This window comes from Leucopleurus acutus (genome assembly GCF_964270905.1).
Source record: "Leucopleurus acutus genome assembly, chromosome: 11".
NCBI lineage: Eukaryota > Metazoa > Chordata > Mammalia > Artiodactyla > Delphinidae > Leucopleurus > Leucopleurus acutus.
The window spans coordinates 38,543,218-38,687,396 of record NC_139152.1 but is presented as its reverse complement, the minus strand read 5'-3'; the positions used below and the strand labels follow the sequence as shown (position 1 = coordinate 38,687,396).

Below are 144,179 nucleotides of genomic sequence, written 5' to 3'. Positions count from 1 at the left end.
TCTCCAGAGCTGCCCCAGGATACTCTCACTCTATCTCAATTACCTTTCCACCTGGCAGCTCCAGGCTTTGAGATTAGCATGGAAACATTGTCCTCTTTTCTTTTTTCCTGGGCTTCATTCCAAGGTACACTTGGCTGTGCCTGTGGAACCTTCTTCTGGTCATAAAACATATTTGGAAAGTCGGTGTTGGGAGAGTTCTTGTTTCTCATGGAATATCTTTCTTGCAAGGTGGAACAACTGTCTCTGGATGGCAAGGAAGTCTATAAAAGGTCTATATATCTTGCAGTTAAGGAGTTTTTCCAAGATAATTCAGAATTAAAACAGACTATCTCAGTTTGATTTTCTGTGTGACAGTGGTCTTCAAAGAAAAGAATATGTCTTTTCTATACTCTGTAAGATTTCTGGCAGCCTGTGTCTATACCTCACAGTGCTATAAGTTTTTTCAGTGCTATAATTAAAAATGGATTTAAAAATAGTTTATCCAAATTAATACACGCACATGGTTTAAAAACAACAAGTAGTATTAAAACTTTTTGATTAAAAATCAGCAGTTGGGGCTTCCCTGGGGGCGCAGTGGTTGAGAGTCCGCCTGCCGATGCAGGGGACACGGGTTCGTGCCCTAGTCCGGGAAGATCCCACATGCTGCGGAGTGGCTGGGCCTGTGAGCCATGGCCGCTGAGCCTGCACGTCCGGAGCCTGTGCTCCGCAACGGGAGAGGCCACAACAGTGAGACGCCCGCGTACCGCAAAAAAAAAAATCAGCAGTTGGTTAACCCACCTGTCCCTATCACTGCTCCCTCTTAAAAACTTTCAATTTCTTTAACAGTCTTCTGGGTTTTACCATCACGTTTTAAAATTGTAACATCTCTTATCTTGATTTATTTCAACTTTAGCCAATATTTATTGTTGAGATTATTTAACTCTCTTACAAGTCTTGCCCTGTTAGCCACTTCCCCTTGCCCCTTCTCCCAAGCTTCTCCCAGCAATATCACAATTTCTAAAATTAAATGATTAGTTCACGATTGCACTATTGTAGCTACGTAAACACTGCTGATCAAACGTTATAGTCTGATGTGTTTTCTTTTTTGTATAATAGCTCTTTAGTTTTCCTCCCCCTTTTTTGTAGTTTATTGTGTATCTGTTCAACTGCCCCATGAAATCTGTAAAATACTTACTAAATTACCCAAATACCTACATCAGATATTTATCAATTTTACATCTGCTCCCTGAAACTCATACACAAATCTTCATTCCTGAGTCTTCTTTTGCTCTGTTCCAGTTTTTATGAATTACTTTCTAGTCCTGAGTTGAGATTTCATCCTGGTTCTTCCTTTTTCTGTTTTCCTGTGTTGGACCCCTAGTTTCCTGGGTCATATAACTTCTTTCTTGGATTATTTCCTCACTTTCTAAAGCATATTCTCCAGTACATTCCTAAGAAAGGGTGCAGGGGTGGTTATTTTTCTGAGCCCTAGCATATCTAAAAATATCTTTTGCTCTCATACTTCAGTGGTAGTTGGGCCAAGTATAGAACTTTTGGCCTAACATCTTTTTTTTCCTCAGATTTTGAAGATATGATTCATTGTCTTATAGCTTTCAGTGTTACAAATGAAAGGTGAGATGCCATATCATTGATTTTATACATATATCTCCACATAGATACATATATACACATATATGTTCATATTTTTACATATGTTCACATGTATGTATGTTCAGGGTGTTTAAGAATTTTATATCTATATTTTTGGTCTTCTTTAATTTGAAGATGCTTTGAAATAAATTTTGAAAAAAATTGTTATTCAGAGTGTTCTGTGGAGTTGTCATTCTGGAGGCTCATGTACTTTAGCCATAGAAAATTTTCTTTCTATTTCTATTTTACCTTCCTCTACTCCATATTCTCTGCTCTTTCTTTCTAGAAACCTTATTGTTGAAATTCCTGGTTGAGCTTCCAATTTTATCTTATCTCTACTGGATTAAAACTCTTTGCCTTTTTGTTTCATTTTTCTGGGATCGTTCCTTTGATTTAGTTGTAATTATATTTTTATTTGGGGGTGCTCTTTATTTCTTCACAGCAGCAGCTTGGTCTGCTATGAAAATATCAAGATGCAATATTTTCTGTTATCTCTCTGAGGATACTAATAAAATATGTTTAATTTGACCTTTTCTTCTATTTCTTATATTGTGTCTTTTCCTTCCAAGTTTTGTTTTGTTTTTTGGCTTTTGTGTGTGTGTGTGTGTGTGTGTGTGTGTGTGTGTGTGTGGTTTGTTTCCATTACTGTGTTTAATGTCGGAAGCTTAACACAGATGTTTGGTTGTCTGTGGCTGACCATGCATATTTTTCTAACAGCTTTGTTGATATATACTTCACATACCATAGAATTCACCCATTTAAAGTGTACACTCAATGTTTTGTAGTATATTCACAGAGTTGTGCAGCCATTACCACAATAAAGTTTAGAATATTTTCATCACCCCAGACAGAAACCCTAGATCCATTAGTAGTCATTCCCCATTTCCTCTCAACAAATATCTCCCCTCCCTGCTCCTGAGCCAGCTCTAGGAAGTCACTAATTTACGTTCCATTTCTATATATTTGTCTATCTGGGGCATTTCATATAAGTGAACTCAAAATATGTGGTCTTTTGTGACTGTCTTCTTTTACTTATGACATTCTCAAGATTCATCCAATGTTGCAGCATGTATTAAAACATCATTCCTTTTTATTGCTGAATAATATTCCATTGTAAGGATATACCATAATGTGTTTATCCATTCATCAGTTTAGGGACATTTGAGTTGTTTCCACTTTTGCCAATTATGAATAATGCTGGTATAAACATTCCTGTACAAGTTTTTATGTGGGCATATGTCTTCATTTCTCTAGGGTTTATATCTAGGTGTAGAATTGCTGGATTCTATGATAATTCCATGTGTAAATTTTTAAGGAACTGCCAGAAAAGATTTCCAAAGTGCTGTGCCATTTTACATTCTTACCAGCAATGTATGAAGGTTTGCATTTCTCTACATATCTGCCAGCTGTTGTTATTATCTGTCCTTTTGATTACAGTCATCTTAGTGGATATGATGTGGTAGCTTATTGTTTTGATTTGCATTTCTCTAAAGGCTAATGATATTGAGCATCTTTTCATGTGCTTCCTGAATATGTGTATATTTTCTTTAGAGAAGTATCTCCAGATCCTTTGTCCATGACAAATGATTGATTACAGTGATTACAATGATTATTTTAATTACATTATTTATCCTTTTATTATTGAGTTGTTTTTTATTTTAATGTATTCTGGATGTAAGTCTCTTATCAGATACATGATTTGCAAGTTTTTTTCTCCCATTCTGGGTGTTGTCTTTTCACTTTCTTTATGGTATCCTCTGAAGCACAAAAGTTTTAAATTTTAATGAAGTCCAATTTATCTATTTTTGTTTCTTTGTGGCTTGTGTTTTGGGGGTCATATATAAGCAGCCTTTGTCTAATCCATGGTCATAAAGATTTAATCCTATATTTTCTTCTATAAGTTTTATAGTTTTAGTTCTTACATTTGGGTCTATGATTCATTTTGAGTTTTTTTGGTATGAAAAAGCAGTCCAACTTCATTCTTCGCATGTGGATATCCAATTGACTCAGTCCCATTTGCTGAAAAGACTTGTTCATCCATATCGAAAAGTGAAATACTAAAAGACTAATTGGAAGTGATGTGTGCCCGAGAGGGATTAATCAACTGGTAGGCTTTACTCTAGGGTTATTGGGCAGTGAGTTAACCTTTTCCCTGAGCTTCCTAGATAGCTAATATGCAAAGATATATCACTCTCTCCTTAATCCTGCACCTTACCTGTTGCACATGCTGCTTTCATGTCCAGAACATCTCTTGCTTAATTCTTCCAAAGAGATAGCCTGTGATCACTTAGAGAGAGGTGATGGGTAGGTGGTTAGCAGAAGGTTGTCACTTGTCCATTGTGGGTTGGAACAGATTATCTGTGGGTATTCAACCACTTCCAATGCAGACTTCCAACTTATTCCCCTGATTTTAAACTTTTGCTATATTCACACCTTGGTGCATCCGAGTTCTGAGACTTTATTAGTTTCAGTGCAGCAAGTTGGCTTATTTCTCATCAGTGCCCCTTTCAGCAGGCACTGCAGTGTTATCTTCGTCCACTCTAAGTCACTTACATGCCTCTTTTTCACTTTATCCTCTGAAAGTCTATTGAAATCTTCTGTCTGCTGATGATTCATCTCTCTTTCTTGCTTTGCTCATTCATCATTTGAATGGTGTTCAGGAGGAAAAGAAGATAACCATTGATAAGTATGCCACGTTAAGCAGGAAATTTCTCTTCAGTTTTTACTGTGAACAGCTTTCAAAAGAGCTTCATTTCAAATCAGAATACTGCTTGTTTCAGTAGGGGAATCTAATTTAACAAATGTAAATTTACAGTTAAAGAAAGTAAGAGAGAGTCATCTTTCTAAATGACAGTCCATATTAGATATCATCCCTCTGACAAGTGTAACCTCCGTTGATGGCAGCATCATGTCTCTTTGTTTCACCATTGAGTTCTAAGAGTTTAGCACAGTTTTTAATGCATAGGGAGCTCTCTGTAAATGTTTTGTAAATGGATGGACAGATTAACGAGCAACAATATGACACTGATAAAAAGTTTCCAACTACCATGAGTAGCCTCCTGTTACATAGTAATTTTTTTCAGCACTTACAGCACTGAATTTGACGGACTTTTACATCCTGCCTTGGGGAAGTAGATGACGTATATTAATTTCTCAACTATAGCTCCAAAGCTAAACTGTATTTTGCTTATATGCAAGTCAGCACAGACTGATGAGGTAAAAGAATTTACTCCTAGTTCAAAGAACTCTTACTTCAAAGTAAATTAAACTTTTAAATCAACCTTCCCACATTCTTCCTCCCACCAGTTCTAGAAGACAGTGTTATTTTTCACCAACATGACTTAAATTGAATTAATAAATTCAATCCATTTTGATGGTTAAAAGGTAATTAAATTTATAACAGGATGTTAGTATATTACCATGCTGTTTCAAACTTATCTTTTTAGGCCTACTGAGACACATAGGAGATGAATATTCCTTTAAAGTGAGCTTTGGTTTCGTTTTATTGTGAAAATTCTAAAGAGATATTTAGCTTCATACCACCTAGAGACATTTGTTCTGAGTCTAATATTCTTCTTGTATAGAGTCACCAAAACACCATGATAGCTGAGTAAGATAATAAGTTATTTGAAGTTGAAGAAGCAGGAGAAAAATAGGCAGAGAATATTATTATATTATATGTTTATAATTTTATATGGTTTTACTCAACATTTTTACTACACCTAAATGTAATCTATTAATAAACTCTGGAAATGCAAAATGCAAAATAGGAGGTGTTAGTGATTTGGCTTCTCAAACTGTTTAGCTTGCTGAGAAAGTTGCAGGTAACTTTTAGATACAGCACATCTAAATTGTTCAGTTGGTCTCAAACCATTGCCTGTGTCTTGGACTGCTGCCTAGCAATTTCTTTAGGTTTGCTGTAAAGTGTTGTTTCTTGTCTTTTTAAGAATAGTTGAGACACAATCAAGAAAAGAATGTTTCCATTATTCTGAAAAAATATAGAAGCAAAGTGTTTTTCCCTCTAAAGCGGAAAAAAGGGTTGTTTGATCTCAATCAGGGTCTATTTGATAATTATAATACAACCTATTTTGTTTTTGTTCTTGTTTTTTGGGCTTAAATCCCTTTATAACTACTGGAACATACTGTCTTCATTATCATTAATTAGGTATTTAAAAATTAATGAACATAATTTTTTTAAAATCTCAAATAATAACAATTTGAAAAGTCATTTACTTACGTTGCTTACACTATGATTATGTAAATATTTTGCTGGTAAAACCAAATACTGGCGTTACAGAGAGGTAAAAATATTATTGTCATTTATATTTTTCTAAAGAGAACCTTTCACAAGCCCCAGCCTGATGGGTTCTCTTTTAATTTTCTTCTAGAGTCTTTTATTTCTGCATCATACTCAATTGTTGATGGTCCTTGGATCTCACATTCTCCTGTTTTTTAGAATCATTTTGAATGTTTGTATGCCTCCCAAATTCATATGTTGAAACCTAATCCCCAATATGATGGTATTTGGAGATGGGGCCTTTGGGAGGTGATTAGGTCATGAAGGTGGAGCCCTCATGAATGGGGTTAGTGCACTTATAAAAGGGGCTCCAGAGAGGTCTCTCACCCTTTCTGTCACATAAGGATGAAGAAAGAAGTGACTATGTAAGAACCAGGAAGTGGGCTCACCAGTCACTGAATCTGCTAACACCTTGGTCTCGGACTTGGCCCCCAGAACTGTGAGAAATGAATGTCTGTTATTTATAAACCACCCAGTCAATGGAATTCTGTTATAGCAGTCCAAACTAAGACACATTTTATATTTTGTTGGTTTGTCTGTTTAAATAGCAATGGACACTAGACTTTCTGAATTCTTGCATGTCCAAAAATGTCTTAATTTTCCATGACCATTTGATTAATATTTGTCTGGGTACAGAAGTCTAAATCCAAACTTTAGAATTTATAAACCATTATTCTATTGCTATATATGAAACATCTGATACTAATCCGATTCACAGTACCCTGTAGCTAGTTATTTTTTCTTTGGAGGTTTTTAAGTTTTCTCTTTATCTCAGAGTTCTAAAATTTCTTAAATATGTGTCTAGATATGTTTTTTTTTAAGTTATTATTGCTGCCACTTAATAGGGTTGTTCGAATCTTTCTTCAACTCAGTACATTTCTACTCGTTTCTCAATTATTTCCTTCCTTTTATTCGTCCTCAAATTAGGTGGCTATTGGACTTCCTAAATATATCTTCCACATCTCTCAACTTATCTTTTGCTTTTAAAATAGATGATGCAGAACACTAGTTAAGAGCAAGGTCTTTGGAGTCAAATTCCCTGGATTTGAATTTCAGCTCTACCACCTCATTAGCTGTGTGGCTGGGTATGTTTCTTAACCTCTCTCTGTGTATAATAATAGTTCTCAGCTCAGAGAGTTGTTATGAAAATTAACTATGTTATCATAACTAAAGCACTTAGAACAGTTTGGCACATATTAAGTGCTACTATTATTTCCTCATTGACTCTTTGCTCATATATTCTAAAGAGTTCCTTGAATTTACTTTCAATATCATCAACTTTCCTAGGTGTCTAATTCATTATCCAGACCACTTGTTAATTTTTTTTTCATTTAGGCAATGGTATTTTTAATTGCAATAAAGTCTCTCCCATTTTCTGATTGCTCTATTTTCATAGCAGCCTGTTCCCATTTTTGGCTGCAAAATCTTTTAAACATTTTTTTAAAGTGTAAGTTCTTTAAATTTTTTTTTAATTTAAATATAGTTGATTTACAATGTTGTGTTAGTTTTGGTGTACAGCAAAGTGATTCAGTTTTATATATATATATATATATATATATATTTGTTTTTCAGATTCTTTTCCATTATAGGTTATTACAAGATATTAAGTATAGTTCCCTGTGCTATACAGTAGGTCTTTGTTGGTTATCTATTTTATATATAGCAGTGTGTATATTTTAATCTCAAACAAAGTGTAAGTTCTTGTTTATTCACCAAGTTATGTCCTTTTCCCTAGAGTTAGTATTTCTTTTGTTTATCTTTGTGTTTCTCTTCCATGGTGTTGATTTTCCTTAAATGCCTAGTAACCCTTGATTTCCTCTTTATGATTATGATTACTGATCAGTACATATGCTGAGTTTGTTTTCCTGTGTAGCTGTGTTCAGTCTGGCTCTATATCAGTCAGAGTTCAAATAGGGTAACAGCAACCACACTAGGTATTTCAAATATTAATACAGGTCAAATTTAATACAGAGATTCTTTACAAGATTGTTGGAAATTCTGGAGATGCAAAAGATGGTAAGAAGAACTTACTCAAAGATTAATAACTATAGGAGACTGCTACCATCTCTGCGCTAAAGAGGAAAAACTTTACCCAAAGGCCAGGTCAGATGTGCTGATAGGGCTCTTGCTACTGGAGCCCAGCTGCTTGAGTAAGAACCCAGTAATTTGATCTAAATTTTTGGCACTGGTGTCTACAAACTTAAATGACTTCAGGGACTTGGCAAGCCCTATAATAGATGAAGCAGGTGGACCAGTGGGCATGAAACAGCAAGGGTGGTACTGTGCCTAGCTGGAGAATGCACACCCAGCCAAAAACCATTTGCATATAATTTTTACAAAGTATTTTGCTGTCTAACATGAGTTTGTTATTATTTGTGGAGTTGAATATTAGCAACTTGTATCTTACTTTATCATTTTGTTATAGTCATATATATAGCTCATTTTGGATCATACTGTTCTAAACATTCAGGTTTTTTTTGTGGTTTTTTTTGTGTTTGTTTTTGCAGTACGCGGGCCTCTCACTGCTGTGGCCTCTCCCGTTGCGGAGCACAGGCTCTGGACGCGCAGGCTCAGCGGCCATGGCTCACGGGCCCAGCCGCTCCGCGGCATGTGGTATCTTCCCGGACCGGGGCACGAACCCGCGTCCCCTGCATCGGCAGGTGGACTCTCAACCACTGCGCCACCAGGGAAGCCCCAGTTGTTTTTTATCCAGTGCTTTTGAGGGTATAGGAAAATAATTCTGTTCCTTTAAATACTTTATAGTCTGTTTTTTGTAGCCCTGACAAACATGAGCTGAAGTATCGTTATGACTTGGACGCTTTCCAGATATGAATATCACTTTTCAGACCATAAACGGAGTGATAGGATCCTTGGCAAATGGACTAGAACTGACTGAGCCTCAGAAGAACTGGCTTTATGCTGACTGACGCAGCGCAAGAAGGAAACAACAGAAAGCAAAGTGGACCTTGAATTGCTTGAATTTTTGATTCAAGCAATTTGATTCAATGATTGCTTGAATTTTTCCATATACTATTACATTTATGGCGAAAACACTCCCACCAAGACCAAGAAATTATCTTCAATACTAGGAGAAAGGAACCAAGAGGTTTTTATGTCAGATGCATGCCAGGCACTGTACATGTGTCATTTTGTTTTTCTCAAATCAACTGCATAAGGCAGGCATGTTAGCCCATGTTACAGATGGCAATCTGAGGCTTAGAGAATTTAAGTCCCTTGACCAGTCAAACAGCTATTAAGGGACAGTACTGCTATTCAAACAAATCTGTTTGATTTCAACACTCAGGTTCTTTCCTCTACACCATATCATCTCTTTATGAAGTCAGAAGTTGGTAAGACATTTCAGAAGACCCTGGGGGAAGTTTTCACCAAAGGAGCATTTTTGAGTGTTGTCCATTTCCCTCCATGATATGTTGAAAAAAATGTTATATAAGTTTTAGATATTTTTACTGGTTAGTTTGCAAGCAGAACAATAAATGGGTAGAATTATCCAACTTCACCTCCAATTAGACAGCTCTTGAGCCATTAGGCATTGAGGATCACCTGGCAGTCTTTGCCCCATTCCACAAAGAAAGCAGTGATGACTCATGCACACAGGGTTGGTATTAAACCCACTAGCTCACACACGTACCCTGAGCTGTGGTCCCCAGTGACTTACCGTGTTTCTGAATGTTGACATCCAGCCACATCTAAAACCCCAGCTAGGAATAGAAGGGGACTTAGAAACCAGACACCACTCACTACTTCCAGAAACCTCACAGCAGCATAATGGAAAAACCAGATTAGGGCTTCAACAGGCAGCTGAAAGATTAAGTTCTGGGATGGCAGCATGAACCAACATGAAACGTAATTGATCAAGGGGCAATTGATTCTGCGACTTGCAGTAAATGAGAGGCCTCTGGAAGCCTGGCAGTTCACGACGCTGTCTGGTGGTGTTCATTCCCATTTAAGAGCAAAATGTTGATGTGTTTATGAGCATATAATGGGCACTGCCTAGTACCACAAATTCCCACTTAGTGTTAACCTTGGGCTTTAGTCTTGCTGTGTGCTCTATGATCCCTTAATTTGTTAATTAGACCAGAACTGGCTGTGAAGGAGGTAAGTTAGTGCTGCCTTCTGCATCTACTCATAAGAGACTGGAAGTCAGTGACCACTGTCCTAAGAAGACCACAGCTCGACTTTTCCTTTGCCACATATTGTCTTGAAATAGTTGCACCTAGAAAGCCCTTCGCAGTTGCTAATATTAACTAAAAAGATCCTAAATGGCTTCCCAATATCCTCTCTAATCCAGTGGTCCTCAAACTTTGGCCTGTCTCAGAATCAACAGATTACGGGGCTTCCTGTTCACCAAATCTAGGGTGAAGCCCCCAACTCTGCATTTCTAGAAAGTTTCTATGTGACACTGATGCTACTGCACTTTGAGCACTCCTGTTCTAACTGGATATGCCCAAGCCACCCTAGAACACAAGACTCAGGCAAGTCCTCAAAGATCTAGCCTTGCAGAAGCCCAGCACAGAGACTCAAGGCTTTGTGAAAAGAAACAATTTGGAAAAGCCAAACTCTGGTTTTTGCATTAAATGGAGGAAATCCACAGTGACCGTCTAATTTAGTGGCTCTCAAAGTGAGGTTCCCCAACCAGAAGTATCAGCATCCCTTGGGAACTTGTTAGGAATGCAGATTCTCAGGCCCCGCCCAGACCAGCTGAATCCAATATTCTACAGGAAGAGTCCAGCAACCTGTGTTTTATACACACATCCCTGCCTGCCCCACATTCTCTATGAGAAAGAGTGGTATTTTTCTTTTTAATTGACATTTTTATTGTGATAATTGTAGATTTACCTGCAGAGGTAAGAAATAATAGAGGGAGATTCTTTGTACTCTTTTCCCAGCAGAAAGATGACACTTTGCAAAAATGTCATAACAAGTAATATTTCTTTAACACATTTATTGGAGTATAATTGCCTTACAAAGGTGTGTTAGTTTCTGCTGTATAACAAAGTGAATCAGCTATACATATACATACATCCCCATATCTCCTCCCTCTCGCATCTCCCTCCCACCCTCTCTATCCCACCACTCTAGGTGGACACAAAGCACCGAGCTGATATCCCTGTGCTATGTGGCTGCTTCCCACTAGCTATCTATTTTACATTTGGTAGTGTATATATGTCCATGCCACTCTCTCACCTCGTCCCATCTTACCCCTCACCCTCCCCGTGTCCTCTAGTCCATTCTCGATGTCTGCATCTTTATTCCTGTCCTGCCCCTAGATTCTTCAGAACCATTTTTTTTTTAAGATTCCATATATATGTATTAGCATACAGTATTTGTTTTTCTCTTCCTGACTTACTTCACTCTGTATGACAGTCTCTAGGTCCATCCACCTCACTACAAATAACTCAATTTTGTTTCTTTTATGGCTGAGTAATATTCCACTGCATATATGTGCCACATCTTCTTTATCCATTCATCTGTTGATGGACACTTAGGTTGCTTCCATGTCCTGGCTATTGTAAATAGTGCTGCAATGAACATTGTGGTACATGACTCTTTTTTAAATTATGGTTTTCTCAGGGTATTTGTCCAGTAGTGGGATTGCTCGGTTGTATGGTAGTTCTATTTTTAGTTTTTTGAGGAACATCCATATTGTTCTCCATAGTGACTGTATCAATTTACATTTCCACCAACAGTGCAAGAGGGTTCCCTTTTCTCCACACCCTCTCCAGGATTTGTTGTTTGTAGATTTTTTGGTGATGGCCATTCTGATAGGTGTGAGGTGATACCTCATTGTAGTTTTGATTTGCATTTCTCTAATGATTAGTGATGTTGAGCATTCTTTCATGTGTTTGTTGGCAGTCTGTATATCTTCTTTGGAGAAATGTCTATTTAGATCTTCTGCCCATTTTGGATTGGGTTGTTTGTGTTTTTGATTTTGAGCTGCATGAGCTGCTTGTATATATTGGAGATTAATCCTTTGTCAGTTGCTTCATTTGCAAATATTTTCTCCCATTCTGAGGGACAAAGGTTTATGGTTTCCTTTGCTGTGCAAAAGCTTTTAAGTTTCATTAGGTACCATTTGTTTATTATTGTTTTTTTTTCCATTTCTCTAGGAGGAGGTGGGTTAAAAAGGATCTGCTGTGATTTATGTCATGGAGTTTTCTGCCTATATTTTTCTCTAAGAGTTTCATAGTGTCTGGCTTTACATTTAGGTCTTTAATCCATTTTGAGTTTATTTTTCTGTATGGTGTCAGGGAATGTTCTAATTTCATTCTTTTAAATGTAGCTGTCTCGTTCTCCCAGCACCACTTATTGAAGAAGCTGTGTTTTCTCCATTGGATATTCTTGCCTCCTTTATCAAAGATAAGGTGACCATATGTGCAAGGGCTTCTCTCCAGGCTTTCTATCCTATTCCATTTATCTATATTTCTGTGTTTGTTACATTACCATACTGTCTTGATTACTGTAGCTTTGTAGTATAGTCTGAAGTCAGGGAGCCTGATTCCTCCAGCTCTGTTTTTCTTTCTCAAGATTGCTTTGGCTTTTTGGGGTCTTTTGTGTTTCCATACAAATTGTGAAGTTTTTTGTTCTAGTTCTGTGAAAAATGCCACTGGTAGTTTGATACAGATTGCATTGAATCTGTAGATTGCTTTGGGTAGTATAGTCATTTTCACAGTGTTGATTCTTCCACTCCAAGATCATGGTATATCTCTCCATCTGTATTTGCTTTAATTTCTTTCATCAGTGTCTTATAGTTTTCTTCATACAGGTCTTTTGTCTCCATAGGTAGGTTTATTCCAAGGTATTTTATTCCTTTTGTTGCAATGGTCAATGGGAGTGTTTCCTTAATTTCTCTTTCAGATTTTTCATCATTAGTGTATAGGAATGCAAGAGATTTCTGTGCATTAATTTTGTATCCTATTACTTTACTAAATTCATTGATTAGCTCTAGTAGTTTTCTAGTAGCATCTTTAGGATTCTCTATGTATACTATCATGTCATCTGCAAACAGTGACAGTTTTACTTCTTCTTTTTGATCTGGATTCCTTTTATTAATTTTTCTTTTCTGATTGCTGTGGCTAAAAATTCCAAAACTATGTTGAATAATAGTGGTGAGTGTGGGCAACCTTGTCTTGTTCCTGATCTTAGTGAAAATGCTTTCAGTTTTTCACCATGGAGAACTATGTTGCCTGTGGGTTTGTCATATATGGCCTTTATTACATTGAGGTAAGTTCACTCTATGCCTACTTTCTGGAGAGTTTTTATCATAAATGGGCGTTGATATTGTTGAAAGCTTTTTCTACATCTATTGAGATTACCATATGGTTTTATCCTTCAATTTGATAATATGGTGTAGCACATTGATTGATTTCCGTATATAGAAGAATCCTTGCATTCCTGGGATAAACCCCACTTGATCATGGTGTATGATCCTTTTAATGTGCTGCTGGATTCTGTTTGCTAGTATTTGATTGAGGATTTTTGCATCTATGTTCATCAGTGATATTGGCCTGTAGTTTTCCTTTTTTGTAACATCTTTTTCTGGTTTTGGTATCAGGGTGATGGTGGCCTCGTAGAATGAGTTTGGGAGTGTTCCTCCCTCTGCTATATTTTGGAAGAGTTTGAGAAGGATAGGTGTTATCTCTTCTCTAAATGTATGATAGAATTTGCCTGTGAAGCCATCTGGTTCTGGGTTTTTGTTTGTTGGAAGATTTTTAGTCACAATTTCAATTGCAGTGCCTGTGATGGTCTGTTTATATTTTCTATTTCTTCCTGGTTCAGCCTCGAAATGTTGTGCTTTTCTAAGAATTTGTCCGTTTCTTCCAGGTTGTCCATTTTATTAGCATATAGTTGCCTGCAGTAATCTCTCATGATCCTTTGTATTTCTGCAGTGTCATTTGTTATTTCTCCTTTTTCATTTCTAATTCTGTTGATTTGAGTCTTCTCCCTTTTTTTCTTTATGAGTCTGGCTAATGGTTTATCAATTTTGTTTATCTTCTCAAAGAACCACCTTTTAGTTTTATTGATCTTTGCTATTGTTTCCTTCATTTCTTTTTCATTTATTTCTTATCTGACCTTCATGATTTCTTTCCTTCTGCTAACTTTGGGGGTTTTTTGCTCTGCTTTCTCTAATTGCTTTAGGTGTAAGGTTAGGTTGTTTATTCAAGATGTTTCCTGTTTTTTGAGGTAGAATTGTATTGCTTTAAACTTCCCTCTTAGAACTGCTTTTGCTGCATCGGATAGGTTTTGGGTTGTCATGGTTTTTTTTTTTTTTTTTTTTTTTTTTTTGTGGTACATGGGCCTTTCACTGTCGTGGCCACTCCCGTTGCAGAGCACATGCTCCGGACATGCAGGGTCAGTGGCCATGGCTCACGAGCCCAGCCACTCCGCAGCATGTGGGATCATCCCGGACTGGGGCACGAACCTGTGTTCCCTGCATCGGCAGGTGGACTCTCAAACACTGCACCACCAGCGAAGAAACCCCTGTCATGTTTTCATTGTCATTTGTTTCTAAGTATTTTTTGATTTCCTCTTTGATTTCTTCAGTGATCTCTTGGTTATTTAGTAGTGTATTGTTTAGCCTCCATGTGTTTGTGTTTCATACAGATTTTCCTGTAATTGATATCTAGTTTCATAGCACTGTGGTAGGAAATGATACTTGTTACTATTTCATTTTTCTTAAATTTACCAAGATTTGATTTGTGACCCAAGATATGATCTACCCTGGAGAATATTCCTTGAGCACTTGAGAAGAAAGTGTAATCTGCTGTTTTTGGATGGAATGTTCTAAAAATTTCAATTAAGTCCATCTTTTTAAATGTATCATTTAAAGCTTGTGTTTCCTTATTTATTTTCATTTTGCTTGATCTGTCCATTGGTGAGGTGAGGTGTTAATGTCCTGTACTATTTTGTGTTACTGCTAATTTCCTCTTTTATGGCTGTTAGCATTTGCCTTATGTATTGAGGTTCTCCTATGTTGGCTGCATAAATATTTACAATTGTTATATCTTCTTCTTGGATTGATCCCTTGGTCTTTATGTAGTGTCTTTGTTTGTCTCTTGTAATAGTCTTTATTTTAAAGGCTATTGGGTCTGATATGAGAAAGCTACTCCAGCTTTCTTTTGATTTCCATTTGAATGGAATATCTTTTTTCATCTCACTTTCAGTCTGTATGTGTCTGTAGGTCTGAAGTGGGTCTCTTGTAGACAGCATATGTATGGGTCTTGTTTTTGAATCCATTCAGCCAGTCTATGTCTTTTGGTTGGAGCATTTAAACCATTTACATTTATAGTAGTTATCGATATGTATGACCCAGGATCATTTTCTTAATTGTTTTGGGTTTGTTTTCGTAGGTCTTCTACTTCTGTTTTCTTTCCTGCCTAGAGAAGTTCTTTTAGCATTTGTTGTAGTGCTGGTTTGGTGGTGCTGAATTCTCTTAGCTTTTGCTTGTCTGTAAAGGTTTTAACTTGTTGATTCTGAATGCGATTCTTGCTGGGTAGAGTAATCTTGGATGTAGGTTTTTCCCTTTCATCACTTTAAATATGTCCTGCCACTCCCTTCTGGCTTGCAGAATTTCTACTGAAAGATCAGCTGTTAACCTTATGGGGATTCCCTTGTATGCTATTTGTTGTTTTTCACTTGCTGCTTTTAATATTTTTTCTTTGTATTTAATTTTTGATAGTTTGATTAATATGTGTCTTGGTGTGTTTCTCCTTGGATTTATCCTGTATGGGACTCTCTGTGCTTCCTGGACTATATTAACTATTTCATTTCCCACATTAGGGAAGTTTTCAACTATAATCTCTTCAAATATTTTCTCAGAGCCTTTCTTTTTCTCTTCTTCTCCTGGACCCCTATAATTCAAATGTTGGCACATTTAATGTTGTCCCAGAGGTCTCTGAGACTGTCTTCTATTCTTTTCATTCTTTTTTCTTTATTCTTCTCTGCAGTAGTTATTTCCACTATTTTATCTTCCAGGTCACTTATCCGTTCTTCTGCCTCAGTTATTCTGCTATTGATTCCTTCTAGAGAATTTTTAATTTTATTTATTGTGTTGTTCATCATTGTTTGTTTGCTCTTTAATTCTTCTAGGTCTTTGTTAAAGGTTTCTTGTATTTTCTATTCTGTTTCCAAGATTTTGGATCATCTTTACCATCATTACTCTGAATTCTTTTTCAGGTAGACTGCCTATTTCCTCTTCATTTTTTTGGTCTGGTGGGTTTTTGCCTTGCTCCTTCAAGTGCTGTGTGTTTCTCTGTCTTCTCATTTTGCTTAACTTAGTGTGTTTGGGGTCTCCATTTCTCATGCTGTAGATTCATAGCTTCCATTGTTTTTGCTGTGTGCTTCCAGCGCGTAAGTTTGGTTCAGTGGTTTGTGTAGGCTTCCTGGTGGAGGGGACTGGTTCCTACGTTCTGGGTGGATAAAGCTGGAGCTTGTTTTTTTGGTGGGCAGTACCATGTCCGGTGTTGTTTTCTGGGTGTCTGTGAACTCATTATGATTTTAGGCAGCCTCTCTGCTAATGGGTGGGTTTGTGTTCCTGTCTTGCCAGTTGTTTGGCATAGGGTGTCCAGCACTAGAGCTTGCTGGCCATTGAGTGGAGCTGGGTCTTATTGTTGAGATGGAGATATCTGGGAGAAATTTTGCCATTTGGTATTACATGGGGTCAGGAGGTCTCTGGTGGATCAATGCCCTGAACTTGGCTCTCTCACCTCAGAGGCTCAGGCCTGACAACTGGCCAAGACACTGTCAACCACACAGCTCAGAAGAAAAGAGAGAAAAAGAAAGAAAGAAAGAAAGAAACATATAAAGGAAGAAAGAAAAGAAAGTTATTACAATAGAAAAAAATTAAAAAGTAATAAAAAAAGAAAGAGAAATAAAGAAGAAAGCAACCAAACAAAAAACTAATCCACCATTGATAACAGTGCTAAAAACTATACTAAAAAATACCCAGAAAACGGACAGTCAGAACCCTAGGACAAATGGCAAAAGCAATGCTATACAGACAAAATCACACAAAGAAGCATACACATACACACTCACAAAAAGAGAAAAAGAAAAAAAATGTATATATATATATAAAATAAAAAAGGAAGAGCACAACAAAATCAATAAACAAATCTACCAATGAGAATAAGCTCTAAATACTAAACTAAGATAAACACAAAACCAGAAACAAATTAGATGCAGAAAGCAAACCCCAAGTCTACAGTTGCTCCCAAAGTCCACCACCTCAGTTCTGGGATGATTCGTTGTCTATTCAGGTATTCCACAGATGCAGGGTACATCAAGTTGATTGTGGGGGTTTAATCTGCTGCTCCTGAGGCTGCTGGGAGAGATTTCCTTCTCTTCTTTGTTCGCACAGCTCCTGAGTTTCACCTTTGGATTTGGCCCCGCCTCTGCGTTTAGGTCGCCTGAGGGTGTCTGTTCTTCACCAGACAGGATGGGGTTAAAGGAGCAGCTGATTAGGGGTCTCTGGCTCACTCAGGGGGTGGGGGGAGGGGTATGGAATGCGGGTCCTGTCTGTGGCTGCAGAGGCTGGCATCACGTTGCGACAGCCTGGGGTGCACCATTTGTTCTCCCCAGGAAATTGTCCCTGGATCATGGGACCCTGGCAGTGGCGGGCTGCACAGGATCCTGGGAGGGGAGTTGTGGATAGTGACCTGTGCTTGCACACACAGGCTTCCTGGTGGCTGCTGTGGCATTCTCAGCATTTCATGCCTGTCTCTGGTGTCTGCGCTGATAGCCGTGGCTCTCACCCGTCTCTGGAGCTCAGTTAGGTGGTGATCTGAATCCCCTCTCCTCGCGCACCCCGAAACAATGGTCTCTTGCCTCTTGGGCAGGTCCAGACTTTTTCTCGGACTCCCTACCAGCTAGCTGTGGCACACTAGCCCCCTTCAGGCTGTGTTCACACAGCCAACCGCAGTCCTCTCCCTGGGTTCTGACCTCCAAAGCCCGAGCCTCAGCTCCCAGCCCCCACCCACCCCAGTGGGTGAGCAGACAAGCCTCTTGGGCTGGTGAGTGCTGGTCATCACTGATCCTCTGTGCGGGAATCTCTCCGCTTTGCCCTCTGCACCCCTGTTGCTGCACTCTCCTCCATGGCTCCAAAGCTTCCCCCCTGACACCCGCAGTCTCCACCAGTGAAGGGTCTTCCTAGTGTGTGGAAACTTTCCCTCCTTCACAGCTCCCTCCCAGATGTGCAAGTCCTGTCCCTATTCTTTCGTCTCTGTTCTTCCTTTTTTTTTGCCCTACCCAGGTACATGGGGAGTTTCTTGCCTTTGGGGAGGTCTGAGGTCTTCTGCCAGCGTTCAGTAGGTGTTCTGTAGGAGTTGCTCCACATGTAGATGTATTTTTGATGTATTTGTGGGGAGGAAGGTGATCTCCATGTCTTACTCCTCTGCCATCTTGAAAGTGCCCCCCATAACCAGGATTTTAACACTGATAAAATACACCTATTTTGTTCAGATGTCTCCAGTTTTACTAGTAGTCATTTGTGTGTGTGTGTTAAGCTCTATACAGTTTTTTCACCTGTTTGCTTTCATGCATCCCCCACCACAGGCACGTTCCAACACCACAAAGATCCTTCAGTTTGTCCTTTGATGACTATATCCACCTCCCTCATCCCTAACCTCTGGCCATCTCTAATCTGTTTTCCTTTTCTAAAACTGTTATTGTGAAAATGTTATACCAGTGGAAACATACTGTGCATAACTTTTTGGGATTGGCTTTTTCCACTCAGCATAATTCCCTGGAGATTCATCCAAATTGTGTGTATCTACAGTTTGTTCCTTTTTATTGCTGAGTAATTTCTATGGTACTTATGTACCACAGTTTGTTTAATCATTCCTGGTGAAGGTCATCTAGACTGACTTCAGTTTTTGGCTATTAGAAAAAAGTGGCTATTGAATCATTCATATACTGGTTTTTGTGTGAGCGTATGTTTTCATTTCTCTGGGGATAAATACCCAGGAACGCAATTGCCAGGTGGTATGTAGTTGCATGTTTAGTTTTATAAGAAACTCCCAAACTATTTTTCAGAGTGGCTGTTCCTACCATTTATATTCCTACAGCAAAGTATGAGTGATCTAGTTCTCTGCATCATCACCAGCATTTGGTATTGGCATAGTTTTTCCTTTTAGCCATTTTGATAGGTGTGTAGTAATATCTCATTGGGATTTTAATTTATATTTCTCTAAAGGCTAATGATATTGAACATCTTTTCATGTGCTTATTTTCATGTGCTGTATATCCTCCTCAGTGAAATGACAGCTAATGTTTTTTTTCCATTTTCTAATTGCATTATTTTGTTGCTGTTGCTGTCTTACTATTAAGTTTTGAGAATTCTTTATATATTCTAGATATTAAACCTTTGTTGGATATTTGGTTTGCAAACATTTTCTCCCAGTCTGTAGCTTGTATTTTCATCCCCTTCACATACACTCTCATAGAGCAAATGTTTTTAATTTGATGAGGTCCAATTTTTTCCTTTTTGAAAAAATTTGTCCGTAGTGACCTTTTTTTTTTTATTTGAGGTTTTTCTTGTTTCTTGAGGCAGACCTCTATCAGTATAAACTTCCTTCTTAGAACTGCTTTTGCTGTGTCCCATGGATTTTGGAAAGTTGTGTTCATAGTGGCCATTAAAAATAATAATAATAATAATAATAAATATATATATATATATACACACATACATAGTGGCAAAATATACATGACACAGTGACTTTTTAAGACACAAATTTGGTTATGTTCCTTCCCTGTTTAAAATCTTTTGATTGTCTATTTCCCTTAGGATAAAGTTTGAAATCCCTAATGTGGATGAAAGCCCTCCACTATCCTGCCATGAGGCTACTCTTCTCTGCAATTTAGCCAAACAGGAACTACTTTTAGTTCCTCTAAGATTGGCTTTCTCTCTCTTCACTCCTCCTGGGACCTTCTCCTCTTTTCCCCTCAACAATTTTTCCCCCCAGATTTTAGCTGCTTTACGGTGAAATAGCTTCTATTTCACAGCACAAACACAACACAAACTGCTTTTGTAAGTACCCATTTTCCTGCCTCCCCCATTCTCTAATCTCCTTGAAGACAAGAACTATTTATTCATTGCTGTCTTCCCATTGCCTGTCAAAATGCCCACCACACAGGACACTAGACCTAAGTCACTAAACCCTGGGACTGCAGCCCTCCCAACAGGACCACCCCACAAGAAAAGAAAACAAATCTAACCAAAATTTTAGCTTCGAAATGAACATCACCCTCATCAACTCTGATCAGCTTTCAAGACATTCTGCAATTACAAAGCAGCCTTTATTTTCGAGCACTCGTGTGGCATGGTACTTTGGCAAAGTGTTTTATAATTAGCTCGTTGATTGCTTCTCAAAACCCTTAAGAAGAAATGCTCACCCTCTCTTAGAGATTAGGGACTGAGCCCAGATAGATCAGAAAACAGCATCTAAAGTCATGTGGCAAATCATTAGCTCTCACCACAAAGTGTCTTTGTCTCCTTGGCTTTGACCCTGACGTGTAACTGCTCACTATACTAGGGAAATCCACAAAACCCTGGGAACGTTCAGAGGGGGTTATCCAATACAACTTCCGTTTTTGGACGATTAGCAGAAATTGAATGATGCTTATTTTAAATGTCTGTTTGAAGGTATGAATTGAACAAATATGTTTTTAACTTTTAGATATGGAGCTAATATTCCTGTTTAAAGAGGTACTTTCATTATGAATCCTGCTCATCATTAGCTTACTGAATAGTTTCTGGTGTATGGAATAGACTCCACACATTAGTATAATCGTTCCTCCAGCTTCTATAATATTGGAAGTAGAGAAAAGTATTCACAAATGACACTAGTTCATTCTCTTTATTTTGCACAGTTTCATCTGGATCTCTTCTCTAGTAGTTGAGTGGAGTTAAAGACAACCCATTGTAAGCCACCCACATTGTCAGATCGATTTGAGTCTTCAGTACAGGCCCTCACACAAGGACGAAGGGAATCATATACAATAACAAAAATTCACGAAGACTGACTAGCCCATCCCCCATATAACCTGCTATTTTAGTTCTAAGGTAGTGTATTCTGAGGGTCTACATGGTCTCCTTTGGGGCAGCTGTGGTTGGGACAAATGAAGAATTAGGGTTTCTTCTTGGACCAAGGCTTGATTGCTGCTGCATCTCCATCCTTGTAATCTTGTCCAGAGGGAGAAGACATAGGGAACAGTCGGTCTCAAAGCACCACCTAAACCAGTGAGCTAGATAAAACAGCAGCCCTGGCCTGCCTGGGGCTCAGGTCTCACCCCATATCTGTCCATTAGGGCAGGACCTGCTCATTTCTGGTTGATCCACCCCAGGGCTACTACATGAGGAACAGAAATTTACTTCTCATAGACTTACTTTCTCCTAAACTCACTCAGGTGCAGATTAAAGCTATGCTCAACGGTTTTATTTTGCTTATGAATATAACACTTAACTAAGACTTAAAACATTTTTGTAGTCTCGTTTTGGTGACCAATATAATACCGTTGTTCATTTATTTCTTCAACATGTACTTACTGACTGCTTCCTCTGTGCCAGGCACTGTTTTGGCCCTGAGGACTGAGTGATAAACAACATAAGCAGGGCCTCTGCCCTCACGTCTTACAGTCTAGCAGGGGAAGAGCCTAATAATAAACCGTCCTGCAAGTGCACACACACCTCCTTTAAAGCCAGCCTATGTATGCAGCATTGATTTGTTACAACACCAGCCTATGTATGCAGCATTGATTTGTTACAACACCAGCCTATGTATGCAGCATTGATTTGTTACAACACCATTTATTTTGAAACAGTTTCCTTAAAAATACACACACACAAGACACACCCATAGCACATTATATATAAAACACTCTATGGCAGTGCACTGTGGATGCATGTTCCCCCCATGCTCAGTGAGAGCCAGCTCCATCATTGGAGCATAATTCTCCACACTACAAAGACCTTCAGTCTGCATGTGATTGTCAGCACAGAAACATTGCATTGCCTATATCCACATGGAGCGACATTCTGCCAACCACTTGAATGAGCTTGAGATGGAATAATCCTCAGAACCTCCAGAAAGGAGAGCAGCCCTGCCGATACTTTCGACTTTGTAGGTTCCACATCAGAAAGCCAGCCAAGCCGATTGGATTGCTATGGAGCTGTGAAATGATAATTAATGTTGTTTTAAGATGCTGAGTTTTTGTTTGTTTGTTTGTTTTTCATAAATTTATTTATTTACTTTTGGCTGTGTTGGGTCTTTGCAGCTGCGTGCGGGCTTTTGCTAGTTGCAGCGAGTGGGGGCTACTCTTTGTTGTGGTGCACAGGCTTCTCACTGCAGTGGCTTCTCTTGTTGCAGAGCACAGGCTCTAGGCGTGCGGACTTCAGTAGTTGCAGCATGCAGGGCTCAGTAGTTGTGGCTCGTGGGCTCTATTGCACAGGCTCAGTAATTGTGGCACATGGGCTTAGTTGCTCCGGCATGTGGGATCTTACTGGACCAAGGCTTGAACCCATGTCCCCTGCATTGGCAGGCAGATTCTTAACCACTGTGCCACCAGGGAAGTCCCTTAAGATGCTGAGTTTTGATAATTTGTTACAGCAAATTATTTGAACATTTTATTTGATAATTTGTTACAGCAGCAACAGAAAACTAATACAGGAGTAAGGGCATAAACACTAATCAAGAAATTACTGCAAAATTCTAGTAAGAGATGTTGGTGGCATGGTCCAGGCAACAGTATGAAAGTGATGAGAAGTGGTGAGTCTGTGTATGTTTTTAAGGTAGAGCCTGGGTGATTTGCTGATCTGGTGTACAACTGAGAGGAGCCAAGTGTCCCTCCAAGGTTTTTGGTCTGAGCATTTGCAAAGATCGTGTTTCCATTGAAATAGAGTCAACTGTGGGAGAAGCAGTTTGCAAAGATGCATTTAGCGAGGTCTGTAGGAAAAAAATTATACAGAGCTTTCTGAATTATGTTAAGAAGTTTTTAATATTACCTTAAAAATAAAAGAAGATTATTGAATACTTTTAAGTAGACAAAGTTTATAATCAATTTGCCTCTTAGAAAGAACACTCAGGAGCCCTTGTGGTTAAACAGATGCAGTGAGGTACAATCACCCAATATAAGTAGGTAACTTATACATTTAGGAAGACCAGCAAAGCCAGGATCCCCAAAGTGAGACCAAGGAGAGTCTCCTACTCATTAGAACAGAATTTCTCAAATGTAAGTAATAGAATGAGAGATTATTTCAAAGGAAAAAAGTGCACATGGGCTACCAGGATTTATTAAACCTATTTTAATTATAAAGTTATTTAAACATGTAATAAAACTAGGCATAAACAATGTATAATTATAGTTCTTATGGCTTTAAATGCAATACATTTACAAATTAAACACTAGGAAATATATAACTCAAATTTAGAACATTAATATACTATTACAGAAGATGCTGTTTTGCAGAAACTAAATTGCCAAAGCTTGACTTAGTAGTTGAAAGATGCAGCCTGTTTCTTTTCTTTTTTTTAACATCAACAATATAAATGCCAGTGTCTGCTCTCAAATGTGTTGTAAAAAGTGATGTTATTAACATCAAAGCTCTGCTTGCTAGTTCAAGATAATCAGATATCATATTAGTCAAAATTTTAGCAATTTGCCGATCTTCAAATGGCATTTTTAATGAGGCACAATTTGATAGCTCTGTGAAGTGTACTTACTGGCATCAAGATGATATAGCATTACAACATCTTAGAAATCATTATTAACCTGACATTAATAGGTTTATTGAACATTCTTCATTATATATTTACCTCTACACCAAAGAACAATAGCAAATGGATACAAATAAAGGTGGAATTTGTGTAGTACGTACAACACAGCACAGTTCCCTTTGAATTTAGCATACCTATATGAAAAGAAGACAAGGAGAGGAAAGTAAAATTACAAGGATTATGAAGAAAGAAACAAAACTGAAATCACTTGCAAATGATATGATCTTGTACATAAAGACTACAAAAGACATTTCAGAAAATTAGTAGAAATAACAAGAGAGTTTAGCAAAGTTGCTGGAAATAAAATCAAATAAATGTTGATTTGCATTTCACATACCAGCAGCAGTTTAAAAATAAAATTAAAGAGATATGATTTAAAATAACATTAAAGAGGTACCTAATAATGAATATAACAGGAGATAGGCAAAACTTTTCTGGATAAATGTATAAAACTTTTCTGAATGATGTTTAAGGACCTAAATAAGTGGAAAGATAGACCATGTTCATTGATTAGAAAATGCAATATTTAAAAAAGTTTGTCTCGCTAAATAAATTTAATAAAACATAATATATACCTAAAATGTTTCTTTTGAAAATTGTTAAGCTAATTGAAAATTTTATATATGGAAAGGGCCAAGAATAATTAAGACATGTTTGAAGAAAGAAACAGGTGAGTGGTCACACCCAAGTAGACATCCTTTCTAAGGCATTATCAAGCTAAAGTAATTAATACTATAAGGTATTGATGCAGGCATAGGGAAATAGACAAATAGAAAAAAATTAGAGACTCCCCAAATAAACCCATTAATATGTGGGCTGTTGAAATAAGACAGGGGTAGAACTGCAGATCAATAAGGAAACAATTTTTTTTCACTAAACCATTCTGTGCATTACTTAGCTATATTTTCAGAAGAAAATAAAGTTGGATGCATTTCTCACACTGTAAATAAAAGCAATCACAGATAGATTAAAAACTAAATGAGAAAGCCAAAATTATTAAACATTAAAAATAGAAAATAAAATACGTAATGACTTCAGCATATGGGAGAATGTTGTAAATATGATATAAAAGCATAAAGCATGAAAAGTTGAGGAGTTTAATTACATTTAAGAACACATGTTCATCAAAAGACACCACAAAGAAACTGAAATGACAATCCACAAACTGGGAGTGGGTATTGAAACATATGTATAAAATTTGTAAATCTAGAGTTTCCTCTCAAGATAAGAAGGACCTACATAAAAGGGAAGGTAAAGGACAGGGATGGGATAATTCAAAGATGGAGGTCTTTGGGAAGGCAGGAAAAGATCAGAACACTCAAGGAGACACTTGCTTTTGATAACTGTGGGAACACTTATCTCTTAGCAGAAAGGATGAAAAGAAGAAAGGAACAGATACAAGAATAGTTTTAGACTTGCTGGAGCAAAAGGGGGGGCTCATGAGTGATTCTTTATAATTTATGAGGTAGTCATAAGATAGTCATGTAAGTTTAGGGAAGTCAGATGCAATGTTGAAGATGAGGGAAAAGCATATGAAACACTTGTAGAAGGAAGAATGAATTTACTTCTAGCAGTATTGAGGGGCAATTTGAGTTTGATGATCAAGAGTATCTACAGCTGTTATTTTTCACAATTACATTTTAAAAATTTCTGGTAATGTTCAGTCTTTGAACACATATTCTGAGAATGCCAGTTATCAGATTTATCCAGAGTTGGGTTTTTCCAGGAAGGCATGACAGAATACTACTTATTTAGTGCTATTTAAGTTTCAGGTGAACTTCCAAGTCTTTCACATACACTAAGATTTAATTCTCCTAACAACCCTATAAGTTTTAATACTAATATTATTCTCATTTTAAAGATGAAGCAACAGGATTTGAATTCTGACCAAGGGAATGAAGATTACCAGGGGAGAGAGGTTGTAGTGATGTACCAGGACATCAAGGCTAGATAAAGAGTTAATGAAGGTAGAAGGGGGGCTATAGAGAAATGGGCATGGTCAATGAGTTAGAAGTCTGAATGAGGTTAAAATATTTCAGACCGTTCTTGAGCAAAGAACCAGAAAGATATCAGGTTGTGATAGAAGAAGAATCTTAGAATCAGTGATTTCAGGGAAGGAGTGTTTCTGGTGATGACAAGGCACAGGGAAAAAGCAAGTGGGTGTCTGGGTTGAAGAAGAGGAGGTCACCGGAGGTCAAGGAACAAGAGACTGGGATGTTGGGTAGGACATCTTTGTGGGCATGGATGCCCAATAACCCTCTGGACTGGGGAGGAGAAAACTGTCAACAGGAGCTGTCTCAGTCAATAAACAAGAGTGCTTAGGAAGTTGTGAGATGCAGGTGATTAGAAGGAAAAAGGTGTTGTACCAGGAGAGCATGAGCCTCAATGGCAAGAGTTTTACAAGAAGGAAGGGAAACATTAATCTCGATGCAGGCCTGGAAATTATGGAGAGCAACCCACCTGACTCTGGAGAGCACAAAAGGAAATAACCCCCATGTGAGAAGGCTGCAGGGGAGATAGTGCCATCTGGGGGTTATTTCAGTGAAGTCAAGGAGGTGGAACACATGTCCAGGAAAGAAGTTGCAGATCTAGGGAAGATTGGTGATTGCAGTGCTAGAAGTATAGAGGTCAGAGGTATGGGTGTGAGAGTGAGGAGAGGATCTGGGGTTCTGTGAACAGATAGGACACAGAAGGCAACCTGGGAATGAGGACTCCACAGATGGTAGATGACCAGCGATGCCTGCATGCATTTTATGTGACCCACATAAACTCAATTAGAAGGTGCAATGGAGGAAGTGAGCACCTGGATTTAGTGGAATTTGGCTGTGTCCTTGAAGTAAGTCCAGTGACTATAGTGGGGACCTGGTGTGGCTTTCAGGATTGGTTTGTATAGTTGGAGAAAATGTGCAGTAAGTGTGAGCCTGTAGACTCCCAGTGAGGAGGGAGTGGGGTCTCCAGGTGGCCCACTTTACTCCTCCCAGGAATGGGTTCGTGTTTTGCGTACTTTAAGAGGTTCTTCATGTACAAGCTGATAATGATTGTCCTTTCCTCCTTTCCCAAGGCAGGATAAGCTCAGCTTTTAGTGTATCACATTTAAATACTAGAAGTTGAAACATTCAAGCCTGAGTATGAACACTTAAAAGTATACGTAAGCTAATTATTTACTCCGAGTTAGTAGATCAAGGCTAAATATTTGCTAGTTGTGTTATTTAAGGAGGGTATGATAGTCTTGTGAAAATGCCAGATAATATGACCGTACTTTTAAAAATTCTTTTCCATTATAAGTTATCACAAGATATTGAATATAGTTCCCTGTGCTATACAGTAAAAACTTATTGCTTATCTATTTTTACGTATGGTAGTGTACATCTGTTAATCCCATACTCCCAGTTTATCCCTTACCCGCCTTCCCCTTTGGTAACCATAAGTTTGTTTTCTGTGTCTGTGAGTCTGTTTCTGTTTTGTAAATAAGTTCATTTGTACTATTTCTTAGATTCCACATATAAGTGATATCATATATTTGTCTTTCTCTGTCTGACTTACTTCACTTAGTATGATAATCTCTAGGTCCATCTACGTTGCTGCAAATGGCATTATTTCATTCTTTTTGTGGTTGAGTAATATTCCATTATATATACATACCACACCTTCTTTATCCATTTATCTGTTGATGGACACTTAGGTTGATTCCATGTGTTGGCTATTGTAAATAGTGCTGCTGTGAACACAGGGATACATGTTATCTTTTTGAAACTAGAGCTTTTGTCTTTTCTGGATATATGTCCAGGAGTGGGATTGCTGGATCATATGGTAACTCTATTTTTAGTTTTTTAAGGAACCTCCATACTGTTTTCCATAGTGGCTGCACTAATTTACATTCCCACCAACAAAGTAGGAGGGTTCCTTTTTCTCCACACCCTCTTCAGCGTTTATTATTTGTAGACTTTTGATGATAGACATTCTGTCAACAGTGAGGTGATACCTCATTGTGGTTTTGATTTGCATTTCTCAAATAATTAGTTATGTTGAGCATCTTGTCATGTGCCTATTGGCCATCTGTATATCTTCTTTGGAGAAATGTCTATTTAGGAATATGACCTATGTTAAAAGGGGCATAACACTATGAAGAGGTTATGGATATAACTGGACAGTGTGGTAATCTTACTATATTAGCAAGAGTTTTTATTTGTAAGCAACAAGGCAAACTGATTTAGATAGAAAAGAAATGAAAAGTAGCATGGATACCTCAGGGACCTACGGAATGGAGAGGCAAAGCCACCATATGCCTGCAGAGCCTTGCACCTGCCAGGAGGGGCACCTTTTTCTTCTTCACACAAAGGTCTCAGCTGGCTCCCAGAGGCCTTGGGTGAAGAATCTGATACAGGGTGACAGATCCAGACAATGCTACCACTCCAGAGGCCTGGTCTAGGGACGCCATCACTGGCACCTCCCTGAGCACTGCAGCCTGTAGGGTGACAGAGCAAGCAGGGCCTCAGCCCACACTACTGGCACTCCTTTTGCTACTGGCAGAGACAGTGGTGCCAGGGTGTGGCGATACCTGAGTTGCTTTTGGCCCTTGCTTCAAAGAAGGTGGGGAAAGCAAGTCCCTGACATATTCTGCTGTGATAACAGCAGTGTATGAGCCACCCACCAAGACCCAGGAGGTGAGAAATTTCCCAAACATGGGAAGAGGCTCCGCGGGGCAGCTGAGAATGCCAACAGTAACTTCTTGCTGTTTCCCGTCCTTGTTTGTTTCTTTTACCCTCTATTTTGACTTTACCTGGCATTTGAAGCACAGACAAATGAGATGGTGCCTACATGCAATAGAAAGTTACAGGAAGTCAGCACAAAGTTGAAATGGGGATCAGCCCATGGATAGTGAGGACTTAAAGGAGAAAAGAGTTTTCCACTAACTGTAGGGTGCTTTGGGCTACTGATATGCCTTCCAACACAATGGATCACTGCGTGGTACGAGGAGATGTGGAAACTGAGCTGTTGGTTTAAAATGAAAGCACTAGATATGATTAAGTTTAACTCCATTTCTTAGTGATTAAAGTTTGACCCTGTAATATTATTGCTACACACACACATACACACACACACACCCCAAGATGGAGACTGCTATCTATATAAGCCTGTGTGTGTGTGTGTAACAGTATATATAATGTATATATGTAGCAATAATCATCACTGTAATCATTTTCTCTTCACTTTGCTTCTGTTTTCTCACTTTGTTTTGTATTTTGCCTCCTTCCTTTTCCCTTTTTCCTCCAGTACTATTGATTCAACTTGATCCCACAGCAACAAATATTTCAACCATCAGCTGCACGTCCTTGATCCTGGCTCAGTTTAATTCAAATCAATAAATATTTATTATTTGCTTATTATTGGCAACTTATACAGATGTTATTAAAAATTCAACAACACATCTTTTTTCTCTTTGTCTCCCTCTCCACAGCTCACAGCAGATCAAGCTGCCCCAGATAGATATCCTGTAAAAACAAATGAGATGAATGGAAGGATATAGGCAAGATACACGCAGAACAAATGAATCTATTACCCATAAAATATCAGTAAAATACTTCTCTTTTTTGAGAAGTATTCTTTATTGTTGTTATTCTTTAATATCTGCAAACACCCTGATTTTAGTATACCACTCAGCAGCAAAATTTAAATACATTTAGAAATTCACTATATAGAAGATAAAAACCTGTGGATAAATTAAATAAAGCGCCCTTCATACAAGAGAAAAATGTTAGAGATGTCTGTTTTATTTTTAATTCTCTTTTCCAATATTCAGCAAATATATTATCATAAAATAGTGAATAATATTAAGGAATGTGCATTTAAGATTTTAAAAAGTTCTAGTGCATTTATAATTTATAAGAATTTAAGATGTTATTATTGCAGTATGCTAGATACAACTGGAATTATTAGTGATACACTATGAAGCTTAACCAGGACTATGATGCCTATGTCCTAGGAAAGTGGTATTCCAAGCTTGCTAAAGCCCAGGGGAAGAGAGCTGGCCCACCAACCAAGACTCAAGAGGTTTGGAATTACAGGTGACTCTTCCGGGTATTGTGTTAAACTCTAGTTAAGAACTGAATAAGGACACAGTTGTGTTGCTTTTAATCTTACAATCTATCTTGTCACTTAACAGTCCTGAAGACATGGATGAGCTATTTATTACCAGTACAATTACTGTGAATTGAAGACATTCTTCAAAAAGAGATTATTGTTGACAGTGTTGTTAAAAAGAGAGCAATGACTAACAGATTCTGAAAGAAAAGGGATTTGCTTTTTTTGAAGCAAATATGTGGCACACATGGGCAGTTGAAAATCAAGTTCTGGGACTTGAATTTGGAGACATTCAAGTAAAAAGTATGCATAGCTCTGCATTTGTTTACATATTCCTGGTCTGTCTGCTCCCCCTTTCCCTACAACTCCTCTTCCTAATTTTTATCATTTCTTTCAAGCCCTCTGCTCAATTCCATCTCCTTTGTGAGCAAATGACCTTGCTTCTTACCTTTCAGCAAAAACAGAAGCTTTCAGAGTTGAACTCTCCCAGAGTCCCAACTTTTGTTCTGATATAAATAGGTGTCTGATTATGGGCATCTGTCCTGCTAGATAGAAAACTCTGTTAGATCAGGGATGGAGCCTGTTCACCAGTGTCCCCAGCACCCAGCACATGGTCTGGTGGGGGCTCAATAGAATGCTGTTGCCTAAATGAATGAACACAGTTCCTTCCTCTCATTTATAACTTCTTGTTTTAAAAACAAAAGTTTTGTTTTTAACATATATTACCACGGTTAAAAAAAAAACAGAATAGTACAGAATCATATTAGAGGAAATGTTAAAGTTACCCTCTCCAATAAATTCCACTAGCTCTCTTCCTCACCTCCTCTCCAGCCTTAGGAGCTAACCTTCCCCCTCTGCCCCAGATTCTATCCTCTTGTGATCTCCTCTAGGAGGCACTTCTCCTCCACATGGACAAGTCAGGGAGGTGGGCTTGGCAGGGCACTTACTCATAGTGGCCAAGAGTTGCAACAGCTGAGGGTGATGGCAATAGTGTGGCCAAGGAGAGCAGTGGCCAGGTGCCAGAGAAGCTAAATCAGTCATCAAATCTTAAGGCTGAATCCAGGTGACAGAAACTAAGAGGCAAAGTAAAAGGTCAGGTGGATGCAGCAGGAAGTCAAGAATGTAAATGCAAAGCAAGATGAAGTGAGAGGTCCAGGGCCACATAGATGAATGGAGAAGGGATACCGAGAATGCGTTTTTAAATTAATTTGGGGGAAGTTTGCTAAGCAGTAAACAAGTAGGTTATTGAGGGCTGAGCTGGCACCCTGATACCTCTTCAGAACTTCAACTCTATTGATTATCCTCTCTCTCCTGGACATTGACATCTCCCTTTCCTCTAATTTTCTTTCTCAGATTATAAATATGCTAAGCTTCTTTCACCTAAAAATGAAACAAAACCAAACCAAAAGACCTTTCTCTCAACCCTGTCTCCCCCTCAGACTACTCTGCCCAATCTCTCTTCTGCTAATTCTAGACAAATTTCTTGAAAGAAATATAAGGTCACTGTCTATGTTCATCACCCCCCCCAACTGCCTTACTCAATGGAGTTTGCCTTCTTCCCCAGCACTTTGCTGAAAACTGTCTTGTCAAATCATCGATTGCTATCATTAGATATAAATGACATGCTTTCAAGCCTAGTTGAATTGACTCCTTGAGGTCTGACTCTGTTGACTGCTGTCTCTTCATTTGGCATCTCTGACACTCCCCTCCGCTGATTCTGCTCTTCTATCTCTGGCTCATTTTTAAAATTTTCTATGTGAGACCCTATTTCTCCACTCACCTCTATCTCTAGTTGTCTATGGACATCAGGTAACATTGTGTGGTAGGCACCTGGCTATATGTGTCTTCCCATTCTGGGGCAGCTAACAGAGTCGGAGCGGTTGGGCACCACGCCTTGAAACAAAACCTGCTCTGGGTAATTGTCCGGCTCCGTTCCCCATTTACTTGCAGTCTTCTCTTCCTACATCAGCTCAGTCTTCCTTTCTCTTACAGGAAAGTATTCTTGACTGTCATTTATCATATTTTTGTGGTTGTGACTCATCGAGGACTTGCTATTTGCCAGAAACTTCACTGCGTACTTACTTTTATTTATTTATTCATTAAGTTATTTCTTTAGTCAGTAAGTATTTACTGACTCTTACTATGGTGCAGGCACTATGGATATATAATTTCTAGTTATTAAAATTAACTTAGAAGATAGTATGTTGTAGTTTTATAGATGATGAAACAGGCTGGGAATTGTCCTTGGCTAAAGCTCTTGAGGCAGACCAGGCATTTGAATTCACAGCTCTTTCCATGTCACTAAAATATCTAAAAAATATTCTATCTTTCATTGCATATCTTATGCCAGGAGTTTTCCCTCCTTTGTCTTACTATACCAGTGGTATCATTAACCTATGGCCTGATGTTGTTTTTGAAACATAGGAGGGAGAGATTCATACCAATGAAAATCCAGAATTCCATAACTTTGTTATCAGCACCATCTCACTTGTTTCCACATGATCCAGACAAGGCTACCTATAATCAGGTAGCTTGAGAGTCACTTATTTATTCATGTTCTCGCAGAGCTTACAATATATTAGTAGAGGACAGGGAGATGGGGAGACAGAGATTAATCAATTAAGTGAATAAGAGAATATATTATAACTGAGAAAAGTCCCAGGAAGGAAAAGGGTACAGTTAAATATAAGCTAATAACAAAGAAACTTGACCCAGATTGGGGTGGGGGTGGGGGATCAGAAAAGCTTTCCTAAAGAAGTGAGATGTGAGTTGAGACCTGAGAGATGAATAGAAGTTAAGCTCATAAATGGGTGAAGAAGAGCACTTCAGGATGAGGGAACAGCATATGCAAAGGCTCTGGGGAGAGGAGGAGGTACAATGCTTTCAAAACCTAGAAGGCTGAGGTGTAGAGTGAGAGTAACAGAAAGAGGCCAAGAGGGGTAGCCTGGGTCAGACTATGCTGACCAGGCCATTCTTTTTAATCTTAAGAATCATAGTCTAACCTGATGGGATCTTATCATCAAATTTGTGTTCTAGAAGTTCACTCTGGCTACAGTGTAGAGAACCTTGCTGGAAGAGTCCAGGGAGGATGCATGGACAATAGTTAGGAAGCTACTGCTATCATGTCAGCATAGATGATGATAGCTTAGACTAGTGTGGTGGTCATGAAGGACGAGAGAAGTGAGGCAATTTGATACATATTTGAAGAGTTGTAGAATCAGTAGGACTTGCTGACAGATTAAGTAAGAAGTGGAGAATAAGGTGTCAGTGTTACATCCTAGGCATCTGAGATGCCTAATTGCATGAATGATGGTGCCATTTGCTGAGAAAGGGAAAGGAAGAAGTCCAGGTTTGGAGGAAATCTTGGTTTTGGTGGGTTATGTTAACATTGAAGGGTTCGTGGCATAATAAGATGGTTGCTGGATGTATGGGTCTGGAACTCCAAGGAGAGATCTGGGTTGAAGATATAAACTTAGGAGTCATCAGCGGAGTAGTAATCAAGCCACAGGCATGAATGAGATCAAGGGGGGAAGAACTATAGAGTGAGAAGAGAAGAGGCCTAGGACTGAAGCAGCCAGAATGCTTTCATGTAAAGGATTCACTTTCCAGTCATTTAAAGGAAAAACATTCTCTGAAGAAATGTATGAGCGTCTTAAAATAAATTTCTCTTAAACATATTTTAAAATATTAACATCAATAAGAAGTTTGGAAAAAACCCTGCACCTCTGTGGCCCCAAATGAATCTGTAAATTTTTACTTATTAAAAAAATTCCAAAGTATGTAAGATATCGGCACTTGTTTAAGTCTAGAGGTGTATACATGAGTGTTTGTTATATGTCTCTGTACTTTTGAATGAATGACATATTTCATAATTAAACAACAAAAAGTAACAGCAAAAAGTTCCAGGAAATAAAATCTAAGGCAATAAAAACTCAGGCCAGAAAATTAAACACCAGAAGCAGTTAAGGGAAAAATAAAGGATCATAGGTATTGCCAAGGAGCCTCTTGGTCCCAAATTGAAAGGTTTTAGTCCCAACCTAATACGATGTACCATGAAAGATTCTGCTGGTATTTCTGTAGGAATTTCCAATATTATAGAAACCATAACAAATAAAATCTTGGCTCTATTTATATTTCTGAATAATGGGAAACAGGAAATTGGCCAACATTATTTGCTTTTGCTGCACATCAAAGTCACTAGTCTGGCTTAATGAATGGATGTTACTCCTGTGAGACTATATAAGCCAGAATATTATTTAAAATTTGGAAGCAAAGTGTGTCTGAAATAAGAGTAGTGATCCACAAGTGATCTGTAATCAGAAGTGGCTTTGTTAGTATAACAGAATAATGAAACCTCTGACTCCCTCCTCAATACCATTTACTACTATAACTGCCAACATCCCTTCTTATCCACTACCCCCAAGAGAGGGTAAGAGATGATTTTAGAAAGGTGCTTTCTCTAAGAAATTACTCTGCCCCTATATTAAGGGATATATGGCTCAGTAATGGACCTGCTAAAACAATCTTGAGAAAGGAGAACAAAGCTGAGGTATCACACTCCATGATTTCAAACTATATACAAAGCTATAGTAATCAAAGCAGCATGGTAGTGGCACAAAAATAGGCACATAGATTAACAGAACAGAATAGCTCAGAAATAAATCCACACTCTATGACACAGGAGCAGAGAACATACAATGGATAAAGAACAGTCTCTTCAATAAATGGTGTTGGGAAAACTGGAAGTCACATGTAAAAGAATGAAACTAAACCACTATCTTGCAAAAATCAATTCTCATAAAAATTAACTCAAAATGGATTAAAGACTTGAATGTAAGACCCAAAACCATAAAATCCCTAGAAGAAGACAGGCAGTGACTTCATAAACATTAGTCTTAGCGATGTTTTTATGGCTCTGACGCCAAAGGCAAGGGAAACAAAAGCAAAAATAAACAAATGGGACTACATCAAACTAAAAAGCTTCTGCATAGCAATGGCAACTATCATGAAAATGGAAAGGCAACCTACTGAATGGGAGAAGACATTTGCAAATCATATATCAAATAAGGATTTAATATCAAAAATATATAAAGAACTCATACACCTCAACAACAAAAAATAAACAATCTGATTAAATAATGGGCAGAGGACATGAATAGACACTTTTTCAAAGAAGATATATGCATAGCCAACAGGCACATGAAAAGATGTTCATCAGTAATTATTATGGAAATGTAAATCAAAACCACAAAGAGATATCATCTCACACCTGTTAGAATGGCTATAATCAAAAAGACAAGAAATAACAATGTTGAAGAAGATGTGGTAAAAAGGGGAAATTCGTACACTGTTGGTGGGAATGGAAATTGGTGCAACCACTATGGAAAACAGTATGGAGATTCTTCAAAAAAATTATGAATAGAACTACTATATGACCTAGCTCTTCCACTTCTCAGTATCTATCTGAAGAACATGAAAACACTAAGTTGAAAAGATATATGCACCCCTATGTTCATTGTAGAATTATTTACAATAGCCTAGATATGGAAACAACCTAAGTGTTCATGGATGGATGAATGGATAAAAATGTGGTGTATATACACAATGAAATATTACTCATTCATAAAAAAGAATGGAATCCTACCATGTGCATTCATCCATCAATGGACAGTTAAGTTGCTTCCATATCTTGACTACTGTAAATAATGCTGCTATAAACATGGGGATGCACATGTCTTTTTGAATTCGTGTTTTTGAATATATTCCCAGAAATGGAATTGTTGAATTATATGTTAGCTCTATATTTAATTTTTTGAGCATCCTCCACACTGTTTTCCATAGTAGCTGTACCAGTTTACAATCCCACTGACAGTGCACAAGATTTCCCTTTTGTCCACATCTGCTCCAGGATTTGTTATCTCTTCTTTTTCTTGATGGCCATTCTAACAGGTGTGAGGTTATATCTCATTGAGGTTTTTATTTACATCCAATCAAATTTAGAACATTTTCATTACCCCCTAAAAGAAATTCCATACCCATTAACAGTCATTCATCATTTCCTCTCAATCCTAAGCCTCCATCCCCGTCCATAGCCCTGGGCAACCACCAATCTATTTTCTCTCCACCAATTTGTCTATGTTTTGACATTTCATGTAAAGAGAAATGCAGTATATGTGTTTTTGTAACTAGCTTCTTTTACTTAGTATAATGTTTTCAATGTTCATCCATGTCATAGCATATATCAATACTTCCTTTTTTTTGACAAATAATATTCCATTGTATGGACAGACCACAGTTTATCCATTTGTCAATCAATGAACATTTGGGTGGTTTCCACTTTTGGGCTACTACGAATAATGCTGCTATGAACATCAGTGTACAAGTTTTGGGTGGATGTATATTTTCATAGGAGTGGAATTGCTAGGTCATATGGTAATATTTTGTTTAGCTTTTTGAGGAACAGCTAGACTGTTTTCTGAAATGAAAAAGGTTTTATTTCTCTTGAAAAATATTTCACCTTAAGTTTTGAAAAATGGTTTTGCTGAATATAAAATTCTTATTTGACATTTTTATTTTTTGAGCACTTTGAGTATGTCATCCCACTGCCTTCTGGGCCCCATTGTTTCTGAACAATGAAGTTGGCTGTTAATCTTATTAGTTTTCTCATATAATGAGTAGTTTTTTTCTTGCTCTTTCAAAAGTTTCTCTTTGTCTTTTGCTTTCAGGAATTTTACTGATATGTCTGGGTGTAGATCTCTTTGTGTTTATCTTATTGGAGTTTCTTGAACTTCTTAGATGTGCAGATTAATTTTTTAAATCAAATTGGTAAGTGTTCAGCCATTAATTCTGGTTTTTTAAATTATTTATTTATTTATTATTTATTTTTGGGTCTGTTGGGTCTTCATTGCTGCGCTCGGGCTTTCTCTAGTTGTGGCAAGAGAGGGCTACTCTTCATTGTGGTGCACAGGCTTCTCATTGCGGTGGCTTCTTTTATTGCAGAGCACAGGCTCTAGGCACGCAGGCTTCAGTAGTTGCAGCATTCAGGCCCAGTAGTTGTGGCTTGAGGGCTCTAGAGTGCAGGCTCAGTTGTTGTGGCGCATGGGCTTAGTTGCTCCGCAGCATGTGGGATCTTCCCAGACCAGGGCTTGAACCCATGTTCCCTGCATTGGCAGGCAGATTCTTAACCACTGCTCCACCAGGGAAGTCCCCAGCCATTATTTCTTTGAGTTTTTTCTTTTCTTTTCTTTCTCTGCTCCTTTCTCTCTCTCCTCTCCTCTCTCTCTGATTCTTCCACTACATATAAGTTGGTGCACTTTAGTAGTATCCCACATTTCTCTGCAGCTCTGTTCATTTTCTTCATTCTTTTTTTCTCTTTGTTATTCACATTTCATAATCTCTATTGATCTGTCTTCAAGTTCACTAATTCCTTCTGCCAGCGGAAATAAAGTGATGAACACTTCTATTGAATTCTTCCTTTCAGGTCTTTTACCTTTTGTTGCCAGAATTTCTATTTGGTTCTTTTGAATAATTTATATCTCTTTATTAATATTCTCTATTTTATGAGACATTATCATCATAACTTTTTTTCTTTAAACATGATTTTCTTTAGTTTTGTGAATACATTTATAATAGCTGCAGTGTTTTTTCTTTAAACATGATTTTCTTTAGTTTTGTGAATATATTTATAATAGTTGCAGTGGAGTTTTTGTCTGTTAAATCCAGCATCTGAACAGAAGTCACAAGTAGCTTCTGTTGCCTGCTTCTTTTCCTGTGTATGGGTCATACTTTCCTTCATCTTTTATGTCTCATATTTTTTTTGTATGTTAAAAGCTGAACATTTTAGGTAAAATTTGTAGTAATTTTGGATACTGTTCTCCCCTTTCCCTAGGGTTTATTTTTCCTATTGTTTGCTTGTGCATTTATTTAGTGACTTCACTGGAATATTTTAAATGAGGTCTATTTCCCATGCAATGTAAAGTCTCTGATGTTATTTCTCAAAGGGTTCAGTCTTGGGCAAGTACATATTCACCCTGGGAGTATAGTGCTTTTAACAGGGTTCTCTTTGACTGTCTTTCCCTGATTTCACTATTAAGTTGTCTGCCTCTGCTGGTATCATATCCAGATGTTAGGCTCCACTAAGTGCTGTCTGGTTACTCTATTGTTTTGATGATGCCCTGGAGTATACATTGTCCCACAGTATGATCTAATTAAATTCAGACTCCTTTGCAACAGTAGTCTTTGAAGCCAGTCTCTGAGGTTTTCTGACTCCAGAAGAGATCTTCTCAGTTGTCTCTTTTCCTGGTTCTCTCATTAGACTAGCTGACCTACAGGTTAGCTCGTTACTTCATAAAGCTATTAGCCTCTACTTAATTGCTTACCACAAAAACCTCCATTATTTTTAAGAGTGCTTAGGCTCGAACTTCCGCAAAGTCTGTTTCAAATAAAATCAGTTTCTCTAGGAAGAGCTTTGAGTTGTTTTTATTGACTGCCTCTCTCTCTAGGCAAAATCTCTGAGTTCCTGCTCTAGAGCTGCAGATGAGGATAGCTGTCTACTTCTCTCTGATTGGCACCCTTTCTTTATGATCAGGGTGCTGGGTGAAGGTGATAACCTCTCATGTCAGCTTGGCTCTTTCAGTGTGGAACTTCTGCTCTCAGTTCCCAGTATTCTTGGTGTAACTATCTCTCTTATAAATTCAAGCTAGATGAAGGAAGGAATCCCTGATCTCTTGATTGTACTCACCAGGAATTTAGCCTCTGCAACCAGGAGCTATGAGTGATGAGAAATGCTGGCAACCTGCCCTACTGGTGAGAAATTATATCCCTTAACTGAGATCTGAGGGGAGCTCCATTTTCTTAGCCACATCCCCCAGAGTGGAGCTTCCATTACACTGAGCTGGGGAGTGGAGGAGAGGATCATGGATCAAGAGCCACAGACTCTTGCTATTCTTACTCAAATTTAGTAGATTTTCTTGAGTAAGTAAGATTTTCTTTACTCTTTGTATGCTTTTAGGACACTTTCCAGAGACTTTAAATTGTTGTTTTTTTCAGCATGTAATTGACATAAAAACAGACAAAGATCAGTGGCAGAAAACATATAGCCCAGAAATAAATAGACCCAGGCACCTATGATCAATTAATCTACAACAAAGGAATCAAGAATATACAATGGAGAAAAGGCACTCTCTTCAAGAAGTGATGCTGGGAAAACTGGACAGCTACATGTAAAAGAATGAAATTAGAACAGTTCCTCACATCTATACAAAAATAAACTCAAGATGGTTTAAAGACCTAAATGAAGACATGACATCATAAAACTCCTAGAAGAGAACACACGTGAAACATTCTTTTTTTAAAAATTTTATTGAAGCATAGTTGACTTATGATGTTGTGTTGAAACATTCTTTGACATAAATAGTAACAATACTTTCTTAGGTCAGTCTCCCAAGGCAAGAGAAATAAAAGCAAAAATAAACAAATGAGACCTAATTAAACTAAAAACCTTTTTCACAGCAAAGGAAACCATCAACAAAACAGGAAGACAACCTACAGAATGGGGGAAAATATTTGCAAATGATGTGACCAAAATATACAAACAGCTCATACAACTCAATATCAAAAAAACAAACAATCCAATTAAAAAAATGGGTAGAAGACTTGAATAGATGTTTTTCCAGAGAAGACATACAGATGGCTAATAGACACATGAAAATATGTTCATAACTAATTATTAGGGAAATGCAAATCAAAAGAACAAAGAGATATCACCTCACATCTGTCAGAATGGCTATCATCAAAAAGCCTACAAATAAATGTTAGAGAGGATGTGGAGGAAAGGGGACATTTATACACTGTTGGTGGGGATGTAAATTGGTTCAGCCTCTATGGAAAACAGTATAAAGATTCCTTTAAAAACTAAAAATAGTACTTCCATATGATTCAGTAATTCCATTCCTGGATATATATCCAGAAATAACAAAAACACTAATTTGAAAAGATACATACACCCCAATGTTCATAGCAGCACTATTTACAAGAGCCAAAACATGAAAGCTGAGTGCTTATCAACAGATGAATGGATAAAGAAGATGTGGTATATACATGCAATGGAATATTAGCCATAAATTAAAGAATGAAATATTGCCATTTGCAGTAACATGGATGGACCTAGGCAATATTATGCTTAGTGAAATAAAAAAAAATGAATACTATATGATGTCACTTATATGTGAAATCTAAAAAAATAATACAAATGAATCTACATACAAAACAGAAACAGACTCACAGACATAGAAAACAAACTTATGGTTACCAAAAGGAGAGAAATTAGGGGAGGGATAAGTTAGGAGCATGGGATTAACATATACAAACTACTATACATAAAATAAGCAATAAGGATTTACTGTATAGCACAGGGAGTTATACCCAATATCTTGTAATAACCTCTAATGGAATACAATCTGCAAAAAAACTAAATCACTTCTTTTTAGATTCCGTATATAAGCGATATCATACAATATTTCTCTTTCTCTGTCTGACTTACTTCACTCAGTATGACAATTTCTAGGTCTATCCATGTTGCTGCAAATAGCATTATTTCATTCTTTTTAATGGCTGAGTAATATTCCTTTGTATATATGTGCCACATCTTCTTTATCCATTCCTCTATTGATGAACATTTAGGTTGCTTCCATGTCTTGGTTATCATAAACAGTGCTGCAATGAACATTGGTGTGCATGTATACTTTCAGACTAAAAGAAATGATACAAATGAACTTATTTACAAAACAGAAACAGACTCACAGACTTAGAGAACAAACTTATGGTTACCAGCTGGGGAAGAATAGGAGGAAGAGATAGGGAGTTTGAGATTGACATGTACAAACTGTTATATTTAAAATGGATCACCAACAACTACCTACTGTACAGCACAGAGAACTCTGCTCAATATTATGTGACAACCTAAATGGGAAAAGAATTTGAGAAAGAATAGATACATGTATATGTATAACTGAATCACTTTGCTGTACACCTGAAACTATCACAACACTGTTAATCAACTATACTCTAACATAAAATAAAAAGTTAAAAAAAACCTAAATCACTATATTGTACACCTGAAACTAACACAATATTGTAATTGATCATATTTCTTATTCCTATTGACTCAATTCATTCTCATTGTGATAGATTAAACATGGTCTCAAAGTTCTGACACCTTTTTCGTTAAGAGAATGAGGGTCAGGTTTTGTGACTGCTTGACCAATAGAACATGCTGGAGGTGCCACTATTCCTTTTCTTAGGCCCTGACTTAAAGAGATTAGCATTTCCAATTCCTAACCCTTGGACCATTCACTCTTGGAAACCAGTCACCATGGCAATGAGGACACTCAAGCAGTTCCACGTGAGAGGCCCATGTGGAAAAGAACTGAAGCTCTCAGACCACAGCTCCAGTTGAGCAACCAGTTGACAGTCAACACCAACTTGCCAGCCATGTCAGTGAGCTGTCTTGCAAGTGAATTCTCACAGCTGATGCTCTGTAGAGCAGAGATGAGTCATTCTTGCTGAGCAAATTCATGTGCAAAAGTGCCACCTGTCCTCAGGTCTCAGTGTCATAACCAGGTTCCTTCTGCTCATGATCAAAGTGCTTCCTGAATCTCCTACGTCAGGGCCTCTCTCCATCCTCCCCACACCACCCCCTAGAATTTCCTCCTCAGCATCCCCCTTTTCTTGGTCCTCTCGCTCCTTCATGGAAGAAGCTGCATCAAAGATAATATAGTGAGTTGTTGCCAGACCCTTTAAGTAATGTATTTGGACTGCCAGACCTGTCACCTTCCCAACACATCCCTCAGATCTGTCTCCTCAGCGGGTAAGTCTGGTCTAGATGTTCTCAATCTTAGCAGGAGTGAGAACCACTTGAGGAATTCATTAAAAATGTGGATTTCCCCTCATTCTAGAGATTTTGGTTCAGCAGGCCTGGGCTGGGATTAGGGAATTTTTCACAAGTACTCTGGGGAATTCTCATTCAGGCCTTCCAGGGACCCTGCTTTGCAAAGTTTTGATCTGATCCCAGGTCCCAGGCTGGTTGATCCCATCCAGCTAAATTTCATGGACATGGATTCCAAAGCCAGCAGGATCCATGTAACAGGTATGGACACTGAAATAGAAAGAACCCAATCTGTTCGGGGCCTAAGTCATTCCCTGACATTAAGTTAGGTTCCTGAGAAAGGGTGAGACCTGGCCTTCCAGATAGACATTCTCTGAGCTGATATAATTTCAGGTTTTCAAGAGGTAGCACTGTGATTTTTAAACCTGGTCACACATTAGGATGACCACAGTTCAATGTTACCAAATCAACTTCTCCAGAATGGAGTTTGGGAGTTTCTATATACCCCATGCTCCAGGTGAATCTGGTATAAATCTGTGTGTGGACGTGTCAGTGATTAGAAACTATAAGCATATAGCATATTTCTTCCTGGTGCCTGAAATCCCACAATTAGTGATTCATTCCTTTGGCCTAAAGGTTGTTCTGTTATTCTGTTAATAGCAAACATTCCTGGGAAAGTAGGTCCCTTCAAGCAAACATTCCTGGGAAAGTAGGTCCCTGGGAAAGTAGGTCCCTATTCAGGAGAATAGGAATAATTAACGTTAAGCACTACCACGTTGCTTTGGGGAGGGTATTGAGATATTTTCCAGCGATGTCTCAGATGTAACCATGAGGCTGGTTAGTTCTACATTCCTTCATACTTGCTTCTCAACACTGTCCTCCACCCACCCCAACAATCATTCTCATTTAGAATAATTATTTTTACCTGTATGCTCCCCTCCATTAGACTGCAAATTCTTAAGAACAGAGAATGTCTAATTAGTCTCTGTATCTTAGACATTATCCAGCATGTTAATAAACAGAAGATAGTACCTTAAATACTCACACCTTAATGCCAGTGAGTTACAGGCCTTTTCCTCTGAGAAGGTTTTGACATGGAGAAGGATGAGAATGTGAGGACAAGGGGACCCCCCCCACCCCGCATCCCATGGGGCAAGAGAAAGCTGAAGACACATCAGACAGATGTCAAACAGTCATCTTTTGTGCTGAGGTCAGTTCTAAAAGGGTGATATCTCCTCCACATCAGGTCGCCTCTTAAGCTGCCATAAAAGAGCTCTTTTCAGGGCTTGTTCACAGAGTGGGTGATTCTGAGGATTTGGGTTTATTTGATGCCTAAAGGTCTGCTTTCCCTAAAGAAGAACAAGCTTCTGATAAAATGAGAGAAAGGGCATTAAGTTTTGATGGGGTGTCCAGAGATTGGGATACTATCTCAGGGAACAAAATAGGGAGTTTGCCTTCCTAAATGGATAGAATGCTCCTTGTTCTGCAAAAAATAAGAAATAGGACAGTGGACAGGCAGGGACCCAAAGACACTCAACAGGGGAAAGTAAGACAATGTGCCAGTCGCATTCCATCCCATTTACTCCTCTGTCTAAGGTCAACCTAAAGAATGGGGACGCTGTGTGGTGAGCTGATTTTGAAGTGTGAGAAAAGGTAACAAAATACTAGTTTCATGAGCAGAAGACTCAATTTGACGAGGATACTTGAAATTTACGTTTGGAAACTAACTGTAATGATCGCCTTGACACACTTGTGTACTAGCTCATACCTTTGAAGAAGGACAGCCAAGTTTTCTGGTGGGATTTTCCCTTTAAGTTATAAGTGAAACTGCTAACATGAAAATTGGCTACAGAACCTGGGCTTGAGGTGTGACTTTGTCCTTTACACATTAAATATTGCAACAGGTCTTTCCTAACATACTACATGCTGCAATGTGTCAACATAAGTTTAAGAAAAAATGCAGGCACTGACTGTAAATCTCAGTTTCAAATTGATTTCCCCACTTGTTTGTTTGTTTGTTTGTTTAAGGTTTAAAGGAAACTCTCTCTGTTTCACTTACCACACCCTCCTCAAAATGATGGTACACAGTGTCCCCAAGTTTGAGACTCATTCAATACTGTCTCACTCAGATGCTCTCTCCAGTTTACAGTCTGGCTTATTATATATAAGAGCCAGAACCCTTTTTTTACCTTGAACTCTATATGGTAGATTGAACTAGATTCCTCCCTCCCCTACTAGAGGGTCAGCAGAGGATCTGGTATGAAAAAGATTCCATCAAGCTGGATCATTTCTTCCAGAAAGCGAAGGGAGCAGCCTCTGATAACTACTATGACGTTTAATGTGATGTTCTTGGCTTAAAACAGGACATAAAAAGAGCCAAAAGCACTATGTTAGGGGCGGGATGGAATTCTCTACGATTCCTAAAGGATCAAGCAAAAAGAGGAGTAACTCTGGTTATCTCTAGTTGGGTAAATCATGTCTCTGAGAAGTGTGTGAATTTGCAGGGGACCTAGTAACAAAGACTGGCCAGCCCGTGCCTCTCACTGGTGGGGAGACAGAACTAGAATCAGGTTCTTGCGTTTATCCCATTTTGCAGAGAGGAGATTTTCCACCCCTGGAGAGACTGAGTGAAGAAAACTGAGCAGGGAAGGTGTCCCTCTTGCTACGAAAGGTGATCACTTCACATGAGATGGATCCACCCATCCCACCATCTCATGAGCCCAAGATCTGCCCTCCCTCCACCACAGGCATGGGCTTCACACAAGCACTGGAATATGCTAAAGTCACTCACTTTCATCTTCATGACTCATTTCCTCAGGGAAATCTGTCCCTATGATCAGTGTATCCATCCTTCACTGCAGTCTTTGTCATTTTATGTTTATTAGTGTCACACTTTGATTAAAATATTTTCTCCTACCAAATTAGAAACTCCACAAGGACAGGAACTGTGTCTGTTTTGACTCACCATTCAGTTCCTTGCACCTAGAACTTAGGAGGTACCCAATAAATGTCTGTTAAATAAGAGAATGAACAAATGCAGATAGGACTGGATTTTCTGAGGGAGGATATGGGGTCACCAACTTTAAATAGGGGGCTACCTGTAGGCAGGCAAAGTTCAGAGGGGAGAGATGTCTCAAGTGAAGGCAACATTTGTGAGGCTTCGTGTCAGAGCCTTCCTTTGTTCAGTCAAATTAGTCAGAATTTCAACCTTGAACCATTTACCTTGGAATATCCTTTGGAGATGGACCTCACTCTTCAGAATGTGGCATGTTTACATAGTCCTGCATTAGTGGGCTATTGAAGGCTGTCCAAGTAAGATGACATGAAAGAGAAGGGCCTGGACCTTCCATTTTGCTGAGAGCCTCATCAGAGAAGGGGCTGGAAAAGCACTGTCCCCTTAGGTGGAATAGAAGGCAGGAAAAGCATTGGCTGCCTACGTGGAATAGAGGCAGAATATCTCTTGGTCCGTGGCAGCTGCATGGATTGGCACAGAAAACACCTGGAAGACTCAACACCTCCAATGTTCCACATAGGTTAGGAAGACCCCCCTTCCAGAAGTAAGATAAGACCTCCAATAAAGCCAGGTTATAATTTTAAAACCAATGAGTTCGAGCCCTGGGGGCAGAATAGAGATGACGAAGGCTGCATTGGGTAACAGTGAGCCGTGATGTCAGCGGTTACATGCAGGAATGGGCCAGCGTGTGAGAATGAACAAATATCTGAAGCAATAACATCAAGGGAGTTGTTGACAAGAAAATCCTAATAAAAGGAAGTGATAACATCAGGAAGCATAAATCCATTTTATATTACTCTAGCCATGGGCTAACAGGGTCTTGGTGCTCTGGCCGGGTATTAGACCTGAGCCTCTGAGGTGAGAGAGCTGAGTTCAGAACATTGGTCCACCTGAGACCTCCTGGCCCCACATAATATTAATAGGCAAGAGCTCTCCCAGTGATCTCCATCTCAACGCTAAGACCCAGCTCCACTCAATGGCCAGCAAGCTCCAGTGCTGGATATCCGATGCCAAACAATTAGCAAGACAGGAACACAACCCCACCCATTAGCAGAGAGGCTGCCTAAAATCATAATAAGGTCACAGGCACCCCAAAACATACCACTGGATGTGGTCCTGCCCACCAGAAAGGCAAGATCCACCCTCACCCACCAGAACACAGACACCAGTCCCCTCTACCAAGAAGCCTACACAACCCACAGAACCAACCGTACCCAATGGGGGCAGACACCAAAAACAACGGGAAATACAAACCTGCAGCCTGTAAAAAGGAGATCCCAAACACAGTAAGTTAAGCAAAATGAGAAGACACAGAAATACACAGCAGATGAAGGAGCAAGGTAAAATCCCACCAGACCAAACAAACGAAGAGGAAATAGGCAGTCTACCTGAAAAAGAATTCAGAGTAATGATAGTAAAGATGATCCAAAATCATGGAAATAGAATGAAGAAAATACAAGAAACATTTAACAAGGACCTAGAAGAACAAAAGAACAAACAAACAATGATGAACAATACAAGAAATGAAACCAAAAATTCTTTAGAAGGAATCAATAGCAGAATAACTGAAGCAGAAGAACGGAAAATTGACCTGAAAAATAAAATAATGGAAATGACTACCGCAGAGCAGAATAAAGAAAAAAGAATGAAAAGAATTGAGGACAATCTCAAAGACCTTTTGGACAACATTAAACGCACCAACATTTGAATTATAGGGGTACCAGAAGAAGAAGAGAAAAAGAAAGAGATTGAGAAAATATTTGAAGAGATTAAAGTTGAAAACTTGCCTAATATGGGAAAGGAAATAGTCAATCAAGTCCAGGAAGTGCAGAGAGTCCATACAGGATAAATCCAAGGAGAAACATGCCAAGACACATATTAATCAAACTATCAAAAATTAAATACAAGAAAAAATATTAAAAGCAGCAAGGTAAAAGCAACAAATAACATACAATGGAATCCTTATAAGTTTAACAGCTAATCTATCAGCAGAAACTTTGCAACCCAGAAGGGAGTGGCAGGACATATTTAAAGTGATGAAAGGGAAAAACCTACAACCAAGATTACTCTACCCAGCAAGGATCTCATTCAGATTTGACGGAGAAATTAAAACCTTTACAGAGGAGCAAAAGCTAAGGGAATTCACCACCACCAAACAAGCTTCACAACAAATGCTAAAGGAACTTCTTTAGGCAAGAAACACAAGAGGAGGAAAAGACATACAAAACCAAACCCAAAACAATTAAGAAAACGGTAATAGGAATGAACATATCGATAATTACCTTAAATGTAAATGGATTAAATGCACCAACCAAAAGACATAGACTGGCTGAATGGACACAAAGACAAGACCCATATATATGCTGTCTACAAGAGACCCACTTCAGACCTAGGGACACATACAGACTGAAAGTGAAGGGATGGAAAAAGATATTCCATGCAAATGGTATCAAAAGAAAACGGAAGTAGCAATGCTCATATCAGAAAAAAATGGACTTTAAAATAAAGACAAGAGACAAATAAGTACACTACATAATGATCAAGGGATCAATCCAAGAAGAATATATAACAATTGTAAATATTTAAGCACCCAACATAGGAGCACCTCAGCACATAAGGCAAATGCTAACAGCCATAAAAGGGGAAATCAACAGTAACACAATAATAATAGGGGACTTTAACAACTCATTTTCTCCAATGGACAGAACATCCAAAATGAACATAAATAAGGAAACACAAGCTTTAAATGATACATTAAACAAGATGGACTTAATTGATATTTATAGGACATTCCATCCAAAAACAATAGAATACCCTTTCTTCTCAAGTGCTCATGGAACATTCTCCAGGATAGATCATATCTTGGGTCACAAATCAAGCATTGTTAAATTTAAGAAAATTGAAATCATATCAAGTATCTTTTTAACCACACGCTATGAGACTAGATATCAATTACAGGAAAAAACCTGTATGAAATACAAACACATGGAGGCTAAACAATACACTACTACATGACCAAGTGATCACTGAAGTAATCAAAGAGGAAATCAAAAAATACCCAGAAACAAATGACAATGAAAACACGATAACCCAAAACCTAAGGGATGCAGCCAAAGAAGTTCTAAGAGGGAAGTTTATAGCAATACTATCCTACCTCAAAAAACAAGAAACATCTCAATAAATAACCTAACCTTATGCCTAAAGCAATTAGAGAAAGAAAAACAAAAAAACCCCAAGTTTAGCAGAAGGAAAGAAATCATAAAGATCATATCAGAAATAAATGAAAAAGAAACAAAGGAAACGATCGCAAAGATTAATAAAACTAAAAGGTGGTTCTTTGAGAAGATAAAGAAAATTGATAAACCATTACCAGACTCATCAAGAAAAAAAGGGAGAAGACTCAACCAACAGAATTAGAAATGAAAAAGAAGTAACAACCGACACTGCAGAAATACAAAGGATCATGAGAGATTACTACAAGCAGCTATATGCCAAAAAAATCGACAACCTGGATGAAATGGACAAATTCTTGGAAAAGCACAACTTCTGAGACTGAACCAGGAAGAAATAGAAAATATAAACAGAACAATCACAAGCACTAAAATTGAAACTGTGAATAAAAATCTTCCAACAAACAAAAGCCCATAACCAGAGGGCTTCACAGCATTTAGAGAAGAGCAAAACAGCTATCCTTCTCAAACTCTTCCAAAATATAGCAGAGGGAGGAACACTCCAAAACTCATTCTATGAGACCACCATCAACCTGATACCAAAAGCAGACAAATGTTACAAAAAAGGAAAAATACAGGCCAATATCACTGATGAACATAGATGCAAAAATCTGCAACCAAATACTAGCAAACAGAATCCAGCAGCAAATTAAAAGGATCATACACCATGATCAAGTGGGGTTTATCCCAGGAATGTGAGGATTTTTCAATATACGCAAATCAATCAATGTATTACACCATATTAACAAACTGAAGAATAAAAACCATATGGTAATCTCAATATATGTATAAAAAGCTTTCAACAAAATGCAACACCCATTTATGAAAAAACTCTCCAGAAAGGGAACTTACCTTAACATCATAAAGATCATATATGACAAACCCACAGCCAACATCATTCTCCATGGTGAAAAACTGAAACCATTTCCACTAAGGCCACAAACAAGACAAGGTGGCTCACTCTCACCACTATTATTCAACATAGTTTTGGAAGCTTTAGCCACAACAATCAGACTCGAAAAAGAAATAAAAGGACTCCAAATCAGAAAAGAAGAAGTAAAACTGTCATTGTTTGCAGATGGCATGATACTATACACAGAGAATCCTAAAAATGCTACCAGAAAACTACTAGAGTAAATCAATGAATTTGGTAAAGTAGCAGGATACAAAATTAATGCACAGAAATCTCTTGCATTCCTATACACTAATGATGAAAAATCTGAAAGAGAAATTATGGAAACACTCCCATTGACAATTGCAACAAAAAGAATAAAATATCTGGGAATAAACCTACCTAAGGAGACAAAAGACCTGTATGAAGAAAACTATAAGACACTGATGGAAGAAATTAAAGATGATACAAACAGATGGAGAGATATACCCCTATTCTTGAATTGGAAGAATCAACATTGTGAAAATGACTATACTGCCCAAAGCAATCTACGGATTCAATGCAATCCCTATCAGACTACCAATAGCATTTTTCACACAACGAGGACAAAAAATTTCACAATTTGTATGGAAACACAAAAGACCCCGAATACCCAAAGCAATATTGAGAAAGAAAAACGGAGCTAGAGAAATCAGGCTACCTGACTTCAGACTATACTACAAAGCTACAGTAATCAAGACAGTATGGTACTGGCACAAAAACAGAAATATAGATCAATGGAAGAGAATAGACAGCCTAGAGATAAACCCACACACATATGGTCACCTTGTCTTTGATAAAGGAGGCAAGAATATACAATGGTGAAAAGAAAGTGTCTTCAATAAGCAGTGCTGGGAAAACTGGACAGCTACATTTAAAAGAATGAAATCAGTACACTCCCTAACACCATCTACAAAAGTAAACTCAAAATGGGTTAAAGACCTAAATGTAAGGCCAGAAACTATCAAAGTCTTAGAGGAAAACATAGGCAGAACACTCTATGACATAAATCACAGCAAGATCCTTTTTGACCCACCTCCTAGAGAAATGGAAATAAAAATAAACAAATGGGATCTAATGAAACTTCAAAGCTTTTGCACTGCAAAGGAAACCATAAACAAGATGAAAAGACAATCCTCAGAATGCGAGAAAATATTTGCAAATGAAGTAACTGACAAAGGATTAATCTCAAAATGTACAAGCAGCTCATGCAGCTCAATAACAAAAAAAACAAACAACCCAATCCAAAAATGGGCAGAAGACATAAATAGAAATTTCTCCAAAGAAGATATACAGATTTCCAACAAACACATGTAAGGATGCTCAACATCACTAATCATTAGAGAAATGCAAATCAAAACTACAATGAGGTAACACCTCATACCAGTCAGAATGGCCATCATCAAAAACTTTACAAACAATAAATGTTGGAGAGGGTGTGGAGAAAAGGGAACGCTCTTGCACTGTTGGTGGGAATGTAAATTGATACAGCCACTATGGAGAACAGTATGGAGGTTCCTTTAAAAACTACAAATAGAACTACCATATGACCCAGCAATCCCACTACTGGGCATATACCCTGAGAAAAACATAATTCAAAAAGAGTCATGTACCACAATGTTCATTGCACCACTATTTACAATAGCCAGGACATGGAAGAAACCTGAGTGTCCTTCGACAGATGAATGGATAAAGAAGATGTGGCACATATATACAATGGAATATTACTCAGTCATAAAAAGAAACGAAATTGAGTTATTTGTAGTGAGGTGGATGGACCTAGAGTCTGTGATACAGAGTGAAGTAAATGAGAATGAGAAAAACAAATACTGTATGCTAACACATATATATGGAATCTAGAAAAAAAATGGTTCTGAAGAATCTAGGGGCAGGACAGGAATAAAGATGTAGATGTAGAGAATGGACTTGAGGATACGGGGAGGGGGAAGGGTAAGCTGGGATGAAGTGAGAGAGTGGCATGGACATATATACACTACCAAATGTCAAATAGATAGCTAGTGGGAAGCAGCCGCATAGCACAGGGAGATCAGCTTGGTGCTTTGTGACCACCTAGAGGGGTGGGATACAGAGGGTGGGAGGGAGATGCAAGAGGGAGGAGATATGGATATATATGTATGTGTATAGCTGATTCACTTTGTTATATAGCAGCAACTAATCCAACAATGTAGAGCAATTATACTCCAATAAAGATGTTAAAAATAAATAAATAAATAAAAATGTAAAACCAATGAGTTCCAAAATCATCTTCACAGTGGTATTTTAAACTGAAATGTTTTTTTTGATAACATTCCATCCTTATCTTTAAGAAAATTATTACTCAGTTTTTGAACTCCTGAAAAACAGAGAAGCATCAATTGATTGACCCATCCATCTATTTATTTATTCAGCAAATATGTTTTGATATCACATCTACAGAACTTACAGTCTCAAGAGGAAACATGCAAACAAACTATTATACAATGAGAAAGAATGAAACCTACTGCAGCATTGGAACAGGGCAATGGAGACATAAGCACACAATTCCGACCTCTTTCATACCATCTAGCTCTTATATTTGAAGACTAGAAGTTAAATGTCTACATGATTTCAAAGTTAAAGTGCAAGTTTTGTTTAATTTTATATTTAGTCTTGTGAAAATTAAGTAATAAGTTAATAATTTCCTGTTCTCCATCTCTTCAGAAGGCGAATTTTAGGAAACTGGGGTTTTGTTGTGGAAACACGGGAATGAAAGTAAATCTCCGGAAGCTGTGCAATTGTAGAATGTTAAGATCGCCCAGGTCACAAGGATCAAATAATCTGCCCTCTTGTACTAAGAATGAGAAAACAGGCCCAGAAGAATAGAATAAAGTTTTAGGGTAATTATAAGAATTTTTCAGTAACAGATGATACAACTATAATCAGTATTTTCCGTTTGAAAAATGATGGTTTAACTGCCTTAAGAAATTTACTTAAATTTTAAAACAACTCTAGAATAGGTACAACTGTTGTCCCCAGATTACAGATAAGGAAACTGCAGCATAGACAGGTTAACAATTTACCTAATTATTATATAACTAATAACTAGTTTTCAGCTAGTAAATATCAGAGTTGGAATTCAAACCCAGGGAGTCTGGTTCCAGAAATCAGAAACCAAGTGTTTAACTTTACATGTTCTATCTCTTATTTATTTGGAAAACATATATATATATATATATATATATATATATATATATATATATATAAAATGTTTATTTTAAATGTGGTCATTCTCATTAAACATGTCTAGTTTTTGGTGATAAGGTGTTTCATTTTATTTTTCCAAATAAAGGGAATATGAAGTTAAGTTTGACATGAATGAGTTTCTAACTCTCAGAGGAATGTCAAAAAGGGGCAAATTTGCTTTTAGAGTAATTTGATATTTTCTGAAAGCTGCCAGGCTATTGCATTACCTGCCAATGTCACATCAACGTCAGTCTCTGTTCAAACACCAGTTGTGCAAACCATGTCAGCGTAGCTGGTAGCCTGGCAGACTCAATCAGTGATTGTCTCTCTGGGCACCAAAATTATAATTGGCCTCCTAATTATGGTACCTCTTAATTTCAGAGAAAACAGAGAGAGAAGATGGAAAACATCATTAGGGATAACTCACAAATAACTTTATTTAACAACTAGCTCAGGCACAGATAGTGTTTGTTACAATACATAAATCATAGGGGTACTCTGCATTTGTTCATTCATTCATTCAATAAATAACTATGGAGTTATGCTATGGTAAATACCAGGAACACTGATGAGAATGACACAGAGACGGGCTGCTCTGGAGTCTGAAGTCTAGTGGGGGCCAGACTAGTGTGTTATGATGTGCTTCTGGAGCCCCAATGAGGACAAGTCTAATGATGGGACAGAATGGAGAGCTTTGGGATCAGGTACAGCTGAGTCCTAATTCTGATTCTGCCTTTGGCAAGCCACTCAACTCATTCACTCTCTGTTTTCTCATCTGAAAAGCGAAGGTAAAAACACCGACCTCACAGGATGGTTGTAAATACTAAATTCCATGTCCAAAACATGCTAGTTCTTTTTTTCCACCCCTCTTCAAACTTCCCCACCACTCCATGTTCCCAGTCTACCAAGAAAAAAGAAAAAATAGCTGGATAAGTTGGACAGAGTTTCATACACTTGAGGTGACATGTGAGCTGGGGCTTGAAAGACTAGTAAAAAGTGAAATTGACAGGCAGAGCTGGTAACAAGGGCTTCCAGGAAGAGGGGACAGTGTGTTCAAAAGCTCTAAGGCGGGCTTCCCTGGTGGCGCAGTGGTTGAGAGTCTGCCTGCCGATACAGGGCACACGGGTTCGTGCCCCGGTCCGCGAACATCCCACATGCCGCGGACTGGCTGGGCCCGTGAGCCATAGCCGCTGAGCCTGCGCGTCCGGAGCCTGCGCTCCACAACAGGAGAGGCCACAGCAGTGAGAGGCCCGTGTACCGCAAAAAAAAAAGAAAAAAAAAAAAAAAAAGCTCTAAGGCACGGAAAACTTCAGCATCGGGAGCTGGGAGGCAGTGAGTGATTTAGAATATGGGTTGTACGGAGGGATGTAATTGACTGTCAGTGAGATGCCGAGAGCATCAAGCTGGAAAAGGAAGGTGGATCTGACTGGCCAGCTCTCTGTAAGCAGTGCTGTTTCCAGAACAGAGAGACAAAAGCTGACCTCCCTGGGGCTGGTATTGAATATTGACCACAGGATGCCCACTCTCCTCTCTGAGCTATTTCCCGATGGGACGTGGGTTCTACTTCCCTTTTCACCTCCTGGATGGGACTTCAGAGTCTAGAACCTGACATCCCGATCTTGGACTCTAGAGTTGGATCTTCTAAGATCCTAGATCTAGTTTGATATTCTTTTTTGTTTTGAGATCCAGTATCTAGTTGTTTCATCATGTGTGAAACTGAGACAGTGAGTGATCAAGTGTCTTTTTCCTAGTGCCAGTAAGAGGTCGTAGTCCATTTAGAGAATATAATACTAAAGAAACTCAACCATAAGCATAATTCATGGTATGTCTTGATTTCTCACATAAATCAAATTCAAATTCATAGAAAAGAAAACTGTGATACTGACATTAGAAGTTTGTAGAGACTCTTGTAATTATAATAAAAAGATAATTACTTTTATAGTATTATAATTATTTAAAAAATCATTATTTTACGGCTAAGCATGCCATTCACAGCTGGTGACCTTGTAGGAAGAAAAACAGTAATCAGTTTCAGTAAAGAAAATGCTTAGAAAAAAGGGAGGTGAGCTGTGGAAGGTCTAACATTGAATTTGAAGCCAGAAAACCTGGTTCATGCTCCAGTCTGTCATTTATCGGCTCTGTGTCTTTGGAGAAGTCACTTGACATCTCTGAATCTCATTTTCCTCTCCCATGAAATGGAGAAAATAATAGCTACATGGTGGGTTTATTTTAGTACCAGGTGGCATAATATATGTTAAGGTGTTTTGTAACCTCAAGTCATTTTACTAATTTCAATAATTATTCATTGAAAAAAGAATCCATGTTAAAAATCTACTATCAAAGAAAGAATTTAAACAAAAGTGTCTTAAAGTCACTGCAACAAACTTCACCATAAATCAAGGAACTTCCTACGTATGATGGCAGGATAATAATTGTGTTTTATTTCCTTCCTAAGATATTTATTTATGCTAAAATTTAGTAATGACTGTTCTCTGGATGATTAAACCTTAGAAATGTTTCTCCAAAAAGGGTTCATGGTGATAGAGAGATACTACCTGCTCCATCCACCTTTAAGAGACTGATTCAAACCCCAGAGGAATCCCACAATAATTTTTAGCACCATGTTTTCCAAACTTATAGCAGCGTGGAACTCTGTTTTCAAGTATTAGCTTTAGTTCAAAGGAATATGTTTTGGGAATATTTTTAATAGAGACTTAAAGCAGAAGCATCCATTAACAAACCAATAATCATTCCTAGGACCAGTGTGTGAATATAATTTTAGAGTGGAAAGCTTCAATCAATTCAGCTTTGTCAAAATGGTAGAAATTCGAACTCTTCTGTCACCCTTTTTTCTCAGTTGCAAACATTTTATTTTCCTCCAGCACTATTTAAGTTTGTAGTACTGTCTGAGAATAAGTAAGGAAAACAATGTATTAAGGAATGTTCTACATTTTTCTCATTGAGAAACTGAGTCACTTAGAACTTAAGCCCATTGGTGAAGGCCACACAGTTGGTAGGTGGTAGCTCTGAAATCAGGACTCAAGTTGTCTGCTCCAGAGCCAGCAAATGTTTGGATGGTAAATCAAAATGTGTTTCACAGTGCGGTTTTGCAGGGATATTCATGTTGCTGGTTAGGGTTGCTTCACATTCTTTCAAACACAAGTTTTAAAGAAACCCTTGAGGATTGTTGGGTAGATCCAGCATAGTCATTAAAGGCTCAAGTTTTTGATTGTATCACGGAAGACAATGGCTTGCCAGTTATCTCATACCACCTGGACATTGCTTGGAGCTCTCCTAAAACTCTAAGGATATACAATAGCTACAAAAGATGACAAATATGAATTTTGCTCAGCACTTTGTTGCTTTATAGATGAATGCAACTCATTTTATTTCAATCCACACATGGTTAAAATAAGTAGCACATATGTAGATGAACAACCTATAGTTCTCTAGTAAATTAGGCAATGAACCACTGCTTCTCTGTACTAGCTAAGATATGGACACCAAGAACTGACTAAATAAATAAGCAATTCATTAAAAAGTTAAGTAGCTGCACAGTGAACTAGTATCTATTTTAGGATCGCATTGATCCCATCTTCATTTATATTTTCTCTGGAATGGCTTTTTGTTTTAGAATCTTGGATTTTGCTTTTACTAAATCTCAGTGTAAGTAGAGAGAAATATATATCTATCGTGATCTCCCATTAATCCCCTCCCAATCTTACCAATTTTGACAATTTAGTAGTTTTATAAAAGCTGCTTATATTTATTAAATAAGAATCAATGAAAAAGTGTGATAAAGATAATCTAGTTTCAACAAGTTTGAAGGGACCTCTGAATTATTCTGATGTATCCTAATTTCATAAAATGGAAACCTCTTATGACAAACTAAAGAGGTTTACCATATTTGGTTAGGCAGGGGATAATCAGCTTTCATAAAAAAATATTTCTTCTATACTCCGTTTAAATAGTGCATTTGTTTTTAGGTTTCAAAATGATAACTCCAGTGAAGGCATTCATCTTATCATTCTTCTATTGGATTTGCATTGTTGGATGATTTTAGTACAATTTGACATGTGTGCCTGTGTGTTAATGGAGTTTTTAATATTCCTGACTAATATACAACTGCGTTATCCAGAAGGATTTTTGTTCTTGCTGTTCTTGTCCTGTTTCTTAAGTGCTAATGTGCCGCTGATGTATTAGTTGATGGGAACTGTAAAATGAGATGGTTCTAGATATTCATGGTCTGAACAATGAGCCTTACCATTCTGAATAAAGTTAAATTGCATACGTGAGAATTTAGAAAGTAATTTGTGCCGCCTGATGAGTTTGTTAAACTGTGGGGATCGAGTCTCCATAGGAGAATGTTTTTTCCCTTAAGGAATGACAAATGAGTAGTAAATAAACGGGATGGTGAACATATATGTTACATGGGCTTTTTGGAAACAAAAATTTTGGTTAATGTCAGAAAATGGTGGGGATTTTTTTAACATCTTTATTGGAGTATAATTGCTTTACAATGGTGTGTTAGTTTCTGCTTTATAACAAAGTTATATATATAAATCAGTTATACATATACATATATCCCCATGTCTCCTCCCTCTTGCATCTCCCTCCCACCTTCCCTATCCCACCTCTCTAGGTGCATCCACCTCACTACAAATAACTCAATTTCGTTTCTTTTTATGGCTGAGTAATATTCCACTGTATATATGTGCCACATCTTCTTTATCCATTCATCTATTGACGGACAACACTTAACATTGCTTCCATGTCCTGGCTATTGTAAATAGAGCTGCAATGAACATTTTGGTACATGTCTCTTTTTGAATTATGGTTTTCTCAGGGTATATGCCCAGTAGTGGGATTGCTGGGTCATATGGTAGTTCTATTTTTAGTTTTTGAGGACCCTTCATACTGTTCTCCATAGTGGCTATATCAATTTACATTCCCACCAAAAATGCAAGAGGGTTCCCTTTTCTCCACACCCTCTCCAGCATTTATTGTTTGTAGATTTTTTGATGATGGCCATTCTGACCGGTGTGAGGTGATACTTCATTGTAGTTTTGATTTGCATTTATCTAATGATTAGTGATGTTGAGCATTCTTTCATGTGTCTGTTGGCAATCCGTATATCTTCTTTGGAGAAATGCCTATTTAGGTTTTTTGCCCATTTTTGCATTGGGTTGTTTGTTTTTTTGATATTGAGCTGCTTGTAAATTTTTAAAATATAAACAATTTTCCTTAAAATGGTGAGTGGTGCCTTAATGAGCAGAACTGAAATTATAGTGCTATTTATTATATCCTAATTCTTTCTTCATATGTACTGAGAATTATGCTTACAGTGGAATCCCAGGAAAAAAATGACCACAAAAGACCCCTAGCCATGGTTAAGTGCTAGCAAGCTATCCTCTGCTCTGCACTTGCATTAAGTGATTTTTACTGTGAATGACAGGTTTTTCGATTGTACCCCTTCCCCAAATATTTTTTCCTTTATGTCAAGTTCAGGTTTGACATCCCCAAACCTGGAGGAAGTTTAGAGCCACCTATTGAAAAAAGACTCTTTTACACACTTCAAAATGAGCACTGACAGGTATTTCTGTGTATAGGACAGATCCAATAAATGCAACCTTGACTAATGAAGAAACTTAATCATTAAAAAAAAAAAAAAGCCCACAGAAAAGCTCAACTCACACCAAGATCTTCTCTGTTATCATGAACCCAAGAAAACTGGAGCAGGGGCTGGCAGGTCCCAGGCTTCACTCTTGAGGGACAGCTGGACAACTCAGCCCCACCTGGGAGGATGCTTTTGTTGACATCTCAGGTTGCCGCCTGATGATTGGTGGCTGGGCTGGAAGGGAGGGTCCATAGGAAACGCGACACTGGGGATGCTGCCCCCTATCACATGATGGAAATTTCCACTCTTTAGAAAGGCGAAAAGAAAAGAAAGAAGGGTCTCTCAATCCACCCTTTTCCCCTGGATCCCAATCGGGAGAGGGAAGAAAAAGTAGGGTGAGTGAAGCTGTTTATATTTTCTGTTAGACTTAAAAGACTTGTCAGTGTGCAAACTTGTGGCTGGATCCCAGCCGGAATGCGTGTGTGTGTGTGTGTGTGTGTGTGTGTGTGTGTGTGCGCGCGCGCGCGCGCCTGTGCGCAAGGGGACACGCACACGTGTGCAGCTCGGTCTCTCACCCGTCTGGGGCTTTGGTCCGGCGCTGTGGCTCCTCATATCTTGTTGATGGCCCCAAATCCTTATCATTTAACAAAGGATCCCCTTTGGGTGCATTACTGCAGGTTAATGACCGGATTGACTAGAAATTAAGTAAGCCGGGGCAAGCAGAGGGAAAGGATAGAGGCTGGGAGAGATCCTGTGAATCCCTTTTCCAGGACAGGTGACTGCCAAGGCTGCCTGGTCCTGGGGGGCGGGCAAGGGGTGCCTTGCGCTGGGGCGCTCACGCCCCCGGGCCCGGGATTCCCTGGGCGCTTGAATCTCGAGATGCTTGTACTGAGACCGCCATCCACCACCGTGGCCCGGCCTGCCTGGCCAGGGGCCCCGAGACTCCGCTGCAGGAGCTGGCTCTGCGTCAGCTCGGGATCGCGCTGGCAAGGTGTTACCCGAGTCGCGGGACCCGTGCCCGCGTCCTCAGGGCGGGGACATTGGGTGCAGAACCTAAAATAGACCCATCGTCGCTGACAGCTGGGCCGCCCAGGAGGCCAGCACGGTTCCCTGGGTCGGGGGTTCCGGCCCGGGAGGCTCCTTCAGGGGAGGAGGAAGGCGAGAGCAGTGCTGGGTCTGGGGGCCTTGGCTGCGGGCAGTGAACGGGTTCCAAGACTGAGCCCGAGGTTCCGAGGGAGGCATCGCGCGCCGTCGGACTGAGAAGCCTGGGGGGCGCTGGAAAGACGGAAGGGGCGCCGCAGAAAGTGCGGGCAGGAAAGACGAGTGGAGCGGAAGGAACGCAGAGAGGACGTCGGGGAGGAGAGGAGAAGGAGAGAACGATAAGGGTCGAAAATGGAGAAAAGAGGAGAGAATGAATGAAAGGAAGGGAGGACGGAGACGGGAGCGGGGACGCAGGGAGCCCCCTGGGAGGGTGAGCTGAGAGCACCTCCGAGTCCGGGAGAGGAGAGAGGTGGGCGCGGTGCAGGTAGGGGCTCTTCGCACAGGTGGGCGTGCGTCCTGGTGGGCGCGGGCTGGGGGTGGAGGCGCGGAGTGCGGAACTCGCGCGCCCCCAGCTCCCCTGAGTGATCCAGCAGGGAGAGGTGGAGAGTGTCCCCTTTCATGTGCCCCGGGACCAGCCCAGGAGGTGCGCACCGGGCGGTTGACTTGGTTAGAGGAACGAGGTGAACTAAGTCGGGGAACCAGAGCCAGGGAGACTGGGTCTCTGGTGTGCAGGGCATGTACGGGGGAGTGAGGGGGCAAGATTTGGGGGCCTTGAGATACTTGGCGATGACCTGGAGATCCCCACCTGCAGTCCTCCGCAGAGCCTTTAAATACCTGGGTCTGGTTTCACCGGAGGAGGACGGGTTGGCTCTTGATGTGTATCTCGGTGCAAAAGGTGTATCTCTACCTGTCTAAGAGGGATCTGAGACCCCGAGAAGAGAAGAGAAGAGAAGAAGAGAAGAGAAGAGAAGAGAAGAGAAGAGAAGAGAAGAGAAGAGAAGAGAAAAGAGAAGAGAAGAGAAGGGGTAGCCTCTGCCCTGGAGGTGTAAGCAGACCTGGCCAGGCACTTACCTCAGCGGCCTCCTGGTCAGGTGCCCCATCCCCCAAGCTGCTGGCTGCTTGCTTTGTTATGGGCTGAGTAGTGGTGCACCTTGTCACCCTTAAGGAAAGGAGGAAGTGGCCAGCCTTTCACCAGGAATGGTCTGTTTCTCAATTTCCTAGCTTCCTATATTCATCTTTATCTGCTTCCCGGCAGTGCAGACATAATCATTATGACTAAATTGTCTTATGTTGTAAAGAGAGCATCCTTCATCCAGATCACAATTTCCAAGGCCTGGTAGCTTGGGTTTGTTTTAACTTTGGTTATAACTTTTTATAGACCTTAACTTTTGGGGGGAGGAGGTTTAAATTAGCCCATGGGTATTTTTTTTGTCCCCACTGCAAACAAGTCTCTAAGGATTGGGTGAGATTGGTGGACTCCCTCATATGGAACACAAGAAATCTCTCTCTCTCTCTCTCTCTCTCTCTCTCTGTGTGTGTGTGTGTGTGTGTGTGTGGTATAGTCTCTGAGATTCTAACAAATGAATCTACAGAAAATCTGTGTTCTGGGTAAAAGGTTGTAAGAACAGAGACACTGAAGAGAATATCTGATCTCCCCAAATTACAGATTACCATATGTGTTCAGAGACAGAAAGCTTCTATTGGTCTGATTTTATCATAAAACTTCAAAAAGCAGGAAGACTGGGATAAAGGGATAAAAATCTTTCAAGCCTGCGGCAGGGATAGGAGGCAAGCTCTTCTGCCAGTGTATGCAGTACTAGGTGCTCCATGGAAGCTAGTCTCTACTAGATTCATCATACTAATGCCTCACACATAGATATCAATTACTATATTCCTTATATGTTACTAAGTGCTTCTTTTATGTTAACATTTGACCCTCATAACAGTCTTATGAGATAGATTCTATTATTCTACCCATTTTACAGATCAAGAAATGGAGATACACAGTGTGGGGAGCATAGAACATCTTTGGAAGTTCTATTTGGATATTATTCTTAAGTGTAAAGAACAATTTTCTTTCACTTTCACTTTATCATGGTCAGAACTGGACAGGTGACATCTAGGGACCTAAAACTGACTTCTTAGTCTATTAGAGACTAATCCTATCCTAAGAAAGCCAAAAGCATGACCGTGTACCTTAAGAATTAATCTTTGCCAGCCCCAGGATTGGATTGTTTTACAAGTGACGTTTGAGAAATGCATAATATAACTCTGGTTACCTTGTGAACTTTTGAACTAAATGTCTTTCTTCTTTTATGTCATCGTCTTTGTCCATTTCTGCAGTGTTTTTTAGGCATATATTCCTTTTTTCCCCCTTATGCTTTGTACTGACTTAATAATATTTTCTATTTTTTGTTTTCTTTTTTATTATTTTTTAATTTAATTTAATTTTTATTTTATATTGGAGTATAGTTGATTTCCAACATTGTGTTAGTTTCAGGTATTCAGCAAAGTAATTCAGATATATATATATATATATATATATATGTATATATACATATTCAATACATCCATTCTTTTTCCGATTCTTTTCCTCTGTTTTAAATAACTTAAACCCCTCTTTTTAAAAAAATTTTTACAAATCCAAAGCAATCATTTTTATAAAAATCAAAGGTTCCATGGAGTTTAATGACTATTTACATATTTTAGTATGTATATAAATAATATGACAATTCTGAAAAATGTGCTTCCATGTATCACATGAAACCATCTCACATGCTACTGCTACCCTGACGACATCTTGCAGGAAGGTGAGGAATGGAAGAAGGGGAGAGACAAAAGACAGGAAAGGAAGAGTCTTCCAAGCCAGACTTTGAACCAAGCCCCTTCCATGTGTAAATCACATTTAATCTTCACAGGATACTCCATGGTCTAGGTGTTTGGTATCTCCATTTTACAGAGGAGGAAATTGAAGCTCAGAGAAAGTAAGGGAAGAGCCAGCGGTCACAGAGCTAGTAAGTGACGGGGCTGGCCTCAGAACTATGGTCCCCCCTGTGCCAAAGTTCCTGCTTCCAATAAAGACAGCAGTAAGATAAAGACTACTTGGAGAGCAAAAGCGTAAAGCAACAAGAAGCTCAGAGAGGTGGCACACAGCAGAGCAGCCTGTGAGAGGTGGGGGAATGCAAAAACCAAATCACTTTTACGTGCCTGCTAATCTTCTGGTCTTCCTTCCACTCTGTTGGTAATGACTTAATTCTATTCATTCATTCCACAAACAACCATTGAGTATCATTATCCCCCAGAAAGTATATTAGGGAGTTTCTTTTATCCTTGTCTCCCTAACACCTAGCACAGTCCAGGGCAAATACTGGGTGCTCAAGAAATGTTTGTTGAATAAAGGAATTAGTCTAGTGGGGGAAAGAATAAATAAACGAACAGTTGTGTTAACAGCATGTGAAGGGCCAGGGGAAAAAGTCAGGTTTGAGCACTCTGCCACAGAACCTGGCTTAGGAAAGGGGTCAGAGAACATTTCTAGACCGGATGATGCCTGAGCTGGGTTTTGAAGCAGAAATGAAAGTCAGCCAGGCAAAGAAGTGAAGGAAATAGGGGAGGATTCTCAACAGAAAGACTGGCCTAAACAGAGAAAGAAAGAAGGAGACATTGGGGAATTTAAGAGCTCAGTGGAGATTGCTGGGGGCAGGCAAGGGGGGTGGGGGGAAGGTGTGGTCCGGAGGTCCTTGCATGGTTTCTCTGCAAATGTCCCATAGCTCTGCCCACTCCCCTTGAATGTCAGAAGTGAACTGTGCTAACAGGGAACAAAATAACTGAATGCAGGAGTTAGCAATACATTTTATTATTTTATCATTTTATTATGGCCCTATAATAGAGAACTATAGTTTAATTTAGTTTAATTTAGTTTAATAGTTTAATTTTTATAATGTTTTATAAAACATTTATAATGTTTTAATTAGTGTTTTAAAACCTAAGCGCAAATGCAAAGACCAGACTTTGCTGTCCTCTGTATGGGAAAACCAAATTATTTTTCTTATATTCAAGGGGATGTTTTATTTTAGCATAGGTGTAATCTACGCAATCATGAAAATGACTTCCAAACAAATGCTTTTCTATGTTTTTCTTAGGAGGTAGCTTGGGTGGGGGGGGATTTCTCTCCTTATTTTAGTTTTTAATGGTTTTATTTTTTATTTTAGTGTGCTAGAGAAGAATCAGGAAGTAAAAATGTATTTTTAAAAAATGAGGTGAGAAGACAGTAATGAATGTCGTCACCCTCTTATCTGCAAAGTAGACGTTTACGCTAGTTAAGAGTCTGGCTTTTGATAACAGACTTTGACAAACTTAACTCCCAATGTCTCTTCTTTCTTTAGGGATCTTTTATGCCAAGTTTTCGTTGCAGGCTCAGAGGTCTGCATGCCACGTCACCATTTCCACATTTGTAAAGTAGTCTCACTCGTGTTGTCATTAGTAAGGGAATTCAAAGAGTAAATGAAACCTATAAATAATCCAAAACCTGACTTCAGTTAACAGCTTAAAACCTCCATTTTTTAGCGTTATGTCCTTGGGCAAGTTCCTTAATCTTTCTGAGCTTCCATCTCTTCATCTATAAAATCAGTATCATAATAGTATCGGCCTCATGAGATTGTTACGAGGATTAAATGTGTTAACACATGTAAAATTCTTAGACTAATGCCTAGTATATAATAAACGTTCAACGTGTGAAAGCTCTTATTTTTAATGTTACTCCCCCTGCCACCCAAAGCACTATTAGAAATGTTAACAAATGTCTATACTAAGTGTTCTTTGATCATGTGTTTTCCTCTAACTGCTGTAACTAAAATGAAGGAAACAGAAGGGAGGAAATGAGAAACGGGCTAAATAATACTCATGCAGGACAGTCCAGCCCAGATAATATCATTCCCTGTATAATAAGATTGAAATGTTCCCTTGTTTCCTGTTGGCTATTCGCACCTATTGCTCCTGATAAATCTAGCATGTATCCATCATTAAAATGAACATCATTTCCGGTTCCCTTGTTTTCTCTCATATCTGTCTCTTTCGGTCGCGGCTGTTGCCCTGGTACCTCACATAAGTGCCTGGGGTAAACAGACACTCATGCGTGTTTGTTGAATGAAGGAAGGAGGAAAACTGTCCTCCCCCCCACCTTTTTTTCTAAACAATATTTATGGTTCAACTAAACACTATTTCATCGCCATGTTAAAGGTCTTTACAAAGTAAATCTGCATTGTTCATAGTCAATATAAATATTTTAAAATTAAATTATTTATTCAGTGTGCGTTGTTGCACATAATTAAGCATGCAGGCTTGGGAGTCAGGGAGTGCGGATATGAATCCCAGTGCCATCGTGGAGTTGGGCTTCCTGGATTCAGATCTTGGCGCCGTCCTTCCGACTTTTTCCTGGGTTCAAATTCTGGCTCGCTCACTTGCTATCTGAACCACCTTGAGCAAGTCGCTTAACCTGACTGCTTCATTCTCTTCATCTGTAAATGGAGGGAAACCATTCTTATTTCAGAAGGATTTTATGAGAATTAAATGAGTTAATACGTATAAAGCATTCAGAAACATATTTGGCACTTTGTAAGCATTAGAGGTGTTTGTTAAATTAAACAGTTAAAAGAAACCCCGGTTCTCCAGTTAGATATAATCACAAGTACTTACTTTATAGAATTAATTTGATGATACTGCATGGCACCTAGTAACCCCCCCAAAATGTTACTGTTACTGTTGCTACTATTGCAAATCTTTCTGTTTTGTGCTCTAAAGGAGTTGGAGCCCTGCCTCACCCTTTCCATTCTTGGTCCATTGGAAGTCTTATTGATTCTACCTTACATTTTCCTCCCCACCCAGTGTTTGTCCTGTCATTTTGCCTTGCGTCATTCGCAACTTTTACACCACATACTCCTCAGGACAAGGACTTTGCTCTTTGTTTTGGCATAATTTTATAACACTGGGTACACTCACACACTCACGGTACTATAAAAATGTTAAAGAAGAAAAGGAAAAAAGATGCAATTCACCAGGAGGCAACTTTGGCCGCCAGCTGATCAGGCTGTTTGCAGTGTTGGCACCCCGTGCGGGCTGCCCAGCAGCATCTCCGGGGCTGGCTGGTGCCTCGCGGGTGACGCGCGCGTCCTGCGGGGGCGTGGGGAGCATGAGCTGGGTCGCGGCGCGCAGGGAGGACCGCGGGAGGCCGCCACCTGGGGACGCTGCACCGCTCACAGGTTTGCCTGCCGATGCTACCGACGGCTTCGCTAGAAAGACCAGGCTAGTGAGTGAGACGAACTCGGAGGGAGAAGTAGCAAAGAACTGAAAAAGGCGGGGAGAAGGAGGCATTCGTTAAAGAGAGAGGTTAAGATGGCTTTCTGTTTTGAGAAACGTTTCCTGCGTGCTACATGGGGCTACACGCTATGGTCTTATTTTCCGGAATTTTTCCAAATGGGAGAGAGGAATGTGGTACCTGGATGCAGAATGTTCCTGTAAACTAAAAGACCAAACTGCCCTTGATTGTTCGTGAGATCGAACTAAAGGGGTTCTTGTTTCGCCTTGCTTTGTGGAGGCCTGGAAAGCAGTCAGATGGTTGAGAGCACTGCAGAAACGGAGGCCTCTGTGATGGCCCCGAGAAAACATTTCATCACGGTTTTATTCCTTCTTGCCTTTGAAGCAATTCTTTAGTGACAGCACATCTTTAAAAAAAGATCTGACACTTTGGGGGCATTGTTCTGCTATACTGTATTTATTCGTGCTGTACGGAGGAGTCCACACTTTTGGTTGACTTGTATATATTTAAACTTTTTATTTTAAAGTAATTATAGGTTCATAGGAAGTTGCGAAAGTAACACAGAGAGGCCCTATATAGCTTTCACGCAGTTTCCTCCAATGGTTACATGAGACATAATTTTCTTACAGTAGCAAGACCAGGAAATTGACATTGGTGCAATATGTGTATATAATTTCTGTGTCATTTTATCACATGCAGAGACTCATGCAACTACCACCACAACCAAGATACAGAGCTTCCATGCCACAGAGATACAGAACCTTTATAGTCACACCTCTTTCTCTCTACCAATGGAAACTAGATATTTTCCTTCTTTATATTTTTATCATTTTGAGAATATTACATAAATGGAATCATAGTGTATGTGATCTTTTGGGGATTGATTTTTTTCATTCATTCAGTGTAATACTCTTGAGATCCATTCAAGTTGTTGTATCCATAGTTGGGTCCTTTTTAACTGCCAAGTAGTATTCCAGTTGCTTGACTATATTTACTGGTATATTTTTTCCTCTCAATTGGTATACTTATTTAGAACTTCAGTTGGATTAAAGACGTGCTGAAGGCACTTGGTAAAGTGAAAAGTATGAGGACAAAATTTGACTGTTTTTCTCTTAAAAATGACATTTGTATGATAGGGCAAAAAGATATATGAATTACATCTCCATTTAAAATGGAGGCACTGGAGGGGTGGAAAGGAGGAAAGGAATAGGGCAGAGAAAGTATGTTTTCAGGCAATAAGGTATAAAATCTAGTACCTGTTAAAATTTCCACACCCATATAATAATGCATTCTGTGATTTTTACTTTTAGTTTAGACAACTCAGATTTCTTGAAACTAACAAAAACAAAACCTCTGCAGTAGGAAACTCCCTGCCACATAGCTGATAACTCAGGGACAGATGCATGGCTGGAAATGCCAGCCAATGGCCCTTTAGTTTGATAGGGGTCACCAAGAGTCAAAACAGCATCTTTAGCCCCAGGGCAACTATCAAGGGTCCAGAGCCAATCAGTGTTACCCTACTCTGGCCTTTCATCCCACCTGCCGATGGGAGGAGCATCTCCTAGAGATCACTTAAGCCAGATTTTAAAAGAGGATGTTATCCTTCACCTGAATGTCCACAAGCATGGGGAAACTGGACGCTGGTAGCTGTAACTGGCTAAGGGAAATGAATCACTTCTGAATAGTATGGAGAAGAGATAGGCTTGGCCCCTCTGTCAGCCAGCTCCTATTAGAGAGCTCTCTACCCTGCAACACCACCGTACCCCGGAGCAGAGGAGAAAACAAAATATCCACTACTATCTGAAAGTGCACATACTCCTTTAAGTTTTTAGAATTTCACATTTTGGAATTTCTGAGACATAACAATTCACAAAATAACACAAACTATCAGTCTGGAACACTGACTAGACCCAAGTTTAACTGAAGGCATTGCCTTAAGTCTCCATGTTAACGATTTCTGTTACCAGAAAAATATTCCTTATCTGAAACACTGCCCAAGGATGGAGAGTAGATACGGGATGCTGGTTCCAAAGCCTAAAACACAGAGAGGATCGTCATAGGTAAAATAACTTACACCTCCTTTGACAGGCAAATCTACTTTTCTGAATCTTTCAAATTGGAATATAATCGTGCTGTCTTTATGATTTATTTTATTTTGTGTAAATGTTAGATGCCCTGTATTGATTCACAGGCTGTTCTTCTGGGTCCTATCTCCTGTGCTTGGACCACATGGTCCCACAGCATGTGGTGGGGCAGATAACTCAGCCTGTAATCTTGAAGGAGCCAACACTTCGCTGTAAATGGGGAGACTGAACAGAAGGCCCATTGAGTTTTGTTTACCTCTCCTATGCTATTGACTTATATGACTAATGGTGACAGTCATTGGCGTAGGGGAACAGTGACGTAAAATATAAGCACATACATAGACTATGGGTCTCAACATGGCAGGAGTTGTTTTTTAAGGTGTGATGGGAAGGTGTGTTTGTTTTCTGAACTTTTTCTATAAAGAGAAGAAATAGAGCTTTTCTGAAAGATAAATAAAATAGAAATACCTCATGTATTGTATCAATGTAGACAGAAATCAAGCATTAGCTGTACAATCACTTTCGAACAATTTTGTAACACTATAGCAGTATCAATACTTTGAAGAATGAAAGCAAATCCCATGCTTTACATTACATTTTATACCAGAATTCCAGAAAGTTCAAACTCCTTAACCTGGCGGTCAAGGTCAACCTCAGCCAGACTGTACACAAACATTCCATTTGAGCTAAAGTAGACTCTAGTTGTTTTGATATTTCTAGGCCCAAACTTCTGATCCCATTTCTCCTGCCTGGAACCCCCCTCCTCTCTCAGAAGCCTCACCATTTTTCCTCCATGACACCTGCTCTATTCGCCCCAACTCTCATGCTGAACCCTCCAGTTCAGTTCCATGACTTAAAGATGGGGATCCTATTAGGAATAGTGTCCGACACAGAGTAGGTACTCGATGGCCATGGAACTGGGCTCTAGACTTGGGGTTGTGAGTCCTGCTCAGCCAATCCTTCACCAGCCTTGGTCTTTGGATAAATCACTCAATCTTTTTGAGCATAAGTTGCCTCATTTGGAAGATGGGGAGATAATAATACATACCCCAAAGTTTGGGCTGTTACTGATTTGATGCATGTGAAGTGCCTGGCACAATGCAGGGCTGTAATGAATCTGATCTAATGAGAACTTAAAAAAAAAAGAGATTTCAGACTTTACAGAATTAACAGGATAATGGTGTGAGTGGAGGATGATGACCACAAAACTTGATTGTTTAGGCCTCTCAGTATCTTTCAACCCTAATTGTTATCATAAGAAGGAACAGAGTCCCTCTATGCCTGTCAACCAGGAAGAGAGAGTCTCCAATTGCCCACCCACTGAGACTGGACACAAACAGATGGAAACAATGATTCTTCCCTTCTTAGATCTAATAGAAATATGTGTGGCTTGGCACAGATTTTATTTTTGGTTAGAGATAATCAAGTGATGGATGAATTTCTATAAAGAAGGGAACAAATGCTAGATTCAAAGAGTAATTAAAATAGTCTCTTGATGAATCATCTATCCTTGAAGCTATTTACAAATACAACCTGTAGCCTTAGAAAAGGGAAAATTTTGATGAATTAACTGGTTGTTTGAGCTACATAATACCAAATTACTAGATTTTCTAATACTTCCCTACAAATAGGTTGGTGTTTTACTGAAGCATGCCTTCAGTCTAATCAAGGGCATAACCATTAGCACTTTTATTGGTTACAATGATGTCTAAACAAACGCTTTTTTGTTTTGAATTACAGATCTAAAAAGGATGTGTTTAGACCATAGCATGCAATTACAGACAGAACAGCCATACTTTAAATAAATAGCAAGGTAGATTGGGTTTGGGATAAGGGGGGCAGGCCCATACAGATTCTGACTTTTTCCTGTTCCTGGGGCCACGCCTTAAAAAATTACTCTTTGTTAAGTGATTTGTGTGCAAGTGTTTCAGAATAACAACCCCCTCCGAAGGTGTCCTCAAAATTAGGTGAGGTGCATATATGCACATGGATATATATATATATAAATTTCACAGGCACAGGGGAGGGAAATTTGCTTAAAAGTCTCATTTGTCTAACTAAGGATATAGAAAAACTCTGTTAAATGATTGGGGAATGGAGTGTTCTGGTTAAGAGGAAATTATACCTTCCATGGATTGGCAATTTTCAAAGAATTAGAACACAGCAAGATCCATTATCAAATCACGATTTTATCAAATATAATTTAATCTTTCTACGTTTCAGAGTACCTTAGGCTCACCACTGTGAACTTCATCTGTAACGGCAAAACTCAAAAGTGCCAGTTAATAGAAATTTCTGGTTGGTTGAAGAAATTTATAGTATCTTCCTCTGCTTTCAAACTTTGGGGAGAAATATCAAGGAAAATACATGTAGTAGTTCTGAACTAGGAAATTTAACCATTTTTAAAATGGAAAATTTCTAACATATTTCAAAGTAGAGAATGGTATAATGTAACTCCATCTTCATTCAACTTTGACAATTATCAATACTTGTCTGTTGCATTTCATCTGTACCCAAGCCTTTCCTTCCTACTACCCCTAACATAATCATTACTAGATTATTTCTAAGCAATCCCAGTCATCATACAGTTTGATCCATACATGATTCAGGATGTATCTCAAAAAGATGTCTTTAAAAATAACTAAAATACCATCACACCTTAAGTAAACCAACATTTCCTTAATATTATCAAATATCCAGGCAGTGTTCAAATATCTGATTCTCTCCTCTTTTTCGTTTTACCCTTAGTTTGTCTGAATCAGAATTGAAACAGGTTCACACACTCATTGGTCGATGTGTCTCCTAAATCTGTTTTTTTTCTTATATTGCCTTCATTTATTTTTTTCATAAATTTACTTAATTTTGGCTGTGTTGGGTCTTTGTTGCTGCACGCGGGCTTTCTCTAGTTGTTGCGAGCGGGGACTAGTCTTCATTGTGGTGCGCAGGCTTCTCATTGCAGTGGCTTCTCTTGTTGTGGAGCACAGGCTCTAGGCACACGGGCTTCAGTAGTTGTGGCATGAGGGCTCGGTAGTTGCGGCACACAGGCTTAGTCGCTCTGCGGCATGTGGGATCTTCCCGGACCAGGACTCGAACCCGTATCCCCTGCATTGGCACGTGGATTCTTAACCACTGTGCCACCAGAGTAGTCCCCTAAATCTGTTTGAATACATAGGCTCAACCACCCTTCATCTCTTTTTTTCTTTCCTCTTGCAATTTATTTGATGATGAAACCCAATCTTCTGTCCTATAGAATTTCCAATAGTCTCAATTTTGTTGATTTATACAACCTTAAAAATGTCAAACTCTATAATTTTCTGCCCTCTTCAATCTAACCCTCATGAAATTCCTTCTGTTTTAAAGAAAAATTGCACCTTGTTGTCATTTCTTTGCCTGTTTCCTTGAGGATCCTCCAGCCTACATTTTGCCCCGTTTTGCACAAATATCCTTCCTCTTAGTATCCATAATTTACCTAACATTTCTTCATGATAGAATCTGGTCAACCTAGAGTGCCCTTTCAGTTTGGTTTCAAAATGTGGACCGGTCTACTAACCCCGGTGCTTACTCAACTTTCTCTAAGATTGCAAGACATCACCAGTAAACAGTAGGGGTTGTTTAGAGTTTTAAACTGTGCCACATGACTACTTTTTTAAAAAGTACTTTTCTATTACTGATATGCAAAGATATATTTACTAGGAAATTACATATTTGTGATTTGCTTTAAGATAATGGAGGAGGGGAGTGGTGGTTTGGAGGTAATGAGATTGGCCGCGGTTGATAACTGTTGAAGCTTGACAATGCACATGTGAGGTTTGACTATATTATTCCATCTACATTTGTATAAATTTGAAATTATCCCTAATACGAAATAAAAATGAAATATACTACATAAGCGAAGTTACATAATGAAACATTTCACTTTGGGAACCTTTATTGTAATATTTTTGCCCAGGACAATCAAAAAATCATGTCTAAGGAGCAATATACTTGCTTTTCTCATTTTGCAAGTCTCATTTTGCCTAAAAACAGTCAGCTTTAAGGTTAAAATAATCAGCATTAAATAATATATAAATAGAATGGGGAAATGGGTTGGAGTGATTGAAAATATGACTCCTGCAGAGGTGCTTCATAGGTTTTGTGGTGTGTCTAAGCTGCCTTTTTTAAGACTCTAGGATGCAGGAGCCATTGACACACCCCTGTGGTCTACCAATAGCTGACAAAAGACGCCCTGGAGAGGAATGGCCCAAACCATTTGACTATCCCATAAGAAAATACGCTGGGATGGATTTTGACAGTCATACTTATGAGCTTTCTCTGCTATTATGCCAGATGAACACCCAGGTTTTATTTTCCAAGGTGAAAGTCAAAAGCAAAACTTTACAAAAACCTATTAGCTTTTAACTCTGGTTTGGTTTCTCTTTATTCTGTTTAACGATTGACAAGATAAGAGAATTAACACCTTATGCTTACATTAGCTATATATACTAGAAAACACTTTTCAAAGGACATTTAGCTCCCATTAATAATAAATTTCTATTACTTCATTGGTACTACATTTAATTAATTTATTTAATAATAGTTAATTTTTAATTATAATCTGCTATGCAACAGCAAAATTTAAGATTCTAGAAACATTTTAGTGAGCAAAAGGTGAGAAGTCGAAATTTAATTGTATTTATCATCGTCAATTTAAAATATGTAATAATATCAATGGTGATATTTTTACTTTTATGAGTGTAAAAGTATTTTACAGATTCACTCAGGATTGGCCCCAACCCCGGAAACCATATCTTCTCTTAAGCTATTTAATTACTCAACCTGGAATTCTCCCATCATAGACTTTTCAGGAATTTGATCCTTTCAACTGGTGAGAGGTTATTCTATACCCAGATCCCCCAATCCCTCAAACATGTATGTAAAGTATCGTGCAAAATAAAAATAAGGCGTTATATTTACAAATCATGTTTTTTATAAAATGGTAGTCATCAACCCAAATTCTTACATTGCTGTGCTTGTGTCTTCTTTGCCAGAGTCACTGTCATACATCCAAATACCCCACACCTTTCAGATTTCTTTTGTAAATAATAATAATAGTAGCAATAATACTTAGAAACAATCTAAGTATAATCTTTGGAAATATTCTTATGGTCCCATATGAAAATGTTATTACTATACACATTTCCATTTTGCAGAATATCTAATCTGGACCTGGACAACTAACATAGTTTTGTATGTTTCTTTAAAAATAGTTCTCCTTATCTTAGAAACACATATAGGCTTTGTGTTGCAATGGTTGCTATAGCAAGTTTGTATATTTTAATAAATACCGGACCAGAGTAAACAGCAGGCCAAGGTAGCTGGAAACACCAAGATCATGTCAGCATTTCTGTTATAAATATATATGTCTTCAGGATTTCCTACATGTGAAATGTTAACTCCAAAGCAAGTTAACACGAGGCAATGAATGCTAATGTTTAAGAGGCTGACTATTTTAAGAAGCCCATGAAAAGAAGCTATTTCTCCTGGGGATCTGTGAATATTGCAAATAATGAAAGTTTGGGGACCATTCCTGGAATGTTTGCCAGTAGGCTTAGGGACTACATTTGACACCTGGTTTTCAGCCAAGAATACGGAATGAAATGTGTAAACTGGAGTTTAGTTAATATATGATAACTGTTCTTCTGAATCAAAAATAATCTACTGTTTAAGAAGGTTCTCATAAAAATATTAAGTTCCTAGGCTATTTTATGTGGTTCACCGATTTAAAAATATACAACCAACAACAACTATTAATATTTCTATATCTGTATCTCTATTACTATATCCCAAGCCCTGTTCTAAGCTCTGTACATGTATGATCCCACTTGCAGAAAAGTAAATAAAGAACACACATGCCTTCTTTAGTAAGTTACTGTGTTCTGTGCAAAAGTAAGAAAGGAAGGAAAGAAGGAAGGAGGGAAGGAAGGAAAAAGTAATAGAATAAAAAATAAAAAGTCTTAATTTATCAGTCTACTCAAGATATAAAACAAAGGTCATCTCCATTTGATTCATAGAGCTATATATAGAGAGCAAGATAGGTGCTTTCTAACCCTTTAGAATCTTTGAAAAGTTATTTCCTCCCCTCCCTCACCAAATCTACTCAGTATAGGCATACTGTCTCATGTACATCCTGCGTCAATTACTCTCAAATAATTTCAGTGGTCACAGCATAGAATAACTAAGTATGATTAGATGAGATAATGCAAAACTTTGAAAGAAAATTGTTTCTTAAACATTTTTAGTGGAAACTCATGCGCTAGGAGGCCATGTGACCGCATCTGTTTCTACACATTGAAAATGAACCTGTACATACACCTAAACATTCCTCATGGGTAGATCTAAACTTGGTGATAATGCAAATAGAAACTGAATACTTTTATTTGCTGAAATCCTAGGAAAAAAAGCATAAACAGAATCTCGCAGTTTTCACTCTAGCTGGAGTGAGAAGACATCTAAAAATGTGTTTCATCTCTTTGCCACATATTTCTAAATCCTTATATTAGTGCAATAAAAAACTAACTCTACTGGATATTAAAGAAATATTTAAATAATATTTCTTGTGACTAAAACATGACCAGAAAACACTGAGTAAAATCCTTAGGGGATTTTTCAACAACTCACTGCAGCCTCATTTTTTCTATTTCATATCATAGTTCTTGTTCCTGTTGATGCTTTTCATAATTGGACATGGGACAGACAAAAATCTTGCTTACTTAATGATTGCCCCAGGAAAACCAGTCTACATGACTGCACATTGGACAATGAATAATGCAACAGATTATTTATTGTTATCCTACCACCAAATAGTGGGACCGATTTTAAAACAACAGCTAAATTTACATTATAAAAATTAAACAGGGCTGTTGAGACCATGAGTCTTAGTAGTCTGGATAAGTATTAAGCCTCAAGACATCCATATTGATGTAATAAATATACTTAAACGTTATTCTGTTTAGGATAAAGACAGAGACTGATGTCAGTATACTTACACTCATGTGGGAACAGCTCCGTAAGTCAGCAACTGGAAGACTAACTGTTTGAAAGAGGAGGAGATGGAAAGAAAGTAAAGTCTCAAAGTGGACATCACCAGCTTCTACCAGTATTATGTTTATTCCCGTTTCTACCCACAGCACCTAGGAAAAAAGTGGCCTGTTTCCCAAAGAGCGTAAGAATATTTGATAAGAACACTAAAGATTTTTACATAATGTTGTTTTTCATTTCTATAAAGCTTTCTGTTTGAAAACACCTGCGTATATGTTTCCTCATTTCTAAATTTCTAAGAACATTGACCTGAATGTACTAAAAAATTTGACACAACAGTCTTCTAGACTTCAACTCAAAATCTAACCAGTCTTATCTAGGTTAACCTCAAATGAATAAGAAGTAGCATACGCACATGCTTGTAAGACTTCCCTGTATTTAAGAGGTGCAAAGATGGAAGCTGTGGGTCCTGTTTGATCAAGAAGGTGCCTCAAAGAGAGCCAGTCGTCCAGTCACGTTGTCAGCTTATCCAGACACTGATTCATAATGACTGAAAAGGTCTTACCGTTGAATCAACTGATTCTGATTAGACCAAAACTATGTGGCTGGACAATTTGAGAATTAGTATGAAAATGCCAGCCATCTCAAATCCCAGAATGTAAGCAAAAGGTGGACCATTTACTGTGGCATCTGGAACATGCGTCTTGGTACATGTGGGGGTCTTCGTGTTTTGCCAATCTCACAGAAAAAAAATCCAGAGCAAAGCCAAATCAAACCTTCCAAAATCTACCAGCACGTTTGCATGTTTAAACACTGGCTCTGAGAGCAGGTTCAGGGGTAAATATGTACCATGGTACCGTTCAGCTTCACAGGTTGGTTGGTTAATGTTAAACAAACACGGCTTGCAAACCATGTCTTATTACGAGGTTGTTTTCTGAGATTCCATGGGTCAGGGTCAAAACCTGCCATTTTCTAGCTTTTCAACAGCGCTAATCAATAGTTTAACAGATGAAATAATAGTCAAATAAACAGTGACAATACACTTCCAAGGCAAAAGGTGTTGAAACCAGTTTAATTCTATGAGAAATTTTGCTAATGTTGCGTTACCCTTATAATCAAACAGCCATAAAAATACTTTTTATGTTTAGGATGCTTAAATATCCATTATCTCATTTTATCCTCACAGTCATAATGGTTCTTATTAGACCCAGTTTTAATGAGAAAACTGAGTTCTAGAATATTTACATGCCTTTATCTACTTTTCAACAGACTTATTCAGTAGGTACCAAACTAGATTTTGAAGTTAGTGACAATTCCTTAAGTATACACATCTAACAAATACTTACATGTTTAAGATGTGTCAGATACTCTTCTAAATGTTCTAGAAATAGGGACTTAGTTAATCCTCATAACAGCAGGGTGAGGTAGGCACTATTATTATCTCCTTTTTACAGAGGAGGAAACTGAGGCATGGAGATAGCAAACAACTTGCCCAAAGTCAGATGGTCACTGAGTGGCAGGAATCAGATTTAAGTCTAGGTAGTCAAGGTCTAGAAGCTATAGTAGATTCAGCTCCACTGAATAAGGCACAATGTCTGCTCCAGAGGACTTCAAAATCTAGAAGGGCAGACACATAGACAAATATGCTAGTACAGCATGTAGGCCTAATAGCAAAGCTTGTAGGAAGCAGAGATAGCACAGAGGAGGGAGGGATTAATTCTACTTTGTAAAGTCTCTCAACTAGTAGATAGCAGAATGGAGATCACAGCTGAATCCTTGAATTTGAACTCCAGAGTCAGTGTGCTCTCCATTTCATAGGGTAACTCCATGCTTAATAAAAGAATTTGGAATTACCATGAGAAAATAACAATGCACTTGCAGGAGGATAGCATATGAACAAAGGATAAAAGCTGAGTTTTTTAAATAGGGGAAAAAATGTACTGTGGATCCTAATAGATACAATTATAAACATAGATACGCATCTCTCTCTATATGTAACATAGAATATATAATGTAATATACATGTAGATAACCACAGAACTCTTGTGTATCTCAACTCAACTGTAAAGCTCTCCAGTTTCTCTAAAACTTGTGGTCAGTCAGAAAAAACAGAGCCAGATGTTCAGAAGTAGAAGGAAAGCCTAAAGGGGAAAACCTGATGGCATCATTCTGGGTGTATAATAGGTGTTCAGTGTTTACTCCCTAATTGAATGATTGATTGATTGACTGATAGAAAACGGGAAAGGGAAAGAAAAAAAAAGACTAAAGGCAGTTCATTTCATTATTCACCTTTTAACTTGGTAAAAATTTTGATAAAGAGAATTAATTAACTCTAAATATTTAGAATTGGAATTTTATGTCAACATATCAGAATTTTATGTCCAATGTGCCTCTAGTGGACACCCACTTTGCTATTTCTTTGATAGCTATGTAAGTGTGGCTACCATCTATTTACAGTTCTAAGTTTTGTGGTCCAAACAATGGCAAAAGGAACTCAACGGGAAGAAATAAATAACAGTTTTGCCAGTTTAAACTATAGTCATGTTTATAAGTGTATTTTCAGCACATGTGAAATCCTCAATAAATGAATGAATGAATTCCATTTGCTTCTTCCAATGGTCTTGTCACCCAGGAATTATATACTTTTTAGAAGCGAGAAAACAAAGGCCCAGATAGCTTACCGAGTTGATAGTTCCACAGCTAAGTGATGGAGTGAACCCAAATCTACGGAATCAAGTGCAAGGCTAAATGACAGCATAACGAAAGAGGAAGACTTTCTTCAGCCATTCAGATTCTTTGGGTGTCAGAGGTCAGAGAGATGAATAGATACAGTTTCAACACAAAAAAGGTGAGCTCCTGTCAGACCTCTGTTAAAAGCCTTAGGCTTCAAAGGAAATGTCCTTTTAAACTTGAAAAAAGGCCACAAGCAAAATTATTTTCATCAATATGATTGTCTTATGCCCATGTAAAAAGCAAATCACCCATCATTAAAAAGCAAGTATCAGTCTTCCAATTGTTATTTATAATACTACACTAGATACTATGAAAAAAAGAATTAGAGACTATAGATGCTTGCAAATCAGGACATTAATATTACTGAATAAATTACTCTTATATAATTTACTTAGTTATCAATCTTTACTTAGATGTATTTTTTAAATAATTAAGAAAAATTTAAATAGGTTGAAACTTAGATTCTAATTTAAAAAATAATCTTCAAATATCTAGGAATGTGGGACTTCCCTGGCTGTCCAGTGTTTAGGACTCTGCACTTCCACTGCAGGGGGCACAGGTTCAATCCCTGGTTGGGGAACTAAGACCCCACATGCCACGCAGTGTGGCCAAAAAAAAAAAAAAAAAAAATCTAAGAATAACTAAAGAGTCAAGATTTCTATAGTTAAAAATTGAACTTCTGTAAGTCTTGTAATTAATTCCTTAACTCCTTATATATTTTATATCATTTGAAGCAAAATACCTCATGAACCTGAATTTTTCTGTTCCTAGCCAAATTATAATACAACAAACCTGGTAGTCCAAACACAGAGCAGAGGCCCCAGCCCACTTAAACACACCAAGGATGCAACGCACTCAAGAATTGCCTCGTGCTACCCTGGTGGTTATTACTGTTTGCAGTAACCTTAATTATCACTCTTCCTAACAAAGCACATTTTCTTCACATAGCTGAAACTGTGAGCTCTATGTGGCATTGCTGGACTGGTCTTTTTTTATGAACTCATTTGAACTGAACAGACCAAAGAAAAGACATGGCCCCCTGACCCGCTGTGATCCCACCAGTGACCTCTCCAGTCGTGTTTCTCAGCATTCCAGGAACAACAGGCAGCCAGGAGCAGTTTCTTACCTCTTCTCATGCTGTCCCTCTGCCTGCAGTCCACTCCCCATGCCATTACTCCTGGCCAGCTCCTGTTTATTCTTTCAGTCTGAGCCTAGCTGTCACCTTCTCCAGTAAGTCTTCTCTGTCCTTTTCAGCTGAATTGGGTGCCACACATCTCCGACCCCTCAGTTCTCACGGGCATTTCACCTGCCACATTATAGCATCATGACTACTTAAGCAATGGATTCCCTGGAGATACCAGGGCTTCTTGAGAGCAGAGACTGGGTCTTATATGTTTTTGTCTGTCTTGCCTGAGCCCCTACCATGAAGCCTGACACATAGGTGTTCAATAATATTTACTGAATGCACAAATGAAGATGACTGCTTACTAAGCTGTAATAGAAATTGACTATCTCACAGCATTATGAGAAAACATTGAGGCTCCAAATATATTTAAAATCCCATTTTTCTCAACAATATTTTGAGATCTCTTAGAGTACCTCTTGCTGATGGGGAAAAAAACAATCCATCCCTCCAGAACAAACTGGACATGTATAATTTCATCTAGACCCTAAATAACTCACAAGTGCCCATTCAGAATGGAAGATTTTTTTAAAGAGAGTTGATTGTTCCTAGTCAAGCACCCAAAACATTCTCACTAAGAACAGAGGTTTAGCTAGTGGCTCATGTCTGGCATTGATTAACAATTGTTACAAAACCTAAGAGAGGAACTCTTTGATTTTGTTGCTTTTGTTTTTAATAATGTTTATTGGTTTTCTCATAGTGAAAGTAATCCATACTTTTTAAAGGTTATTTGGGGCTTCCCTGGTGGCACAGTGGTTGAGGATCTGCCTGCCAATGCAGGGGACATGGGTTCGAGCCCTGGTCCGGGAAGATCCCACATGCAGCGAAGCAACTAAGCCCATGCGCCACAACTACTGAGCCTGTGCTCTAGAGCCTGTGAGCCACAACTACTGAGCCTGCGAGCTGCAACTCCTGAAGCCTGCACGCCTAGAGCCCGTGCTCTGCAATGAGAGAAGCCACTGCAATGAGTAGCCCGCGCACAGCAATGAAGAGCAGCCCCCACTCGCCACAACTAGAGAAAGTCTGCATGAAGCAACGAAGACCCAACACAGCCAAAAATAAATTAATTAAATAAATAAATTTAAAAAATAAAAGGTTATTTGGAAAATATAGATGAGAAAAAAACCATTATCAACATTTTCACAATCTGGAAATAACCACTCTTTGTATTTTGATATGTGTTCTTTCAGGCATTTTTCCCTTGGCCTGAAAAGGGAAATAGTATATTATACATTAATATATAAAAAATATATGGTTTTATATCTTATATGTATAATTTTAAAAACAACACAGGGAGCATATTACTGTTAGATTTTGTATCTTGCTTTTGAAAACTTATTATAATTTTCCGATATCCTTATTATTCTTTGAATATTCTTTGAACACATCATTGGTAATTACTGCTTAATATTCCGGGAACGCAGCACTCTATAAAAGGACTAATGGCTCCTTACATATAGCATGGGCTTTCACTTTACTATCTCACAATTGGCTCTGAGCATAAGAAGGAACTACTGCATTTTAATATATGGCAGGATCCTCAATTAGAATAATTATTAGAATATTTCTTGTTGCAACCCTTAAATAAATTCTAAAGAATTGTTTTGGATGCACAGATTGAATCGGTACATTTAATAAAGACTTTCATTTAAAATGTATACAGTACCTACTATGAACCAGGCATAACCTAATATTAATAAGGTAAACAAACAAAACAGATTGCTTACAACTAATCTAAATCGGCTGTCTAGACATACTTGAGTCCATCCCCAAACCTCGTAAATATACCATCTGCCCCTCTACTGCTGTCCTGAAGAATGAGGTCAAGACATTTACTTTTTCCGAGTCAGCTTTCCTATGTTTAAAGAAAGATTTGTGCTACCAACTGTAAACCCAGCCCTCCAGGAAGTATAATTCCTAACTCATGCAACACATAAAGAACAAAAAGTTCAGTGCATCTTGTCATGCTGGACACTGCTAACACCTGTAGCAAAGGACAATACATCTGTCAACAAGCATACTGCGAAGAGCTCTGACTGCAACATGGCTGGGCCCTGGGGCTGCTTACAGCTCAGCGAGACAGAGCTCCCTGGGCAGAAACCTGCCCTCTCACTGAGGAGATCTGACTCAGGAAATCCTCTGCATTCCCTGAAAAGTCCATTAAGAAAGGTCAACATCACTATTATATGTCTTATTCTGCTCAAAAATTCCTTTGAAGAACACTTTATGGTGGACTTGCATTCCTTATTTCAATATACTGGTGAGCCCACCTAAGCATACATTTTGTTATTAGGGGCACTGATTCTTTTACAGGATGGTTTCATGTCATCACCTTTCCGGAGAGCCCCTTCCCTTTAAAAATTCTGCTGGGCGCTCTTCTGTCCCCTTTGCCCTCTCTCTCCTCCCAGTACAACCAGGCAGCCTATTGGGTCCCAGCTCTAGAAACTGTTGGTTGTCTGAATTCAAGCAAGATGACACCAGATTTACAAAGTCCAATCACTGATGAAATTACAAAATCCAAATACACAGAAATTGTTCTGGAAGAGAGTTTGCTTTGAAAGGAAAGGGATGGGAGGGACTACGAAAGAGAGCAATGGAAATGAATGTGCTGCTGCCCAAATAGGATGTAATTTTTTTTGTTGTTTTTTTGTTTTGTTTTGTTTTTGCGGTACGCGGGCCTCTCACTGTTGTGGCCTCTCCTGCTGCGGAGCACTGGCTCCGGACTCGCAGGCTCAGCGGCCATGGCTCACGGGCCCAGCCGCTCCGCGGCATGCGGGATCCTCCCGGATCGGCGAACGAACCCGTGTCCCCTGCATCGGCAGGCGGACTCTCAACCACTGCGCCACCAGGGAAGCCCAGGATGTAATTTTTAAACCATCAATTGCTATTAGTTAGAAAAGCAGTCGACTCAGTTTAGCACCATATTAATACTGTATTCTGTATGAAGAACTTAAATTAACAACGTGATTTAGTTATTTAGGAAGTGTTGTTGTAATTTAATCGTTATAATCATACATCTCCTAGCAGGGCTATTTTCTCAAGCAGGCACTTTAAAGGATAAGAATCATTCTTTAAGGCAAGCTTTTAAGAGCTCCCATTTAACATTTAGAATTTCAGTACATTATTTAAGTTATGATCACCCATAAGCCACACAGACCTTGTTATCCTTCTTCACCTTGGTGTATTTGCTTAAGCAGAAGGCTGGAATGAACTTGTGATACCCTTTTCTCTGCATCATTTCCATGTGGGATCAAGAAATGAAATGGACCAGAAAGATTTGAGTTGCTTGAAAGGCAAAATGGAGAGAACAAAATATCATGAACAGCACGAGCTGTCTTCTCACTAGTTTTTTTTTTTTCGTCAGCTAAGGCTAAAAGGAATTTTCTATTTAGGTCTGTGGCCAAGTCAGTAAGTTTGTCAACCTGCACCAAACTTGTTTGCTAATTTTGCAACACAGTGACTATTCAAACATTTCCAAAATGCTCCATTGTATAACTGTAAAGGGGGTTTAGGCTGGGCTCAAGAGAGGGGGATGCTGTCAACCGAGCAATTTCCTCAGCACACGTGGGTTGTTGCCCTTCTCTTGGTCAGGGAGGGTTTTTTTTGAACAGAAAAGCAGGGCCTCTCCCAGGGGCCAGGGCTGGGCAGCCTCTTAAGGCCTCATATTTGAGAGGGTCCCAAATTTCGACTTTTTGAAGTTATCATCAAATAAGGCTATTCATTAAGTCACTTGTATTATATTTGTGTTGAGGTGTTATTTTGTGGAATAGGATCATTGAAAAATGTATGACAATTTAGAAACCCCGTTCAGGATTTTTAAAAAATTTAAAAAGTATATTTGGAGCCTCAAAAAATAGAAGTGGCCTAAGCTTCCATAGATATCTGAGAGACTCCGCTGAAGGGGAATTAGAAAATGATTCATCTCTATTTCTATGTTTACAATTAATTTGGTATATGGCTTTTGGGAGTCTCATATTTTTCTTGTAGTCCTTATTTCTTTTTCTGTAAATTGAGATTAATAATTTCATAACCATGAAGAGAGAGACTATAGCACGTCTATGCTTCCCTCACTCTGCAGGAAGGACCTACGTGCTCAGGTCACCTCTAGGATAACATGAAGTCTGCTATTTCAATGATTTAGGAAGATTCCTGCAACATTTCTGTATGGTTTTTCTTCTTTTTCTTTTTTGCATGTATTCATACTAAGAGAGATAAGGTGAAGAATTTGGAGGGCCAAAGAGTGACATCAAAAAAGATCACATCACCCTAAGCCTGAAACCCAAAAGCCAGAGAGTAAATCTTATGTTAAAAAGAAGTAACCAAAATCTTGTTTCTAACTGCAGCTGTGCTAGTGTTTTCCATTTCTAGGAGTGATTTGGTCAGACAGACGTTTACCTATAATACTATAAAAAAAAAAATAGAAAAGTTGGATTAATGCACATTTTGTCCGTATTTGGAAGCACTAATATTGGCTGTTGGATGAGAACAGACCTATAATCTTGGAAACTGATCTACTATACCAGATTTTGAGTTTATAAATCTAAAGCCTGGACATGATAAAATTCTCTTCTTGGAAATTAAGACATCATAAAGACACAGAAAACTTAACAAGAAACAGAAGCAAGGAAAAAGGTAGGTGACCTAAAGGGAAATTGAAGTAAGGGCAAACAAAAGTAAGTGAATACAGATAGAAAGGCGATACAAAATTATTAAAAATTAGATCATTGTGTTTCTTAGTTGTTACTGTTGCTACCCATCTTCTTCCAATTTGACTATAAGCACATTGTATTGCCAAGTATTATTTTGTCCCATGACTAAAATTAGAAATTTGGGTACAGTCATGATGAGAACAAGAGGTTACCTTTCCCAGTGTCATTAAAAAATGCCATGATGTGGCACAGGGATATTGGCTTGGTGCTTTGTGACAGCCTGGAGGGGTGGGATAGGGAGGGTGGGAGGGAGGGAGACGCAACAGGGAAGACATATGGGAACATATGTTTATGTATGACTGATTCACTTTGTTATAAAGCAGAAACTAACACACCATTGTAAAGCAATTATACCCCAATAAAGATGTTAAAAAAAAAAATGCCATGATGATCTGGCTAAGGGATTTTTTTTAAATTGTTGACCAATTTTAACTTTATCCAGCTGGAACTTTCCCTTCGAAGAAATCGATGAAGGTAGAAATTTGAAACAAGATGAGCAACGCTTTTAAGTATGGGCAAGAAAAAAACCTGATTCAATGCATGGATGTGATCTGAATCAGTTTATTTTGAGTCAGCAATTTTGTACTTTTAATAGATAACATATTGGGATATACATTCTAGGACGTTCTCTGTACTATTTGAAAAGAATAGCCACAGATTAATGGGAGGGGTCCTGAAATGGATGAGTTACCACCATATATTCTCTTTCTCTATGTAAAGGAATATGAAGATTTTATTGCAAGTTTCTTATTTCTCATAGAATGATCACATAAAATTCACAGCGTGTGTTGTGAGCTAGTGAGAGTGATAAATGGAAGCAGTAGTATAAGAAAGAGTCAAACTACCACTGACCCCACTTTAAATCCTTTCCATCTGCCTTCTCTTCTGCCATTGTTCTCAGACAGACCAATAGCACCAAAGCTCAGCCATCAGCCAACATCCTCAGCATCCTTCTTGTCCCTATCTCTAGCTCCACCCTATCATCCCATCTTATTCCCTTCCCTGCTGATTCTATGATTTTCTTCAGAAGCTTTCAAGAGATCCTGATCACAAAAATCTGAGTCCCAAGATTTAGCGCCTTTTACAGCCTGGACTCTTCCGTTCTATTCCGTTTTGCTCTGAAAAGTCTCTGCTGCAGCCAGGCTACTCACCGTTGCCAGAATATGCTTTTATCATGTCTACAATTTGCGTCCAGGATGCCTCTCCCTTTCCTCTCTACCCGTTGCAATCTCACCTGGACTTTAAGGCCCTCTTCTAGGGCCTTAGGCTCCCTGAAATCATCTTGGATGGCCTCAGCCCCTGGGGACTTTTCATCTTCTGGAATCCTATGACGTATATGGTGCAATTCTGCTAGTATTAATCATGTTATAATTTGGGAAGCCCGGTATCCCTTTAACTGGACATATTTTACCACCTGCAGACTACCCCCCTACCCTGACCAAGTTTCATATACCTGTTCTTGGTGGCATTTATATGAATTCCTTATGTGAAGGACTTACTTCATTATTCACTACCCATATATTTTTCATTTTATTCATTTCATTTTATTCATTTTTTAAAATTCTGTGCATATTCTGGTTCATTACCTCTTTGTACAGTGATGCTTGAACCAAATCAGAACCTAACAGAATATGTAGTATTTGCATTTTTAAAAAATCAAAAGAGAAGAATCTATTACCAAATATATATGTGAAATCACATTATGATATGATTTTAAGAAATGTTCAGGACATGAAACTATAATGTTTAAGTCTGTATTTTCCTTATGAAAGGAAAGTTACTGTGAGTTTTGTCAAGACCAGACCATACATTTCTTCATTAATTTTTGCATGTCTAAACATGCCAAATATCTAGGGGAAAAATAGTTAAATAACAAAAACGTTCCTAAGTCATTTTAATTCAGCCAACTTTTGTCAATTAGTTTTTGTATGTGTGTATTTGATTTTTGAGTCAATGTTAGGAAAGTTCTGTGATAAGAATTTTGCAATTAGAGGAGGTTCTAAAGAAATATGAAAAGACCCTTCATAGAAGTCTCTTATGTGTACTTTTAATTTTAATCCAACACGCTAATTTGTTATAATTATTTAGTGAACTTGAAGATCAGAATTATATGGAAGCCAAAGCTTAAAATTTTAAGAGAAGTAAAGCTGTAGGTGTTTATACATTTATCTCCACTCTATTTTATATGAAGATATAGTATGAAATGGATTTCCACTATTAAATGGACTTTTACTAGAATACAAGTGTTTCATTTTCTAACAATTAGTGCAGGTTTTTCCTTTCTTAATTTTATACTCATCTGGTAACTTTGCAAACAGAAGGAAATCTTAAGTTGGAAAGATTATAATTAAATGATGGAAGTAATTTGAAAAGGAATAGTCTTTAAACTTATCTGAAATTAAAATTAGTGTATTTATTATCATTTTTCCCCTAGACCATAATAATTTTTATCTGATAAGGCACAAAACTACAAGGTAACTCTGAAAAATAAAGAAGCAGCTAACTAAAAGACAAATGAATGTAAACATACCATGATAAAGTTAATAGACCAAATGGGCACATTTAAAATGGAAAAGAGAAATGGATAACTGGACGTTTTGTTTAATGTTTAATGTCTTGCATCAACTTAAGAATTTTCTACTCAAAGAACAATGTTTAGTCGGGTTTTTTTTTAGAAATAGGGAATTGACACAACTGTTGCAATCTAGCATTCCTTCTGATTGGTTATCGGATAGTTTATCCACGTTATAAATATTAAAAAGGCAAAGAACCCTTAATTCTGGATTGATTTTTAAATTTGTTTTTCTCACCTCACTTTCAGAAATAAGTCTGCTTTATACATTTTCATAACAGAATGAATTATTTGCCAACATCTTTGAACGCTTCCTCTAATACATGGAAAGCCAAGTAGATTTTTTTGAAAGGGAGAAAATGTCTGTTTAGAAATTCTTTAAAAACTCCAAATAATGTTTTGCTTACTCAGCACACTGCCTTTGAAATGGTAGCAGAGGCGGACAGGGCTTATGATTTCCAACCTCACGGCACCTTGAGTAACTTGGTGCTGTTGGGAGTGTCTGTTATTCTATAACATTTCCTCTGAATAAACTCGACAATTCAAAAGAAAACAACTCTTTTGCTATTCAATTAATATCTTCTATGCATTCTGATTACAATATTCATTAAGCAGTCTGACTCCGTTATTCTGGTATTATTTTACTTTAACTTAAGTTCATAAACCTGTTGAAAAATTAACATTTTGAGATTTATCAGTCAACCAACCTATAGAATCTTCATACAGAATGACACGAATCAAGAAAATACTTTCAGTAAGTGAGTAGTTTGTTGCATAAAAGCCAAAATTCTAAAAGCAAATAGAAATTGGTGTAACTGATGTTTAATCCAAATGTACAACAGTAAACTGATTTAGCTTCTCTTTTTTTTAAGAGCTGACGCAAGTTGGACAGAGGGAGGTGTTGGGGTGAGAGGTGGTGGTGGTGATTGGCTTGTCTAGTTCACTCCCACTGGTCTTTAAATCATTGTCTAGATCCCCAAAGGTTCACATAAGTCACCTCTGCAACAGGGGTCTGCCATTCCAAACAATTCCGGAAAGATTGCACAGGACTGGATAAATAATTAAGGTAAAGCTGTTTTTACATGAACATTTGCAGTGTTAAAATAATGCTTCCTTTCTTCTTTTTATGGTATTGATTATTTATTACAAATTAAAATGTTTGAAAATACTACTTGGGTAACTTTTTTTTTCTCTTTAAAAAAAGCTCAATTCAATATAATGTCAGACATTGAAATTATTTACCCAGATCCTGATTGCAGTTTTCTTTTGCAGATAAGTTTAGGTGGATAATAGAAAAGGGAAACATTGCAAAACCAGCAGGTAACAAGGATTTAGTTATTTACATTTCCTGAGGAACCAACCTAATTTGTCTTAGGAGGAAGTCTAATGTTTGAGAAGTGCATTCTCAGTGTTATAACATTAAAGGTTTTCTTTATCTTGAAAACAAAAACGCCCACAAAAATGTAGTCTAATCAAAGAAGGAACATCACATCACTGCAGCAGATGTGAAAGGCTAAATGTTTGGGCTGCATCACTGTCAAATGCAAAACAGAAGTTGTGTCTTACCTTGTCTTCTTATGTAACCACTTTAGTGAAGGAGTATTTTTGCAGCAAACTTACTAGAAGAAACTGAGAGATTGAGTAGAATATAAGCAAAGCTTTGGATTTGGAAGGACTGGAATCATTAAAAATTTGAGCTCTATTCCTCAAATTTATTAATCAGATGGGGAGAATTCTTAATGAGTTTAAGTACCCTTGTATTTTGAGCTTCTTACAGAATGTATGGTGATTATTTTAATTAAATGCACAGGTGATAGCAAAACTGAGTGTTTTATAACTCAGTGAAAAATATTTGAAATGATATATATCATATTCATGGGCAACTTGTTGGATGAAAGAATTTTTATTTTTGATGAACTAAAGAAATTTAGGTATGTTTCCTGTAAAAGATCGCCATTTATTTTACAGACCAAGATCTTCTCTTTGTTGCGATTTATATTTAGATAATGTTTTGTGATTTTCTGGAAAGTCTTTATATTTATACTCCTAGGGAGTATATCAGTAACTTTTAAGTACCGAGAAATGTAGTTTTGAGAGCTAAACCGTTGAGTTTTCTTTAACCATGTTATACAGTGTGCTTTATGGGTTGTTGAAGCTATTATTTTTAATACATGAGTTACTTTAAAGAAAGTAAAAAAATTTATTTTCAGAAGAAAAAAAGTAACTCTGGGGGTGGTCCAGTATCTATTATATAGAATGTAGACATTTTGGAACTTAGTGTGTGCATAATTTATGACAGATTATTAAATATCATGTATTAACATGGATAGAACAAACAGTTCACTATGTTAATTTCATATATGCTACATATTGCTGTTCATTTCTGGAAACAAACTATTGTTTGGGAAAATAGGAACTAAAATTTATGCAGGAATTTCAGATATTTCTTAACATTTAAGATGACTAGAGAATCTATGTCTTTTTCTCAGAGCAGAGCTAGAAAATTTGTAAGCAAAATAATGTATTCAGATTTTATGAATAGTCCTTTATACCTCATCAAGGGCTGCTTTAATTCTTATATTAACAAGCATGTAATATTCTTAGCAAAGGGACAAGACCTCAGCATAAGGTTATTTCTTTTAACTTTTCTAGTTCTCCCTTGATATTGTTTCTAAGCTATGTCTAAGTAGAGGAAGGGAATGAAAAATGCTAAACTATTATCACCAGCAATAGGAAGTAGTCAAGTGAATATGGTTCTGCTATTATGGACAGTTTCTTTTCTAAGACGTACATCAGACTGAATGACAGTGAAAGCTTTTATGGAAGTTAATTTCTGTGAGAAATCATGCCGTAGGCTCATACGCCATCTGAATATCAATGTGTGACTAGAATGGCATTGTTGGGGAAATTGTTTAAGAGAATTTCACATAAAGGTAATTAGGTTTATTTCATTGTCAAACCTATGTTCATTTATCTAAGATATATTTTGGATGTGAATTTAAATCAGTTCCTCGGATGCAAGATAATTTGGCTTTTAGAAGCTGCAGGACGAGCTACTTCCCGCGCACTCAACCAAAGTGTAAACTCTGCCGCCTAAACCTAGATTTCAGAGTATGTTCATCAGAACTGGGCTGGCATGAAAGACAAAACAAATAGCGATAGTGGGAAATGCTAGCTCCTTTTTCACTTTCACTTATCGGGTAAAATAAATGCTTATAAATCATGTTACAAAGAAATGTTATGCATAATGTTTAATAACTAGAAATTGGATACAAGGAATCAGCTATTTAGGACATCTGGCTGGCTTAATAAATATGATGAAACAAAGTCTTCCAAATGGTGATAGTGTGCCAAATACCTTTGTTTCAAGTTTTGATTTTGCACCTTCATGAATGAGTGAAGTAAGATGGCAATACAGAAGACCACTGCACCGGAATATCCAGTCTGTTTCTGCAAAATCTCCTTTGCAGAGAAACTTAACATCATTAGCTAGAAAGGCTAGACTACCAAAAGTTCTGTCAAACCAAATATGATTTCTCTTTTAGAAGAATTTTGAACATTCTTTGTCTAACAAAGCTGTTCTTTCTCTTGGGAACCAGAAGGGAACATTTCTATTTCACTTTGAAATATTAACCTAGAAAGCTATAACAAGAATGTGTACTTGTATCTATAAAGGAGATCATACAAAGTTGCCTTGGTCTTAGGAGAATGTATCAGCAGGCACTGTGCTAGATGATGGGAATATGTATATGTAGTCTACAAACCTGGCCCTGTTCCCACCTTCATGAAATTTTTTACCTATTGGAGGAGACAGTTATTTATCAAATAATCATACAACGAAAAATGTAAGTGTTTTATATATGGTGAAAATAGTATAAGATCAGGTCTCAATTTTTTTATTTGTGAAGGAGTACCTACCTTGCTTAAAATGTTTGTGAGAGTTTGAGAACTGTAAGGTCCTCTAACTGCCTATGGTAAATTATATGCGTGTGTGGATATTCATATGAAATACTATACACATTTGCATGCAGATGTAGGCAGTAATTAAATTCTGATGATTGGGAGAGGGAAGAGGGATTTAAATTTATTGAGGGCTTACTACAAACCACACTTTGCCATGCATAATATCATTTAAACCCTCACACTGCTTTATTCTCATTTTGCATATGGGATGACAGAAAGTCAGAAGTTAGTTAATTTGGTCAGGACTTACAACCAGTTCTATTTATCACCAAAGCCAGATTTTCTGTTCCTGTCTGGGCTTTAGTTCTCTGTAGTAGAGACAACAGCACAGAGGTGGTGTAGCATAGAGTATGCTCAACCCCTCTGGACTTTCATTACCTCATCTGTAAAATGGGAATAAGAACAAAAATAGCACCTACCTCAGTAGGATGCTGTGAGAATTCAATGAGTTGATAGATGTGAAGCCCTTGTAATAATGTCTGACATGTAGTAAGTACCATAAGAGTGTTTGACATTTTCTCTTTTGTTTTTAACCCTGGGATTAGCATTGCTTAATGTGAATGAAATTAATGATGTTCCTATGAATAAGTACAGTGTGAAATAGACTTTAGCTGAAGTCTCCAGGACTGCTGACATGTATACTCCTGTAATCCCCCAGAGGGATTGACTAAGCAAATCATGGCATGCAGGAGGGGGAGATCATTCCAGGCACAGCGACCTGAATGTGCAAATGGCCTGAGGTGGTAGAGAACTTGGGAAGTCCCTGAAATGGAAAGGAGGCCAGAGTAGCTAGTACAGCGAGGTGGGGAGAGTGTGGAAGGAATGAAGCCAGAAGTGGAGGGACCATGTGGAAGCTTGTGGGCATGCTGAGAACCTTAGACTTTATCCTAAGAGTAAAGTGAAGACAATAGAAGGTTTTATGCAATTAAATGACATGACCTAAGTTTTGTTTTTAAAAGATTACTCTGGATGTTGTGTGGAAAATGAATGAGGAGGGAGAAAGTAGGCAAGAAAGGACTCAAGGCATCAATTACAATTGTTGCAATTGACAATGTAAGAAATGATGGTCGCTTGGACAAGACTGACGGTGTAAGAAAGGGAAAGAAGTAGTCTAATTTGAGAAATAATTTGTTTGTAAAATCAACTAGACTTTGGAAAAGACTGGATGTAAGGGATAAACAAAATTATAATAAAAGACTGATATTTCTGATTTGAGGAGCTGGATAAATGGTGACAACATTCTTTGGAGAGGAAATATTGGAAGAAGGGGAACTATCACAAGTTAGATTTTTAGACACATTGAATTTAAACTACCTTTGAGATATGCAAGTGTATATCTGGACACTTGGAACTGGAGATCACAGTAGAGGCCTGGGCCAAAGCTGTGACTTGAGGAATCCTTGGTTTATGAAGCTTTGAGAGTAGATTAAAATAGGGGGCTTATGACCTACCACTGAGGGATTCAAAGAATGAAACTTCAAACAAAATGGTACTTTTTAAATGAACAAAAGTTCTGTAAAATAATAGCAGTGTCAATAACAAATGGAAGTTTTAAGAATTCCTAGAAGCCAGGAAGCAGATAGGGCTGGAAACCCTGTGAAAGAGAAAAGGAACCGGGGTAAACCGGGTAAATGGGCTTTCTCCAGAAGGACCCAGTAGCGGTTCCAAGTTAAGTCAATATATATAAAGAGGAGGCGTGAATCACCAACAACCATTGACCGGGTTTTCACCAAGGAGCCTTGGTGTGGATTCTTGGTCTGTTTGGGCTGCCTCTTTTGCCCAAAGGATAAGGCTGTAATCTAGTCTGAAAGAGAGCCTGAGAACAGACTCTATAATAAATACCAGGGCCTCCACAGCAGGCAAAAAGGGACAACAAGCAGGAATGGAAGCTCCGTCAAAAGGGGAAAATACATCACTGTGTTTTTCTTCCAGAGGCACCTCGCCTACAGTGCCAGCTGTGTCTGTGAGTAGGGTCCTGCGGGTGCTCTGCACACAGACCGGGTGCATAGACCCCACTTACCCGGGACCCACAAGGGAGCAACCCATCAGTGTAATGAGCCTGCAAGATATCACAGAAACCCCAAGGACTAGCTTTCTAAGCTAACCAATATATTCTTCATTCACAAATATGAACAGACAACCTAGGATCGCTAAGAGTTTAAGGAAAACCAGGCATATGGAAGAGAAGGGCCAAGATTAACAAATAGAATAACTCCAGAAAAAAAGACATAATTTAGGGGACAAAAAGAGCTTTTGGAAACTTCTAATCAATAGCCTTAGAAAGGGTTGAGTAAATACTGCATCTGTAAAACAAACAAAAAAAGATGTTATGAAAAGAGAGGAAGAGACTGAACAGATTCTCAGAAATTAAAAACATGAGTGTGAAAAATAATTAGTGGACAGGTTGAAAAATAAAATGGGTGCAGATTAAAAGTAAACAATGTTTTTCTACTCTACTCTTAATACTTTCTTCTGATACCAAAAGTATGGGTTTTTCTCACACTGACAAATTCTCCCACACCAGCTGGGAGTCCTACAGTTCAGTCAGTTCTGACACTATTTCCTGGAATCAACATCAGATCCCACAGGTTAAGGGCTCAGTCCCACAAGATTGCCTCCACTTCAGATGCAATGGCAAGTCCAGACCTCCCGTACTTCTGGCCAGCCGGCTATAAATCAGATTTAATAATTTTTTAGAATTGCTCACAGAACTCAGGAAAACAGTTTACTTACTAGATTACTGGTTTATTATAAAAGGATATAATTCAGGAACTGCCAGATGGCAGAGATGCATAGGACAAAGTATGAAGGGAGGGACCTCAGAGCTTTCATGCCCTTGCCTGGTGTTCCACCCTCCTAGCACCTCCATATGATAACCAATCCAGAAGCTCTCCAAACCCCTTTAGTTAGGATTTTTTTATAGAGGCTTCATTAACTAGGCATGACTGATTAACTCACTGGCCATTAGTGAGTCCGCACCCACTCTCCTCTCCCAGGAAGTTGGAAGTGGGGCTGAAAGCTCCAACTGTCTAATCGCTTGGTTGGTTCCCCTGGCAACCAGCCCCCTCATCCTTAGGGGCTTTACAAAAGTCACTTCATTAAGGTAAACTCAGGTGTGGTTGAAAGGGTCTTGTTATGAATAACAACAACAACAAAAACTCCTTTATCATTCCAGAGCTATTTCAGGAACTGGGGACAAAACCCAAATATTAATTTATTGCATTACTTTTGGAGCTCTGTGTGAGGAATGAGGATGAAGATCAAATGTATATTTATTATTATATCACAATGTCACACAACTGAAGATCAAATTTGTTATTTTGGACATTGAGGAACTATCCCTGAACATTGAGTAATAAAGAGATGGGAAATAAAGAGAAAATCTTGGCAATAGAGATCAAGTGGTCCAATACATGACTAATACAAGTTTTAGAGAGAGGAAAGAGATTTAAAATAGTAGAACATTTTCATGGTCAGAAGAAAGACACAAGCCTTTTCAATGAATGGTCTCTCCACGTGCGGTGTAAGATGAATTTTTAAAACTACTCACATCTAGTTACATACTGGAGAAATTTCAGATTGTGATAAGGATCCTAAAACCCTCCAAAAGAAAAAAAGTCAAAGAAATGAGAATCTGACTCGTCAGTGGAAGCTAGAAGTCAAGAGGCAAATATCTTCAACATAATGAAGGAAAGTGATTTTGAATCTAGAATTCAAACAATCAAAAAAGTTTGAGGGCAAAGTAAAGACGTTTTCCAACATGACACAACTCATAAATTCTGCTTACAAACATGGACCTATTGTGTGAAAAAAAGTTATTCAAGGCAGTATTTCAGCACAATGCAAAATGAATTGAAGAACGGAGATGGCATGGCATTCAAGAAACATTGGCAGCTGAACAAGACCCAGAGGATGGAGGAGGAAGCCGTTCAGAAAGTAAAAGAGCATGGATAATTTGCATTCAAAGTTTTAGTAATATAGGATTATATTTCCTTTATTATGTAGTCAAATATACTGTAGGTTCTTTGGGCATACTATTTACACAATCATAACGTTGTAAATACTGATTATTCATTTTCAGTGTTCAGAAACATCCTTTAGATAAATTATGATTTGTTTTACAGAATAGGATGAAATTATTATGCATCTTAACATTGTAGAAGTATTTAATGAACTGAAACAATTAGGAGGGTGGGGGGAGGAATTAGGAGTATAGAAAGAAGTATGCTAATTTCCTTATCCTTCCTAAGTGTCAGTCTAGAGTTGATAAACCAAGTCAGAGAGGTTTTAGTGAATAATTTAAATTTAGAATGACTAACTTTAAATGAAGAACTAAAAATAGTAACTGTCGTTAGTGATTGCTACTGGGAAGTGAAACTGATACTGTGTGGTGCTGAGAGAAGCCTTTGTACTCAGTTAGTACAAGTTTCTCTTTTTTTTTTTTTTTTTTTTTCCGGGTACGCGGGCCTTTCACTGTTGTGGCCTCTCCCGTTGCGGAGCACAGGCTCCGGACGCGCAGGCTCAGCGGCCATGGCTCACGGACCCAGCCGCTCTGCGGCATGTGGGATCTTCCCAGACCGGGGCACGAACCCGTGTCCCCTGCATCGGCAGGCGGACTCTCAACCACTGCACCACCAGGGAAGCCCTCTCTTTTTTTAACTGTATGTGTGTCTTACTTCTATTCTCTCTAGTGCTTTTAACATTTCTCTCTTCATCTTTGATGTTATACACTTACACTACCTCATATTAATGAATATATTCATTTTTCTTCCTCTTGCTTGAAGTACTGTGTCTTTTTTTAAATCCTGAGACCTACTATCTTTCTTTAGTTCCCAACAATTCTTTGCCATTATGTCCTTTTGGTCTCTCCCTAGTCTCATAATTTTCTCATATTAGAATAACTATTAGGGTGTGTTTAACCTTCTTTTTCTCATTTTCTTCCCCATGTCTCTTAACTTCTTTATATTTTTCTTTCTTTCTTTGGGATATAATCTGAGTGATTTCCACTGATCTATCTTCCAGTTTCATTACTCTCCCTTCAGCTGAGTTTTTTATATGACTATACATTTTATTTTTAGAATTCTTTTTTGGCTGTTTCTCAAACTAACCTGATTTTTTTTTTTACCATGTTCTTAATCTGTGGATGTTATTTCTTATTTTGAATCTTTTATTACTTTTTATTATATTAATTCTAAAGTCCATTTTAAGTTACTTTGCAGTTTGTAGTCACTCGGGTATGAACCTTATTATTTCTTGTGCCTGCTGACACTCCTAATGAGTTTCCATGTGTGATTTGTAACTTTTGTGATTTGGGGTGTGAACTCATGTTGAGTGTGAGTTGTCTTTCACAGATGTGCTGCTGCAGCACTGGATTGTGGAGGCCTTCTCATGTGGCTGTTTCATATTTGTCAGGGGATTTGTGGATTCCATGAATTCTGGAGCAATTTTTATGTTAGTTTCTCTACTCAGGATTTCCTTACCAAATGGGTAGTGCATGTTTCAGAACCACACATTCCAAGAGTAATAGTGTTTCTCCCAATATAACGATTCAACAAGAATTTCAATAGTAAAAATTTCAGAACATTACCATTAATGGGTTCGTAGCATCTTTTAACACAGTGCCAGTCCATCCCTTTTCACTTTACAGTTGAGGAAAATGAGGTCAAAAAGTTAAATAACTTGTGCTGAAATCCAATAAATTAAAGGCAGAGCAGAGCCTAAAAGCTGGACCCTTTTCTTGTTAAAGTGCATTTCAACTCTATATAAATGGTGACTGAGGCTGATTCAAAGATAAACCTGTACTTGCTTTGGTTACTATTCTTAACTTTGGCTTCATGATCCAAGTGCCTGGAAAGTGGTTCCCTGAGGCTGATCCTACCCTGTGTTGCATGTTAATCAAGCATTTTGGTGGTGTTGATTCTTTCATGCCCAATTAACAAATTAAAGCAGTAATTTTCTGTGTTACTGCTGGTAGAGACACTGGTAGATTCTGCCTTGGCAGATCTTCCTTTATCAACAGTTTACTATTGTCGCCCTTTTAAGTCATGCAATCTGCTTACAAATAGCTAAAGCTTCTTAAAGACTGCTGCCATGTCTTAAGATTTTTTTTTCTTCCTACGGTGACTAGCAAAGCACCTGCCACACATAGGCATTCTATAAATACCTGCTGATTTGGCAGTTTATTAAGAATTTTCCTTTTTCTCTTCCATTTTCTTTTTTTCTTTTTTTGTATTGGGTAATGGAACCTTTGGGGACATGTTTATGTGAAGTTTTTAGGAGTTTACTTCCTTTCCATGTTTTTACAGAGAACATACACAAATAGGTGACTAGTGTTTATTTATCTAATTTAAAGTAAATTATAATGATTTATTTTGTGTTCTGTGTGCAGAACAGAGTGTTCTGAACATAACTCCAAGTAGAAGAGCCTCAAGCTGAAGGTACAGTATCTTGTTTACACTGAAGGAGCCTGTGTGTGGACAAGAAAGCGCTGACAGCTCAAATGGATCCCATGGAACTGAGCAATGTCAACATCGAACCTGATGATGAGAGCATCAGTGGAGAAAGTATTCAAGATAGCTACACCGGGATGGGAAATTTAGAAAAGGCAGCAATGAGCAGGTATGGGGTTAAAATAACCAGGTTCCATGGAAAAATAAGAGACATTTATGGACATGGAAAACAAGTTTTTTGTTGGGAAAAGTTGGATTTATTACCTATTTGAGAGATAACAATGACTTTGATGTTAACACATCAACTCCCTGATCCTGAAGTACACATTATTATATTATTATTGTATGTCAATCTTTGTGTGATTAATTTAGAATTGCAGTTACAGTGTTGTTGTCCCTATTAATAATATAGAATAATTTAAATGATATTAGCCTATCACTTCTGTTACCTTTTGGACTATTCTCTCAGACTCCTCTTCCTCTGACTGCCCTGTAAGTGTTGCTACATCTCCAGAGTTCTGCAGGGATTCTTCTCTGGCTAAAAGTGTCCTGTGAGCAAGCTTATTCACAGCCATCAGGCTTCACCCACTGAACATATGCCATATCTTCCGCCAGTTCCACTTCTATTTCAACTCACAGATGTGTTTACTACACATCTCTACTGGATGACTCATGTGTCTGAATTGCCTCATTGATAAAGTCAAACTTGTAATGTCTAATATTGAACTACTGCCATTCCCTTCAAACTCTGTCCCTCCTCAAGCAAACCCATCTTGGTGAAAGTCATCACTATCATTCAGGAGCTCAATCAAAGGATGTTTGGTGTCAACTTTGACTCATCCTTTCTCCGAAACTGCACATCCAATGTTCGACTATATCTGGTTGGGTCTACCTCATTAATATTTCAAATCTACCCACTTGTCTGTACCTATTCTATTGCCATCTTATTATAGGCCCTCATCATCTGTCACCTGTCTACTAGAACAGCCCTGATTTGTCTTCCCGTCTTATATTTTGCTCTCTTCCAACTAGCCCTGAACATCCCTTGCAAAAGTAATCTTTTACAATTGCAAATTGACTTATGTTCCATCCCTGGGTAAACCCTTTCAGTGGTTCCCCATTAGCTATAGGAGAAAGATTAGACTATACCTACATTGCTTGGCATATAAGGCCTTGCATGATCTGGCCCTCATCTAGCTCTCCTGTCCATCTCTTGCCCTGCTCCCTGTTTGTACCCTCTTTCCTAGCCTTGTCGAGCCACTCAGAGCTCCTGCTCCTTCATTAACTCTGCTCTGTGTGCCTGGAATGCCCTTTTTTTTTAGTATTACCCACTCACCTTCCCCTTTTTCTCTATTGACTGCACTCATCCTTCAAGACTCAGCTCAATGTTAGTTCTCCTGTGAAGCCTTCCCCCAGTTAGAAGTGACCACCCCCTGCTTTGCGTAACCTCTCCCTGTCCAGATGTTCACGATGCCACTACAACATGTTAATGGTACTACCTGGTACATAGTAGCTGCACTACTGTTATTTGATAAGTTTATTAATTTCTCACAAAATATTATATAACACAAATTATGCATGACTTAAGACATTCAGAAGTGAATATTTGACCAAATCTCAGTCTGAAGTAGAGAATATTATCCTCAAACCAAGACATCTTATTGCATTCAAAACATCCAGGAAGGGTGTCGGGAGGAAGCACTGCTCTTCCTCCAAGAAGCCAGCGCAGTAGTAAACGTCAGTGTTGTCGGACAAGAGAGACTCTGGAGATGCAAATATGATGCTTTCTAGTTAGGTGACCCTTGAGGAAGCACAATGTAGTAGAACCTGGGCTTTGGAATCTGCAGAGGAGTTACCTGATCTTGGAGAAGATATTTATCTTCTTTGAGCTTCAGTGGAAAATGCAGAATGGTAAACCAACGCCTACTTTGCTGAGGATTAAGTGAGTGCCTTTGAGATAGATGATACTCTGTAAACTTTTCTTTTTCCTCCTCCACTTCATCACCCTCAGGAAATTGATCAAATCTGAGGGCTCTTTTGTTTCTGAGAAGGATGCACACAGATATGAGCTCTATGGAGGTGGCAGAGCTGAAGGGGACATGGTCCTAAGAACAGTCCTACAGGACATTTGGTTCTCTGAAAGCCGTCATGGAAAGAGCAAGAATGCTTTTGTTAGCTTCAGATAATGTGTTCTGGAACACTTACAGTGACCTAGCTTGTAACTCCTGACTCAAGTGGGTCATCATTTTGCAATTGTATGATCACTTTAAAAAGATGGGTTTTGTTTATGTTTGGATAGATCTCTTAAATGTAAATTTAGAGGGAAGTTCAACATAATACATTTATTTGGAATCATTATACTTATGTTTTCAATATATGCTGGGTTTGGTATTAAATTGAAGACACTGGGGACATTTCTCGTATATTTTATACAATCTTGGCATGTTTTATGACTACAACTCATCTCATGCCAAAATAAGATCATGCAAATGCTTCAAAGGAGAAAGTCTATTTACTTTCACATTTAAACATTTAAACATTACTCATGGACTAAAGGATTCTAACTTATTGATTAAGGTTAAAATAGAACATTGGATGTTCCAGAGTTTAAATCTAGATGACACTTTTGTTTTTATAATCGTTAGGTCCATTTGGGGCTCCAGTTCATTTTATGGTCTCCGTTTCCAACTATGAACATTGTGTACCAGTCTCCACATAGCAAGTATATTAACTACGGACATTAAAATAAAGCACAAAAGGGAGGGGGAGTGCAGAAGTGCAGAGATGGAAGAAGGCAGCATCTGAGGGCATTATACTTCCTTCCAGAAATAGGAGGAAAATGACAGGATATGTTCCTAACTTGTACACCATGAGGTTCAAGAAAATCCACTTCCTGAGTTTTAGAAAAGCACACAAAACTTCATGATTCTGTCTGCTCGTTCTATCTACACTTTATATTGTTCTCTATTCTCAAAAAGTAACCTTGTTATCCTTCTTTCTCATAAGGTATATTCAGAATTAGCTTCTATTATAAGAGACCAATTGTACAGATCTATAATAATTATTTTCCCCTTTTATATTTCTAAGGGTTATTTTAATAAAATACTCTCCAATCATTTTATTTTACTTTCTCATGAAAGAAGTGTCCTAAAATTGCGATCTATCTAATTATAAAGCACTTTTAAGAACTAAGTATACATATTTGAGCATTTCCTGTAATAAAAAGAAAGCCTGTGTGATATTTTGCAGTGTCAAAATGCAGTGGTGGGGCTTCCTTGGTGGGGCTTCCCTGGTGGCGCAGTGGTTGAGAGTCTGCCTGCCAATGCAGGGGACACCGGTTCGTGCCCCGGTCCGCGGAGCGGCTGGGCCCGTGAGCCATGGCCGCTGAGCCTGCGCGTCCGGAGCCTGTGCTCCGCGATGGGAGAGGCCACAACAGTGAGAGGCCCGCGTACTGCAAAAAAAAAAAGAATGCAATGGTGGCAGCTGAACTCATTAGTCAAGCCTTTCGGAAACGTGACTGGTACTAGATCCATATCCTCAAAACCTCTGGCACAGAGCTTCAGGAGCCGACCAGTACTGTCAGGGGATGTGCAGCTTCCAGCCTGTACCAAGCAGACCGCAGTCATAATGTTCCATGGATAGTGACATCTGAAAGTCCTCCCAACTCTTCTACTAATTCATTGGATTTCTTTAATGTTTTTCTTAGTTTCATTCATTGTGTAACAATTCAAGTACATTTTCAGAGTAATTAAACTACACACACTCACACACAACCAAACACAGCACAGAGCTACCATCCAACTCCTTCCCAGCAAGGGATATGTGTATAAAGAGATGGAGCCAAAAAAGAGGAAAATACCAGCTACAGTGCCCTGCCCAGGGCTGCATGGCGCTGTGGGAGACCCTAGACCTGGGATCTGGTGCGTCTGGACACGCTACCTCACTCTTCTGAGCCGTAGTCGCTGCATATTTAGAGCAGAGACATGGAAGTTTCTCTCACAGAGACACTTGAGCATCAAGTGAGATGGGATCACATTGCCAAGGCACTTAATAAATATTTACTGAATTAATAAGATCCTCTGATCATGGTATATTAGCAGTTGAGAAAACTCAGTCACTACTCTGTTCCCTTTCTTTGGGAGGGCTCGAAATGGCAACAAAATTAGCTCTAATTATTCTCTCTCTCTCTCTCTTTTTTTTTTTTTTTTTGCATAGTCAATGTGTGAAGAAGAAATGTGGCTTATAAAAGATCCCAACTAAAAAAATATTTTCTTCCTTCATAACTTTCTCCCTCCCTCCCAAAGTATATTCATAAATGGGGCTCAGTCATTGGTCTGGAAGGAACAGTAGTATGTGGAGGAGAAGAGAAAAACAAGTCTTAAGTGTCTTGTTTTTCCTCTCCTAATTCAGTGACAGATCACCTGAAACATAAGTATAACTCAGAGCATTTACCAGATGTTTTTACTGTCTTCTCTTCCTTTGTGTGTGTGTGTTCAGTCAATTTACTAATGAAGATGCTGAAAGTCAGAAATTTCTGACAAATGGATTTTTGGGGAAAAAGAAGTTGGCAGATTATGACGATGAACATGTAAGTGACTTTCTGCTCTCTGGCAGTAAACAGGACTTGAGGATGTCTGATCTACCTGGGTCTCTGTGCGAAAACAAAGTGACTGAAATTTTCCAAGCCTTGATCAGCACATTCTCTGTTTATTCAGGCCCTTACTGGAATAAGGGCTTGTTTTTCCTGTTCGCCATATGGCTGCATAAATCATTTATGAAATTTATTTGTTTTTTGGAGAAAGCATTCTAACCCAAATGTAATCTGCAATCCTACATGCTTTCCCTTCTTTATGTTACTCAACTTGTATTTTTTATTTTTACTGAGACCCCTGCTTAAATCAAGTACTACATTCCACTGAAAATTATACACTTTTATTGAAGTTGAGTCATGACTTTTATTCACTGTGATTTTATCTTAATCTTCCCTATTGGACGGTAGTCTCCTCCAGTAAAGATAATATAGGATAAGAATAATCCAAAAAAAGGTTCGTCCTTTGGCAAATATTTGCTTATCACAGCATCCCTTTGTCTTCAAGCATCCTGGAACCACCTCCTTTGGAATGTCTTCATTCAATCTGAGTAACGCCATCATGGGCAGTGGAATCCTGGGTCTGTCCTATGCCATGGCCAACACAGGGATCATCCTTTTTATGTAAGTGAATGGACATATCTCCACTTGGTTCAAAGCCCACGCATACCTGGTGCCCTTTCAATTAATCTGAAGTTTGATCTTTGTGAATAGGAATAATCTGAGAAAATATTAACATATTCTCTTCCTTTTAAATAAAACAGCAACAAAAAGTAATCAGAGCAGTCTAATCATCATACTTGTTCAACCAGCCATCCCTAACCAAATGGCAGAAAGTTTATGTGCCCGATCCCCCAAACTGCTGGAACAGCTCTACCAGTCCATAGAAACCACTTCACAAAGTAATTCGTTATAAAATAATTTGGTGTTTAATAGTTAAAAAGATCTTTCCCGGCAGCAAATCTGACTTTATACACACTCTTAGGAAAAACATCCCTTCCCAAACCAGACCTACAGGGTCCTGCATGCCCTGGTCCCATCTCCTGTGCCCCTATATACAAGATATACTGGGCACAGTGACCTTCTCTCCATCCCATGAAGGTGCCATTCCCTCTCACCACAGGTCCTTTGCACGTGATCTTGGAACCTTCTTTCCTTTCCTCTTCAGCTAGTTAACTCCTCATAACTCAGCTCAGCCTCGCCTGAGTTATGCCTTCCCCCAATCTCCATGACTTGGACAAACCACCTTATTAGACACTCATCACAGTGTTAATATTTTAGTGCGGTCTTCTGATTCATTTGGTTAATGTCTCTCTCCCTTGCTAGACTATCATCTCCAAAGGGTTGAGCCCATGTCTGTTTTTACTCACTGCACGTCTGTATCCCCAAGACCTAGAAACAGTGCTTGGCGCGGAGATTTTTGCAGAGTGGCCAAAGTTTATACCTAAACCAACGCACTTTATCCAAACTTGGTCAAATGCTGCCTAGTGGTAGCAGCATCACATAGCCAACCTGGAGGCTGGACACCACATTGTCTGTGACAGACAGCCACAGACATCTGTGCCTGGTATTTTCAAAGACACAGTTGGTGGCAGTGAAATGCTTCACAAGAACAAAGTCTAATGTTAGTCAGGCATCAGTATGAATGCAGATCACAACCCCTAATGCAGTGCTGGAGTCTTAAATAACTGTCTAAGAATGCAACATTTATATTATAAATATATGCTATTTGTGTTCTGAATATCACTTATGGTTAGGTAATCACACAGCTATTTGAGAGCCAAGGATCGGGCTGAACTATAAATATTCATATCGTGTCAGTGCTTTGATTGAACTGTTAGGTGTCGTATTTTTTAGCTGAATGGCTTTTGATATCAGCTTTACTTTTCTAAGCCATGTTTGAAATAAAGTAAGTTTTAAAATTTTTCTGACTCCTAATGGCTAGAGGTACATTCATATGCATAGTTGTACACTTTTATAATGTACAGTATCTCTAAGACAAAAGACTGCCTTCTCCTTACTAATTACACATACCATTAAAATTAATTAGGGGGCTTCCCTGGTGGCGCAGTGGTTGAGAGTCCGCCTGCCGGTGCAGGGGACACAGGTTCATGCCCTGGTCGGGGAAGATCCCATATGCCGCGGAGCGGCTGGGCCCGTGAGCCATGGCCGCTGAGCCTGCGCGTCCGGAGCCTGTGCTCCGCAACGGGAGAGGCCACAGCAGTGAGAGACCCGCGTACTGCAGGAAAAAAAAAAAAAAGAAAGAAACACTCCCCCCAATCCTAGAGTTCATTTTCATGGCAGGAGAATATTCCACTTGTAAAACTGAAAGCCTCATTTCAGGCCTGTAAACATTTAGCAGATTAATTTGGCCAGAACAATTACATAGCTCATGAGGTGTGTTTTGTGTATCCAAGTAGCCCAAACTGGATTCAGCAATCTGCCTCAATTCCCAACAAGTGACACAGGATTTCATTGGTGTTACTTTTAGTATTTTCTGCCAAAGCAGAAAATGTATTTAGAATACAGGGTACGCTTATTATTTTTCCGGGGAACAAAATTATATAATCTGAATTACATAATTCTTTAAAAACAGGTCAATTCATAACGTATATGGAAAAATGTATGAATAAGACATTGATTAGGCAGTTCTGGTGAACATGTTTTGTGAAAAAAAAACAAACAAACAGTACAATAGAGCTAGAAAAGCTATAACATTTGTAACTCGGTCTAAGTCTACATTTGTAACATTGACTTCCCAAGGAATTACCAAAGAATTAGATCAATTGAGGGGAGACTGTTTGGTATGCTCTCATCATATTAAACAAAGGATAAGATTTTTTTTTTTAATTTCAGGTAAAGTTTAGTATTGTACATTAATTTATTATATAGATGCTTCTATCTACACTCTTTATTTTTGCTGTCCAATTCTTGATTTTTGGAGAAGCATTGATCACTGTATACATAAAGAAATCATATATGCCTGTGGACATGTGGAGGGTCCTGAACCAGAAATGATTTTTTCTGAATACAGCAAAGGTTTTCCTGCACCCTAGACTTACCTTTCTCTGTTTTCTCTATTGCACAGGCGATTGCCAGACCCTCTGGTTCACACATCTGATCACTGTCATCTAATATGCAGACTCAGTAGTAACGGAGCTCAGAATTTGCTTTGACTTCTGTATTTCTAGATTTTAGATTAATGTTTAGTCAGGTCATTGAATAGCCCTTCAATTATAAATGTTCATGGGAATATCACGCAGATATGGTGTACATATACCCATATGCTGAGTAAGTATTTGCTAATTTTGCTATGCATTTAGCATCTAAGTTATAAAACAGATTCTACTATTGGGTAGAATCTAAGACTGAAAAAGGTGCGTTAGGAACTTCCAATAGTATGTTTTGGCCGATAAAATAAAGCCAATTCCAGTTCTGGGACATTTAAGGGCATTGGTGGAGTTCTGAAAAGAATTTTGCAGCTTCCCCCAAATCCACATACTCTTGGAAAGTTAATGATTGAAAAGACCAGTGTAATAATGTATTGTAACATCTAATATTATTACATCTTATTTTTTATAGAAACATTATTGTCTCCTCTCTATTCCCTTCACAGAATCATGCTGCTTGCCGTGGCAATCCTATCTCTCTATTCAGTTCATCTTTTATTAAAGACTGCCAAGGAAGGAGGTATGCCACTCCCTAGACCTAAGACATGCTATTTTGATTCTCATTAAAGCGTATTTCAGCCTTTAGCTCTATACCTATAGGATGGTGTTGGTCAATTTTACATTCCATTTTCTTCTAACCCCAATCACATGGTCTCTCCATGTTTTTAGTTATCTGGGCAAGTGAGACAAGTGAAAGTCAACCTGCTCAGGTTCAAGCCAAATAGAGAAAAAGACTTTTGGTGGATGATAGAAATAACAGTTCTGACTTGCTGCCTGGAGCCAAGATGAATGAAGGCATCGCTTCTTGTTTGGAGAACATTTACCATATTTTGTAATGGCTTTTGAGATTGCGTATTTGGGGTTTGTAATTTCTATATGGTGTTTATTTACATGTTTGAGGCTCCAGTGGAGAATTACATCGAAATATTTTAGTCACTAAGACAGTTTTTTTTTAAACAAGTTTCTTTTCATTTTTGATTATAGGATCTTTAATTTATGAAAAACTAGGTGAAAAGGCATTTGGATGGCCTGGGAAAATCGGAGCTTTTATTTCCATTACAATGCAGAACATTGGAGGTAAGAGGATCTGGCTTTCAACAAACCATTTAAACTTTCTAAAAAGATGTTCAAGAAATAAGAAAACTCAATGGCAATGAACAGGCCCTTTAAATACAGAAAAATAGCTGTTTTATCATTTTTAAATTTCGAAAGTAGAGTTTGCTAAATAGATTTGCTCTTTAATTGTTCCTTAATCCCTCTTTAATTGAAAATAGCAATATCTAAGAAATGAAATACTATATAAAACCCTACCAAATAAATTCTAGAATTAAAATATAAAATAAAACCTTTCTTGATTTCAAATGACTTTAATTAGTACTTTTAAAAGTTAAAGCATTAGTGCTTACATCTGTCATTGCCCAAACAGTTGATGTGTCACATGTATGATTGAGTTTATTTCATAAAAGGGAAAATTTAGTATCTGAGGCACATAGCCAAATTTGGGGGTCCTTGAGGCACAGCCTGCACAGAGCCAGCCCACTGTAGAGTATCCCTAGAAATTGTGCTAAGGCAAAAGTCTGGCTAGGCATCGGAAGCATTATAAAGCACAGATTTCTTGTTCTACAGATTCTTTTAATTCCTACTGAATGATCCCTTCCAGAGGAGAGCCGAGAAGTACATTTTTTTAATAGTGTTCCAGATGATATGCATACCCACCAGCTTCACCGGTCCTATTGTGTCTTTGACCCTCAAAAGGCATCTTGACCCATATTTCAGATGTCCTACTGGCTAAGTCTCCTTGCATGACCTGGGCTATATCACCACATAGTAGAACTTATTTCCTCACCTCCTACCCAGTCCCCAAACCTGTTATTCTATACTTCTGTTCTTTCATCTCAGTGAACAATACCAGCAGCGTCCAGTTTCTTAAGCCAGCAATCTGGGTGTCAGCCTAAACTTTCCCCTCTCTCCCTAACCCTGACAATCCAATCAAATACCAGTTTTTATCCATTCTTTCTCTTATTTAGCCTTTGAATCTCTCCTCTCCTTCTAGTCTCACTATCACACTTCAGGTGATTACTATTTCTGCTCAGACTTTTGCAGTAGACATCTACCTGTTATTCCTGTATTTAGTTTCCCCTCTTCCATCTGTAATTCATCTTCCAAATGAACTTTCTCAAATTCAGATCTACTCTTGCTTCTCACATGCATAAACTTCTTCAGCATGCCCTCATGATTTTCAAGATAAAATTTAAACTCTTTAGTCTGACATATAAGGGTTTTCATCATCTTTCCTTTGCCTACCTTTCTGATACCTTTCCTACAAACCCCAATCTCTCTCTCTCTCTCTCTCTCCCTCTCTCTCTCTCTCTACCTATCTATCATCTGTTCCCTATGTGTCCTGTGTCATACTATAACAAACTATATTTAGTTCCCCTACTTTTACAATTTTACAGACCTAACACATACACATTCTCTGGCTCTCCCTCTCTGTTTGCTCCATGATCCATCATTCTCTAGGCTATTAGGTACTAGCTCTTCTGGGCTCCCTTAGCCTTGTTTGTATATATCTGGTACGTCACTGTTTTTTAAAAGACATTTTAAAACCCATGAGTAGAGAATAGACTTTTGGCGCCTGGTAGCACCTGAATTTGAGCTTGTTTCTGTCACTATCTATGACCTTGGGAAAATCACTTTACACCTCTGAGTCCAATTTTTCCACCTATGCAATTGAGAGTAATAGCTCATCTTCACAGTGTCATAATAATACAGGTTCAGTACATGCACCCTTCCTCTCCAGTTCTTGGATTCAATAACCATGTCACTGGAGCCTTCCTGGTTGTTTTTAAATGGCATTTTTATAATTATAAGACAAATATATGCTAATTGTGAAAGATAAAAACATTACATAAATATATAAATTACAAAGAAATGTTTATGTAAATCATCCTTAGAAAAACCCATGCCAGGTTTTCCTCTATGACAAATTTAACAAATATATTGTTACTGTTAAAACAGGATCATCTTCTAATACTGATTTACCGCTTGCTTTTTTTATTTAACAATATGCCTTGAATGTTTTTGCATATTACTCTTTTTAATGGCTTTTGAGCTTTCCATTGTATAAATACACCATAATTGGATTACTGAATCCCTTGATGAACAGTTTTGGATCGTTTCCAGGTTTTTTACTATTGTAAACAATGCTGCAATAAATAAACTTACACAGAGATCTTGCAAGGAGGTCCTTCTTCTTGATTAATAAAATCACTGGAATTATCCAGCATTTCTAGAATGCAGCAATTTCTTTAGTAACCTTTATCCAACTATACCTGCTCCTGATAACGGATAGTTGGTAGGCAGATAAATAAAATCAGTCATATCTTAATGATTTATATTTATGCCTTTCATATTTTTTGTATAGTAAGACTACAGTCCTGGGTAGAACTTGGCAGTAACACTGGAATTGTTTCATTCATTTGACTGGCATTGGGTCCCAAGCATATAAGTCCCCCATTCCCCACCAAATAAACTGCTTTACATTTGGTTCAAATTCTCAGCCTTATCAAGATATAAAATATCAAACCTTTCATAGGATCTCTTCATAGGTGATCTAATATACTTGTCTGGACCACTGAACTAACTGGACATACACATGCTTAGCCCTGAGCTCAACAGGCTGAGTGGCACCAGCATGGTCTATTGTTCCAAGTATAGCTACTATTATGCTTCTAAACAATGGAATAAACTATAACATGGTCTCTCAGTCAAGCCCCTCACCCCACAGTGTGGCTTTAAGGGAGTGAGATGAAATTTCATACACCTTTCCTGAAAATCTCTCACTTTGGTTACTCTATGTGATTAGTGGTTATTGTGGCCTAAAAGAAATCACTTGTATTTCTGTATTTAGCAACTCCACATTTAGAACGTTTAATTTTCTCAATCCCCTGAAAAATTAACACTGACCATTAGCAGAATAATGTTGACATTACCCAGACAGGTCTGGATCATTCTGAATTTTCAAAGACCAAACACATTAACAGTGGTGACATCACTGAGAGTCAGCAACTAATAGCTCTAAAATTGAATGGTACCTCGCTGAACCAGTTAATCAGAAATATCTCCTCTGTTTACCCTCTGTAAGATTTAGCTTTAGCCAAGGTCTTTGTAAAGATTAACCAAATCATGTTTACAGAAGACACATCAGGTATTGTAAAAATCATTTCATTTCACAATAGAGAAGACACACTGGCCTGAAATCAGGGATCTTATATTTTGGACGTGGTCTGTCATTTTCAAGCTGTGCGATCTTGGACACGTCAGTTAAGCTCTCAAAATTTTTATATCCTCAGCTGTGGAATGAAGATGATAAGATGCACCTTGCTCTTTCATGTGGATTTTCAGCTGATTACATGCAGAACTAAACAATGTGGGGAATTGTTATCACCGTTATTACTTTCGTTTGAGATTAAGGAAATATTTTTAAACTATTAATAGTTCGATCTGCAACTTAGATATCTGCTTCAAATGTCTGTTAGCAAAAATTCACCAGAAGGACGTAGCACACACTTAAACCTTGCAATGCGAAACTTGTCAGTTTTATTTTCAATTGAGTCTTTTGATCACGTGTGAAATAGCAAATTAGTATTATTCTTCACTGAGTGGATGGACCTGGGAAAGGGATGTTGCATACATCCCTACAATTGTAGGCAAAATTGTATGTTATGCATAACTATTTTTCCAAGGAGAGGATTTATAGATTTTATAGATCAGGTATTCAGAAGAGTACATGATCACACATACATCACTTATCTAGACATTCAAGAAATTTTGCCACTTTGTATGATTTCTTATTTGGACAAAGGATATAGAAAAAACTTCATTGACAAAGGTTAGAGAAGCTATCCTCTCTTGTACTTTTTTTTTTTATCAATCCAGTATGACTCCAGGAAAAAAACTTTGAAACTGTAGCTTCACTGAAAACCTCAGAGCTGGATTTAACACAGAATCAGCATTGATACTGTTAGCAAAGGTCCATAGGCAAGAGCCAAAGGGCCGAATGTCTATTCATGAGAAGAACTTGGAAACAGTACAGAATACATAGTGGGTGGCTTTTCTTTCGCTTTGGGAATTACTGAGAAGGAGGGGTGTACCAATGCCTGGACTTCTCACAACTTGCCTGTGACTTTGGTGCCGTGCACACCACTAAGCTCTCACGTCTTCCATTTTAGCCATGTCAAGCTACCTCTTCATTATTAAATACGAACTACCTGAAGTAATCAGAGCGTTCATGGGACTTGAAGAAAATACTGGGTATGTCTTCTGCTCTCTCTGTAACATCAAGAGACTCATTCTACTTGGTCTTTTCTGATCTTAATATTCTGGTCTCTCTTTTCTAGAGAATGGTATGTCAATGGCAACTACCTCGTCATATTTGTATCAGTTGGAATCATTCTTCCACTTTCTCTTCTTAAAAATTTAGGTAAAGTCATTTTCCATTTTTATTTTCATTTTGTATTCCAAGAGGTAAGCTGATTGTGGATGCCATATTCACCTTCCGGAATTTCTCTGCTAACCCCTAGGTTACCTTGGTTATACCAGTGGATTTTCTCTTACCTGCATGGTGTTTTTTGTCAGTGTGGTAAGTGATTTTTGACATGATCCTTGTAACTTGGTAGGGGTGTGATGCTTTCAGTGCCTCAATTGGTGTCCTCATTTTTGTTCAAGCACATCATTAGCATGAAATAGTTCTTGCATCACAAGCAATTTCCTTGTATTCTAATTTGGAATGAGAAAAGAACAGTCATGAGTTTAAAAATAGTTGAGTTAGAATGTCAAGACCATTGCTAATAGTATGTTCTAGGCATACTGAATGTATATTTGGATGAAAGGAACACTTCAAGCAGAAATGTGACAACAACCCAGTATTTAGACAGGCGGAGGAAAAAGAAGTGAAGAGTCCCAGAAGATAAATGAGTAGGCTGTAGAATTAGCCATATTTACATGAATCAGCCATTTTCTCTTACTCATTCTACCCATGAAGAGAAGGTGACCACAGCGGAATTAAATAAAGAAATCCTCTTCCCACCCCACTCCCTCTCCCCTCCAAAAGGGGGGATTTATGCTAATATCATGATTGCCAAAATTTATATAGCATTTCCCCAAAGAGGCAAAGGAGGAGGGGGGAATTTCCTGATGATCCATATTTTCATTAGTTTGAAGACATGAAAGAGATGCAATGTAGCAAGAAAATGATCATCTTTCTCATGGAAGAGTATGCATGAAGTTTGGGATAGATTCACGCAAAATACTGTCTTGTTGACTCTAAGGGAGAGAGTTGCCAACCATAGTTCCAGCTCCTTACGTCAAACAGGATAGAGGGAGTCTCCGTTTTCCATTAGTCTAAAAGGAATCCTCAGCAGAGTTCCCTCACCTCTACCCCATAAACCACCCACAGGGATTTTTGTTTCATTGTTTTCCTCAAAAGGCTGACTTGTTGTTATTGTGTTAATGACCGGGTCTAGGTGATTTACAAGAAATTCCAAATACCCTGCCCTCTGCCTGTTCTGGATCACAATGTTGGGAATCTGACATTCAACAATACAGTTTCAATGCACGTGATGATGTTACCCAACAACTCTGAGAGTAGTGGTGTGAACTTCATGATGGATTACACCCACCAGAATCCTGCAGAGCTAGATGAGAAACAGGCCAAGGGCTCTATTCATGGCAGTGGAGTAGAGTATGAAGCACACAGTGATGACAAGTGTCAGCCCAAATACTTTGTATTCAACTCCCGGGTAAGTGAGAGGTCTAGGCTTCTAAGAGCCTAGCAACGTGGCCTCTGAGTTTTTATCTCACAAGCTGAGATGGCCTGGGGTAGCTCTCTGTGTTGAAATGCTAAACGTGCGGTGTTGTCTTTGTTTTTCAGACGGCCTATGCAATTCCCATCCTAGCATTTGCTTTTGTATGCCACCCTGAGGTCCTTCCCATCTACAGTGAACTCAAAGAGTAAGGCAGCCATCATTTTAGCGTTCTAATTTGCTTTGAAAATGTGCTCGTATTTTCAAAGGTGCTTTATACAGAAGCATAGTTTACAGCTTTGCCTTCACAGGAGGTTTATGCTGTAACCACTCATCAGTAATGTGCTTTCACCACAAAGGTGTGAATCAGCCCCCTCACTGCTTCCTTTTCTCCTGTTCCTTCATCCTAAGGATCCAGGGTTGGGGTGCAGGACAGAGGGAGGATAAGCCAATGTCTGTAAGGATTTTGGCAAGCATGAGGAATTTGAATTTGAATATTGGTGGGAAGAAGTGAGGTCACCTGAACTGGAAATGACCCACACCCGTGAAGACCAAAAATTATGATTAGGGTGGCCTGGCTAAGCCACTGATGTCACCTATGGTCAGTCTTTAACCCTTGCCTAGAAGACATTCCACCACTGGGATGTGCCAGTATCTGGCCTTCATAGTCTAATCTGTATAATGGAGACACTGGTTAGACAATCTTCTTTCTTCCAGCTCATATTCTATGATTCCTTAATACTCTTTTCCCTTTGAGGTTGTTAACATGCCCTTGGGGATGAGTGGGTCTGAGCCCACTACAGCAGCTTCTTCCTTTACCCTGAGGGGAGGTAGTCCTATAATTCTCATCTTCTTTATCCAGACATCAATAACCTCAGTCTTTGTTCTCACTAAATAACAATAACTTGCCCCATATATTCAGATTTACCTCTTAAAAAATTTATAGAGCACTTTCAATTATTTTGATGTCTTTGATTGACTTGGAAAATCCCATGTAGCAGTTACTCTACACTTGATCTGAGCCGAAAGACAGAGAAGTGATAGCAGTTACCCCAGTGTCAGCAGCCAGGTGCCTCTAGAATGGTTTCCAGAAGCTGTCCAGGTAATGCTATCAGGCTTCAGGCTGTCTGGACTCCTGGGAGTAGTGCTTTGCAGTTTCTAGTGGATTCTGGTCCTCAAATCTATCTCACTATGAAATAGGAAGTCTTTCTACATTAGGAGCCAGTTTGACCTTTGTGCTAATTACATTCTTAAATAGTCAATAGACAAGCATACTTATCAACATAAAATAAACTGATCCTCATATAGGAAAATAGTCCTTTCTAAGACTAAAGAAGTAGCATTTAAGAAAAATGGAAACAAATCCTCCATAATTCCCTAAGGCAAATTTAAATAAGCTGTGTTTCTGCACTAGAAATGTGGTTTTATAATGAGTAACACAGGCACACATTCTTTTATTATTTTTAAAATTTTAATTGTTAGTAGCGGTATTTTCATCTGTTCAGAAAACCAAAGTTCGGTGTTCTTTTTCTTTTCAGTCGGTCCCGGAGGAAGATGCAAACAGTGTCAAATGTTTCCATCACGGGGATGCTCGTCATGTACCTGCTTGCTGCCCTCTTTGGTTACCTAACCTTCTACGGTAGGTCACTCTGTCAAAGTCATTTTCTTTGTGCAAATCCTAGTTGAACTGATCATTAATCTGGGTAGGTATAATTCTTTTAATTACTCTCAATAAACAGCATGGTCTGTAGATGCACATGCTCAGTTAACATGCTATTTTAGTCTCATTTGACCTAAGAAAATGGAAACTGAACCAGGCTGCCTAACAGGTTATAATAATTTGTGAATTCACACATATTTTGTAAAAACCGTCCCTCTAATTCAATTATTTTCCTTAGGGGATAGAGGATATTTCTTTGGCTTGATTTTCTAAGCCATCTAAAGCTACATACATACTGTGAGAGTGAATCAGATCGCATGTTGTAAAGCTCTTTTAGTGGAATAACTAACTACCAAGCAAATGGCAGAAAAAGTACCAAGTCCTTGAGTTGGAACCTGCTTCTTGTTTACCAGTCAAGCCAAATCTGGGGGCTTAGAGCATTATACAAATTTTCTGGATTATCTCATTCCATTCTGTTATAGTGAATGGTTTCCTAAGAAAAAAAGGGCATGACAGAATTCCTTTCGATCTGGGGACGTACTATCAAAAAACAAAGTGACTATGGCCACGTTTGATTATGCCAAAAACATATCCTCTGTGGCATCTTAACAGGACACAAAAGGAGCAGGATTGTTCTTCTCTTCAACGAAGCATGGCCCTACAGACAAATTTCAGGGAATCAAACATTAACACAAATCAATGTTATCAACATAAATATATTTTTAAAATAAGCCTCTCTAACATTTTGCATTTTTTTTCCCTGCTGACTTGGTAAATTAAATTGATTGCAAGACAAATTGGGTAGGAAGAGACTGGAAGGGGCACCATTTGCTTGTTTTTTTTTTTTTTTTTTTTGACTAATATTTGGCTTTTAACCAAGCACTGATTTAGATTGGGCATTAACTCTTCGCTGGTTGTAAACTAATGAAAATTGGGTCAATGCCTTTGAAAGTATTTTTAACCCCCTTTGTCTGATTTTGAGGGGAGTAGTGGGAAAATCAGTGTACATCTGATTCTGTAAGCATTTCCTTGTCATTTATGCCTGGAATTCTGAAAGAAGTGTGTTTTCCAGGAGGGCAGCATCTTAATCTTATAGCGGTATTCATTGGGAGACCCTATAACAATCATACTAATTTATCTTTGTTACTTAATCAATGAGTCTCAATTCAGTGAGACAAACAAAAACTTGAAAAAGCCCAGAAGTATGTCTGTCAGTGTCATGATGGAGTCATAATGGTTGCGTTTGAAAAAATGTTAAAGATCATTTGTCTTAGGGTTTCCATACTGGGTTTGGAGAAGCTGCTTCGGGGCTCACTGGGCAGGTGAGGGTGGAGGGAGGTGGCAAGACGTGACGGACAGGCTGATGAGGCTTGGCTGTTTCATCCCTTTCAACCAGAAGACCTCAGCCTGTCCTCTGTTTTGTGGTGCTTCTGTATAGCAGAGAAAGATTTATCACAATGCAAATGACCTAAAGAAGAGCCTTAGCAGTTTTATATTACCTCCTGCAACTTTACAAACTTCAGGTCCCCTTTGTTCATTTGAACAAAGGTCATATAGCTCATAACCTAAGAAACAGGATAAAAACAGAGGTGTTTGGATTCCCAGACCTGGGTTCTTTCTACTATACTGTGTTCCTTCTATAAAACGTTGTCTTTGGTAAGCAGTGCCGATTTGACTACACCTAGTGAACTCATTCTCCTCTTCCTCTTTGCAGGAGAAGTTGAAGATGAATTGCTGCATGCTTACAGCAAAGTGTACACATTTGACACCCCTCTCCTCATGGTACGCCTGGCCGTCCTGGTGGCTGTAACACTAACTGTGCCCATAGTGCTGTTCCCTGTAAGTATATGGCTTTGGTGAAAGAATCCTGCTTGACACCACAGATTAGTACATACGTTCTGACTTGATGTTGATTTAATTATAATGAAATGCCCAGGAACATTACTTTTTTATATAGCAGTTTGAACCCACTTAAAATTGACTATGTAATATGTAGACAAAGCAAGTGTTCTTTTTATTTAAAATTTTTTTGAAAATTATTTTTGGCTGCACTGCGTGGCTTGAGGGCTTTATAGTTCCCGAACCAGGGATCCAATCCATGCCCTTGGCAGTGAAATAACAGAGTCCTAACCACTGGACTGCCAGGAAATACTTGCTAGAGCAAGTATTTTTAAATGTTAAGTACTTTTTAAATGTAGGGGGAAATCACAAAATTTATTTCTATGTTTGTTTTACAGTTTTATTGAGGTTGAAATTAATTTTTTAACATCTTTATTAGAGTATAATTGCTTTACAATGGTGTGTCAGTTTCTACTTTATAACAAAGTGAATCAGTTATACATATACATATGTCCCCATATCTCTTCCCTCTTGCATCTCCCTCCCTCCCACCCTCCCTAACCCACCCCTCTATGTGGTCACAAAGCACCGAGCTGATCTCCCTGTGCTATGCAGCTGCTTCCCACTAGCTAGCTATTTTACGTTTGTTAGTGTCTATATGTCCATGCCACTCTCTCATTTTGTCCCAGCTTACCTTTCCCTCTCCCCGTATCCTCAAGTCCATTCTCTAGTAGGTCTGCATCTTTATTCCCATCTTGCCCCTAGGTTCTTCATGACCACTTTTTTTTTTTTTTAGATTCCATATACATGTGTTAGCATACAGTATTTGTTTTTCTCTTTCTGACTTACTTCACTCTGTATGACAGTCTCTAGGTCCATCCACCTCACTACAAATAACTCTGTTTCGTTCCTTTTTATGTCTGAGTAATATTCCATTGTATATATGTGCCACATCTTCTTTATCCATTCATCTGTTGATGGACACTTAGGTTGCTTCCATGTCCTGGCTATTGTAAATAGAGCTGCAATGAACATTTTGGTACATGACTCTTTTTGAATTATGTTTTTCTCAGGGTATATGCCCGGTAGTGGGATTGCTGGGTCGTATGGTAGTTCTATTTTTAGTTTTTTAAGGAACCTCCATACTATTCTCCATAGTGGCTGTACCAATTCACATTCCCACCAGCAGTGCAAGGGTGTTCCCTTTTCTCCACATCCTCTCCAGCATTCATTGTTTCTAGATTTTTTGATGATGGCCATTCTGACTGGTGTGAGATGATATCTCATTATGCTTTTGATTTGCATTTCTCTAATGATTAATGATGTTGAGCATCCTTTCATGTGTTTGTTGGCAATCTGTATATCTTTTTTGGAGAAATGTCTATTTAGTTCTTCTGCCCATTTTTGGATTGGGTTGTTTGTTTTTTTGATATTGAGCTGCATGAGTTGCTTGTATGTTTTGGAGATTAATCCTTTGTCAGTTGCTTCATTTGCAAAGATTTTCTCCCATTCTGAGGGCTGTCTTTTCATCTTGTTGCTGTGCAAAATCACAGCAAGATCCTTTTTGACCCACCTCCTAGAGAAATGGAAATAAAAACAAAAATAAACAAATGGCACCTAATGAAACTGAAATTAATTTTTAAGCTCAAATTCAAAAAAGCAGATCTGGAGCTTCTCTCTTGTGGATTAGTAGAAATGAGTAGGAATTCATATAACTTCTGAAATTTGAAAGCTGAAACCACATTCACGTTCGAATCATATTACATTTTCACCACAGTTCTGAAGGTATTTCATTTTCTCCCCCGATTTTATTGTGCTACCTAAACATCCAAAAGTCACCTTATTTAATCTGATTTCTTGAAGGCTAATGAGAAGGAGATTCATGTTAAGTAAGTTACACACTAGAACTAAATTTCTTGAAAAATAGTCATGTTATCCATCACATGTCTCTTCTTCTACTGCCCCCAAGACTGACACACACCCTCTTGCCAGACTCGTAATAAGATGGTCCCTACACGGCATTTGCCGTTGGCGTCAGTTGTTCTAGGATCACAGAGCAGGGCTGGTCATGGAGACTTGGGCTGCATGAGTTAAAATCACCACCTGTGGGTAAACACAAGTCTGCACTTTCCTGCCAACTCTTCTACTTTCATAAGCACTGAATTTACCATTCATTTTAGGGGGAAAAATCAGTAGCCAGCACTGTCCTGCACAGAATGTTCCATACAGGGCCAAGCAGATGAGGACTGCTCATATAATGACACTGCGGTCACTTTAAATGCAGCTTGTGTGCTGAATTATTTTTTAGCACATTCCTTTTTCATGAGTGCATGAAATCAGATCCTTATTACTATGGTGGCCAAGAGTTTACTTTTAAATAATGTCTTGCCTCTCATATATCTGAAAGTATTTCAAATGTTATGCACTCATCTTTAGCCTAAAATCAGCTCCATTGTGGGGACAAGGCAGAAGACAGCTGTAGACAGAAAGGGTACCATAGGGTAAAATTTCCAAGCAAACAGCATTGCCAAGAAAAGAATATCTGGAACCCTTCTTTTTGTGTGTAAAGATATTACTGATTAAATTTTGGCATACAGTGGGCACTCATATCATTGTTGAATCAAAACATTTTGTAAAAGAAAATGCTTCTGTATTGCTTTATTCATAAACCCTAAATGCAGTGCTTTCAAGCCGTGGTCTCAAGAGATTAATGGACTTGGCTGTCGTTACTCAGCTAGTTGTTAATAGTTGAGCTAATGCATTGCTCACAGCATGACACTGATGGCTGCGGTCATGATAACACGAAATGGAAGTCAACCTTTCATTTAGTGATGACCATTTCACTTTGACATTAACAATCCAGGTTGTCCACAGAAATTCTTCCTTTGTATAACAGTGGCATAAATCTGACCACCAGGGATGGCAACACATTTCCCATTAGGTGTATCTCCCATAGTAGTTTGGGAACATTTCCCATCCGATGCCCATTGAAACCAAAATTGACCATTAGAACCAAATTTCAGAAAACTAACTAACTGCTATCCTTCATTATGCATTTAAACTCAACATTAGCATTTATGAAACATTTTGCGTGTAATTCTGCCTCACCCCCTACAACGTCACGTTGAGATGGTCTGTTTGATTGTCCACGTTTTCCCCTGGAGGTAAGCGGTGTGCGCAGTGACTGGCACAAGATGAGCTCAACAAGGTTTGGTAAGGAAAATCGTCTCCAAATGAATCTTGCCCTTTCTTGAGGTGTATAAACTGCCCTTTCTAGCAAAAGCATAGATTCGTCCCCTCGCCAACACTTGCCATGAACTTCAGTTTGGGTGAGGATCTTAGCTATTTGAACCAAGCCTCCATGGCTTTGATGGATGACATAAAAGTAGGTCCAGCCTCCCTGTCCCAGTCAAGTGCCACAAGACTGCCTTCAGACACTTCTCTCCCAAAGTGATAGAAGTTGGTTGTGATGTATTTGTTTGTTTCTTACAGTTTAGAACCAAGATCTTCCATGTGTCCAATGCTGAGTCAAACAGCATGGTTTTCCTGAGAAGTTTCTTTGAATTAAGAAAACTCTTGACTAATAAGTTTATTGACTTTGCTTTGGTATCCCCCCATACAAATAATAAAACAAACAAATAAAACCTAATATGTATTAGGTTTAATCTGGATTAAAATCTATCAGTTTTAGGTATTATTTTGTATTCTCCTATTTTCAACAAATATGTTGGTTCTTTTTCTTAAGAGCCCAAGAAGAGATGACAAGTGTTGCTGATGGTGGTGGTTGCTTTTTCTGTTTATCCCTCCATTTATTATCTTTCTTTTCTCCAGACAGGTTAGCTTTTTCCTTCTTAGAAAGTGCACAAAGTAAGTGCTTGAAGTGGTTATTGAACAATAAATAAATAAAGAGAATTAAGACTCTAGCTTTTTCACAAGCCACTCAACACTGTTTTGTCTTTCTTAGTAGTGGGAGGAGGTGATATGGAGTGGGATGTCTATTACGGGACTGCACCTCCTTCCCAAGGACGAATAATGCCATTTTCAGCTTCTGCTTCCCTTTATGCAGAAAATGCACACATTACCATGAAAAACAGAAACCCCAATAACCCTAATGTGTTTATCAAGAACACACAGACTCAAATTCTACCTACCGCACCTTAAAAAAAAAAGGAGATCGTGTCTCAGATTCTTTGGCTACTTCCTCTTCATTTTATTTTAGTAAAACCAATCTTTTCACTTATGTTGCCTTCAGACTTCCTGTTTTGAAGTGAATATAGATATAGGCCTAGAAATATGGCAGATGTTGCTATGAACTGGAATAGAACAGTAACGCAGAGGTATTTGCTACACCCTTGTCCTATGCAATCCTACTGAAGTATGGTTCACTTCTCAGCAACAGAATGGATTTTTTTTTTAGAGTGCAAACTAAGGCTCCCGATTTCTACTCAACCTCCACGTTTCTGACCTCACGCTGAGTCCCCACTTTAGAACACAGCACGTCCTAACAGGCTCCTGTTCAGAACGCTGTCTCTGGAAATAACAGAGGTTTTCTCTAGAACTGCATGGAACTTTTCTAGAATTATTCACGGGGCTGTGGCTGGGGACTTCCCCATGCGCAGCATCTGACCCACATTTCCAGGTTCTTATCAGTTTGTGTCAGAGAGAAAAGGGCACTGAGATAAGTGGAGCAGAAGGCAAGGCTTTCTGGGTAATAAGTCAGAGTCACCTCTGTCTTGACACACAGGTAAACAGAGCTGCTGGGGACCTCGCGATCCCAGGCTCACTCCTCAAGGCAGCGTTTACACATGGAATGACTAGCAAGTTTCATTCTATTCTTTTCCACCAACTACCACCATCAGCAGCATTCCATCTCCCTATTTGCCCTGTTGCCCATTTTAGGAATGCATTGGCAACTCTAAATGCCTTCAGTTCTGTTTGGGATTTTGTTACTCCTTATTCATTCTGAAGAGCAAGATTCCACCATTTACTTCAACCATTATTCCCCTAAACTTTCTATACTATTACATCATTAGGCCAAATCTTAATCTTTCTGGGAGACATGAGACCTTAGGAAACTGTATTTATTTACATTCAGAGGCCCTGTACAGATAGGTTTGCCTCTAACTCAGCTTATAGAATTAAAGGCATTATTTCAACAAAGGGCTAAAAAAGCACATACATGTGACCCCTGCCTGAAAATAACCTGTATTCTACTTGTTTATGCTATAAGTTTATCACTTTCAGACAAATAGATCCTTAAGCACTATGTATGAACCATAGAAAGCTTATTTTAAGCTTATTAAGTTTGGACAATATTGAATAAGAACTAATTGTAGGACATAATGGAGAATTTCCAAGCTGCTGGGGAAAACAAAATCAAACCATTTGTTTTCCTCAGTCTACTTTTCAGAGTGACATTCATAATTTTCACTCATCCAAATTTTAAAATCCGTTACAAACAAACCATTTCCAGAGACTCTCTGGCCTTGCCATTCTGGAAGTGAAATTGCCTTTTAAACCTAAGCAGATGGCTTTAATTTTTGGTGTACTGGTATGAAGAGAATGTCACATTAGACACTGCAAGCAATTCAGCTCGAAGTTTTTGTCATTCATATGTGTGTTTCAAAATATATTTTACATTTTCTCTCTTTTAAGTGAATTCCCATCTCCACACCATTAAGAGACTTCAGAAGCAAAATTTTAAAGTGAAAATCAATCCTAGCATTTCTAAAAATGGGAAGTTCTAGCTTAACTCAAGTGCTCACTTATTGAAAAGCCAATAAATGAATTCCACTAAGTCCAAAAGTGTCCTCTAAAAGATTCCAAAGATAAGAATATTTCCAACTTTGTTAAGCTGTTCAAACATAAATGGCACTCCCTCCCTCTACCCACAAGGATCTTTTTATCCCGTTACATCAGGGTAACTTGAGCAGGTGCTACAACTGGAGCCTCTCTTGACCCTTCCCCTACTTATTTCAGCTGCTGAAATAGGGCTGAAATCTGTCAAGGATCTCAAAGGGAGGAAAAAGTTTTGCTCTGTTCAATTTAAGTCAACATTTATTGAGTGTCTCCTGCACTGCAAGACACTAAGGTAGAAATGAGGAATGTTAAGATTATTAGGTCTTGTTCTTTTCCTTTTGTGCATTTATAATCTATACTTGTGGGGAGGTGAAAGGAGTGAACGCAAAATATATCATATTTTTTAAAATATCAGGTGGCAAAAATGGTAAATCAAATGTAAAATTAAGAAACACCAGGTGTGTAAAAATTCTGTTCACAATCACATGCAAATAAATTCAGTGCTTGCCCTTCATACTTAATCCAGGCTGATGAGACATGATTAGAAATCAACAAGGGTTTTATTGTGTCTCTGAGTTATATATCTTATCTGTTCTTTTATCTCTTTCTGACTGAGATTATTTTCAAGAAAACAATTCTGAAAGCAGAGAAAGGGAGCACAAGATAGATCACCAAGGAAAATGACACTTTCCCAAACATCAAAAATCAGCGTCAAACTTACACAACAATATGAATGTACTTAATACCACTGGACTGTACATTTAAAAGTGACTAAGATGGTACATTTTATGTTATTTTTACTTTACTGAAATTTTTAAAATTTGAAAAAAGATCAGCATCAAGATCTTTTCTGGGAGAAAAAGGAAAAACAAAGAAAATGCTTTAGAGGGGTGAGAATATTTGAAATAGTAGATAAAGTTAAAAACAAAGCAGTGACAGGGGATAGAAATAAATTAGGAGTTTGGGATTAAAATATACACATTACTGTATATAAAATAAGTAACCAACAAGGACCTATTATATAGCACATGGAACCATACTCAGTATCTTGTAATAACCTATAATGGAAAAGAATCTGAAAGAGAAAAAAAAAAAAAAAATATATATATATATATATGTATAACTGAATCACTTTGCTATGCTCTTGAAACTAACACAACATTATAAATTAACTATACTTCAATTAAAAACAAAAACAAAGCAGTGACCTTGCCTTTGCACTTTCTTGCTGTAGATTCGTACATCAGTGATCACACTGTTATTTCCCAAAAGACCCTTCAGCTGGATAAGACATTTCCTGATTGCAGCCATACTTATTGCACTTAATAATGTTTTGGTCATCCTGGTGCCAACTATAAAATACATCTTTGGATTCATAGGTAAGTTTCAGAAAGGTTTTTATCTAATCAACTCAAGCTGTCCATAAATGGAGGGAGCCAGTGAAAGGAGGTCAAGCATCCCAGTCCATCTCAGGCTCACAGAATTCCTAGTAGTCCAGCTGGTCACCGTCCCTCCCTCCCAGGAAACACTGGACGTTATTCATGGGATCAGAAAATGTTAGTGCTAAAACCTACTTTATAGATCATCTAGTCTAGCTGCCTTTTCTGACAGACAAGGCAACTGAGCCCCATAGAAGTCAAGTCATATACCTTGGAGTGAACCCAGGATTTGGACCTAGGTCTTAACTCTGCATCAAAAAGAGGAAGGAAGATAGATTTTACCTACAGGATGCCCTCTGAGGTCTGTGAGTATCAGCTGAGCCTTAAAGGATGTCTTTGGAGGAAGAGGAAGTTGACTTTGTAAAGCATATTATTTCCCTTAACTGGGTGGCCTTGTAATATATTTGATTTTCCATTCTGCTGATTTGAGGGTTTACTCACATTTTAAATACAATATAAAACTTTAAAAACTCAGGTGTAGGCAACTTGAAAAGTTGGAAGTGGATCAGAAGGGTGTGTGATGAGTTCAGCCTTCTTAGTATGTGTTTATATTACTAATTTCCTATAAATTTGTAACATTCAGCCTTTTTGTTGTTTATTATATGTGATGTATACTTACTAGCCAGCTATGATGTTAGGTGCATTTAAATTTTATTTATAAACATACCTTCTTTGAATAAGCATCCATGAGCTTATAGAGCTTTTCATGCTTTGATTAGGGTCACTTTAGATTTGGTTTCTTTCAAGTGTATGCCCTTGGGTCTCTGCCCTGCTGAGTAAGACTTTGACCTGTCCGGTGTCTCTCCTCAGGGGCTTCTTCTGCCACTATGCTGATTTTCATTCTTCCAGCAGTTTTTTATCTTAAACTTGTCAAGAAAGAACCTCTTAGGTCACCCCAAAAGGTCGGGGTAAGTAAGGTTTGCAATCTCTCCCATTATAACTTGCTCTTTGACTACATAGAGTAAACCAGGAAATGCATGCACACAGTTCCAAAAAATGAATTGATGCACAAGAACCAAAAATCAAAGATGGGCTGGAACTCTCTGGTGGAGAGAAAGGGGGCATGGATTTCTGTCACTCAGATGATTCCAGGACTTCTTCTCTTCAAATATTAAATGTCTTGTGCTGAGTCCTTCCTACCTGTCAAATGCTAATGGAGTTTGCCCACAGGTTTCCATATATTCCAGTTTCCACCACCAAGCTATTGCTGCATTATCCACCGGAAATTATGCAGAAAGGAATTAGGCTCCCTAGAAGTGTGATGAAAAAATTTAAACATTTTGGTCATATTCGTTAGGTTTGTAAGGCCAAAAAAAAAAAAAAAATGTTGCTTCTGTTTTCCCCTCCTCGGTATCTTGTTGTTCCCTGGTGTGGACTAAGAAACAGAACCATTCGTTTTCCAGTTAATCTCTTACAGTATAATTTACAGTCTTATTAACCTGGGGAGTATATATTTCTTTCTCATGATAGTACTGCAAAAATATATACTAGAAATAATTGTTTTTCCAATATTAAATATTATCAATGACTGCTTGATAAAGTCTTATATTAAGGCTTGAGTCTGACTGACTGACCCTGAATTTTGCCTGGGAATCATTCTCCTCTCTAGATGGTTCAGGGACTTTGGTATCAAAAGCTCCCCCCATCATCTTGCCCCATAATTTCCACTCAATGTAGTCCATTCTGCTTGGACTTTTATAGCAGTGTGACCTTGGCAAATTACTTGTCTTTTTATTTTCAGTTTGACCAGATATAAAAGCGAGTAAAATTATCTACTAGATCCTTTCTAGTGAAATAAAAACTTTAGCTGCTCTTTCCTCGTATGTAGAATTAGGAGATTGATCTGTGTGGTAATATATAAGGCTCCTTCTAGTGTTAAAATTATGAAATATTTGTATGTAATTATATGTACATGTATATATGTGTGTATATATGTAATTACATACACACACATACACTTTGAAGTTTTTTTCAAGGAATATGAAACATGCATTATAGTAGGCTTTTGTTTTTGTTTGCTTTAAAAAATTTAATCATATCATACTTACTACTCTTTTATAACCTGACCCTTTTCACCTAAAAGATTGTGAGCGCTCCCTAGGTCATTAAATCTTTTTCTATTGCTTGATTTGTAATGATTACAGAGTATTCCATCATTCTGATGTACCAAATCAATTAACCATTTTTCTATTTTGAACATTTGGGTTAAATCTCACTGCTACTGTATTCACCCTCTTTCCCCAGCTAGGGTTCTAAATTGATTGAACTGCTAGGCATGGACATCTAGGCTATAAGGATAATACAATTCAATATGCAAATCAGATGGCTGCCTTAAGTAAGCAACTTATAAAAGCAAACTGTACTAAGGAAGTATAGTTTCTGTGTTCCCTGACAAGTTCTCTCTGACTTACAGGCTTTAATTTTCCTTGTGGTTGGAATCATCTTTATGATTGGAAGCATGGCACTCATTATAATTGACTGGATTTACAATCCCCCAAATTCCAAGCATCACTAACCCAAGGAAAAATACTGTATTTTCCTGTTGGAGGTAGTTGCAAACCCAAAGACTTTTGAGTTATCTCGATTGGAATGTTATTCACAGGAAATAACAGGAAGATTCCAAAGATGTTTACCAGCAATATCACCAGGCACCTGCAGAAGAGGAAATCATCATTTTCATCACAAGTGGCTGTTTATGTGTTTAAAATCTGTGGTGCACACTTCTACCCAGGTTTTACTAGAGCAGTGTGAGATGATGTATTTTTGCTTCTGCACAAGCAGAATAAGGGTAGCTGCATGATAATACCCTCTTCTCTCTCCTCCCACCTTCTCCCCCCACAAAAGTACCAAATTCCTGTATTCTCAGAACATCAAACAAAAATGCCCTGGTGGCAAAGCTATTACTATTTAACGCCTTCCCTCAATCTTGCACCAAATACTCTGGGTGTATTTAATAACAGAGGCAAAAGGCATGTTTTATGAACTGTCTCTGTACGGTACATGAGACACCAGGCTAGAACATCTTATGGTCAACACTAAAGGAATATTTTGCCCATCCTGTTTGTGACATTGAATTAGTGACTTCTTCATTCAGTAGATCTTTTGTAAATGTTAAAACATCTTACGAAACATAGAGAGGGGCTTTATTTAAATTATAGAACAACAGCAAAACAATGCTTATAGCTAAACTGCGTGTTCTGGAAGCATTTATCAATGGTATTCCCAATCCTCTTGTCATAGTTTTGTCACTGAACAATGCCCTCCCTCTCGTCTTCCATTCTCATTCAGAATTTTTAGAAGACCACGATTCATGTGGAGCTACACTACCCAGTATTGTTTGATACATTTTTATTTGATAAACATTCAGTGCAGGAAACTGTGATTGCTATATGTTTATGTATATAATCTTATTCTGTAGTCATCAGAATTTTAATGTATGGTACATTTGATTTTTATTTTTTACATGTGTAGTTTTCTCTCTTCACAGTCAAACATTTATATTATTGGGGATGAGAGTAGGGAATTAATTTGATGGGCTCAAAAATCCATGTGTACGTATCTGTTTATTGGGGATATATTAAATTTGAAATCTGAGTTATATAGTTCAGTAATGCTCTTCTTCAATGTTTACAATATTATCGTAATCATCTAGAAGAAAGTAAGTTCCCTATTTGCAAATAATTATCAATACTAAGGTTGTTCTTTTTTTTTCTTTTTTTTTTTTTTTTATGCGGTACACGGGCCTCTCACTGTTGTGGCCGCTCCCGTTGCGGAGCACAGGCTCCGGACGCGCAGGCTCAACGGCCATGGCTCACAGGCCTAGCCGCTCCGCGGCATGTGGGATCTTCCCGGACCGGGGCACGAACCCGTGTCCCCTGCATCGGCAGGCGGACTCTCAACCACTGCACCACCAGGGAAGCCCTAAGGTTGTTCTTTTAATTTAGCAGGTCTAAAATAGGATTTCATTCAGTTTAGCTTGCACAGGTATTTGCTGACATTCATTTGCTATTTAATACAATATTGAGCCATTTTCTATAAAAATAAAAATGCTAACACTACAAAGAGATGCAAATGATTATTCTTGCTCACTTCTACAACACAGTTTCATGAAATGGCTTTAAAATTAAGTATTCATTGCCTAGAATTTCTGGAGTTTGCTCCTTTTTTTTCCCTCAATCATTATCAAGCACATTTATTGTATATTTTAGTACAGCCAAGTATGAAATATAGGTATATATAAGTATGATAAAATTAAATCATATTTCAATAGTTTTTGCTGGAATGTGCCTTAAGTAAATATATATTTGTTTTCTGTATTATTTTCTAGAGTCATAATACTGTAAAATGGTGCACTTTGTTAAGGAAATTGAGCATTACTAGAAACTATCATAACTTCTGACATACTATTATTGGAAAAAATTTGCCAAATAGCATTTTTAAGATATATTTCTATTTTCATTCATCTAAAGAGTGTATCAAAATAGAAAGTGAAAAAAGGTAACTTCTGAGTGTTAAAAAAATGTTTGGTCTGAATGTATTTAAATGTAAATAACAAAGATTGATCCAAAAAATTGAAAAACTGTAAAATCTGTATATATTTTGAATGCTTTACATTTGAAATGACTGACTTGAAAATATCAACATGTTTAATTATATAAATATTCAAGAGCAATACTACAGTGCCAAATAATAAAGCACCATTTTTTTCTCACGGCCTTTTTCAGGATCATAGATCTCATAGACTGCAGGGCAGACATACATATGGCATCTTGTACTGGTTAATTTAGCCCCATTTAAAAACAGATGAAAACTTTATTTTCTTATTTCATTTATAAGATGGTTCAATGTATTGGGAGGCTTTTTTATTACAGAAAGTGTATATTGGTATATAATAAATGAACTTTTCAAATGACTATGATGTAATTTTCTTTCTATTGTTGAAGGCTGTGAATTATTTATACATGAAAAAACATTTTTAATCTAAATATTGTCTCTTTTATTTTGGTATATGTTCCATTTTTATTGTTACTCTTGACATATAACTAACATTTATAGCTTTCAAAAATATAGTTGCCATCTTATTTTGGCAAAATACACAGCTAATTCTAAATCGTTCTTATTTTATATCATCCTAGAACGAGTGTGGAAGAAATGACTCTTTATGGTGAATTAGGGAGAATTCATTTGGGATGGAAAAAGAGGGACTAGAAGAAAGATGAAAGTAGTAAAATAAAGACATGGAAGATTTGGGACAAAGGAAAGCAACATGGGAGTGATGAGGATTGGGTAGAAATGGACTAGTAGTGGGATTGACAGGTCATGTGCTAAGTTTATGCTTAACTTTCTAAGAAACTTCCAAGTAGGTCTCCAGGGTGGTTCCACCATTTTCATTTTCACCAGTAATACATACAAGTTCCAGTTGCTCCACATCCCTGCTGACATTTGACATTGTCTTTTGTACTTCAGAACCTTTCAAGTAGGTGTGAAATGTTATCTCATTGTGATTTTCATTTCCATTTCCCTGATGACTAGTGTTGGACACTTTTCATGTATTTAATAGCCATTCATCTATCCTTTTGTAAAGGGTCTGTTCAAATCTCTTGCTTATTTTTAAAATTAAGTTGTTTGTCTTTTTATTGTGTATTTGTCAGAGTTCTTTATGTATTCTGAATACATGTCCCCTGTCAAATTGCAAATATATTTTCCCAGTCTATGGCATGTTTACTCATTTTCCTAAAGGTGTTCTGCAATTCCTCTCTTACTGGGATAAGATTAATTGGAATGGTATTGTCATAATTAATTTTTAGATTTTCAAATTTGGAGGGTAAGAGTCTTCTTTTCTTTCTCTCTCTTTTTTTTTATGTTGGTGTATTTTTGCCTTGTAGTTAGCTTTATTTAATGTATGCTAATTTAATTCTTCTTTTATACAGCTCTTTGATTAAAAATAACTTTTTCTAAGTTACTTTAAATCTTCATTAGGAGGCCCAGAACTACCTAGATAAGACCAGAACATCAAAAATCCTTTCTGGCTACTTGTAATAAACTTCATTAGTTCTCTCATCCCTTGTTACAGGCACATATAGAGGAAATGAGAAATTATTTCATTTAGTTCTTATTTACCAGCTTGGAAGTTCTGCCATTTTCTCTGCATTTTCCTTCATGTGCAGAAGCAGTTTGCATAACCTTTGCTTCTGTAGCATGCATCTTCACAACTGTCTTTTCCCAATAAAAAAATTTGTACTAATTATTACTGTTGAAGAAACTGATTTTTTTAAAAGTTTAAAAAAAACCTTTACACCGCACACCAAAATGAAAAAATTCAATATGAAATCCAAAACATAACCAGGAGACATTTTAGGAAAAACTATTTGATAGCTGCATGTGAAAGTAGAACACAATGGAAGCAATCACAAAGGCAATGATGAATACACATAACTACACAACAGTAAAAAATAATTCTGTACATTAAAGAATAAACAATTAAAAATAATAGCTACTACAAAATACAGACCAATATATCCTTAATGTATGAAGATAATACAAATTAATAAGGGAAATACCAAGAATCTAATAGAAGAACGGGCAACGGTCATGAAATCACTGACAAGAAATGGATGGTGAATGAGTATTTGCAAATAGTATGACCTCGCTATGAATCAAAGACAGGCAAGTAAAAACATAATTAAATAAAATTGTTTTGCCCGTCAGAGTACTAAGATAAAGAAAAGTAATATTCTGTCCTGGTGAGTGTGGGGAGTGTATCACTCTCATTCTGGTGACAGAAATCTTTGCTTTGCTAATCTTACCTGGAAAGCATTCTGACCATACTTATAAAGATCCTCACAAATGTTTGTAGTAGTCAGAATGGTCCCCCAAAGGTATTCACACTCTAATCCCTGGCACCTGAAAATATGTAGGGAAATGGGACTTGGTAGATATAAATGAAATACAGATCTTAAAACAGGGAGATTATCCTGAATAATCTAGTAACATAAACCCTTAAAATCAAAGAACTTTCTTCAGCTAAAGTCAAAAATATTCAAAGTGTAAGAGGGACTCAACTTGTCATTGATGGCTTGAAGATGGAGGAGACCACATGGAAACTGTGAAAAAGAAATGAATTCTTCCAGCAACTTAAATGAGCCAATAAGATGATTCTTCTCTGAGCCTCCAAATAGGAGTCTAGGGCACCAACACCTTGATTTGAGGCTTGAGAGACCCTAAGCAGAGTACTCTGTTGAGCCAGCCAGTCTTGTGACCCTACAAATCTGTGAGATAATAAATGTGTCATTTTAATCTGCTAAATTTGTGATAATTTGTTATGGCAGCAATATGAAACTACAAAATTCAATGTTCTTGTCTTTTGATCCACCAATTTCTTTTATAAGAATCTATTCTCAGGAAATAATCAGAGAAGTGAATTAACTAATATGTACTCATGTATTCTTTCAACATATAATGGGTTACAATTTTGAAATACTCCAAATATCCAAAATTGTGGAATGATTTAATAAATTCTAGGACCTTCATAGGCTAGAATATGACACAGTCATTAAAAATGTTTTTGAATAATCACCAATGAAATGAAAAACTATGGTATAATATTAAGTGAAAAAAAAAACAAGAATAAATGCTTTCTTATCCCAAGTTTACATATTAAAACTACATGGAATAGAAAAAATAGGCATAGAAAAAAATGAAAGAGACCTAAAATGTTAAAAGTAGGTATCTGTAAGTAGTAAAATAATTAGCAATGTTAGTTTTCACCTTCATATGTTTCTGTTATTTTCTAAATTTTCTACAAAGACTATATATTCCTTTTATTGTTAGGAAAAACTTTTCAGAAGAAAAAATTTTCTATTTATATTTTCTGGAAAAAGAATGAATGCATACTGCCAATTTCTATATTTTCAACTGAGTCTAAAGGCAGAATTAAATGAAATTGCAATTCACAATTAGGGAATAGTCATTGATGACTGAAGCAGAACCTAAAAGGATGGGGCAGACCATGGCCAGAGGTAGGTCTGGGACAAGATAGGGATGACATGAAGAAAATGGTGTAGCATAGTCAGTAGACCAGGATTTGAGTCCCATATACACGTTTTGGTCAAGTCATTTAATTTTATTGAGCTTTAGTTTCTTCATTTTTGCTGGAATAATTTCTGTGTAATGCAATTCCCAAAATCATTTAGCTTGGAATTTTTGGAAATGCCAGAAGATTCTTTCTTGAACATAGTCACAACTCTAGTTCAAATGTTTGGCAGTAGTCATGAATAAGGGATGGGAGAACTCTCTCCAATGGGAGAATTCCAAAGCATACCATGCAGCAATGATTTCTGCAGCTTGGTCCTGGAAATGAGTAGAAAAGTCAAGTGCTTCTGAAGAACACTCTGCCTTGCCATTCAGGCTGAATAATTTAACAGGTAAACATCTACTCAGTGAGGAACATGTGCCAGATTCCACACTAGGTACAAGAATACAGAGTAGTCCTCATCTTTAAGGAGCTTATAGTCTAGAGGAGGGAGCACATGTATACAGATAGTTACAATATAAAATGGAAAATTCTTTAGTATATACCCAGGATTCCCTGGAACTACTAAGGGGAATGCCCACATCAGCCTTGGGAAAGAGAAGTTGTCAGAGATTGCTGGCAACAGATACTCCATAAGCTAAAACCTAAAGTACACATTGGAGTTATCAGGTAAAGAGATGGAGTACAAGAGCAAGCATTATGCACAAGAACATGATTCCTCTCTTTGACCACTCACCCCCCACACACACATATATGCACACGCTTTCCACATACTGTGTAGTAGATTTCCTTTGCTGCTATAAAAAATTACCATGGGCTTCCCTGGTGGCGCAGTGGTTGAGAGTCCGCCTGCTGATGCAGGAGACACGGGTTCATGCCCTGGTCCGGGAAGATCCCATATGCCACGGAGAGGCTGGGCCCGTGGGCTATGGCTGCTGAGCCTGTGCATCCAGAGCCTGTGCTCCACAATGGGAGAGGCCACAACAGTGAGAGGCCTGCGTACCGCAAAAAAAAAAAAAAAAAAAATTACCACACACTTAGTGACTTAAAAGAATATATTTTATTTTCTTACCACAGAAATAGCAGGGATCAGTAGAAGCCCCAGCAGAGTCACATAAACCAAGCAGAGCAAATAAAACAACAAAGATTCTTAACATTAAACTGTACTTAGTACTACAGCCACAAAGTAGGCCAGGACCTTTGTGTCAAATCTAAACAGAGTGACTGCCTGCTACAGTAAAAAATTTAAATAGAATGTCTAATACACAATTGAAAATCATCTGTCATACCAAGAATGAAGAAAATTAAAATTTGACTGAAAAAGATAATCAACTGATGCTAACACTGAGATGAATCAGATATTGGAATTATCTGACAAAGCTTTTAAAGCAGCAATCATAAAAATGCTTCAATGAACAGTTATCAATTTCCGTGAAATGAGTGAAAAAAATAGAACATCTCAACAAAGAGACTGAAGTTCAAAAAAGAACCAAATGGAAATTATAAACTGAAAAATACAATAACAGAAATTTAAAGAAAAATACATTGGTTGTTCTCAGTAGTAGAATGGAGATGATGGAGGATAGAATCAGTGAACTTGAGTAAATATCAGTAGAATTCACCTAATCTGAACAACAGAAAGGAAAGAAAGAGACTGGGGAAAGAAAGAAAGGAAGGAAGGAAGGAAGAAAGAAAGAAAGAAAGGGAGAGAGAGAGAGAGGGAGGGAAGGAGGAGGGGGAGGGAGGAAGGAATGAAGGAAGAAGGAAGGAAGGAAGGAGGAGAGAGAGAAGGAGGGAGGGATGAGGGGAGGGAGGAAGGAAGGAAGGAAGGAAAGAGGGAGGGAGGGAGAGAGAAAGAGAGAAGGAAATAAGAGAACGGAGCTGTGAACATATGTGGCAAAAACAAACAAAAAAATCAACATTTGTATTATCAGAATCCTAGAAGGAAATGAGAAAGAAATTGGTGCTAAAAGACTATTTGAAGAAATAATGACTAAATATTTCCCAAATTTGGTGAAAGATACAGAGCTACATATTTTAAAAATCTCAGTGATACCCAAAGGATAAATCAAAAAATGTCCACACCAAATAATAGTCAAACTTCTAAAAACTAAAGATAAGGAACAGGTCTTGAAAGCATCTCAAGAGAAATAAAATGTTATCTACAGAGGAACACTAATTCAAATGTTTGAGGATTTCTTATCAAAACATGTGGAGATCAGAAAGAAACAGCACAGCATTTTTCAAGTGCTGAGAGGAAAAGAACTGTCAACTGCAAATTCTATATCCAGCAAAACTATCCTTCAGGAACGAAGGGAAATAACCACACTCCCAGAAAAAGGAAAACTGAAAGAATTGTTGCAGACCTACTCTTAATGATTGACTAAAGAACATCCTTCAAAAAGAAAGTTGCTCTAACATCTGTTAGAGCAACAGTAAAGAAGAAACAAAGGAAAGACCAGAAATATGGATATATACAATAGACTATTCTTCTCGTCATGAGTTTTATAAATACATTTTGTGACTGAAACAAAAATCATAATACCATCTCATACTCAAGGAAATAATTTTTTAAATGGTGAAGGTAACAGAGACCTAAATAGAAGTCAGGTCTTCACAATTTGCTCAAGGTGATTAAATGTTGATACCAGTTGACTGTGATAAGTAACATATGTATACTGCAATACCGAGCAACCACTACAAAACTATCCAGAGAAATATGTTCAAAAACACTATCAATAAACCAAGATGAATTCCTCAAAAATGGTTAACCCACTGGAAGCCAAGGAAAGAGAAACAGAATAATGAGAATGAGAAGAAACAAAAAGAAAAGAAATAATAAAGTGACAGACTTAAGCAATTATATACCAGTAATTACTTTAAATGTAAATGGTTAAGTATATCAATCAAAAAAAAAAAAGATTAGAAGAATGAATAAAAATTATGACCCAACTCTATGCTGATAACAAGAAACTTGCTTCACATTCAATGACATAGGTTGAAAGTAAAAGGGTGAGAAAATATATACAGACCAAAAATTAATAATAATAGAAAAGCAGGAGTGGTTATATTAATATCTGATAAAGTAGACTTCAGAGGAAAGAAAAGTATTAGGGACAAAAAGATGAGCCTTTGTCCCTATCATGTAAATAAAGATAAAAGGATCAAACCAGCAGAAGTGTGCACACACCAAACAGCAGAGCCTCAAAATACGTGAAGCAAAAACTGACAGAGCTGAACTAGAAAGATGAATCCACAATTTAGTTTCAGATCTCCACATTAATCTCTCAGAAACTGATAGAACTACCAGACAGAAAATCTGCAAATATAGAGACCTGAAGAACACAATCAACCAAAATGTTCTAAATGATACACATGGAACACTACATCTCCAGCAGCAGAATACACAGAATTTTTTCAAGCACCCATGGAACATTGACCAAGATAGACCTTATCATGGACCATAAAACAAACCTCAACAAATTTAAGAGAATTAAAATCATACAAAGTGTGTTTTCTGACCATTATGGAATCAACCAAAAATCAATAACACAAAGTCATGGAAATTAAACAACACACTTCTATATAATCCATGGGTCATAGAAAAAGTATCAAAGGAAATTTTAAATACATAGAACTGACTAAAAATTTTAAAAAAACATATCAAAATATGTGGGATGTATCTAATGCAGTGTTGAGAGGAAAATTTATAGCACTAAAATGCTTACATTAGAAATGAGGAAAGGTCTCAAATCAATAATTTAAGTTCCTATGTTAAGAAACTAGGAAATAAAGAACAAAATAAATTAAAAGAAAGCAGAAGGAAGAAAAGCAACAAAGGTAAGAGCATATATCAATGAAACTGAAAATAAGAATAGAGAAAATCAACAAAACAAAAGCTGATTCTTTGGAAAATTCAAAATTGATAAACTTCTAGCAAGACTGACAAAATAAAAAGAGAAAAGAAAGCAGTGTTTTAGTTTAATTGACAGCAATTTTCCTTTTCTAGTGGTTCATAAAATAATGGTGCATCTTAAAATTTAAAAACGTCTTAAGTTTAACAAAATATACTTCTGTAAAAAAAAAAAAAAAACACCCCACCTTATTAACATTCTTTGGTCAAAAGTATATGGGGTCTATTTTTTCTAAAGTTCCTGTGCATGGTAGTACAAAACAGTATGGTTACTATCACCATGGGCTACTCTAATTCTAGAATGGTATTGTATGTGTGTGTGTGTGTGTGTCTGTGCTTTGGAGGTGGGATGGAGCGGGCCAGGCCAACCAAAGGAGGGTTACAGAAGGTGACCAAATAAAACATGAACTCACTGCAATCTGAATTTTTTCCGAATCAGCCTAATTTTGGTCTAACTGGTCAATTTAGTAGACTCCTAGGAAGAAAATATTATATTCATTTTATTAAAGGGAAATTGAAGTTCCAGGAATGAAGGAATAATAGTGAAATGGTCTCCACACTGCACTTGGCCTTCCTGGTCTCCGTAAGTCCCAAGCCTGGCTCATGCAGTGTGTAGTTCCAGCAATAAGCCTCTTAGACAAGAATCTTTACTCTTAGTTTGACATTAAGTGTAACTGTCACTAAGCTGGAGTACTTCCACCAGCCCTGTGGGTGCAGGGAGAAAACCAGAACCCCAGTTCTCCCCTGTTCATAGCTCAGCCTCCCTGGCACAGGGTCATGGAACATTTTATCAGGGTTGTTTGTGAATAAGCTACATGATATTGATTATTTTATGGTCAGGTTCCTGGTATTGTTATCTCAAAGGAAAACTTGACTGTTCTCCATAAAGTGATGGGCTTATTTTTTCTGTCATTGACAAGTTTTTAACTTAAAATTTTGGAATCAACAAGTTTTACTTGGTGAGTAAAACATTGTCTAAACCTGGTCTGCAGCCCAAACTTCTGTTCCTAGATGGGTAATCAGCATTTCTTATAGCCTATGCTAACTCAGGAACTTAAAGAGAACCAAAAACAGTTGCCATTTTGCATTTATCTCTTCCTAAACGTACAAATCTTAGCCAGCTGCTGATGGGTTGCTGGATGAGTATTGCTGCTGCTGAAATGACAGTAGTCTTCATCTTGCTGTGTAGGAAAAGGAAAAGAAGAAGATGGACTATTTCATAAAATAATTATTTATCTATGAAGGTTGCTCATCACGTAGATAATTTTCTATTTGATAATGTTATGAAATGAAGTACTATTTAGTAGAACTTTATGTAATTATTTTCACTACTTGTTTAGAATAAGAGTTAACTAAATTAAATTATTTTACTTCCAACTCCAATTCTGCTGATGGGAAAGTAGAAAAATTGAGAAGTGAGGCTTTGGAGCCTTGAGTGGTAGTTACCACCCCTTGCCAGGGGATCCTGGGAAAGCCCCCTGCCTCAAAGCCCTACCATCAGAAACACAAATGACCTGAAGCAGATCCTCCCTGGGCACCCGCTGAGTCTACAAAGGCGCCTTCAGCTAGAGGAAAATTTAGAGGAAAACTTACCAAGTGAAAGTTGCAAAATTGCTGTATTCCTGTGATACTTTCAAAATCTCCTTGAAAGACAGATTGCCCAACAGTTTGGGCAGAATCTCGCATTAAAGTAGAGGGCCAGGACATAGCTTCCTGGTTTATGCAACTCTTCACATCCCAGTCCCATGTATCACTCATCAGTAACACACACACACTGCAGTGGACTGAATGTTTGTACCCCTGCCAGTGTCATATGTTGAAGCTCTAACTCCCAATTTGATGGTATTTGGAGGTAAAACTGTTGGGAGGTAAGTAGGTTTAGATGAGGTCCTGAGGGTTGGGCCCCCATGATGGGACTGGTGTTTTTATAAGAAGAAGAGACCAGAGTGTTCTCCCTCTCTCTCTCTATCTCTCTCTCTCTGCCATGAAGAAGCAGAGCCATCTGCAAACTAGGAAGAGGGCTCTCACCAGATACCAGATCTGCAGATACCTTCATCTTGATTGCATGGGAGAATATATTTATAAAGCAAATATTCACAATAATGAGGAGATAAGAAGATAGAAAACCACTTAAGCAAGACCCTTCTGAAATAAAAAGTTGCTTTTGGATTAGTTTGTCCTGAGGTGTTTAAAACCATTAACTTTATGTAACAAAAATTCTCCTGCTCCAAATAAGGTTACAGCTTAGAAATTTGAGTGTTCCATTTTTGTTTTCATGATCTTTCATCAAAAGATAACATTAGTATTTCTTAATTTTCATATATTAGTTGATTTGGAATTTTGGTATTTTGTAACTTCTCCTTAATGCTCAGTGTGGTGTCACTGCCATGAAATTGGAAGCATGCACTTAGAACAGCAGGGTGAAGAGTTATCCTGTAACACAGAGGCTTTTTAAATTTAGCTTTTAGCAAGTTAGATGACTAAGGATTTAAAATGGAAAAGCAGGTCAAAACAATTTCTTGTTGCTGATTTTGTCACCATGAATACCCACCTTGTATATTTTTAGCTTTTCAGAGCACACTCACATACACAAGATAATCTTCAAAAGAAGCTCATAATCTCATGAACTACATAGAGGATTCCATAGGATTCGTTTTCCAAACATCCTTTGACTCCTTGAAGGAATTTTGTAGGAAACTGAACTACCAATCAAATCTGTATTGCTCTATTCCTAAATGTCAGCATCAGAATACCATTGACTTTCCTGTGTAACAGTCAGCATTTGTTTAACCCTTTGGTATCATGCTGTGCCCACCCTTCCCCTTCAGAAGCCCCACAGAGTCAAACTCTCAGCCACCCTTCCTGTTCTGCAAACCTGCTGTTAGAATAGGGTCTGATACTGGTCAGTTACAGCTATGGCTAAATTTAAGCCAGTTGTTTCCCTCTTCCTGGAGTATTTACATATAAATCTTCTCTCAAACTGAGATTTAAAGCTCTAATATTTTTTTGTTGCGGTTAAAAACACACCTTAACCATTTTTCATCTTGCAAAATTAAAACTCAGTACCCATTGAACAATCCCCCCATCCTGGACACACCCAGCCCCTGGCAACAACCTTTCTAGTCTCTGTTTTTAAGAGTTTGTCTACTTTAGGTACCTCATATAAGTGGAATCGTGCAGTATTTGTCTTTTTGTTACTGGCTTACTTAACTTAGCATAATGTCGTCGTAATATTATTGTAACATATAATAGGATTTCCTTCAACATTAATGAGTTAGAACTTTAAAAAACCATAGAATTAGAGACATAATTAGAAAGCAGTAAATAAAAGTACATAGTAAGAGGTGTTGTACGAGCAACTTTATCAACCATAAAATCCATACTGTTCAGATTGGGCAAACCTTCCTTGAGATGAGAATAGTTGGAGAATTGGGTGCCTTAAAGTTCAAAATGGATGAACTACTTATTGTTCGCTCTTAAATATCATAGAAGGGATAAAAACCAAATCTTTAGAAACACTAGTAAACCAGAAAGCTGACTTTAGCAGACCAGAATATTAAGGAATTTCTGTATGATATAAAGCAGATGGACTGGACTTTGATGTTGGCAAAACCTAACAGAGTTTGGGAATCTGCTTTCCAGGCCATTGCCTATAGCATTTGCCCCAGTTAAAGTCCTAAGAACACCTCTCTAGACAATAGGTTTACTCGTAGAGAATGCCCAACATGAGCCCAGGGGCTGGAGAGAGAGGTAGTGTAATGTCCGAGGTCACTTCTGGCTTCTCTGTGGACATACAGCCTCACACTCAAAAGATAAGCCTCTCTGGACTTCAAAAGAAGCCCACTTATCACATCGGACAACTCACTATAGAGCCAGATCCCAGCATTTGATAAAACAGAAACAAAGCCAATAAATGGAAGAGGCAGAAGAATTATCATCAAGGGAAGCAAAATTAATGCAAGATAGTAAATAAATCCTAAAAAAATCTTTACAGAAATGTTTTCTGAGAATTCAAGAAAGTTATATCCACTAAATGAGAAGTGTTTAGTATGAAACTTAAGCATGAGAACACTAAATAATTCTTGGAAGTTAAAAATCTGGTAGCTAAAATGAAAACTCATTAGAAGGACTGAATATAGGAACAGGGAGGACTAGAGACACACTTAGCATCCTGGAAGCTTAGGCTAAGGACTTTTCCAAGAACACAGCTCAAAAAGAAAGAAAAATGAAAAGTTAATAAACTTGGAGCTGTACCCAGATAAATATACATCCAGATATTTTACACAAGAAAATGAGAACAGAGAGCATGGAGGGAAAAATAAAATCAAAGAAATAGTAGAAGAAATTTCCCTATGCTAAAGAAAAACAAGTGTGTTCAAATCAAAAGGGCTCACTGTGGGCTTTATGCAAATATTAACAAACAACACATTTTGGTGATTTTCATGAACTCCAAGGATAAAAAGAAAATTCTACAAACCTTTAAAGAGAGAGAGGGTGGAAGGAAAGGAATGTTGCAAAGGAGTTAGAATGAATCTGGCACCAGACTTCTGATTGGCAAGTGAAGAAGTTAGAAAACCATGGAGAAATACCCAAAATATTCTGAGGGAAAAGGATTTGGAAACTTTTCCCAGCTGAATTACCATTCAAGTATGAAGGCAAAATGAAGATAATTTTGAACACGCAAGCAATTTAGAAATTTTGCCACCCACAGACCCCTCTGAAAAATATTACTCAAAACAAAAATGTAATCCAAGAAGGGGAATGACAAGGGATACAAGAAATACAAGAATAGGAGAAATAGAACAAGTAACCAGGAAAGCATCTAATTAAGACAAATAATTTCTTATAGTGCAGCTGTAATATGTTTTCCAACTGTTGAGCAAAGATTCCTAAAATAGAAAATGTAATTTAAAAATAATGTGTAATGATAGTTGTAGTAGTAGTAGTAGAAGAAGGAGGAGGGGGAGGGGGAGGAGGGAGGAGGGGAAGAAGAGAGGGAGAAGGAGAAAGCAGGGGGAAGCAGCCGCAGCGAAGGATGAAGGAGAGGAGTGGGGAGGTGGGAAATGAGCAACATGATGTCAGTGGTCCTGTCTTGTATAGTTTTAAGGGCAGGCTGGAGGGAGGGTACAGTGCTCTGGAAGGTACAGGTTAGTGGGGAGCACCCCTCCCCCAATCTGTCACTGAAGATTCCATTAAGCTCCCAATTCAATTAGCAGAAATCACAATTTATGAAGGAACCCTGTAGGGCAAGAGCAGATGTTGCATATCCCGGCGCAACTTGTCCCTGACCACTTGTTTGTTTATTAAAGAATTATCATCCAAATCTGTATATGCATGAGAGTGAATGGGGCTACTAACTGGATGGATGCAAGGACTACAAGCATAAACCAGCACTTTCCTGGAAAATGAAGGTAAATGGTCATCTTGCCTATAAGGTAGCCATCTGTCAGTCACATTGACTACACTGGATAGAGCCCTGTCATGTTGGAGAAAACAGCTGGATCTTTGCTTGGCCACAAATCATTGATGGGTTTTCCTCAGCATTACTGAAGAACTTACGTTCTGATGAATGTATGTAATTCCATGTAAGGAACGGTTTGCAAACATCAGGTTCTGTTAGTTGTTTTTTTTTTTTTTATTGGAGTATAGTTTTTACAATGTTGTTTTAGTTTCAGATGTAGGATCTGTTAGTTCTTGAATCAGGCTCCGCTAATGACCATTCTTGTCAAGAACCTCCTCCTCTGCCATCTTGTTTACTCCTGAAATGGCTAAATCTAACAAAGAAGGTGCCAAATGTGAGGTCTATTGCAGCCCTTGTTTAAAATGATCATTTCCTCACCTTAAAAAGCTGAGACAGGGACTGTAAAATGCTCCTTGAAGGGACTTAAAAGATAAAATCGCTATCTCACAGGCTGAAAGCTTGGCAACCAGTGTCCACTTGGCTTGGTCACAGCTGAGGAAAACATAAGGAAGGATGTATAGACGAAAAGACCATCCAACAGCCTTATTAAACTCAACTGTGCTTGAAGTGCAGGAAAACAAAGCAGCTAATAGCTGTAAGGGCCCCAGGTGAGCCAGACTCAGGGTTTCCCACTCACAACCCCTGTCTCTGCCTCCTGCAAATCTAAAGGACATATTTACAGGCAAGGCCTTCCCTGACATGAGCTTCCCAGGACATGGGCCCTGAATGCAGGTTCTGCTACATCCTCTCAGACTTGCAAGTGTTTATTCTCTATCAGTGTACTTCTACTTTCTTGCTTTCATCAGGGTCCTTTTCTGAAATCACCCTCTTATGTTTTTCACTCAAGGGCAGGACTTAGTATAAAATAATTAGAGCAACATGGTTGTAGCTTGAGGGCATTATGCTAAGTGAAATAAGTTAGACAGAGAAAAACAAATACTGTATAATCTCACTTATATGTGGAATCTAAAAAAGCTGAAGTCAAAGATATGGAGAAGAGACCAGTGAATGCCGGGGCAGGGGGCAAACTGGGGAAAGGTGGTCCAAGGGTACAAACTTCCATTTATAAGATACATAAGTCCTGGGGATGTAATGTACAGCATGGTGATTACAGTTAACAATACAGTGTTGTATATTTGAAAGTTGCTAAGAGAGTGAATCTTAAAAGTTCTCATCACAAGAAAAAAATTGTAACTGTGTGAGGTGATGGATAACTAACTTTATTACAGTAATCATTTTGCAAAATATACATGTATCAAATCATTATGTTGTATACCTTAAACTAATATAATGTTATGTTTCCATTATATCTACAGTTATTATTTATAACTGTAAAAAAAATAGGATCCTATCCAAAGTGGTTTAATTCCTAAAGATTTAAAAGAAAAATCCCTATGATGCAAGGTGGGCTCCAGAGTATTCCTAAATTATGTCTTTTTTTTAAACCAGTAAATATATAAAAGTGAACAAATGGCACAAGCAATGCTTACTATGTGCCTGAAACTATTTTAAATGCTTTACAAATATTAATTCATTATAGTGAAGTGAAAAGGGCTTTACTCTAGAAAAGGGCTTTACTTTAGAAAAACAATAATATAAAATGTTTCTAATAATGTAAAAACCCTACTTTTAAGTCAGGAAAAGGAGAGAAGGAGGGAGCGGAAGGGCAGGAAAGAGGGGAGGGAGAGCAGGGAACCAAGAAACAGAAACAGAAAGACCAGGTAAGGAGAGATAGAAAGTGGATTTTTTTTCAAGAGGGGAGTTAAACGATGAAGAAAGTTAATGATGAGAGAGAAACAGTATGAAAAGTTACTCATCAAAAACTAGCCCCCTTCTAGCACTAGTATTTTGGGAAAGCCTTTTGTAAGAGCATGACACTCATAGCAAAAAGAAAACCACATAAAGGTTTGTTTCTACTCTGGCCTGAAGAAGCTTCAGGCTCCCCTACCCTGGAGTCTGCCTTTTCCCATTGACGAGCAATGCCAGACCAATGGCATTGTTGGTGCGATGAGCATCACCCATATCACTGACACTGGTATTAACTCTTCTAGCCCTTGGGTCAGGTTCTGCATTGGGCTTGCTCACCTCTATTCCCTTACTAATGTTGCTGATGCCATTGAGCTACCGATATACTTTGTGCAGTCAGAAAATAGGAGATGAAAAGTGAAAGACCACATTTCCGTGATTCCTTAAGTGTTCAGTTAGTCATACAGCTTAGGCCAGCAGATATACCTGTATGAGATTTGGAAGATCAAACTCTAGGGTATGGGCTTCCCTGGTGGCGCAGTGGTTGAGAATCTGCCTGCCGATGCAGGGGACACGGGTTCGAGCCCTGGTCTGGGAAGATCCCACATGCCGCGGAGCAACTAGGCCCGTGAGCCACAACTACTGAGCCTGCGCGTCTGGAGCCTGTGCGCCGCAACAAGAGAGGCCGCGATAGTGAGAGGCCCGCGCACCGCGATGAAGAGTGGCCCCCGCTCGCCACCACTAGAGAAAGCCCTCGCACAGAAACGAAGACCCAACACAGCCAAAAGTAAAATAAAATAAATAAATAAATAAAAGAAATGCATTTCCATTTAAAAAAAAATATTCTAGGGTATCTAGAAAGGGAGAAGTTGTGCTCTATTTGTTCTTCTGGAAAATGGTGCCTTGGGGGTATTTCTGTGTCAGATATAGAAGAGGCTGGTCTTTTAGGCCCACTCCTAGCTTATGAGTACTGGGAGCAAGGGGATACATTTACTTGCCCACATCATGGCAGAGGTCAGGGGTAGGAAACATTCTAGAACCAGTAGCTGTGGTGGCGGTTTCCTATCTTCCCAGATTCCTGGTTGTGGTCGAGGCACAAGCTCCCTTCGTGGGCCAGTTCTTCAGGACCATTTTAGGAGTCATTCTTAGAAGCTGAGCCTAGAGTCTGTTACTCCAGCCTCCAGTTTTAAAAGCATCTAATTCTCTACCCTAAATCTCTGCTTAAACTGGCTTGAAGGGATTCAGTTAACTATGCTGACCTCTCACTGGGGTACCTCGATTGACTGGGACTGGTTATCTGACTTGGTAGATTGGAAGGTAGTGACGACCCAGTTGCCGTTAAAGAATAGAATACCTATTATTCACAACATGCAATGGCAAAATAGCTGCTTAAACCATCTTTAAAGCCATATGGAGCAAGTGCCTGTTGGCACTTTTGACAGATGGGGACTATTCCATAGCACAGTGTGAGAGGCACAAGAAATACAAGGCAGTACTGAGGGCTAGATGCTTCTATTTCACTTTGGAGCTTAAAGAAAGGAAATCCAAGGCCCAGTGTTGTAAGTTGTTAGATCAAGGCATGATCAGAGAACCAGGGAATTTCTCAGATTACCCTAATATAATCTCTTATCTCAAGAAAAATATATGAAAGATCTGATGCAGAGTGTCATCATGTGGTTTGGGAAATTAAGTCTTACAATTTTATGTGAAAGCAGAGCATTGACTGAGAAAGAGTGGAACCATGAAAATTAGAATGGTGACATTTGGGAGAATAAGATAGTTCTGAATCCCCCCAACTCTACTGATCATTCTTTGACAAGAAAATCACCCTCTCATTCTCTATCTGAAATAGTTCTTGCTTGAAGTCTCCTCACGTTCCATCTATACTACCTCTCATTTCTTTCAGATGCTTAACTGCATCCCAACATGCCCCAGGAGACCAATTAGAAAATCAAATCCAGGAAGGAAATGCTTACATGGCCCCCAAATTACAAAACTTTGCTAATTAATTTACCTATTGCTACATAACGTATCAACCAAAACCTTAGAGGCTTAAAGCAACAAAAGCTTTACCTAGCTTATGAGTCTGTCTTTATCAGTTTGGGCTAAGAACAGCCGGGCGATCGTTCTAGTCTGGACCAGGATCAACTATTTATGCCTGGGTTCACTCACATGTCTGAGATCTTAGCCGGAATGGCTGGGGTGGCGGTGGAATATTCATATGGTCTCTCATCCTCCAATAGCATAGCCTGGGTTTGTTCATGTGGTAGTGGAAAAAAACTTACAGAATGGAAAGGAGAAATAGATAAATCCACAAACATAATGGAAGATTTTAGCTGCTATCTCTTAGTAACTGATATAATCAGATTAACAATCAGAAAGGACCTAGACAATTTGAACAACAGAATTAACAAACTTTTCCTAAAATACATATGCAGAGCTCTGAACCAATAATTGCAGAATACACTTCCTTTATAATTGTTTATGGAATAGTTACCCCAATTACTCAGGCCTCAAAGACTTTTCAAATATCAAAATCATACAAAGTATGTTCTTAACACAGTGAAATTAAGCTCAAAATTAATCACAAACGATAAGTTAAAATCTCCCAATGCTTAGAAATTAAATAAGGATCAAGAAGGTATCACAGTAGAAATTGGAAAATATTTTTAACTAAAGGTTAGGAAAGATATTACAGATCAAAACATGTGGGATGATATTAATGCTGTGCTTATAAGAAAATTTATTGTGTTAAATGCACATATTTAAAAAGGCATAAGTACCCGTAAAGAGAAGTTTAAAATTACAGAAAATTATACCTAAAGGAAGTAGATAAAAAGAAATAATAAATAACCAAAATTACTGAAATAGAAAACTGGTATACTATAGAAATAGTCAATAAATCTAAAGGTGGCTCTTTGAAGACTAATGAAAAGAATAAACTCCTCAGAAGACTGATCAAGAAAAAGGAGAAAAAATTACAAATTACAGTATCAGGGATGAAAAAGAGACTACTATTATGGATCCTACTGACATTAAACTCACAATGAGGGCTTCCCTGGTGGCGCAGTGGTTGAGAGTCCGCCTGCCGATGCAGAGGACACGGGTTCGTGCCCCGGTCCGGGAGGATCCCACATGCCGCGGAGCGGCTGGGCCCGTGAGCCATGGCCGCTGGGCTTGCGCGTCCAGAGCCTGTGCTCCGCAACGGGAGAGGCCACAACAGTGAGAGGCCCGCATACCACAAAAAAAAAAAAAAAAATCACAATGAGAAGTTATATATAACTTTATGTCAATACATTTGAAAATCAAGATGAACTAGACTGATTCCTTGAAAAATAGTTTCCCCAAAATAACATTGAAAAAAATTCTTATATTTATTGAAGATGTTGAATCTGTAATTTAAAAACATCTTAGAAGGAGAATTCCAGATCCAGCTGGATTCACCCATGAATTCGTCCAGACTTTTTAGGAAGCAACAATAATCAACCTTACATAATTTTTTTCCAGAGAAGAGAAAAAGAGAGAATTTTCACTGGGTTTTGTTTTGTTTTGTTTTATTTATTTATTTTCGCCTGTATTGGGTCTTCGTTTCTGTGCGAGGGTTTTCTCTAGTTGCGGCGAGCGGGGGCCACTGTCTTCATTGAGGTGCGTGGGGCTCTCACTATCGCGGCCTTTCTTATTGCGGAGCACAGGCTCCAGACGCGCAGGCTCAGTAGCTGTGGCTCACGGCCCCAGTTGCTCCGCGGCACGTGGAATCTTCCCAGACCAGGGCTCGAACCCGTGTCCCCTGCATTGGCAGGCAGATTCTCAACCACTGCGCCACCAGGGAAGCCCTTTTTACTGGTTTTGTTGTATGAGGACATTAATCCTGGGCATGGACATAAAAAGAAAAGAAAATTATGGACCAGTCTTTCTCAGTAGATGCAAAAACCTTAAACAAAATATTAGAAAATAAGATTCTGAAGTGTAAAGAAA

The 144,179-nt window shown here is 38.1% G+C and overlaps 1 protein-coding gene across 4 annotated transcripts; it reads left to right on the top strand.

Moving 5' to 3' along the window:
• The first annotated feature begins 57,993 nt into the window (after positions 1–57,993).
• On the top strand, positions 57,994–125,309 carry SLC38A4 (solute carrier family 38 member 4). 4 transcript variants are annotated; one of them, XM_082851119.1, is made up of 16 exons: positions 57,994–58,088; positions 95,694–95,923; positions 100,252–100,342; positions 100,851–100,966; positions 103,959–104,032; positions 104,497–104,589; positions 108,744–108,825; positions 108,912–108,994; positions 109,095–109,153; positions 110,037–110,312; positions 110,444–110,523; positions 111,854–111,954; positions 113,690–113,814; positions 120,848–120,992; positions 121,863–121,960; positions 123,466–125,309. In XM_082851119.1, exons 2-16 carry the CDS (start codon positions 95,805–95,807, stop codon positions 123,565–123,567), a joined length of 1,644 nt encoding a protein of 547 aa, XP_082707245.1. In that variant the 5' UTR covers positions 57,994–58,088; positions 95,694–95,804; the 3' UTR covers positions 123,568–125,309. The 4 variants fall into 4 exon arrangements, with proteins under 4 accessions (XP_082707245.1, XP_082707246.1, XP_082707244.1 ...); XM_082851120.1 differs by lacking the exon at positions 57,994–58,088 and adding an exon at positions 64,775–64,988; XM_082851118.1 differs by lacking the exon at positions 57,994–58,088 and adding an exon at positions 86,284–86,408.
• The last annotated feature ends 18,870 nt before the right edge of the window (positions 125,310–144,179 follow it).

Bases quoted from the DNA above. Each gene is read 5' to 3' on its own strand.
- SLC38A4 (XM_082851119.1), top strand. From the start codon at position 95,805: ATGGATCCCATGGAACTGAGCAATGTCAACATCGAACCTGATGATGAG. The intron at 100,343-100,850 runs GTAAGTGACTTT...TTTGTCTTCAAG, and splicing joins CAGATTATGACGATGAACAT to CATCCTGGAACCACCTCCTT. The intron at 104,590-108,743 runs GTAAGAGGATCT...CTTCCATTTTAG, and splicing joins TACAATGCAGAACATTGGAG to CCATGTCAAGCTACCTCTTC.